Raw genomic sequence first — 119,311 nt, 5'->3', positions numbered from 1 at the left:
CATGTTTTCTTTTCAATTTATTGGTTAAAAAGGAACATTGTACGAGTTTAGCCCAGGTACTGCTTACATCAGAAAGCTGAGTTCATCATTACAGCATTGAAATTGTTGTTCTCTTCACATAGGGAAGAGCAGGAAGCCACTGAATATGTTATGGTTAAGAGAATCATTACAAAGTCCATGGCCTAAGGGAAGATGCATGTAGACCCCATCTCCCTCCTCCAGCTCTAGAGACAATACATTAGACATAAACTCATTATAGCCATTATGTTTAATGGGTTCCACATTACAAATAAGTTGCTGGTCATTATGGTAAAGTTATACACCCACAGGCGCGCAACGTTGGTTTTGGAAGTGGAGGGGACATAATAAAAAAATCTAATAAAAATGCATTTAAAACAAATTGGGGGGTAGATCAGCTTTAATATTGCAGATTGTGGCTTCCATCAATGTAATTGTCTGCATCATTTCCAATCACCCATATATTTTTGTAAATATATATATATGCTGGAGGAAACAGGTACAAAAGTATCTATATCCACAGTAAAACGAGTCCTATATCGACATAACCTGAAAGGCCGCTCAGCAAGGAAGAAGCCACTGCTCCAAAACCGCCATAAAAAAGCCAGACTACGGTTTGCAACTGCACATGGGGACAAAGATGACTTTTTGGAGAAATGTCCTCTGGTCTGATGAAACAAAAATAGAACTGTTTGGCCATAATGACCATCGTTATGTTTGGAGGAAAAAGGGGGAGGCTTTCAAGCCGAAGAACACCATCCCAAACGTGAAGCATGGGGTGGCAGCATCATGTTGTGGGGGTGCTTTGCTGCAGGAGGGACTGGTGCACGTCACAAAATAGATGTCATGAGGATGGAAAATTATGTGGATAAATTGAAGCAACATCTCAAGACATCAGTCAGGAAGTTAAAGCATGGTCGCAAATGGGTCTTCCAAGTGGACAATAACCCCAAGCATACTTCCAAAGTTGTGGCAAAATGGCTTAAGGACAACAAAGTCAAGGTATTGGAGTGGCCATCACAAAGCACTGACCTCAATCCCATAGAAAATTTGTGGGCAGAACTGAAAAAGCGTGTGCGAGCAAGGAGGCCTCCAAACCTGACTCAGTTACACCAGCTCTGTCGGGAGGAATGAGTAAAAATTCACCCAACTTATTGTGGGAAGCTTGTGGAAGGCTACCCGAAACGTTTGACCCAAGTAAAACAATTTAAAGGCAATGCCACCAAATACAATCAATTAGTATGTAAACTTCTGACCCACTGGAAATGTGATGAAAGAAATAAAATCTGAAATAAATCATTCTCTCTACTATTATTCTGACATTTCACATTCTTAAAATAAAGTGGTGATCCTAACTGACCTAAGACAGGGAATTTTTACTTGGATTAAATGTCAGGAATTGTGAAAAACTGAGTTTAAATGTATTTTGCTAAGGTGTATGTAAACTTCCGACTTCAACTGTGGGTACTTTACACCACTATTCAACTCTCTCCCCAACACAACTTCATTCCCATCTTTTTTTTATGTCTCAAGGGAAAGGTTAGGAAAACAAAAGTTAAATTAAAACACACACACACACTTACACATTAACACACAGAAACAATACACCCTCCATATAATTCATATCATAGGCCTAAGTGCTGTAGAGCTCTTTTTACTTGCACACAATATAGCTGTGTCATCCCGTCCTGCCCCTAGGGGCCCACGGCCCTGAAGCGCCTTAACACTCCCCACTCAGCTTTAGGATCTTATTGAAACATTCATTATTGGGTTCAGGTGTGTTTGGCCAAGGCCAGAGTGACAACAGCACAGTAGATCCTCAGGGCCTAGACTGAGCAGCCCAGCAGCTAGGGATTGCCTGAATCTCCCCTGCCGTGGGCATGTTTTCAATACAGACTCCTTTTGTCGTACAGTATTTCATATAAGGCATCCAGACCTTATGAAAGTTGCACAGTATACCCTTAATCTTAAAACAAATCTAGTGATACTGAACATAACTTGACATTTCTTCCATACATTGTGGGAGGACAATCAACCTTCCAATTAATGGCAATGCATTTATTAGCCACTATAAATGCTAGGTTACACAGTTTCTCCTGATAAGTCTCCAGTATCAACATTTCCAAGCAAACAAAGACAGCAAGAAGGGAGAATCTGTAGACATGCTGAGATAAAATAACATACTCTTTGCCAGAATTCAGCCAGCCTTCACAAGACAACATATGCAAATATGTCCCCTTTTGTGCTTTACACCTCCAGCAGAATACAATTTCTGAGTGCATGATATTCAGTTTCACTGGCATATAGTACATTCTATGGATGGTCTTAAACTGCAGTCATTTATGTCTGAGATTATATGAACATGACGGAGCATTCTAACATATCTGTATCCATTCATCATCATCATCATCATCATCAATAGCGTCTCCCAGGTCTTCCTCACATTTTTGTTCTTACATGTTTTATGTAATCGGGAAAACCTCTATCAACCCTTGATACAGTTTGGAAATCAACTTTGGGGGTTTGTCAGACAGCCTTAAAATAGCATCTGGCTTGTTCAGTGTTTGCTGGACCGAGATAAACTGTTGTATCTGCAAAAATTCACCTCACCTCTGTCACAGACTGGTCTTCCCTGGCTGTCTGACCCTGCTGAGACCCCTGTCACAATCTGATCCTCCTAAAATGAGGCATGACAAAGAATGACCTTGGTGTTAATTTATACATGTTATTATCCAACAATAGAATCAATGGTTCAATAATTGAAATGACCTTCATTCCCAGATCCCAGACTGTAGCTTTAAGCTGGTGTTATGTAGCTACTGTAGGTCTACCCATCAATTCAAGATGGAACTTTGATCATTCACTGAATATACTGCAAAATTCACGTGAGCTCCGTAGACTTGTCTTCCCTGGCTGTCTGACCCTGCGCTGTCACCATCTGATCCTGCTAGTGTAACAGGGTTTTATTGGTGATTCCCCTTGCCACTTTATTGTTAAGCCAATGGGTTTTTGGTTTTAGTTTTGTCTTGCCTTCACCTACTCAACATGGCATCTTATTGGCTGGTTTGCGTAGCATGCTTACGAGGGAGGATGTTTCAGTTAGAATCGTCCCAGTGAACAAGCACCAAACCAGCGGTAAGTTGTTGGTTGCAAAGCACTGTACATCAAAAGTGATTTTTATACTCCCAAGTGATGATTTAAATGTACAATTTATATCAATTTGTTTGTAAATGTTATTCGAACATCACACATAAGATGCAGTGTTTTTTGGAGAATATTGGTTGTGCATTTTGGTTGTAAAGAATTCCCGCCAGTACTAGCTAGCAACTTACTGTGTCTGGTGGGGGGGGGGGGGTTCATATATTTTGTACAGTGCGTGAGTGCAGAGTTGGATGGTGAGCCGTGCATTGCATGACGTGCAATTTTGTGCTGTTCCTATCAGGTACATTGTTAAAGATATTATATTGTATATTGTAATTGTATTATTTTGGTAACTACACCCCAGTGAACAAGCACCAAACCAGCGTGCGTGAGTGCAGAGTTGGATGGTGAGCCGTGCATTGCATGACGTGCAATTTTGTGCTGTTCCTATCAGAATAAATCTCCATGACTGGTGCTACACGTTGGAGTTCGTGTCGAGGATTGATTGTACACAACGCAAGAAGAGTACTGTTACACTAAGACATGAACACTATTTATTTTGAAACGGTCCTCTTTCTGCGTTCTATGCGTTAGCCTACCTATTGTATTACAATCACATATTTTTCGCATTATTCATACACACAGAATTCGCTGCTTCAACTTCAGTAGCCCACCTGTCTTTGTTGGGCGTGAGAGTTCAAGTGCGGTTAGTATGTGTGGTCTCATTGAAATATAGTAGGCTGTCTACATGGGCGAAGAATCACGTGGCAGTTAACTTGAATTTTAAATTAATTTAAATATGATTAGACTGTAGTTTACTACAGTGTCTGTAAATAAATATTGATAATGAAAAGAAGTGTAGGGCGCTCAACTAATGTGAATCGAAGTGCAATCAAAACATGTAATCATAATTTAAAAGGAAAAGGCACAACGCCCACATAGGCTACTATGGTGAGCGAGCGTTGCGCCTTTTAATTTTCAAAGAGTATAGATTACCCATTAATTTGTCTCTGTCTGCAAATCATCCTCCTGAAAGGTAGGCTACATCTTATAGGACTATGCAAAACGTAGCAAGGGTCGCTGTCATCATTCTTGCTGCCTCCAGTTCAGTAGCCATACCCGCGATATCAGGTGCGCATGTGGTCTCAATTAAATAGAGTAGGCTATAGCCTATGTATACATGGGCGGAGAATCACGGGCCAGTTATCTTTCCTAGGAAATGCACTTCCTAAATATGTCTATGTTTAGGCTATAGTTTAGTACATTGCCTAGAAATAGGCCCAAATATTGATCACCCATTTTTCTCCGTCATCCCACTCCTAAAAGGTAGACTATAAAAAATAGCTCAAGAGAAAGTGCAAGTCTCTCCAATTCTGCTCTCTTCAAACTACATATAGAATATTGTCTGATACAACCCAGAAATACTATGTAAGGGACATTTGTGAATCTGGTAATACAACGAATTTCTTACATTATGTTTGCGGATTTGATATTGCTTATAGGGCGCAAAATTGCTTGGACTAACGGCTGCAATTGAGCTGCGTTTACATACACCTAAAATAAATGCCGTAGGGTTAGGGACCAGTTCTTGCGGTAGCGGGTGGGAGTCGGCGAGTGCGGGTCGGAGCTGCATGAAGAAATCGGTCCCGCGCAGACTTCTACTGTGCACCATGACAGTGAAGCCTGTAAAATTTGAGCTGTTTATTACTGTGTCGGTGTGAAAAGTAGGGAATTAGCTAGGGAAATTGACAGATGAATAACGTTATATTGACATACTGACTAATACAACGCACATTGCACTGAAAAAACGTCATATCCATCTTCAATTGTTTGGCCGATGGTTGTATTGAGGCAAAAATAATTGCTTATGTAAGCCAACTTTTGGCCAGCTCTGTCACTAACAGTACATCAACTGGCAAAAGCTTGCCAAGTTCTTTTAGTTATGAAAAGTCGAGAGGGGATAAAACATTAACGTTACATGTAAATAGTAGCTCAAACTGCTAATAAACACTCGTTTCGTTTTTTTCTGTTAACTGCTGTTTAACTTAACTAAAGAGTAGCCAGTTTCTATTCCTTTTACAACTTGGTGAAAGAGCACAACTCGTACACTGAACAATGCTCAACTCTCTTGTCAGGTACTGGTGCAGCCAGCCTCCCAGAAGCTTTGGCTTCACACAGCCTGTCAGCCCGCTCTGTGGCGTCCAAATCGTCCTAAATCCAGTCCCATTAACAGTCCAGCCTACCCGACCACTCGGAGGCGTCCACATGGTCCTAAAGCATACCCACACATTTTGTATCACATTCCAATTATAAAACTGGGGGGAACAAAAATGCAATTTCAGAATGTGGAGGGGTCATGTCCACAGTGAAAGTTGCGCCCCTGGCTAGAGGTACTGCAATACCAGGTCGATGAGTGGACGGAGCAAACCCCTATTCCAAAAATCTATGTAATATATGGTTCCCAGATAGGGTGTGGAATCGCAACCGCCCCTTGCGGTTGAAGGCTCTATTTCGAGACGGACTCCGCATACTTTGAAATCTTCCCAAACTTTGCATCGTCTTCAGTCCAGCCCGTCGAAGAACAGGAAATTACCAAACCATAGAAGATGAAAATATGTCGGTTTCAGCGTTGGCTTTATGGGATCGCTAGCAACTTGTAAACATTTACCCATTACTATAAGTGAGTACTATTTTATTGGTAATGTTAATTATTACACATTGAATGCTAAGCCAATTATATTATATGACTGTTGCCTCCCGTTTAAGTTCATTGTGATGGAGGTCACTAGCTACAGTTGTGTCTTCAACCTAGCTTTTAGCTAGCTAACATTAGTTGCTCTGCAGTTGCTATAAAGTTGAGAAAAAAAGTAACTAAACAAAACATGTTTTATTATCACCTGAAACAATATATTTATCCTGTCTTGAATGAAAAGGTCATATTTTGAAATCTCCCAAAATAAAAGTGATCTCTAATGAGACAGACTCTCCTCAATCTTGTGTTACAAACACTACGCTTGTCTATTCAGTATGGAACACCGTTTGTGTCTTTGCGTGTCAAAAAGATACACGTCAAATAACACTAGTTGACACATCAAATAAGCTTCTTTACCAATCAGGACCTGAATATGACTCCACTTCACATAATAATTTAACACGTTCATTAATTTTGTACGTAGGAATAATTACCTGCTTAATAAGTTAATGAGGTTAGTGTAATAAATACCATTTAAAATAACACAAGCATATTGCTATTACGTTGTTATAACTAACTTCTTTCAAAACAGGGTTTCTCACAAACTCATAAGCAGATACTGAGACCCACACACACCCAAGGACAGAGGGCTGGCACAGACCTTTCATAAACACTGATAAGGCAGGAAAGGCCTTGATCAAAAGGGTGCTTGGGTCTGCATTTCACAAGATACTGAGACACACACACACCCAAGGACAGAGGGCTGACGTAAACCTTTCATAAACACTGATTAAGACAGGAACATCTACGCACACACAAAATCTCCTGTTTTAGCTGAACATTTTACAGAGACACACAGATATGTCAAAATAGGAACATCTACGCACACACCTAATCTCCTGTTTTAGCTGAACATTTCTGAAGACAAAGAACTCTACTCAGAGCCAATGGGACAGTGATACTAGCCTGAAGTGGACCTCGCCCAACTCATCAGGACCAACCAGAAGACCAGATCTACCAGACTCAACCTACTTTATTACCTGTATAAAATACATTTGCACTATGTTTCGGGGCTCTGTCTGCAGGTTCCTTACGAGCTGAATGAACGAGTCCGTGCACGCTTGTATCAGATATCTTTACCTCTGAATAAACTGCTTTTTATTATACGAATATCCACCCTGTCCAGAGTCTCTACTTCGTCTCAGTTCTCCAGTAAACTTGTGATATCAACATTAGTTACAACTGAGGATTGAAAACCTACAGGAGGGTAGCTCTCCAGGAACAGGGTTGGAGAGCCTAGGACTAATGGATCTAGTTCTTAGATCAATGCATTTGAAATTCGATAAGTCACTACAAAGGTGCAGTTTCCAGAAGTGGAGCTGTCACTTAATACAGTGGATGGGAAGCCTTATTTCATGTAGTTCTAATTAAATGATAATGGCTGAACTTAATTTGTTCTTAATGTAGGACATCAAATTATCAGATTTGGATGAGTTGGCTGCAATGTGGCAGCAGTACTTCAGTCAATATCAGCAACGGATATTGGTTATTAGTGAAGTGTCAGTAAAGTGTTTCTAAAAAAAACCTCAACCTTAACACCAAGACAAGCAATATGGATTGTATAATTTAATTTTAATGATCATTAAGTGAACAATAACAGCCAATATGGAAATACAGTGCATTTGGAAAGTATTCAGAACCCTTGACTTTTTCCACATTTTGTTACATTAGAGCCTTATTCTAAAATGTATTAAATAAATAAAAATGTAGCGTCATACCCAAGAAGACTCTATGGTGTAATTGCTGCCAAATTGTGATCAATTCAATTTTCTCCCTCTTCTTTTTGATCAAATTAACTAACCATAGCAGTATACACATGTAATGTATTTCTGTTAGAATGAACATTAATCTATTCTTTATTGTGGGTTTAAATTACAAACGGTTCTATATTTTATTATCTAAGCAAATAAAACACCCCAATCCATCCATTCTGTCCGAGAGCCAAAACAAACCATTCACACAGGGCCGGCTCCAGGCCCCTAAAACCCTCACACTTTTACAGATGCACAATTGAGAGCATCCTGTCGGGCTGTATCACTGCCTGGTACGGCAACTGCACCACCCGCAACCGCAGGGCTCTCCAGAGGGTGGTACGGTCTGCCCAATGCCTCACTGGGGGCAAACTACCTGCCCTCCAGGACACCTACAACACCCGATGTCACAGGAAGGCCAAAAAGATCATCAAGGACATCAACCACCCGAGCCACGGCCTGTTCACCCCGTTATCATCCAGAAGGGGAGGTCAGTAGAGGTGCGTCAAAGCTGGGACCGAAAGACTGAAAAACAGCTTCTATCTCAAGGCCATCATAAGCCATCACTAGCTGGCTTCCACGCAACCCTGCACCTTAGAGGCTGCTGCCCTATATACATACACTTGGAATCACTGGCCATAATAATGGAACACTAGTCACTTTAATAATGTTTACATACTGCTTTACTCATCTCATATGTATATACTGTATTTTAGTCTACTGTATTTTAGTCAATGCCACTCCGACATTGATTTGTGAGTATTGTTGTGAATTGTTAGATACTACTGCACTGTTGGAGCTAGGAACAAACATTTCACTACACCCACAATAACATATGCTAAATATGTGTATGTGACCAATAACATTTGATTTGATAAGCAGTCACTTAGGGCCCCGACCAAAAAATCTATACAAGAATATATTTTTATATATAAAACTAGGAACTCAGTCGGGGTCTCAACTTCCTGTTGAGAGTTAAAATAGTAGAATACACCAGATCACTGACAGTCACTGACAGTCACTCAATTGTCCATGTCAGCTAACAATTTTTTGATTTGTAAATTAGTCAATTGATTTTGTTAGCCGCTCTCACTCAGATATCATTAGCATGGCATAAGTCTTGGGAAAATTTGTAGAATTGCAGGAAATTAGCTTTAGAACTGCAGATTTTCTCTCTACCCCATGGCAAAATGAATAGAATTGCATGAAATGTATTATAAAATTGCTAAGCTTCTCTTTGCCCCATGGCAAAATGTGTAGAATTGCAGGGGGGAAAAATGTATCCGCCGTCAAGAGGGGGGCCACTAAAATGTTTTGACTGCAAGGTGGGAGAGCCGCACAACAAAATCTTGCTTAAGAAGTCTGCATGCTTCCCAGCTGAATCAGTTCGGAAGAGTTCTTGCATACATTATGATTACATTTTGTGACATTTTTGTTCGTTTTGGACTTCGGTGAGGGATTTTTGGGCCACATGTTTTCTGGAGGCAAGTCAAAGTTGGTTGCGGAAGTCTTGTTGTGGTTAATTTCTTTACTATCAAATGAGGAGAGACAAACTTATCACACAAGTCAGAGTTATACTTAAACTAAATCTTTATTCACTTATTAATAAAGGAGCAGGTCAATACAACACACACATTTCCTCCCCCCCCCCATTTTATTTCACCTTTATTTAACCAGGTAGGCTAGTTGAGAACAAGTTCTCATTTACAACTGCGACCTGGCCAAGATAAAGCAAAGCAGTGCGACACAAACAACAACACAGAGTTACACATGGAATAAACAAACATACAGTCAATAATACAATATAGAAAGTCTATATACAGTGTGTGCAAATGAGGTAGGATAAGGGGGGTGAGGCAATAAATAGACCGTAGTGGCGAAATTATTACAGTATGGCAAATTAAACACCGGGCTGATAGATGTGCAGAAGATGAGTGTGCAAGTAGCGATACTGGGGTGCAAAGGAGCAAAATGAATAACAATATGGTGATGAGGCATGGGCTGTTTACAGATGTTTACAGATTGGATATGTAGAGGTGCAGTGATCTGTGAACTGCTCTGACAATTGGAGCTTAAAGCTAGTGAGGGAGATATGAGTCTCCAGCTTTAGTGATTTTTGCAGTTCGTTCCAGCCATTGGCAGCAGAGAACTGGAAGGAAAGGTGGCAGAAGGAGGAATTGGCTTTGGGGGTGACCAGTGAAATATACCTGCTGGAGAGCGTGCTGCGGGTGGGTGCTGCTATGGTGACCAATGAGCTGAGCTGAGATAAGGCGGGGCTTTACCTAGCAACGACTTATCGATGACCTGGAGCCAGTGGGTTTGGCGACGGATATGAAGCGAGGGCCAGCCAACGAGAGCATACAGGTCGCAGTGGTGGGTAGTATATGGGGCTTTGGTGACAAAACGGATGGCACTGTGATAGACTGCATCCAATTTGCTGAGTAGAGTGTTGGAGGCTATTTTGTAAATGACATCGCCGAAGTCAAGGATCGGTAGGATAGTCATTTTTACGAGGGTATGTTTGTCAGCATGAGTGAAGGATTCTTTGTTGCGAAATAGGAAGCCGATTCTATATTTAATTTTGGATTGGAGATGCTTAATGTGAGTCTGGAAGGAGAGTTTACAGTCTAACCAGACACCTATGTATTTGTAGTTGTCCACATATTCTAAGTCAGAACCGTCCAGAGTGGTGATGCTGGACGGGTGGGTAGGTGTGGGCAGCGATCGGTTGAAGAGCATGCATTTAGTGTTGTTTGCATTTAAGAGCAGTTGGAGGCCACGGAAGGAGAGTTGTATGGCATTGAAGCTTGTCTGGAGGTTAGTTAACAGTGTCCAAAGAAGGGCCAGAAGTATACAGAATGGTGTCGTCTGCATAGAGGTGTATCAGATAATCACCAGCAGCAAGAGCGACATCATTGATGTATACAGAGAAAAGAGTCGGCCCGAGGATTGAACCGTGGCACCCCCATAGAGACTCCGGACAACAGGTCCTCCGATTTGACACACTGAACTCTGTCTGAGAAGTAGTTGGTGAACCAGACGAGGCAGTCATTTGAGAAACCAAGGCTGTTGAGTCTGCCGATAAGAATGTGGTGATTGACAGAGTCGAAAGCTTTGGCCAGGTCGATGAATACAGCTGCACAGTATTGTATCTTATCGATGGCGGTTATGATATCGTTTAGGACCTTGAGCATGGCTGAGGTGCACCCATGACCAGCTCGGAAACCAGATTGCATAGCGGAGAAGGTACGATGGGATTCGAAATGGTTGGTGATCTGTTTGTTAACTTGGCTTTCGAAGACCTTAGAAAGGCAGGGTATGATAGATATAGGTCTGTAGCAGTTTGGGTCTAGAGTGTCTCCCCCTTTGAAGAGGTGGATGACCGTGGCAGCTTTCCAATCTTTGGGGATCTCAGACGATACGAAAGAGAGGTTGAACAAGCTAGTAATAGGGGTTGCAACAATTTCGGCGGATAATTTTAGGAAGAGAGGGTCCAGACTGTCTAGCCCTGCTGATTTGTAGGTCATCTTTCCCAGGTACCTAAAAGAACAGAAGCAATAACTCATGCTCTGGAATGCGGTCTCTTTAAGTTTTATCACCCAAAAGACATCATAAATCTTCTGTCAGTGTTTAATCTCCCAGAGGCCCACTTTCAGTTCACACAGACACACTAGAGTTATAATAACCCTCTATTATGTTGTATAAAACAACCATTTTATGCAATAAAAGTATTATAACAGTCTACACCCATTCGTCGATGATTGGTCAACAGTAGGGATTCTTCAATAAAGTTTTTGTCATTCAAGGAGAGACGACTCACTTTCATGCACATTTTTTAATTGAGAAATACTGCATCAAACACTTCCTCAAAATGGTCAGAATTAATCTTAAGAAAACTCAAGAAATCTGTCATTCATTTGGACATTTTTGCTGTGGAGTTCTTAGTCGCGCAATTGTACATCTAACTAAGATATCAGACAGACAGACGTAAGATGTAAAATTACGTGACTAAGAACTGCAAAAATGTCAACATGAATGACTCATTTCTTGAGTTATCTTCGATTAATTGACTATTTTGAGGAAGCTACAGCGACTCAAAATGGACAAACAGTACTATTGCTGCTTCTTTCTCGTTTTTCAAGCAACGGTCTTTTAAGGGAGTATGCGAGCACTCTTTTGGATCGCTTCGCGCCAGCCGAACTGAAGCATGAGGGCCCCCAAAAGGCTATGACCGGCCCTGCATTCACAAGTAGAAGTTGTCCCATATATTATCAGCACATTATAGGCATTTAAACCAGTGCTACAATAACAAATCACAGACATTCGGCCTATTCCGAAGAGAAAAATGAATCTACAGTGGTAGTAGTAGGACTAGTTTGCTTTGAAATCCGTAATTCTGAAAGCATTCATCCGATGAAGAAGGAAAGGCAAATGCAGACATTAGATAGCTCATCTCATCTTCGATCATCATGCAGTGACAAACTTCAATAGCATTGTTATTAGACAGCAAAATCAGGGGAGAGCGCGAACGCAGTCCCCAACTACCAGAAATTATGCAATCGAGATTTCCACATTTGAGAAATTCGCAGTGGTCAGCACAGCCGGAGTGCAATGGCTGAGCCTCACCCTGGGTGAACCGCCTTCTTGATCAAGGTATCTCCCTTGCCAGGTAAGTATGAGTTGTACACATCGGTGGAGGAGTACTGATTCTAGTGCAAATGTTTTTGGGTAATGGTTATCACTTTGGCCCCTGATAATAAGGCATCATATCGACCAAGGTTTAATCACGTTTATGAATACAGTTGTGGAGAGAGCGGTGGAGAAGCGATGCATTTTGTTTTACTTGGTTATATCACTGTCCGCCTCTTTTCCCATCATGCAACACGGTAGAAATTATCTTTACGTTGACGTTTTAATATCTACACATCTGTCTGATATCACAAAAGTATGCGATGTACCAAAATGCTGAAATCACGTTCGTGCACATATAGCCAAACGAATGACACCAACTATTTCTGGTGTTTCGTAGCATTCCAGGAATTGTAGGTATTTCGTCGTTTTCTGAAGCTTGTGTTCTGCGCTCAGTAAAACATGTTGCAATTACACCATTGACCACTGGGTGGTTTACGAACCCCAGAATATTTTTCATAATTTGAATACTGAGTAATTTAGCTGGCCCAATCTTCTGTTTCGTTGTTGCAATAAAATGTTCACTAGGCCGATATTTTTGTGCAATGTCATTGCAAAGAGCCAACAATTTGATTGCGAGTAGATCAAATATTTTCAAACAAGGGACAATGTCTGATTGTTTTTACTTTCAACACTGTTATATCCCCGGGTAGGGAGTGCACCGCTCCTGGAGGTACTGGATTTGTGAAAATAACAGACAAAACCAATGACTTCTGACAATACATTAATATCAGCAGTCTGTCAACAGTTCACCATCTAGCTATCATACAGCACTTTTGTTTTAGCATTAACTGAAACAATAAGAATAAACTCAAAAGGGACACTGCAAACAAAGGATGCCTATTCCCATAATCAGTTTAATATCGAAGTATTACTGTGCATGTAAACATATTTGTAAATAACCTCACAATGTTAAACAAATGCGACCGAGGTAAAGACAGATTCAGGTTGGATATTCAATGGATATTTGTGCTTTCAAACCTCAATAGCTTTCAAACCACTTGAGCCACAGACTCCAAATAAGTGTCATGATGTTGGAAAAATTGCACAAGTCTTATTTCCACATTTTGGATATGTCCAAAGCTAATAAACATGTGGAAATGTGAGCAGCATTTTGTATTCCTAGTTGAATTAGTTAGGGAGCGTAAACAAAGTACAAACTTTTTTTACATATGAATTTCAATAGCTCCTTGGTCATGTGACCTACTGACTTCAAACAAGGTTCAGAACGTACACTCAGTGGGCCTACACGTTGCACACCCGTTAGTTTGTTCATTTTCATGTCACACATTTTTACATACATTTTTCAAACTTAATAATTCCCATAGCTCCTTGGTCATGTGACCTACTGGACTCAAACAAGGTTCAGAATGTACACTCAGTGGGCCTACACGCTGCACACCCGTTAGTTTGTCCATTTTAATCTCACAAGATTTTAAATAATTTTTTCAAACTTTCTAATTTGTGACCTACTGACCTCAAACTACTTTCAGAATGTCCACTGACTGGTGGAGACGGGCGCCGTGAGGCGTCCAGTGCGGTGAAACAACCGATCCCGGAGAAGTTGGCGGAAGCCCCGGGGAGAGTTCTCTTTTCTTTGTGAAGGGATAGGCGCCCTGGAATGGGTTTGCCCCAAGAGAGGGGCCCAAGCCCTGGAAAGCGTTGCGGTTCTGGTGGCGTCCGGTGAGCTCTCGCTGGCCCTTGAAAATCTGGGGGAGAGGGTGTAAATCTCGCACCGGGCCATACCCATATACGCAGCAGGTCTCCAAGGTGAACATCCTCTGGCATGTTAGAACAATGTAGGTAAGGGAAGTCGGCAAGTCAGATCGTAACTTCGGGATAAGGACTGGGTCGGTCGGGCTGAGGTGTGAAGCGGGGCTTGAGCCGCAGCTGGGGGAGCAGTTGCTCTGTCGGCCTCCTCTTGCCACCATTGGAAGTTCGTTGAGCAGCCCATCTCGCGGTATATCGTGCATGGTCTCGCAAGGGGCTACGTGCGGGGGTTCGTCGGGGTGGTGTCCGTCAGTGTGCCGAAAGAGGACCGGGGGAGGTTCTCGCTACGGCGCTTGCCGGCCCCGTTCGCGCTGGGTCACCAGTGGGTTGCATCGGCCAGCGCCTAGCAGCTTACTTAGAACTGGTGCGGACCAGGGGAATCCGACTGTTTAATTAAAACAAAGCATTGCGAAGGACCGAGCTGGGTGTTGACGCGATGTGATTTCTGCCCAGTGCTCTGAATGTCAAAGTTAATAAATTCAATGATGCGCTGGTAAACAGAGGGAGTAACTATAACTCTCTTAAGGAGTCCTTAGCCTTAGTAAGGGAGATAATGAGGTAGCCCTATAGCAGGGCTCTTCCAATCCCTCCCTGTATGTCACCTGTTTACAGGTGTCGCTAACGATGCAATCCAAACAGGAGTTACCTCGGGACTAGTCCGCACTCAGAGAGTCCTGCAGATGGTGACAGCTGTTGATCATTAAACGGAAGGCGGCAGTCGGTCCTGGAATATGGGGCTTTCGGTCAAGCATGAAAATGTGAGGGCTGTTCCACCAGACTCAATGATTTGCCGCGGGGCTCTTGTAAATTAATCCTGACCTTGACAGGAAGCCAATCAGAGAATGATGGCTCGAACGCATCCCTGGCTTTGGCTGTGAAGGGGGAGTTGTCCTGGGAGACGGCTGATGAAAGTGTCCTACTGGCATCAGTCTGATCACAGAGCGGCTGTGGTGAAACGTTTAAACACGCGTACCCCGTATACTTAACTAACTCTAAACCGCGAAGGTTTGAATCGAATGCTGGCTTCGGCTGGACCCGCTAACAGTGGAGCACTAAATAGAGATGGAATGTGCTTAGCGGTTATGGACACTGCCAGGTCTCAGGTCCGCCTGGGTGCGGGACTCTACACATTCTATGTGGGAGCTCTTCTTGCCGCCCCTCTCCTGATGCGCACTGCATGTTTGTGGGGAACCTGGTGCTAAAATCACTCGTAGACGACCTGATTCTGGGTCAGGGTTTCGTACGTAGCAGAGCAGCACACTCGCTGCGATCTATTGAAAGTCAGCACTCGGTCCAAGCTTTTGACGGGGACGGAAAGCATCTTCCTCCACCATCCTTCTTTACTTATGGGTTACCAGGTGCACGCAGAAGGGCCAGGGTCCAGAAGCCAGACACAGAATGTGAGAGAGCCCAGGCAGGCGGGTAGAAGGCATAAGACATTGACATGGGGCTCTGGATAGGTAGGGGACTAGGTGGTGGTCGCCCATCTGCCGGGGCCCGTCCTCTGGTGGCACTGTGAGTCAGGTTGGGACTCGCTGTAGAAGTTAAAGGGTCACCAGGTGCACAAGGAGGCCTCCATCAAGGCGAGGGGAACTCAGAGTCTGAGCAGGGGCAGCCGGACTCGGGGTTGGAGTGGGGACTTAGTCTCTGAGTGGAATAAAGCGGGCGGGTCACGAGGTGCACAGAGCCCGTTTCAGGTTACCAGGCGCACAGAGTCTGTTTTGGGTTACCAGGTGCATGTGGTTCCTGACAGCAGGAATATAGACGTCTTAGTGTCCGGGGAGGGGTGCGGGTGCCCCGGTTCACCTGGTGGGCAAGGTTATGGAGATGGCTGAGCCCCGGCCGGGATGCGGTGATGAGTGATGCCCAGTGAGAGGGGTGTTGACTGGGAAGGGAGAGTAGGTGTGGAGGCCTGGAGGTCTGTAGTTCCAGGGAGTAAGCTATACACTCTCAGGCCCAGGGAGAGGGCAGGCAGGCGGGCAGGGAGTGTAGGCCTAGAGGCCTGGAGTCAGAGGTCACCAGGTCAATGGGGGCCTGCCTGGAGGTCAGGAAGGCCTTAGGGAGAAGGCCCAAGTGAATAGGTGTGTGAGTAACACTGTCCGTCAGGGTAACAGAGCAGGCATTTCATGTAAAGTCATGTGAGATGAAAATGGACAAACAAAAGGGTGTGCCATGTATAAGGCTAGTCAGTGGATATTCTGAAAGTAGTTTAAGGGTTGTAGGTCACATGACCAGGGAACTAATGAAATTTAAAAAGTAAAAGAATTCATGTAAAACCACATGAGATGAAAATGAACAAACTAAAGGGTGTGCAATGTGTAGGCCAACTGTGTGTACATTCTGAACCTTGGTTGAGTTCAGAATGACCAAGGAGCTATTGAAATTAGAAAGTTTGAAAAAGTCATGTAAAACCTTATGAGATGAAAATGGACAAACTAAAGAGTGTGCTATATAGAAGGGTAGTCAGTGGACATTCTGAACCTTGGTTGGGGACAGGTCACATGACCAAGAAGCTATTGAAATTCAAAAGTTTGAAAAATTAATGTAAAAACGTGTGAGATAAATTGATAAACTAAAGGGTGTGCAATGTGTAGGCCCACTGAGTGTACATTCTGAACCTTGATTGAGATCATTAGGTTACATGACCAAGGAGTTATTGAAATTCAAATGTAAAAAAGTTTGTACTTTGTTTACGCTCCCTATCTAATTCAACTAGGAATACAAAATGCTGCTCACATTTCCACGTTTATTATCTTTGGAAAGCGAATTAATGTCCAAATCGTGAAAATAAGGCCTGTGCAATGTTGTGCGCAATTTTTCCAACATCATGATACTTATTTGCAGTCTGTGGCTCAAGTGGTTTGAAAGCTATTGAGGTTTGAAAGCGCAAATATCCATTGAATATCCCATTTTAAACTGTCTTTACCTTGGTACAACTGCAGGGGTTCAGCCACAAGTTTGGTTTGTTTACAAATCGAATGCATATAGCATGTTCAATCTGTAAACTTTGACAAACAGGCAACACTCACATTTCTGTAGCTATGTTATAACTAAATGCATCGATTTAGTGCATGTTTATCAGCTTAATGCCCCCGTTCACATGCTAGTCCAAACTAAGGTCCGCGGTGGGTCTGTGTAAATTATGCGATTTGTGATTTCATGGGGAGCAACAGGCAGGTAGAGTGGGGCCAGGTGAGATTGGGCCAGGCACATCCAGGTGTAAGTAAAAATACCCGGAAAGCCAACAAATAAAACACAGTAGAAAATATACTGATGAAAATCCTGGTTCTTTCAATCACATTCATGTCTCTACTCAGCCTGTCTTCCTCCCTTTCTATCTGTCTTGATTTGACTTATCACTAGTGAAGTGCCACATTGTATCAAATCAATCAACTGGATCTGTTCCGAAGCTGTCTTTTGCGAACAGGAAACATTTGATCAACTAGCCTATTCCAGGTCCAGAGTTCCCTGCGCCAGTGAGCTCGGTACAGACAGCTGTTTTTGCACAAGGGAAAAAAAGGTATTTTATGATGTTTCCGCTTTGTGAGGTGAATAAAAAATGACTGAGAAGCTCAGCCTATTAGTGGTGACTAGTGTCCACTGTACGTATACTTCGTATTTTGGAGAATTTAGTTCGTCAAACGGGAACTTTTGACATACTAACTATATCCATACTATGACCAATAAGCATACTATATACTAAATTAACGTCACTAATAGTACGGTTAGTATAAGTATTCGAACACAGCTGAAGACAATCAGAAATCATTTAAAAAATGTTTTATATATATTGTAATGAAACAGCAGGGAGCAGGTCTCGAACCCTCGACCTTCTAGCCCGAGGTCCGGCGCGCTATCGACTGTGCCGCAAAAGCATGCTCGAGCGGCAGAGCTACTCACTCGAGGAGGGTTGCCATGTTCCCGGTTTCACTGACATATTGGACTACCTTAAACGATGAGGGCCGGGGCCAATGCTGTTGGTGGCTAACGTAAACTCACGTAAACTCGTACATCGCCTTGGTCCGTACAATTGACCTTATTTTAGGGCCCCAAAAACGTAATACTTCCAGATCAACTGTAATTTCAATACCATTGTAAAGCACAATTTCTCCCCTTTTCAACAGAATTCATGCCGAGACCTTCACGCTGCCCGTTTCTACATAATTCAAGAAGGCAATGAGCTCCTTCGGGTCTTTTTAAACATAGAGGGTGGGGAAGCGAAACTAATGCGTTATAGTGAGAAGGACAGATGTCGTGTGGGAAAATTGCTTTTTTCACTCGATCTGTCCAACTTATCACCTTATCGCCTCTAAAATGTAAATAAAACACGATAAAGAGTTTATATAATGTGTCATTACATACCTATTTGAAGGTTTGTGTCGAATTTGAATCGGGTTTTTAGGGCATTGTGAGGGTTGAAAATATGCTTGGCCTATCATAGGGGTGTCTGTGTGTGCTGGAAGTAACATTTTGCAACATATGGTGTGACTAGCGGGAAGGCTGTGGTTAACCTTGAGCGGGAACAGTATGTTAAATGAGGACACATACATAGAAAACAATGTTGCAAGGCGGGAACAGTATGTTGAGCTATTGACACGTGCATAGAAAACAATGAGGTAATCTGCAACGCCGGACAGCTGGAGCGCCTGGGGGCTGGGACCAGCCTGTGCGCCAACGATAGGCTGAGTAAGTCTAAACCACACTCAGCCTCTACTCTGACAGGCCAGCTCAGAAGCGGGAACTATTTCTGTCAGAATATATAAGAAGAACTTTGTAAGAATAAGTTAGTTCTCTGTTCTGCCCTGCGAGGTGTTACAGTGAACCTGTATATATGAAAATTGCATTTACCATTTATCGCTTGACTAATAATAAAAAACATAGAAGATTCTCAGTGACTCTGCATCAAGCATCACATTTATCCTGATACCAGATTTGATTGACACAACCCTAACAGGCGGTGCTAAAGTGATCTTAGAAGTAAACAGCGGCTTTGAGAATGATGATCGCATGCAATGACGAAAAAAATGACTAGGTATCCCCCCCTTACCCCCGTCACTGTCCATTTCTTGTTTTTAAACGATGAGAGAAGTGCTACACCTGGTGGAGAGAGATTGTAAGACAGAAATAGTTGCTTTATGCGTGCTGTACGTTACGACATGACACGTCAAGATGTAATGGAGGGTCCGTTTTTTCAACTTTCCTCCAATACTGTAGAGCCATTACTATGTCGATCAACGCTTGAATAGAAACCTAGTTCACACCCCCCATTTTGAAGTCAACACAGTCGATACAGTCCCATTAGTTTTCTTTGTAGCCCCGTTTGAATGTCGCGGTTACGCACATTTGTACGGAATGGGGTGAGTTTACGTTAGCTGACCATCTTGCTCAATATCCTAGTGGCATGTTAGCTAAAACTCTTAAAATATTAGCCTAGCTAGCTAGCTAAACAATGTAAGTTATCTATATTCAGATTTCATACCAGTATTCACCTAGCCCTAGTAGCTATTTCCAAATCATTGTTTGATATTCATGTTGCTCATTAAAACGCAAGCACAATAGCTTTTTACATTTTTGAAATTTTTCTTTTACAAGTAGCAATCACTTGTACCCCCTCTGCTTACCTCATCAGACCGGCAGTGGGAGGCTCCAGGTGAGCTGTTATGAAAAGGTTATAACCACTCCCTACTGAATAAACTTAATTCCAGATTCTCAGGATTTTAACAAATTTATAAAATATAGACAAACAGTATTTAAATTGTACAGATATACTTTTTTTGCCAGACAGCCAGCCTTTTATGTGCATCCAATCTTCAACTTGGCCCATTTGTAATGTTCAGTAAAAAAGTGAATAAGCTTAATTCCGAAACACCTCTTTAGCTGTTCACTTGTAATACAAATACATTAAATATACAGTACCAGTCAAAAGTAGGTTGGGTGATTGTGGAGGCCAAGGTCATCTGATGCAGCACTCTGCCATTTCTCTTTGCTTAATTGAGCTGTTCTTGTGGACTTGGTCTTTTACCAAATATGGACTTGGTCTTTTACCAAATAGGGCCATCTTCTGTATAACAACCCTACCTTGTCACACCAAACTGATTGGCTCAAATGCATTACGAAGGAAAGAAATTCCACAAATTAACAAGCCACACCTGTTAATTGAAATGCATTCTAGGTGACTACCTCAAAGCTGTTTGAGAGAATGCCAGGAGTGGGCAAAGCTGTCAAGGCAACGGGTGGCTACATCAAAGAATCTCAAATATTTAGATTTGTTTAACACTTTTGGTTACTACATGATTCCATGTGTTATTTCATAGTTTATCTTCACTATTATTCTAGAATGTAGAAAATAGTAAAAATAAAGAAAAACCCTGGAATGAGTGTCCAAACTTTTGACTGGTAGTGTATATTTGAAATCGGACAGGGTTCAGTTATAAAGCAACTTTATTTTTTAAAGACTGTCTCCAGCATCTTGTATTTATTTATTGACAATAAGAATTGTTAACCCCAATTGTGACCCGACCATAAAATATTATATTTAGTATGTCGCCTCTCCCAAATTGTCAGACTTCATATTCCTACCTTTTAGTTTAAGACAGGTGTAGAGTCTCAATTTGCACATTATGAAATCAATGTATAGCCTACACACACACCTAAAAAAAAGTATACACAGGCAGCAAAAGGAACACAGTACCAAACAAACATTGGTTGGTTTAAAAAAAAGGTCGCGATAATCTCAATTAAGACTTAATTACACAAAACAAATTGGGTGAGGGAGCTTATGAAGGAACCAGCGCTGTCAACTCTTATTGGAACACATGCACACAAAAAAGACAAAAAAGTAGTCCATGTACATTATACACACAAAGAGTCTGGGGATTCACACAGGGACATGCAGCCCTCAGGATGCGGCAGGGAGAAAGTGCAACTCAGAAGGAGACACTGGCCCGGTCTCAAATTAAAGCCTATTCCCCCCATTGTGCACTACCAGAGCACTTGGGGCTCAGCTCAAAAAAAGTGCACTAAGTGGAGTGCACTATATGGGGAATAGGGTTTCATTTGATATCTGCCTACTATAATTGTGCTCAGTTTGAAATGCTATAACTCCCCAGTCCATGACCAGAGTGAAGGCCCATAGCCATCCAGTCAGTGACTACATGTTCAGCACTACAGTGGAGTTGTCCAGTCAGTGACCAGAGCTCAAGCTCTACAGTTGTCCACATTTGGTGATGACAATCTTCTTGCTGGGTTTGCCAGTCTTGGTGCCCAGCTCTCCCATGCTGCGGACCACATCCATGCCCTCTCTGACGAAGCCAAAGGCCACGTGTTTGAAGTCCAGGTGCTCAGCCTTCTTCAGTGTGATGAAGAACTGGGAGTTGTTGGTGTCTCGGCCTTGGTTGGCCATGGACAGCAGCCCCGGACCCGTGTGGCGCACATCAAAGTTCTCGTCCTCGAACTTGTTCCCGTAGATGGACTTCCCTCCTGTCCCGTCCTGGTTGGTGAGGTCACCACCCTGAGTAGACAGAAATATGTTAGGAAAGACTTATCTGATGTATCCCTATGAAGATACAGATAAAAGCAAAATTAGATAGAGCTGTGGTTTACAAACTGTTTTTGTGTTCCAAGAGGCACTGACTGACCTAGTTGGGAAACATGGTATTGAAGGTTATGAAAGCACGTTGGTGGTTCTGAGTATTGTCTGGTTTCAGTTTAACCTGGTCATCACTAGTTAACAGTCATAAACCACACACTCCTATAATTTATCTTCTTAAAATCTGATTTTAAACCCAACAACAACCTTATATTAAGACCAAAAAGCAAATGTGTTTTTTCACGATATAGACAATTTAGACTTTGTGGCTGTGTTATTTAATGGAAACTGTCCAACCCCACACCGGCACTCCCCCCTCACCTGACACATGAAGTCCGGTACGATCCTGTGGAAGACAGAGTTGCGCAGCCCGAAGCCTTTCTGTCCTGTACACAGCGCTCTGAAGTTCTCAGCCGTCTTGGGGACAATGTGAGAGAACAGTTCTATGGTGACCATTCCCAGGGGCTCGTCGTCAGCGGAGATGGAGAGGTACACCTGAGGGCAGAGTTTCATATAGATTATTTTACAGGCCATAATTTTAGTAAAACACCCAACAAATGATTTTAGGTGGAGGGGACAAAAGTCGTAGGCTAGGCGCTCCACCTATACAATAGCAGGCACGGGAAAAACACTGACCTGGGGGTTGGTGTCTCTGGAATGTTCCTGGACCCTGGACATCTGGGGGGAGAGGGCCGAGGCCTCTGATTGGCTCATACGGCTCTGACACTCACAGAAGGTCTTCCTGAAACACTCAGCCAGCTCTGCTGTCTTGAACTTGGCTGCCAACTGCTCCACCTTACCCTCGCCCTCTGGAGACAACACAGGATCAATACATTTATCAATTCATCAACTATATACAGTGGGGCAAAAAAAGTATTTAGTCAGCCACCAATTGTGAAAGTTCTCCCACTTAAAAAGATGAGGCCTGTAATTTTCATCATAGGTACACTTCAACTATGACAGACAAAATGAGAAAAAAAATCCAGAAAATCACATTGTAGGATTTTTAATTAATTTATTTGCAAATTATGGTGGAAAATAAGTATTTGGTCAATAACAAAAGTTTATCTCAATACTTTGTTATATACCCTTTGTTGGCAATGACAGAGGTCAAACGTTTTCTGTAAGTCTTCACAAGGTTTTCACACACTGTTGCTGGTATTTTGGCCCATTCCTCCATGCAGATCTCCTCTAGAGCAGTGATGTTTTGGGGCTGTTGCCCAGCAAAATATATTTACATAGCACTGTGTTTGGCGGAGCTGTGTGTAGACCTACCTGCAAAGTCGGTAGCGGTCCAGACGAGGGCTTGGTTGGAGGTGTTCATGGGTTTGAGCTCCATGCTCTGGCAGATGGTGTGATTGGCACACACCTTCAGCACCTGCTCCCTCCTCATCAGCACCCGGTAGAACCTCTTATCGGGGTGGAAGAGGATCTTGATGTCTCCCACACCCCTCTCCTTCCACTGGCCCAGGTCTCTCTCCCAGCGGTACAGCTTGGTACGCTCCTTAAACAGGATCTCCTCATCCTCCTCCCCTGACTTAGTCTCCACCTAGACAACACAGTTAGGCGCAGGTTAATCAGGAGGGTGTAAGTTTACAGAACTTGTATAGAAATGTATCAAATAGAACAGGCAAGATTCTCTGTCACAGATAGAATGTGGAGTCATGACAGCTCTAGACCAAGCCTCCACCTAAAACACATTTACAGTGAATTATAATGACAACGTGGAGTCTCTGCTTGGCATTCAGCATTAAGGAGATAGATTGGGGGCAAGGCCCTGTAATAACCTAGCGTCCTGTTGAGGGGGTGTACTTGTACATCAAGCTGCATCACGCTTCAGCAAACAGGTGATAGGCTCCTGTACCTATGAGCTGTTCCAGCTCGCACAAGCCAAGGCTACTTTACTTTATAATGATCACATTCCCAGTAAGGTTAAGTGGAATTAGATTAGTAGCAGTGTATTGATAAGTACCTCTGGTAGGGTGACTATGGGATCAAAGTGAATTTCCACATTATTAGCGTCCTCTTCATGACTCCTCTCCTCCCCTCCTTCAGTTTTGGGTGGGGCTGCAGCTCCAAACAACGTAGCCCCGGCATTCGCCCACGAGAAGTTAGAATCTAACAAGGAAACATTTTAAAAGTTAACTGAAATGCTTGTTTTCACTTAAACACAGCTCACAGTTGTGTCATGGAAACTTGTAAAACCTTAAAATTAAGCACATATTGAATTTGCTTCAGTCAACTGTAGAAGTGCCAACCTTGTTTTCCGAAGGCGAATTCACCCCCAGTGTTCTGTGCCAGATCAGCGAAGGAGATCCCTTCCCCTCCCAGATCACTGAAGCCCAAGGAGCCAAATGAGTTTGGAGCATCTGTAAAGGAGAAATAAAGGATGAGAAGACAGGTTGCTGTACTGGTGTCAGAAGTGAGACTGTGCTGCTGTGAGTACATTGAATGTATTCACAAGAGGGACATGCTCTTCCTGATCAGTGTAGAATGCAAAGGGCTCTGCAATGATAAATATCTCATACCCTGAGTAACGGTTGTAGTAAATGTCGACGTGGAGTCCGGCTCCGAGGTCTTCTTGGTAGACAGGTCTATGGGGCTGCTGCTGGTAGATGCAGGAGTAGAGTCTGACTGATCTGGAGCCTGCTTACCACTGCTGGCTGCAGGGTTTGGAGTTTGACAAGAAACACAACTGCTTGCAGACTCCTCATTTCTAACAAGACATGCGTCACACTCCCACTGCCCTGGCTTTTTGACAAACTGTGCACCAAATCCAAATGAGGCAGTCACCAAAGCTGGGGCACTAGCAGCAGGTTTTGCTGAAGGGTTTGAAGTTTGAGCCTGCTCCCCGCTGCTGGAGACCGCAGTCTGAGACTGTGTTGGAGTGGAGTCTGACTGATCTGGAGTCTGCTGGACCTCTGCCTCCTGGATGGTTACCGACTGAGCTAGGAACTCAGCCTCTGCTGCAGAGGACTGAACCTCTGCCTCAGACAGATCTGGAACCTGTACCTGGCTGCTGGGGGACTGGTCTCGGAACTGTTGTTCTGGCACTGTATCGCCGGTGCTGGAGGACACAGCCTCAGATGAAACAGGGTGTGCGCTTCTCTCTGTGTTCTGAAACACAACCAAAACATCAATATTTGCTTGAGAGAACTATAGTAGTTTTAATTTCTTATATCCTAATGCCACATAAGATGTTCATCTACGTGTGCAAACAAATGAATATATTATGGAAGTCTCTTGTGCTTTGCATACCTCTGTCTTGAAGTCCTCTGGCTCGTCTTTCTCTGCCTTGCCGCCTACACCACAAAAAGTTGGAGGCAGCTGCAGCGGCTTGGCTTTCTGCTCCTCATCTGGAGTAGACCTCTTCTCCAACACCACCTCAACCTCCGGGTACAGACCCTCAGCACCTATCTCGGCCTGAGCTGCTGAGAGGAGAAGGTTATTGGAGAGGCAACATTTGAGGAGAAATTTCACCAACCTATCAATGGCTATTCATACGGCTCTCTATAGCCACTTTGGCTATGAAACTTACCAGAACTTGCAGCCTTTCTCTCAGGAGGATCCTGGTACAGTTTTCCATTCAGCGCTTTAACTGCAGTCTCAAAGTCCTCATCTGCAACACAAACTAACGTTAGCAACACGGTCATCTACAACGCGTAAACCTTTGCTCATACAAGTAGAAAAGTTTTGCAAGAGAGCGTTGGTGTCATTTCTCACCGTCCGTCTGGTCGTCACTAGTGTTTCCTGGTTCGTTCTGGTAGCAGAAGAAGGTGAGAGGCAGCAGGAGTTCCCTGGCCAAAGCAGCCTGCTCCACAGTCGGCTGCCTCTCGTACACCACCTCCACCTCACTGTCATCATCAGCCTTTGCCTGGGGGGGTGCTATAACACAACACAAAGAGTGAGGCAACTCAGGAGACCCCCTTCCTACAGAACAGATGTTGAAGGCAGTAACAGAATGATACAACTTTATTTACCTCCAAGGTGAATTTGCATAATATAATCCCAAATTACTGTACAATAAATGGATCTACAGAACATTTTAAGACTTGACTCAACTATGCTGCAAGGTTGTTTGGCTGTAGGGCAGACAGGCTAACATTTAATATCCTAAAAATTGTTCACCTGCAAAAAAGTCATTAAACCATTTCACTAAGGAGGTAGTTGCATGTCTAGGGTTAGTTCCAAACCGAAACACATGCATCTCAAAAATATTGACATCATGCATTTCACCACACCAAGCAAGCAGTCTCATATCTCTGAGAATGCGTTAACTATTGCGGAAGTGAATCTCGAAGGCATCAAACATTAGAACCATGGATCTACAGTATACTGTACACGAGGCCAACCATAGAGGATTCCAGTTACCATTTCCTACTGGTTCTCTAAAACCAATTCATATGCCAATTAGCTTAATATAAACATCCCCATAAAAATCTGTCCGTTTAAGCTAGAGACACTAAAAGTATGTGGACACCCCTTCAAGTTAGTGGATTTTGCTATTTCAGCCACACCCATTTGACAGGTGTATAAAAATTGAGCACAAAGCCATGCAATCTTCATAAACAAATATTGGCAGTAGAATGGTCTGTACTGATGAGCTCAGTGACTTTCAACGTGGCACCCGGTCAACTTTAAGTGCTGTTATTGTGAAGTGGAAACATCTAGGATTAACAACGGCTCAGCCGCGAAGTGGTTGGCCACACAAGCATAGTGCCAACAGTAAAGTTTGGGGGAGGAGGAATAATGGTCTAGGGCTATTTTCCATGGTTCCAGTGAAGGATACTCTAATGCTACTGCATAACATTACATTCTAGACAATTCTGTGCTTCCAACTTTGTGGCAACAGTTTGGGGAAGGCCTTTTCCTGTTTCAGCATGACAATGCCCCCGTGCAAAAAGAGAGGTACATACAGAAATGGTTTGCCGAGATCGGTGTGGAAGAACTTGACTGGCCTGCACAGAGCCCTGACCTCAACTCATCGAACACCTTTGGGATGAATTGGAATGCCGACTGCGAGCCAGGCCTAATCGCCCAACATCAGTGCCCGACCTCACTAATGCTCGTGGCTGAATGGAAGCAAGTCCCCGCAGCAACATTCCAACATCTAGTGGAAAGCCTTCCCAGAAGAATGGAGGCTGTTGTAGCAGCAAAGTGGGGACCAACTCCATATTAATGCCCATGATTTTGGAAGGAGATGTTCGACGAGCAGATGTCCACATACACTACATGGCCAAAAGTATGTTTTCTTTCATTGATGCGTCTCAATCTGCAACCCACTGCATCCACTTATGTTGCAGTTCCGCATCTGCGGTGAAAGGTGACAGAGAGTGGTGTTTGGCCTACAAACTATTGTAGACCAAAGCTGACTCTTATGAATACGATGGTGTTCTCCGTTTTGCTCTACGACCCCCACAAGCATCTTGGGACTCGTCTGAAGTCGGTACAGCCGATATGCCAACTTCTGTCTGTAGCGTCCGGACAGTTTGGGCTACATACTAATATAACCCCTCTGTGGAAAGGTGAGACACGAACATGTCGTTTTTTTTGCTCTAGGATGGCCACAGCCCTTACAAGACTTCTCTGAAGGTCCCCCGGTACCAGTTGAAAAAATTTTATATTAGTATATGGACACTGTTTAGTGCCAAAAATAAGGGGTTAAATAGATGTACTTTTTTTTACATTTAAAAAAAAAAAAGTTTCCTGATCTTTCTTATCTCTCTCAGATATAGGACAGACACATTGTACCATGTAGTAAAGCTGTTATTCTGTGTGTTTGTATGGGGCTAATAGCAGGCCAAATCAAATTTGATAAATTGTTTCATATTTTGATACTTCAAGCGTGCATAAAATTCAAAATAAAATAATCTTTGGTATGACCTTAATAGATGACCATCCAGTGGTAGAAAAATAAACGCTTGTAACATACAGCAGCACATTCTACCTGGGTTTGAAATCTTGGACATACTGGAAATCTCTGGAACGAACCGGACCAGACAAGGTGTTGCCTTTCACACTGTTGCTACCCATCCTGGACTAAAAATGTGTGTGACGTTGAAGTGTGTGTGTGACAGTACATTCCTGTCAGGAAGCATGGCTGGAATCTCCCCGTGTCTCCTTTCAACAGAGGGAGAAGAACTCTATCATGGCCAACACTCCACTGGCCGCTACCAGGAACTTAGTCCTTTCACCTTTCTATTAGCTAAACAGCTTGTCTAACTTTTATTCGCAGTAAGCCTAACAAGCAAAGTTTGAAATGTGTTCCACCCTCTTGTAGCTTTAGTGACACTTGTCAAGGAGTGCCCTCAAACTCAACTCTGGACCTCAAAGCCAGTTCCACTGCATTTTTTTATTGTCCCCCTCTATAATCAGGGACTGATTTAGACCTGGGACACCAGGTGTATGCAATGAATTATCAGGTAGAAGAAAAAAAAAAAACAGCAGTCTCTGGATCTTGTAAGGTAAGCGTTGAATACCCCTGCTTTAGAGTAACAGTAACTCTTGAGTATCAGATGGCATGCAGCTCGTTAGGTTATTGTATTAAAGGTTTGTATGTTCCACTAGTTGCATGCGGGTTAAGACCGGCTACAAAGCAGGCCCAGCCAGGTGACAACTGTGTAGGTGACGTGTCACAGCACACACACAGTGCAGTGACAGAGTACCTGGGGGCTCAAATTGGGTGGATGAGGTGCTGGTCCAAAAAGCCATTGGGTTATCTTTGAAAAGCCTAAAATCCAATCCTACAAAATAATGGTTGGCAGGTGAGACAAGCTGAAATTGGGAGGGGGGGGGGGGGGGGGGGGGGTTGGATTAAGGTATTAAAGTGTGTCTTCAGTGAGATTCAAGTTGAACATCATTACATTATCTAAGTGTAATGGATTCTACAATCGTTCTATATTCTGTCCTGTCTCCATCTGCCTTCATGAAGATGTAGCCTGCTATAATTCTTTGAAAATGGAGTGACTGCATTATCCTTAGGGGATTTGATTATTAGGCAAGTGTACAGTACAAGTGTACTGGATTATATAATTGATTACATCTGCTATCATATTTAAACTATATCATTAAATTACAAGGGTGAGGAAGTACATGTAAATTAGTCTAGTGGGAGTGACTGGGTTAAGTTCGGTTCTGCTAACACAGTGTGGGCTGGTGGAAGAAGCAATGAGATGAACCAATGGGACATGACTGGAATCACAACGGGGTCAAATTGTGTGATAACTCCATTGTGGGAGGGGGGGGGGGGGGGGGGAAAATCACCATTCAAAAACAAGCAGTTCACACTGAACCACAAGATCAACAAAATCAACTAAGAAAGGATAACAATAAAAGGCTTACCTTTTTCAGGGATTTTGAATGCAGGTGAGGGCTGGGAGGTCCAACCGCTGTCTTTAGCCTTGGAGCTTTCTGAAGAACCATCCTCCTTGGACAACGGGAGGCTGCTGCCAAAGATCTTCTGGAGAGAGTCGGTTCCGAAGAGGAACTTGGGAGGAGACATCACCATCTTAGAGGGGTTGAGAGGGCTGTGTGGTGTGGAAGTGGAGGCCTTGCTGTCAGGGGTGTGGAAAGTCTCAGAAGACAGCTCTGTCCGTTCTCTGGTGGTCTCCTCCAGGATGGCCACAGCAGCCTGTCCACACACTGTCATCCCTGGAGCTGTTGCTACCTCCTGAGGGGTCTCACAGGAGGCTATGGGAGTAACCAGAATCTCATTCTCTTGGGCGGTTTTAGCCTCGTCAAAGACGTCTCTGAAAGAGTTGGCCACATCCTGCAGTTTAAACCTCACTGCTAACTGCTCCACATTTCCCTCAGCTACCTCAGCAAAGTCAATGGCACTCCAGACCCAGGCCTTCTCAGCACCCTTCATGGGCTCCAACTTCATAGAAGACGTGACCCAGTGGTTTGCGCAGATCTTCAGGACTTGGTCCCGCCTCATGAGGAGTCTGACTCGTTTGGTGTCGTAGTTCTGCAGTATCTTAAGGTCTCCAATGCCCCTCTCCTTCCACTGGTTCAGGTCTTTGTCATAGCGGTACAGCTTTGCTCTGTGGCTGAAACACACATTTTCATTCTCCTCTCCAGTGGAGATCTCCACCAGGTCTGGCAGGGGAACCACAGGCTCAAAGTACAGGCCGTCCCGCTCCTCCTCCTGGGTCACGTCTTGCTCCTCGTCCACAGACACCCCGCTCTGGTTCAGCTTGGCCGGAGACTTGGTAGGACTGACGACAGGCTGGAAGCTGAAGTTAAAGCCAGCTGTGGATTCTCCAAAGCAGAAGAGGTTCTTCCTGATTGGGCTGCTTGCTAGGGGTGAGGCGTAGACAGATGTGTCAGCACTGTCATCCAGAGCCTCCTCTCTCAGGTCATAGTTGTCCCATTCTAAGGTAGGGCCAGTGCTCTCCGCGTGGGGCTTGATGATCAGACCTGAGGTGTTACTGGCTGTTGTGATGTTAGCTTGGCTGTCGTCCTCCTTGATCTTTGTTTTGTCATCAGTCAGGAAGGATTTAAGGTCTTTCAGACCGGACTTCATCTCCTCTGCCTTCTGGATGAGATGTGCAGTTCTGCCTGTGTCGACAAGCTTGTGAGGAGTCTGCAGTGGGATGTCCAACAGGAGCCTCTGACACTCCTCAAACTTAAGCTTGAACTCCTCAGCCAGCTCTGGGGTTTTAAACTTGGCGGCGAGTTGCTCCAGTTTGGCATCTCCTTCTGAGAAGTCATTAGCAAGCCACATCCAAGCTTTGTCGGAACCAGCCAAGGGCTTCAAGTTCATGGTGGTGGTGATCCAGTGGTTGGCACACACCTTCAGGACCTGCTCTCTCCTCATCAGCACCCTCAGCCTGCCGTTGGTGGCATTCTTCAGGAACTTGAGGACTCCAACACCCCTCTCCTTCCACTGGCTAATGTCTCCGTCAAACCTGAAGAGCTTTACTCTCTGTGAGTAAAGGGCCTGTTCATCCTCCTCTCCTGTGACCAGGTCCACTTTATCAGGCATCTGGACCACAGGTTCAAATTGGATATCGTCATTCTCTTCTGTTTTGTATATGTCCTCTTCATCCTGGTCAGCGGAAGTGTCTGCCCACTGGTTTGACTGAAGGGATGTGAACAGCTGCTCGCCACCATGGGTGAAGTCTCCTTGTGAAATCTTAGCCAAATCTGCAAAACTGAAGTCATTGGGTTTGCCATTCTCATCCTGATCGGTGTTGTCCACTGAAGGCACTGACGCAGATATACCGACACCAGATTCCTTCTCTTTTTCTCTGTGCTGCTCTGCGATATTCTTCAGGAACATGGACGCAGACCCTGAAGCAGCAGTCTGAGTTTCATCTGGTGGGGTTTCCTTTGCCGTTTGAGTGCCAAACTTAAAGCCACCTGCTGGGACGGGCATATTGAAAGAGAAGCCTGCAGCACTGGAGCCACTGCTTTCAGCCTGAGGGGTCTCAAACTTGAAGGATGCAGGGGAACCTTTATCAACTTTGCTTGTGCCAAACTGAAAAGAGCTGTCACTGTTGAAGTTTGCTTTAAACACATTGCCTACGGACTGAGTAGATGTACTTTGACTCCCAAAGCTAAAGCTGAAGGATGAGCTGGAGGGGGTGGCTGTGCTCTTAGCGTTGGGTGTCTGACAGGAGACACATTGACTAGCAGAGCTGTCGTTTCTGACTAGACATGTGTCACAGTCCCACTGTCCCCCCTGTTTGGCAAACATGGCCTCAAGAGAGGGGGTGCTGCTAGCATTGGGTGTCTGGCAGGAAACACACTTAGAAACTGATGCATCATTCCTCACTAGGCAGGTGTCACAGTCCCATTGTCTGTCCCTCTTAGCAAAAAGATCACCAAAGCCTGACACTGTTGGCTTTGATGGTGGTGCTACCTCAACTGTTGATTTTGCTGAGGGATTTGGAGTTTGACAAGAAACACAACTGTTTGAGGAGGCCTGGTTTCTTACAGCACACATGTCACAGTCCCACTGCCCTGGCTTTTTGCCAAACTGGGCACCAAATCCAGAACCTAATAGATTGGTTAAGGGCTTTGATGCTGCTGCTCCATCTACAACCGTTTTGGCTGCATGGTTTGGAGTTTGACAAGAAACACAACTGTTTGAGGAGGCCTGGTTTCTTACAGCACACATGTCACAGTCCCACTGCCCTGGCTTTTTGCCAAACTGGGCACCAAATCCAGAACCTAATAGATTGGTTAAGGGCTTTGATGCTGCTGCTCCATCTACAACCGTTTTGGCTGCATGGTTTGGAGTTTGACAAGAAACACAACTGTTTGAGGAGGCCTGGTTTCTTACAGCACACATGTCACAGTCCCACTGCCCTGGCTTTTTGCCAAACTGGGCACCAAATCCAGAACCTAATAGATTGGTTAAGGGCTTTGATGCTGCTGCTCCATCTACAACCGTTTTGGCTGCATGGTTTGGAGTTTGACAAGAAACACAACTGTTTGAGGAGGCCTGGTTTCTTACAGCACACATGTCACAGTCCCACTGCCCTGGCTTTTTGCCAAACTGGGCACCAAATCCAGAACCTAATGGATTGGTTAAGGGCTTTGATGCTGCTGCTCCATCTACAACCGTTTTGGCTGCATGGTTTGGAGTTTGACAAGAAACACAACTGTTTGAGGAGGCCTGGTTTCTTACAGCACACATGTCACAGTCCCACTGCCCTGGCTTTTTGCCAAACTGGGCACCAAATCCAGAGCCAAATGGCATGGTTGAGGGCTTTGATTCTGCTGCTACTTCTGCGGTTTCTTTCTTCTTACCAAACTGGGCTCCAAAACCAGCAACAGGTATAGAAGTGGAGCCACTGGTTCCAAACGTAAAGGAGGAGGGTATCTGAGCTCCAAAAGCCCCAAATCCCTTTCCAATAGATCCTGTGCTGCTGGTGTCTTTTGACAAGTCAGTTCCAAATCCAAAAGTAAATCCTCTCACTGAAGCTCCCCCACTAGTAAAGCCTTTGGTTTCAGTAGCCAGTTTGCCGTCTTTCTCTGACAGGGAATTAGGGTTGGCAGTCTGACAGGCAACACAGTGCATAATTGTAGCAGCATTTCTTACATAGCACACGTCGCAGTCCTTCTTTGCAAACTGGGCAGCAAAGTTTGTCACCTGAGGAGCAGATGAATTAGGAGAAGTTGCTTTCTTATCTGGCTGATCTTGCCCCTTTTCTGGAGATTTGGGAACTATCTTCTGAGCCTCTTCAAACTTTGTTTTGAAGAGCAATGCCTCGTCTGCCGTTTTATACCGGATGGCCAGTTGCTCAGGCCTTGGTTCCTCATCTGCATAATCAATGGCATTCCAGACCCAGGACTTGTCAGAGCCAGCAATTGGTTTCAGGAGCATATCTGGCGTGATGTAGTGGTTAGCACATATCTTCAGAACCTGCTCCCTCCTCATCAGCAGACGCACTTTCCCTGATGTATTGTGCTTTAGGATTTTGACTATGCCGATGCCCCTCTCTTTCCACTCCTTTGTCTCTGCGTCAAATCTGAACAGCTTGGACCTGTTACAGAACATCTCCTCTTCTTCCTCCTCTCCAGTCTTCACATCTACTTTGTCAGGGAGGGGCACAATGGGCTCAAAGTGAGGCCCATCCTCATCCTCCTCCACATGTGTGCTGTCGTTATCGCTCTCCGGTCCTTTCTCCACCGCTGTGTTCTCCAGCCCAAATACCGGCTTGGTCTGATCAGCGAAACTAAATGGCTGTTCAATTTTTTCAAAAAGGTTTGGTCTGTCCCGACTCTGGGCTGCATCAGTGAAGGAGAAGCCTGCCACGCTTTTAGTGCCAAAGCTAAATATCCCTCCCTGGCTAGGAGGCTCCACCTCTGAGGGGCCCTCCGATTTGGTGGAAATGTCTGATGTTAGAAGCCCCAACAGGTTCTCACTGTTTTTGGCTTTGAAGGTGAAGTCCCCATCGTTGGATTTGAAGTTGGAGTTGAATTTAAAGGCAGCAGATGATGGAGTGGACTGGGCGACGACTCCAGCACCAAAGCCAGGCACCTTAAGAGGCTCAGCAGGGACCTGCTGGCCAAAGGCGATCTTCCCAAAGTCCACAGGCTTCCCCTCAATGCTCTTTGGTGGTTGGACAGATACGACTGAGGGCTTGGTGAAGTAGCCAGGCTCAGGGAGGGGAGGGTTGGTGGTGGGCTGAGAATGGCCGTAGTATTCCTCGCTGTATGGGGAGAGTAGACTGGTTGCTGGTGACTCGAAGTGGAGGGGGGTGCCGAAAACCTGGTCTTGGGGAGGGTAGATGCAGGCTGGTGTTGACTGCAGGGGAGGAGTGTTAGTGGGCTGCTGGTAGGCATACATGTGCTGCTGGGGTGGCAGGCGGTTGACTCCATACACAGGAGCCTGAGACAAAGGGAAAATTAATTAAAACCTAATTCATATTTGCCACCGAAAATACTCTCCCACTTCAAGTATCTAAACCATTCTGAATGCTCAAAGAAAAATCAAGGTATAAACACCTACCTTTGTTGGGGTAACATTGGCTGCAGGACGAAGGAGATACTGTCCGGAGTTATAAGCAGGGGATTGATTGAAATACATAGATGGGGCCTGTGTGGTGGCAACTGTAAACAAAAAGAGAAAAGGTTATAATCAACGGCCATAAATTAATATCCTAGCAACATTGCTATTTCAGTATTCCTAATAATACAGCCCGAAACTACACAACCCAGTTGTGTACTATGTTCCTACCGGTGAGGGGTGCTACATGGAAGGTCTGTGTTGGGGGGTAGCCCTCCTGCATGCTCTCAGCCCCATACCCATCTCCATACATCCTTTGGTGGGGTGACGCCATGCTGTCTGACGAGTTATGTCTCAGGTCATGGACCTCATTCTGCAACCCAACCACACAACACTTAACACAGAAACCATGCATGGACATCTACAATTTAATTAATAGGCACACTTGACATGGGCCACATCTCCCATATCCTCAAAGACAATGAAGCCAGGGGCTGACCTTAAGGGCCTCCACCTGCTGGCAGAGCATCTGCAGGAGGGACTTCTGGTGCTCTGCCCAATGAGGTGGCGTCTTGGGGAAATCAGGAAACGGAGGAGAAGAAAAATAATGAAAATATTATATGTCAAGGTATTTCTATTATTTAGGTGAGAAAAGACCTGTACAGTAAATCTAAAACTGAAGTACATCAATGTCCATGTTTAAAAACCATAGGAAGAGCATCAGTGTCTCAGTGTACAAAACATTAGGAACACCAGCCCTTTCCATGACACACTGACCTTGTGTAAGCTATGATACCTTATTGATGTCACCTGTTAAAATTCACTTCAATCAGTGTAGATGAAGGGGAGGAGAGAGGTTAAAGAAGGATTTTAAAGCCTTGAGACAATTGAGATGGTGTGTGAATGGGCAAGAACATTTTTAAGTGCCTTTGAACGGGGTATGGTAGTAAGAGCCAGGTGCACCGGTTTGAGTGTGTCCAGAACTGCAACGCTGCTGGGTTTTTCACATTCAACAGTTTCCCTGTTTGTATCAAAAATGGTTCACCACCCAAGGACATCCAGCCAACTTGCGTCTGTGGAAAGCATTGGAGTCAACATGGGCCAGCATCCTTGTGGTACACTTGAAACCTTGTAGAGTCCATGTCCTGACAAATTGAGGATGTTCTAAAGACAAAACGGGGTGCAACTCAATGTTAGGAAGGTATTCCTAATGTTTTGTACACTCAGTGTATGTTTACAAGTCAACATTTATCATACCATGTGTCTTTTGGAGGGAGGGACAAAGCTCTTGCTGGGGGAAGGGGTTAACGGGGTGAATTTGATGTGAGAGACTGAGGCAGCAGGCTCAGTAAACTGAGGGCTGAAGTGGACCGGTCTGCCCTCTTCATCCATCGCTTCTCCAATCTCCCCTAGCTGCTGGTTCACATCGTTCAGGAGATCCATAACTTCTTCCATTGAAACGGGCAGCTGGAACAACACACAGTGAATATGATTGAATGTCATGCTTCCAACTCTTAAATCTTCAATTACATGTTTTTGGCAAATAGTCATGTGTATAGATGCCGTATATTGAAATGTGTAACCTTGTCCATGTCGTCAGCATTGGCATTGTAGATCTTGGACAGGTAAGTTCTGAACTTCCCGAGGAACATGACGCACCTGTCCCGAGTCTCCTCCACCCCACTACCAGCCTCCTCAGACAGACGCTGGAAGATCTACACACAGAGATATATCAAAAGGCACAATTCATAACAAATGCATTTTCTATGGTAAGACATTAAAAAAGAAAGAGATACAAATGCTGCCTGCACACAATTAATTTCTTTACTGGCAGCTGCACTAGAAGGCATGGCACTAAAGCGCAGTGGGAAAAGTGCAGGGGGATTGACTACCAGAGCAAGGTAGAGCAGTGAACCCCTCACTACATACCCTAGCTAGGTGCCAGTTAGATGAAATGTTGTTGATGGTCTCCAGAGTAGTGATAGCCTCCTCTGTCCTCCCCTCGACGTCCAAGAGGGTTGCAAACGCTATCATGGCCTCCTCCTCAAAGCCCTTCACTGATGGGATCTGAGATAAACACGCAAACGCAACCTCACTAACCAATGAAAATAGAGCAATGCATACATTAAGCCTGGACTCGTCAACTTTCGCGATTGGCATCAGTGATATGAAAAGTCTACACGTGTCAATGCTTTAACTCAGCAGACTAACAAGTGTTGTGGAAAGCTAGGTTCTAATCCAGTCGGTCAGAGAAGCAGCTGTGTTGGTCACTCACCTGTATGTCTCTAGAGGGGAAGTGTATGAAGAGGGGGTCCAGGGGTTCAGGGATGCTGCGTCTTTGCTTGATTTTGTCCAGCAGGGGGAGCACCACCTTCCAGTAGTGGACACTACGCCCTATGTACTCCTTCTGGTCATAGTAGGAGTTCACACCAACCCCCTGGGAACAACACAGCAGGTGTTAAATCTAAATGCAGAATTGGCATTGCTTCAAATCATCCATTATAACTAAGCACTCATCGTTCTGAGTCGCATTCTCAGAAGTAGTTTAAAGCAGACAATTTACTGTACCAAAGGGAAATTGCTGATGTGTACTATTCTGACTAGACCAAGAGTTATAAATAATGACCATACACTAATTGGAAGTTATAAATACTATTGAGTAAATGGAGGAGGAAATCATTTCAGACAGACGCCTAGCATATCATGTTAACTTATGTAGTGTGTGACAGAAAAAGGCAGGTCTGCCGTCTGGCCGAGGTGTATACCGTTGAACTGAGGTGCTGGGCCCAGTGTATGGGCAGGGCTGGTTGAAGGCCATGTTTCTCTCCAGCTCGAAGGGTGCTTAGTCCATGTTGAACGGTCATCCTCAGTTTGGCTGACATGCCAGGCCTAAAAAAAATAACAGTATTATACATACTAGGACTACAGACAAAAGCAGAACCATAGTCATGTTAACCACAGAGCCATCAGTCAGCTTGATTTCTCCATCCTGGGCCTTTACATTTTAACACAACTTATATAATATCTGTGATCAGTTCAAGTGAGGGAGGAGGGAATGATGCCTGGGTAACTTTTACAGAGCTAGCTTGGGTAGTAAAATGCTTGATTTCAGCCATCTACCATATAAGTATAGCGATGAACCCGTAGTGACTCACGCAGCTTGTTTGTGTATGAGGCTGTAGACGGCGTCCCACCATTCCCTCTGTCTGTCTGTGGAGAGGAGGCGGAGGAGGGGCAGGGGCAGGCAGCGGGGCTCATGGAGTTGCTGTTGACCAGTAGAAGTGATCCTGGCCCTCTCCTGGAGCTGGGTGTGACTGCACCACACCACCCCACACAGGAACACCTAGAGAGGAGGGAATCACCCCATTATTGCGTTAGTTCTTACTGCAGTGGTCACCAACCAGTCGATCGCGTTCGACTTGTCGATCTCCAACGCATTTCTAGTCCATCGCCAAACATTTCTGTAAAAAACCCAACGATTAATCCTCGTGTTACTATTTTTATTTTTTTTAGTCTCGGGCTGTTGGTGGTAGGTGCAGCCAATTCAGCTGCCCTGCGCACCGGGTAGGCAAACTGTTGCCATTTCATGTATCTGGAGGTACAAACTCTGCCTTCCCGGTGGGCCTGGAGAGGAAATCAAGTGCACTATGCCAACGCTGGCCAATCAGATTGCTCAGATGACCGAGTCTGCAGTAACGTAGCAGGCATAATAGAAATCCTCAGGCAAAATTGATACTGAGATTTCAAAATGTTTAAAACCATGACTAGAGAGAGACTGTCAACGAATACAGCAGAGCTGCTGGTTTTATGAGTGAGTCCTTGTTTAAGTTCTTACTCAGCACTGTCAACACTTTGTATTCAACCCTTTTATAACCAATAAAACTTGCGTTCTTTTTTCCACTCAGCGATACAACAAGCAGCGCAGCAGTAATGAATGAGTAGGAAAGTGTATCGATAAGCTTGCGTTATTATTAGCGGCTTGAGTTTTTTTACATCGAGGAATATTTCACTTTCTCTGTTCATAGGAGTAACAACATGAATTTGTGCATGTGGCAGAAATAATGTGATGCGACTCGAGTTTCGCCATCAGCTGGAAGACGGTGTCCCTTTTTGGTCAGTGTCAGCGGAGGGATGTTGACAGGTCTGCTGCTCTCTCCCTCCGCTAAGACTGACCAGCAGATGCAGTCACCATCAGCCCAGTAAAATAAAAAAGCTAATGATTTAAATGTATGCTCACTCAGCTGTGCCTCACAAGTAATACAACAATGGATCTATTACTGGTGTGATCATATAGCCTACCTCAAATTTTGAAATATGAGTTAAAAAAATGTCCCGAACAACAATGCATTGGCAGGTAAATTCAAGCAAAGCCAATATGCATTGAAAATGTATTGGGCCTACAGCTTACTCCACAAACCTCATTGCTACAGTACTGTTTTTAATTGGTTAATGTTGCATAGGCTTACATTTTCCTATGTTAATAAAAAAAAAAAAAATCAGAGCGGTAGATCTCGGCATGCATTTTGACTCAGAAAGTGATCTTGACTCAGAAAAGGTTGGTGACCACTGTCTTAAGAGCGTTCAAGGTCTTTGTATGAATGAAAAATTAAGCAAAAGAAAACAATCAACAATATCATTCGAAGGACAGTATTAGAAGATTGTTACAAGGCTGTTGAGCCTTGTAGAGACAAATATTGTAGAACCACCCCAGCCACACCCACCTCCAGGTCTAGCAGGCAGATGGACTCAGGTGTGTTGGTGTCCAGTTTGGAGGTCTCCAGGATGAGCCTGGGGAACAGCTGTTTGAGCCAGTCCCTCAGAGCAGGCCTCTGGGCCATGAGAGACCACTGGAGACCCAGCCAACACAGCTGCTGGAGGTCCCCTCCTTTGAGCTGGATGGAGCCTGAAGACAGGAGAGGAGCAGGGTTACACAGGGAACTTGTGAGATCAGCTCTTCTCCTGTTGTGTAGACCCACACACATCATACCGTTGTCCCGTTTGATGAGGTCAGATATCGCTGGAGCCTGTGTGTTGATGGAGCGGATGTCGTCGTTGCCGATGAAGGAAGTACCGGCCGGAGCCTGAAGCCCAAACAAAAGCTCAAACAGAGAGCCCTGACCACTACGGTTACCAAACGCCTCCACCACCTCTCTGACAAAGGTATGAGTGTCAGGGTTGAGGTTAAGCAGCATGTGTCCAGCCTGGCTCTGTCTTTCACTGGCCAGCAGCTCCAGATGCTGAGGAGAAGACTGGTCCCCTTTAGTCGCCTTGCTCTTCGGCCCCGGGACCTAAATAGGAAGAATGAAAAGAAGTTGGATACAACATGAAAGACACTGTCATTTGCTAAATACAAAGCTTCCAGTTTGTGTGCATTACCTGGTAAGCCAGTAAATAGCAGAGAGCAGCCAGGTCAATGACAGCCCTCCACTGCTGTTCTCTTTCCTGAGCCATCTTCAGCAGCAGAGTGCCAGCATGCAGGTACAGATGTCCCCTCATCTCCACATAGACCTCAGACAGATCATCTGTTACACTGCCCGCTGTCTTCTTCAGGCCCTGCATCGCACAGTCAAAACTACACAGAGCGAGACAGGTGTTAAATAAGGTACCAACACACGCACACACTGCTACTAATCTAGTAGGACTCTACAGAGTGACCAACTCTGTTGGTAGACTAAGCATGGATTAACTATAGCCAAGTACCAGCAGTCACGTTTCCCTGCCTAGCCTGGTTCTGACAAACACACCTCCCGAGGGCCTTGATGCTAGGCTGCAGTCCTTTTCCCGACAGGGTCAGTCTCAGCAGGCTGCAGTGGGCCAAAAGTAGCTCTCTCTGCAGATGTCTACTCATCTTCTCATTGGATGAAACACTGGGCTGGGCTAGGAAATCCTGAGAAACACCAAATTAAGCACTTTACCATTGTACATGTAATTCCATAAGTGTATATTGTATTTTGTGAGCATCCTGCTGACCTGTAGAGTGTGTACCACAGTAGAGTACCAGTCCAAACTGGATCTAAGCAGGCCTCTCTTCTCTGTAGCCAGACAGTGTTTGACAGCCTCCTCCAGCCTGCCATCAGAGGAGAACAGCTGAACCAGCTTTATGTTGATATGGGCATCGCCAGGTCTCATAGCCAGCTCTGCCTGCAGCAGGTCAAACAACTGGTTCCGTCCCTGCTGGCCCTGTCGATTCAGTAGCCGCTCCTATATGGGGTAGAAGGAGAGTTGGCAAGGATTGTTAAAGAGCAGATTTTTTTTTAACAGCTGATAATTTTTTTAACAGACGTTTCTAGTCCCCGGGACCAGTCTGCTGCTCAACAACTGTTCCTGAGGGGAGAGAGAGGGCGAGGAGGGCATATGCATCAAACAGCTGCCAACTCAACAGGCAGGTAGTGATCTTATGTCAACCCTGTGTCAGTTTCTAAACAATCCTCCAGTCACAATGCAGGCAGTCTTTAACCTTGACACACTATTTCAGGTTAGCCACACCATTAAAAAAAAAAAAAAAAAAAAAGCCCAAAATGCTATTAATACAGGAAATCAATACTGTGTTATAGTTCTTACCTTGAGGTTGAAGACAGCAGGATTTGCAGGCAACAACTTGGCAGCTTTCTCCACCCAGAACTCTGCTCTGCTGTCTCTCTCTGTCTTACTGACCAGCAGCTCAGCCACCTTCAAAACCAGGTCCCCCTGGGCTGGGTTCAGGTCCACAGACCGCTGGACACACAATTAAAGACTTGAAAGCATCTTTACACTGTCAGATAGTTAGGTTTGCAATTGGCATAGCAGATTTTTTTTAGGGATCAGCTTTAATATTACAGATAGAGTATGACTTCTATCAATGTAATAATTTCCAACCACCCCATTTATTTAGCTGTTTCTTCAAACAAATAAATTATATAAAACTGGATGACTGATAAAGCCTAATGGACAGACTAATAGGATACTATAACATTACTAAGTAATTGAGCAACTGGCAGGAATATCAGCTTGCCTTGTAACATCCTACGGCCTTGTTGATATCTCCTTCCCTCTCATAAAGCTGGCCCAGGAACTTGTGTGCTTTGGGATCTCTCTCGGCCACCGTCAGATATTCCGAAACATGTCTAAAAGAGGGGACCAGACATTCTGAATACACACACAACAGATGTAGATACCCACTTCAATATGTCAATATGTTCAGGGCATACCTTTTAGCAAGTTCATACTCCTTAGCCTCGAAGTATAATTTAGCAAATAAAAGTCCTTTAATTGGTTTCTGTGGAAAGAGAACATATGAAGGCCTAGTTTAAAATAAGGTTAAACTCATATATAGTTACAACAGCTAGTTAGCTAACTACTTAAGACAGACATGGTTACCTATTGTATTTTAAAGTACACTAAAAACTTAGGTAGCCAGCTAACTTAGTTGCCTAATACATACGAAAATCGTACCAGCTTCCTGGAAATTCCACAAGCTAGTTAGCTAGTCGGATCCATTCAAATATAAAATTGCTAACTAGAAAAAAAAAAAAAAAAAAGGCGATCATGGCTATCTTCATAGGAAGAGTGACACACAACTAACTAAAGGGCATGAGATGCTTCAAAATATAGCCAGCCCTGCTGCCCGCGCGTTTTCCACACACGTTATTCTTCATTGCGATGGATGAACTTGAGAAGTGTCACATTTCCCAGTGTAGTTAGCGAACGTTAGTTAGCTATCCAAAATGAAGGATCTGTTAGCTACTTGTTGTTGTTTCAGATTTAGTCTGTGGCTAGCTAGTTACTTTCAATGCTTGCAGTACTGCTAGTTATCATACAAGGCCATCATGGCCGTTAGCTTAGCTAGCTAATACACGCAGGATGAAGTGAAGCCGGTTGGACTCACCTCTTTGAGTGAAGGAGAGGAACTCTGTACTGAATAAATATAGCGTTCCACTTCGGCCTTACTTCGCCGCATGGCTGTGTAAAGCGTATTTTCTTGTTATTTCAAAACTAGAATTGCACAGAATGACAAAAATCGGCAGGAATCCTATTCTCCACTCTTGCCATGAGAACGTCAAATGGCAGCGGTACTCACGTGGTGCAGATTCCAACCACGAGCTGTGATTGGTCGAGACTTAGCCAATCACATTTGAAAAATGAACGTGTACTAGCAGAAGGCTGGATCAGTATATTGAATACAAATACAATAGCCTATACTTCAACAAAGTTCATGTTTTCAACAAGGATATGATGCTTTTCTCTCTAACTGGCAGTTCTCTACTTCCTATGAGCATCTAGATAGAAGTCACACTGCCATAAGAGGATAGCTGAGCTTATACACCTAGGAAAAACACACATTCACACATCTTACAGTTCTCATACATGCACTTTCATCTAAAGTAAAAGGAAAAATTAACATTGCAGTTACAAGCAGATCCTAAATCAATGGAATTGTTTGTATCTGCTATGTTTTTCCCCACCTTTAAAAAAACAGTGTAATGCATGACATGTAAAGAATGGAGAAAAGTATTTCCAGATATTATTTGATTCCATTACTGTTGATAAAAGTGGGTTATGTTTATTCTGAAAATACTGTCAAAAACGTACAAACATCTGTTATCCAACAGTTTACAAAACACCCTTCAGTGACATAATGTCTTACATTTTTACTGTCTGTGTGATAAAAGCACAAAGGAAATGTGACAATTGTGAAATAATATGAATAGAACAATATAACACCACACTCAATGTTGTGGACACACAAAAAGCTCTATATGAGATATGCATACACATAGTACTGAATAAGGTGACACCTTTGAATAATATTTCAATACATCCTGAAAAATGTACACAAACCTCTGGTACGAATATGACTTGTCTCTATATGACCTCAACTGCTGGGATGGAGGCTAATCTCTTGCTCAAGAAGCTGTCTAGCAGATCTGGCTCAAAAAGCACTGTACATACATTAGATACTTTCAAATACTTGGCATGTTCTTGATTTAGCTTACCGGTATGCAGGGTGGGAAGAGTTTGACATTTTGGCATAATTCCAATCATTCCGTTTTACCATGCAACTCCTTTAAGACTGTTGGAAAAGCATTCCTCATGAAGCTGGTTGAGAGAATGTCAAGAGTGTGCAAAGCTGCCATTAAGGCAAAGGGTGGCTACTTTGAAGAATCTCAAATATATTTTGATTTGTTTAACACTTTTTTGGTTACTACATAATTCCATGTATTATTTCAGTGCTGATTACTTTACTATTAATCTACAATGTAGAAAATAGTACAAATAAAGAAAAACCATGGAATGAGTAGGTGTGTCCAAACTTTTGACTGGTACTCTTATATTCAACCCAGTTCTGCTGCACAGTAATGTGATTGAGTAGCATCAGTAACATAGCCCAGGTGTCTTGTCTGTTTCTACTTGTTTGGCATGACAATGATAAAGTTGTTGGCTAAGGCAGAAACAGACCAGCACACTGGCAGTAACAACCTTATTAATACTCTTTATTCTTATGATGAAATACCAGGACACTGATGCATACTTTAATAAACAAGTTGGGTTTTGAAGTTAAATTTAAATTAAATATATGAGATAAGCATCTCAAGGATAAATATGAATATAATATGAATATGTCTTTAGACAAAGGCACTGATTTGGCGAGGACTCTTCTTTGTGTAATGTCGGTCTCTCTGCTCATGGGTTGTCACTATTTGGCCAAGCATGAAAAGATTGAAGGAAACTGCAAATGTGATTCATCAACAACATAACCTTAACCCTAATCCCTAACCTTACATCAAGAACAAATAGCTCATGTGGTTGCTCAAACATTCTGATGATATTACTTTTGTCCATTCTAGCATGGCCATCTAGTGACTATAGGCTTCCGGTCTGTCGGTCTCGGTCAGTCTCTGTCTGTCTGTCTGTCTGTCTGTCTGGGTCTGTCTGTGTCGGTCTGTCTGTCTGGGTCGGTCTGTCTGTCTGTCTGGGTCGGTCTGTCTGGGTCGGTCTGTCTGTCTGGGTCGGTCTGTCTGTCTGTCTGTCTGGGTCGGTCTGTCTGTCTGTCTGTGTCGGTCTGTCTGTCTGTCTGTCTGTCTGTGTCGGTCTGTCTGTGTCGGTCTGTCTGTCTGTCTGTCTGTCTGTCTGTCTGTCTGTCTGTCTGTCTGTGTCTGTCTGTCTGTCTGTCTGTCTGTCTGTCTGTCTGTCTGTCTGTCTGTCTGTCTGTGTCTGTCTGTCTGTCTGTCTGGGTCGGTCTGGGTCTGTCTGTCTGTCTGTCTGTCTGTCTGTCTGTCTGTCTGTCTGTCTGTCTGGGTCTGTCTGTCTGGGTCTGTCTGTCTGGGTCTGTCTGTCTGGGTCTGTCTGTCTGGGTCTGTCTGTCTGGGTCTGTCTGTCTGGGTCTGTCTGTCTGGGTCTGTCTGTCTGGGTCTGTCTGTCTGTCTGTCTGTCTGTCTGGGTCTGTCTGTCTGTCTGTCTGGGTCTGTCTGTCTGTCTGTCTGTCTGGGTCTGTCTGTCTGGGTCTGTCTGTCTGGGTCTGTCTGTCTGGGTCTGTCTGTCTGGGTCTGTCTGTCTGTCTGTCTGTCTGTCTGGGTCTGTCTGTCTGGGTCTGTCTGTCTGTCTGTCTGGGTCTGTCTCGGTCTACTTCCGGGCCACTGTCTCCGCCAGCTTCTTCAGCCTCTTCTTAAGTTCCAGAGGAAACTTCTCGTAACACTTCTTACACACCGGCTTCATGTCAAACTCCACAAACTTGTTCCTGTAAGGGAGAGACAAAGATACTGTATGAGCAGGGTTCTGACTTTCATTGATCTATATCAAGAGGTGAAGGTGAAATAAAGAGTCCTACACTCTAGCACTACTTTCTCTCCTGCTCCCTCTCTTCCACTTCTACACCCTCATGTTCTTTCCCCCTTTCCCTCTTGCTCCTGGAAAGATGTCCTTTGAGCATATTCAACTCTACAGTGTTTAGGCTTTAGCAGGGAGAGCACATGTGAAACACATTGGCGTCTGAAAAAAATCAGACAGCAAGTCAAACATCCAGTACACAGAGACAGGAAAGGATTAGTGTTTTAACCATAAACCAGGAACTGGTGAACAAAGCCTTATCTTTACACTGATCTGAGGAAATACACACTACCGTACTGTACATGCCTCTAGCCTCGACCAGCTGATCAGAGAGAACTTCTGGTCGGATTATTACAGCATTACGTTAAACCAAGAGTGTGTCTGGCCGTATAGAATAACCATTTCCTGCAGAGTTTCTAAATATGGTCAACATTGCACGGGAAACCGGAACTGACGCAAAGAACAGCTTAGGCGATTTTACCAACCTGTACCGGTAATTATTTATGATCTGTAGCTAATCTCTACTTCTGTTGATTGTTCTTACTCTAAAAATGATAAATTACAGTGATGGTGAAAGTGATGTAATCAAAAATGCGATTCAAAGTTATTGTTTAACACATATTTGATCTCTGTGTCTAAAACCTTCAACTGACTTGTCAGAATGGACGAATGAAAAACAGATAGGAAACATGAAACCATAAAAAGTAAAATCACAACACATGAAAAAGAGAATGAAAGGAGACGAAAACTAACCAATGAATGGAAAGTGGAAGTGAGGAGAAAGGAAGGACAGGGGTTTACAGACACATGGGCATTTTCTTCTTCTTTTCTTTTTCTTGTTTGGCAAGACGGCGCTTCATGTCGTCTGGCAGGCGCTCGTAGCAGTGTTTACACACAGGCTTCAGATCCACCTCTACAAACTTATCCCTGGTAGGACCAGGAGGGAGGAGGAGAGGAGGAGGAGGAAGGACATGGACAGACAAACAGGGACAAGTGAAACAAAGGGACAGAGAGAATATAGGAATACACAGGTAGGTGGAAAAGCTATAGGTACAGTGTAACAGGTATAGTAGAGACAGATGAGAGACAGAAAAGGACAGTGCTAATGCTTCAGAAACCCTACAGTCTAAAAATTGTCTTACATGGTTTTAGACTGTGTGGTGTTGGGTTCTAGTTTGAAATACTTGCTATACTAGAAGTTAATGGTTACATGTATGAGGAATGTATATGGTGGGGTCAATGGAGGCTGGATAAGAGCCATGGGCCTGGAACGTTACTAAGTAAGGGAAAAGGCAATCACATGGTTGCGGTCACTAATAAGGGTAGCTGTGGATTAGCTGGTGGGCCGAGGTCAGGTCATATGAAGGGAGAAGGAACAGTTTATTACCCACATCCCTTAACTTCCTGCCTAGCAACAAAGATGTAGTGTTCAGAGAAAAGCAGGGGACTCCGCCTGAAGGAGAGTATATATACTTGCTGGTCCTGGTGGAAACATGTATTTGTCTTATGCAGCTGTGTGACCCAGTGGATGAATGAACTTGGTTTGAGATTTACTATGTTATTTAGAATCTAACAGTGGGATCACAGGATGTTTTTGATGTGTTAACACAGTCAGCCTGACTTACTTTAGGGTGAGCTTGGTGTTGCAGGTGGAGCAGGCGAAGCAGTTGACACACCATGCCTTGTTCAGGGCTGACACCACTGGAACACACAACACAAACACGCACTTCATAACAAGTAATGCATACACTAACATGACATACAATATTTTTAATATGACAATATTAGATTATGAAATATAATATCCTACCATCACCCTCAATGACACGGTTGCAGTGGTAGCAGACATCTCCAAAGAGCTGTAGAAGAGGAGGGGAGGAGTCAAAGGCCTCACAAATCACTTGTTTACAAATGACAATTTCTTTACTGTGTTTTCAATAGAACCATGCAATTTACTTAAATGTCTACAGTATTTTGATGCATCAGTACCAATAATATAGAGATAAATACTGTACATTTATACATCTACCACTAGATGGCCCCATAGAACTAAACAAGACTGGAGGTCTCATTCACATTACATACAGCAAGATGCAATCATTCTCCTCAGGCTCATATTCATGTTCAATGATTTGTTCAAAGATAAATAGAATACAGTGCCTGGATTGGATAAAGTTACTGAGTAGAGATGTGATTGTGTGACTTCTCTTTCCTTGGGCTGTGTGCAGCCTTCCCCTACATTACCTGGTTGTAGTGAGTCTCACAGTAGGCCAGTCCTTTGCGTTCGTAGTGGCGATGGCCCAGGAAGGGTTTCTCACACTTAGCACACACAAAATGCTGCAAACACACACAACATGGCCCAACACAACAGGTTAGTACAGACAGACCAGCACAGGTCAGCTCAATCCAGTTCCGTCTAGCTCAGTTCAGACCTATTAAGAGTCAGACCAGACCAGTCTAGTCTGAGATTAGTGGGTTCAGAGGGCAGCAGCAGGGCAGGAGCACCCCCATGTGAAGCACTCACCCCTACAGACAGACAGGAGCCTTGTGTGTGTGAGGGGGGTTCCACCAGGGTGCAGAATGGAACACAGACAGAGCAGGACAGGGTGCAGCCAGAACAGGTCTCCTAACTAACCCCTCACCATGTTAAAGTGTTTTTCACAGTAGGTGTGGTCCCCACGCTCATAATACGGGTGGCCGTGAAACGGACGTTCACACAGAGCACACACATGGTGCTGCAGGAGGGAGGGAGGGAGGAGCGATAGCAAGTAGGAGAAAAGTAGAGAGGAAAGAAGGCAGCAGAGATATGAATAGAGGAGTGGCAGAGGGAAAGAAAGAGGAAGGATGTCCTCCATTCTGAGATAGTCCAAACATGACCACAGAGATGATATGAGAGCAGGGTAGAAATACCACAGAGGAGGCTAGAATAACATTTATTCCACATACAAACTCCCTTGAATACATTTCTACTTTGATGTTCTGAGGAATTATAGTTATTCAGAGACAATGAAAGAAAGCAGGGCATACCGAAGAATATAAAGTATTCTGCTTTGTAATAATCACATCATGGCTACAAAATACTATAATCATATACAATACATTTTTATCTAAATGTTCTGTTCCATAACATTGCAACCTTCAGAACAGTAGTGATGTGCAGTTTGTGAACGATTAGTTCTTTAACTCTTTTTACTGACTCAAAAGCCATGATTCGTTTTTCAGAGTAACTTGTTCATTTGCCATTGGTTTGACCTTCTGGCCGCAATGACTCCTACAGCAGGATTGATACACACACCTCCGGTCCTGCGGCTCCAGAGATGTGCTCCAAACTACAACTGTCTATCATGTGCGCGCAGGAAAATAGATAATGTTGCAGGCAGCATAGAGAAGAAGGCATGTGTAGAACTGATAATTGATCGCATTGTGCACGAATTAATGCAATACATTGATTATTGAGTGTTTTGATGAACACAGCTTTGTAAACATGCACAGCCTTCCAAACTCAAGAATGAATCGTTCCGAGGGGCTGCTGCAGTACGGGAATGATATTGTGCCCATCTCCCTCGCGCACTCAAGTAATTGCCTTCCGCCAAGTGTTGTTCACAATATTGTCCGGTTGCGGCTTGTAGAATCATGATTCTCATTTGAGTTTTTCAGGTCATTGTTCGCCGGTAAGGGGGTCCTGCGTGGTCTGAGCATTACTGAATCCAATTAATGAAATTAGTCGAAAGATTTGATCTTATAACAAGTTGAAAAGATGAGTCAGTATAAAGAGCCGAACTTCCCATCACTACTGAATTGGTCCATATTGTAGGAGTGATGTCATCATACCTCGACGTGCCACTGCTTGCCCATGGCATTGACCACGCGGCCCTCGATGGGTCTCCTGCAAGCGCCACAGATGGGAACACCCATCTTGTCATGGCAGGGCAGGCAGTACAGCTCTCCCTTCAGCTCCCTGGCATCAGCAGTCAGCTCCTTACTATAGGTGAGAGGGACCATTACATCATCACTAACTACATCACTCTTTTCCATCGTTTTAGAGAACAAAGATATTGTTTTAGCTAGTTCCGTTTTGAATACTGACAGTGATCAATCAATTAATGTTAGTGACCTGAGACAGCAGGTTACCCAGGTAGAATAGCTCAAATTAAGACTAAAAGCAAGTGATACAATCTAAAACCAGTAGATATTGCAGCCCCTGAGTAACGGAGTAGTGAAGAATTGTAACAGTGGAATGCTGCTGACCACACCTCTCTTCTCAATTTGTGATATTCAATGTGTTAGTATGAGTCATCACTGAGTCAGCTCCTTGCCTAATCTGGTGTTCCCTGGTGTGTGTTTGTGCATGCGTGTCTGTGTGTGATGCTGACTATGCTTGTTTTGTTTAGCATCCTGCCAACAGTGTGCCCCTGTGTCTTGGTGAGTCCTACTTTACTAGGGGATAGTAAGTGCACTGTATTCAAAACACAAACCCAGTGGCAGTGATGCATAGGGGAATGAGTCGCCTGCACTGACTTCCTGACTGAATACTCATTATCACAACCTCTGCCTCAAGCATGGGACAGGCTGACAGCTGTAGGTTTGTTTAAGAACAGACAGTCTTACAGGAAAGGTTTGGTTAGACTGGAGGTGCCTCTCAACTGCCATCTAAAAGAGCTACTCAGATAATCATTCTTCTATCGTCACTCACTCCCTCTGCTCTCTTCCTCCCTCCCTGCTCCTCCTCCCTCTCGTCTCTCCTTTGGCTGACTTTACAAGGGTAAACACTAGTGAACCCAACCCGGAGGAGTCCCACACTGCTACAGAGAACAAACCATGTCTATAACAGCTCGAGTTTCTACCACTGACAGGCTACAGTACGTGTATAGGTTGCATAGACGTTAGTGTAGAAGTTGTGTTTATACTAGGTTGTGTAGCAGTTGAGTAAAGATATGTTAGTGGTTATATAGACCACTAGGTTTGTGTAGTGAGTGTTTGTGTGGTGATTTAGCTTGTATGCAGGTTGTATAAATATGGTGTTTTGGTTGTATATAAAGTTTGCGGAGTTGTTTCAAGTGGTGTAAAGTACTTAAGTAAAAATACTTTAAAGTACTAAAGTCGTTTTTTGGGGTACCTGTACTTTACGATATATATTTTTGACAACTATTACTTTACTACATTCCTAAATAAAATAATGTGCTTTTTACTTCATACATTTTTGCTGACACCCAAAAGTACTCGTTACATTTTGAATGCTTAGCATGACAGGAAAATGGTCCAATTCACGCACTTATCAAGAGAACATCTCTAAATGGATGCCGGAGTGTTGGAGTGTGCCGTTGGCTATCCGTAAATTAAAAAAGAAAAAATAATTGTGCTGTTTGGTTTGATTAATAAAAGGAATTTGAAATAATTTATAAGTATATTTGAGCTATTACATTTACTTTTGATACTTAAGTAGATTTAAAACCAAATAATTTTAGACTTTTACTCAAGTAGTATTTTACTGGGTGACTTTCACTTTTACTTGAATAATTTTCTACGAAGGTATCTTTACTTTTACTCAAGTATGACAATTGGGTAATGTTTTCACTACTGGTTGTTTCTATATTGTTTGCATGTGTACCCGCAGTTGTTGCAGTTGAAGTGATCGGGGTGGTAGGGGTCGTTCTTGAACAGCAGCGGCTGCTCCTCGATGATAGCGTGGCACTTCTGACAGATGTACTTCCCCAGACCACGGGCCTTCTCACGGTTATGACACGGGCGACACAGGTGTCTGAGGGAGAGAGATACATGTTAATAAAGAATGAGATCAGCCTGACCGAGGCTGAAATTATGTTGCTACATTCAGTGGCGTGTATTCATTGATGTCAAGGGAACCCAGGCTTCCTCAAAATGTACCAAGAAAAAAAATACGTTTTTTTTGTCTCTGTGTTTCAAAATTATCCTTCAATTCGCAAGAGACAATATATCTGACCAGAGAAGGCATCTGAGCGAGCGAAACAGCGCCCATCTGTTTCTGTATGTGTAGGCCATCTATCTGATGCTGTCTGGTCCAAAAGAGTATGACATTGTTGCCGCCCAAAGCACTGAATGCAAGGGAAGCCAGCGAGCATTTCAAATCCAATCCAATTGTATGTCACGTGCGCCAAATACAACAGGTATTCACCTTACCGTGAAATGCTTACTTACAAGCCCTTAACCAACAATGCAGTTCAAGAAAAAGAGTTAAGAAAATATTCACATATTCAAAAAAAAAGCAACACAATAACGACGCTATATACAGGGTGTAACGGTACCGAGTCAATGTGCCGGGTACAGGTTATTCAAGGTAATTTGTAAAGTGACTATGCATAGATAATAAACAGCGAGCAGCAGCAGTGTAAAAACCCAGTTTGGATTTGGCTGCACTCCAGTCACATTGCATCGAAGGCATACGTCACTGACAGAAACTTGTTGTGCATCTTGTTGTGTTGTTGTCCATTTCGTTGTGTTGTTGTCCTCCGGTGGCTAGCTAGCTAAAATTGGCCCTTTCCCGAATTAGCCATGGACGAAGATATGGATTTAGACTTGTGGCTTTACTTAATTCTCTGTACTAGCCAATGATTATAACATCAATTCTGATCCAACCATAAATTCAAACATTGTGCCCCTGGCCAAAGAAGATGGAAGTTCAATATGTAGCTAGATGTAGAAGGCTAATGTTAACTAGCTAACTGGCGAGCGCTCGCCAGCCTAACTTATTTTCATGGGAAACAGTTTTAGCTAGCTAACTAGCCACCGGAGCACAACAACACAACGAGATGCACAACTAGTTTCTGTCAGTGACGTATGCCTTCGATGCGATGTGACTGGAGTTTAGCAAAATCCAAACTGCCGTTTTACACTGCTGCTACTCGCTGTTTATTATCTATGCATAGTCACTTTACAAATTACCTCGACTAACCTGTTCTCCGGCACATTGACTCCATACCGGTACCCCCTGTTTATAGCTTCGTTATTGATATGTCATTTCTTGTTTTACTTATAATATATATTTTTTTACTTTAGTTTATTTAGTAAATATTTTCTTAACTATTTCTTGAACTGCATTGTTGGTTAATGGCTTTTAAGTAAGCATTTCACGTTGTATTTGGCGCATGTGACAAATACAATTTGATTTGAAATGCTCGCTGGCTTCCTTTGCATTCAATGCTTTAGCCAGGTAGCCTAGGAAAACAAAAAAATGAACCGTGTACTGTATGACAGAGTGATAAACCGTTTCTTCAACATGAAAGAAAGGAGGATGGCATTTGCCATTTCTCTACAAGTAAGGTGAGTCAACATGTTTTTTCTACTTGCACGAATGCGCACACACACACAGAAATCAGAACCATGGTCTGCAGCATCATATTTAGCTTACGTTGATTGGGCTAAATCTTTTTTTGTATATTTTAGTTGTCATGGTATTAGACTAAGCATTAGGTGATTATAAGATGTTAAAAAGGTGCTGGAATAGTGAAGGCAGCTCCAGTTCTTTTTGCGACTTGCGGTAACTCTGTGGTTCTAAATCAATAGTCGTTTAGTGGTCTGAAAATGTCAGAAACATTAACTTAATTGACCATGCTGTAGGTCATGTAACTGTTTGTTACATACAATATGCTTTGTGGACTTCACTGGACAGAGGTTGCTTTCCAGTTTTGTGATAAAACAAAGGTATGGTTGAATTCATTTTCCCATTGTGTCTTCTTATCGTCTCGGCCTTAGACCTATATATCACAGTCACAAGGCATATGAACTAACAGGTTATAGAGCAAACAACACAATTGTCACAACACACAGGTTTTAATATGGCTTTTTCTTCTGGCTTCCCCAGTGATTATACCCACGCACCACTACTGGCTACATTAAAACTATTGTGGGGTGTAAACAGTGTGTGGGATTTCTCCTTGCTTTCTAAAAGCTATGAAGTGGAAAGGTTGCTGTCCCCTGGTGTTAGATCAGTAATGGCTGATCAATGATCCAGCCCAAGTCTCTGGACTGACCTGCCGGCGTTCTTGACGAAGCCCACGTCAGCCAGTACGGCCTGGCAGAGGTCACAGCAGAAACAGTCAGGGTGCCAACTGTTGTTCATCGCCTTGATCACACGACCAATGATAAACTCCCCTGGGAGGAGGAGAAGAAGGAAGTCAGGGACAACACACTGGCAAGACTACAACATCCCCCGTGCACTCACATATCCACCTGTTAATGTTAGGGCTGGGACAATACCAGTATCGCAATAAACGTTAGTATGGTGGAAAGGAACATTTCTTTTGGAAAACAGCCCTAATGTTGGAAACAAACATAATTTTTACCCCAAGCTAAAGCACACACACCATTTTACATACAGCAGGCTTTTAAAATGACCAAAACGTTTGGTCTGCTTTGTGTTGTCATTTTTGCCAAGTAAAAAAATATTGCGATACTGGTACCGTCCCGGCCCTAGTTAATTTAGAGAGAAAAAACTATTGGCGGTAGAAGTCTACACAGTTGTGTCTAGAGCTCAAGGTGAAGGAAGCAGGGTTAAAAGGAGACCAAACATGACCTTCACACAACACAAACATGTGTGTAATGTAATATATATACATATATATATATATACATACACACACATACACGTTCAAAAAGTCTAGGCAGAGTTCCTTCTAGGCAGAGTTCCTCTGTCCAGTGTCTGTGTTCTTTTGCCCATCTTAATCTTTTATTTTTATTGGCCAGTCTGAGATATGGCTTTTTCTTTGCAACTCTGCCTAGAAGGCCAGCATCCCGGAGTCGCCTCTTCACTGTTGACGCTGAGACTGGTGTTGCGGGTACTATTTAATGAGGCTGCCAGTTGAGGACTTGTGAGGTGTCTGTTTCTCAAACTTGACACTCTAATGTACTTGTCCTCTTGCTCAGTTGTGCACCGGTGCCTCAACTAGTCTAAAGGCCAGTTTTATTGCTTCTTTAATCAGGACAACAGTTTTCTGCTGTGCTAACATAATTGCAAAAGGGTTTTCTAATGGTCAATTACCATTTTAAAATGAGAAACTTGGATTAGCTAACACAACGTGCCATTGGAACACAGGAGTGATGGTTGCTGATAATGGACCTCTGTACGCCCATGTAGATATTCCATAAAAAATCTGCCGTTTCCAGCTACAATAGTCATTTACAACATTAACAATGTCAACACTGTATTTCCGATCAATTTGATGTGATTTAAAAGGACAAAAAAAATGTGCTTTTCTTTCAAAAACAAGGACATTTCTAAGTGACCTCAAACTTTTGAACGGTAGTATATATATTATTTTGTTTCATTCACACCTGCACTGTTGGAGCTTAAGAATTTCACTGTACACTGCAACTACATCTGCAACCCTGTGCATGTGACTACATAAAACTCTAATCTAATGCTGCTGTGTAGGTGCAGCTCCTGTACTCACCACATTGGTGGCAGCAGGGAGCAAACAACATCTGGAAGTCGTGCTCGCAGTACTTCCTGCCCTCAAACTGCAGGAAAAAAAGTTAGTTTCAATATAGTTTAGGTGTAGTCTGGATGGGCTGCCGGGAAGGCAACCGTTGTCTTACAGCCAGAAAATACATGATCATCTTATTTTAGTAGTCACAGTCTATGTGTTTCTGGATCAATCAATACAGAACATAAGCATCAGAACCAGTCATTGATTAGAACATACGGTAGTCATAGATACACCTGTGCCTCTACAGATCTGTCTGTGGCTTTGATCTCCCTTTCAGGGAAGAGCTCTGTGATCCCTAGGGTCAGCTGGATGTGTCTGGCCTCCTGTCTATTCTGCTGGGCCAGTAATGCATTGGGCGGAGTGCTGTGAGTTTGGGAGTCGATCCAGCTAATACACTATACCTAATATTGAATTTGTGACAGGAGGGAGGCTAATGCAATAATTATCTCTAAGACAAGGGGCTTAGGGTTTATTTCAGGCTGGACAATGTATAGGATGAGATGGGTGAGAGGGAGAGGTAGAGCAGAAGAGAGGGGCTGATGGTGAGAGGGCATAGACAGTATGATGGTGAGAGGGAATGATGGTGAGAGGGAGAGAAGAGAGAGAGGGTATGATGATGAGAGGGAGAGAAGAGAGAGAGGGTATGATGATGAGAGGGAGAGAAGAGAGAGAGGGTATGATGGTGAGAGGGAGAGAAGGGAGAGAGGGTATGATGGTGAGAGGGAGAGAGGGTATGATGGTGAGAGGGAGAGAAGGGAGAGAGGGTATGATGGTGAGAGGGAGAGAAGGGAGAGAGGGTATAATGGTGAGAGGGAGAGGAGGGTATGATGGTGAGAGGGAGAGAAGGGAGAGAGGGTATGATGGTGAGAGGGAGAGAAGAGAGAGAGGGTATGATGATGAGAGGGAGAGAAGGGAGAGAGGGTATGATGGTGAGAGGGAGAGAAGGGAGAGAGGGTATGATGGTGAGAGGGAGAGAAGGGAGAGAGGGTATGATGGTGAGAGGGAGAGAAGGGAGAGAGGGTATGATGGTGAGAGGGAGAGAGGGTATGATGGTGAGAGGGAGAGAAGAGAGAGAGGGTATAATGGTGAGAGGGAGAGAAGGGAGAGAGGGTATGATGGTGAGAGGGAGAGAAGGGAGAGAGGGTATGATGGTGACAGGGGTAACGTAAGAGAATGTCACCTCATAGAAGAGACCTTCGGGGAACTGCTGGAAGCACTGAGCACAGACGAAGCACCCCTCATGGTACAGCTCCCCGTTGCTGTTGACGATCTTCTCCGCCGGGGCAAAGCCACTCTTACAGCGCTCACACATCGCATTGGCCAGGGCATTGGCCATGTTGCTGAGAAAGGTGAGAAAGGGGGCGAGAGTTATCTTGAAATATCCCTTTTCTCTTTTCTAAAAAAAGGAAAGAACAGGTAATTGAGTAACGTCACAATGTAGAACCCTCTTGGCAAGGTTTTGTCAGCAGCCACACCACGGCTGAAGCACATCCATCACCCATCGTACAGAAAGAATAGTTTCTCTCTGACATAACACACCCAGCTGGAGGCTGTATTCAGGGTTTGGATATCAGGGTGGGGGGAAATGAGTGAGCTGAGATCACACACATTCCTTCACACACACATATGGATTCTCAGGTCAGTTCCCACAGTAACCTCTGGTGTTTGTTGGTCCGTCTCTGCACACCATCGCTTCAGGCAGAGAAGGAAAAGCAGGACAATCTAGATGCTGTGTTTTGAGAAACAGGGAGAAGCGCCCTCCCATCTGTCCGGAATTAACACATACTGTATCAACAGAGATGCACGCTGTACAGTCACAGCACTGAGTGAGTGAGTGAGTGAGTGAGTGAGTGAGTGAGTGAGTGAGTGAGTGAGTAGCCCAATCAGAGCCAATATTGCACAAACCCTGCCAAGGAACACCAGGTTCAAAAACTGTTTAAATTGGAACTTGCAGCCATAGTGAAGGGTATGTGAGAGACTCTGTGTACAGTATGTGTCTGCAGGGAGGAGAGAGGAGAGAATTAGTTCAAATAAGGGCATCTCTGTCCATCTCAGAGCTACAGGCCAGCCTGTTACTCCTGGTCCGACACAAACTCAAGCCCACGTTCATGTCACTAGACTTAATGGGTAACAGAGGGGTTTTTCAATGACAGCCAGGGAGTTGTCTCTCCAAACAGCCTGTTGTTATTAGTCAGACTTAACGAAATGAAAGGAGAGAGAGGCAGGAGGTGGAGGAGGGAGGGAGGGAGGGTTGCTTTGTTTAAAAGGTCAGAATTCCAATGTGTGTCCAGGAGAAACACACGCTCATGCTCACACACGAACGCAAACTCACACACTACATGACCAAAACTATGTGGACACCTGCTCATCGAACGTCTCATTCCAAAATCATGTGCATTAATATGGAGTTGCCCCCCCCCCCCCTGCTATAACAACCTCCACTCTTCAAGGAAGGCTTCCCACTACAGTTGAATTCGGAAGTTTACATACACTTAGGTTGGAGTCATTAAAACTCGTTTTCAACCACTCCACAAATTTCTTGGACATCTACTTTGTGCATGACACAAGTAATTTTTCCAACTATTGTTTACAGACAGATTATTTCACTTATAATTCACTGTATCACAATTCCAGTGGGTCAGAAGTACACTAAGTTGACAGTCCCTTTAAACAACTTGGAAAATTCCAGAAAATGATGTCATGGCTTTAGAAGCTTCTGATAGGCTAATTGACATAATTTGAGTCAATTGGAGGTGTACCTGTGGATGTATTTCAAGGCCTACCTTCAAACGCAGTGGCTCTTTGCTTGACATCATGGGAAAATCTAAAGAAATCAGCCAAGACCTAAAAAAAAAAAAAATGTAGACCTCCACAAGTCTGGTTCATCCTTGGGAGCAATTTACAAATGCCTGAAGGTACCACGTGCATCTGTACAAACAATAGTACGCAAGTATAAACACCATGGGACCACGCAGCCGTCATACCGCTCAGGAAGGAGACGCGTTCTGTCTCCTAGAGATGAACGTACTTTGGTGCGAAAAGTGCAAATCAATCCCAGAACAAAAGTAAAGGACCTTGTGAAGATGCTGAAGGAAACAGGTACAAAAGTATCTATATCCACAGTAAAATGAGTCCTATATCGACAACCTGAAAGGCCGCTCAGCAAGGAAGAAGCCCCTGCTCCAAAACCGCCATAAAAAAGCCAGACTACGGTTTGCAACTGCACATGGGGACATGGTGAAGCATGATTCATTACTCCAGAGAACACGTTTCCACTGCTCCAGAGTTCAATGGCGGCTAGCTTTACAACACTCCAGCCGACACTTGGCATTGCGCATGGTGATCTTAGGCTTGTGTGCGGCTTCTCGGGCCATGGAAACCCATTTCATGAAGCTCCCAGCAAACAGTTATTGTGCTAGTTCCAGAGGCAGTTTGGAACTCGGTAGTGAGTGTTGCAACCGAGGCCAGACTATTTATACGCGCTACGCGATTTAGCACTTGGCGGTCCCGTTCTGTGAGCTTTGTGTGGCCTACTTCGCAGCTAGATGTTTCCTCTTCACAATAACAGCACTTACAGTTGACCGGGGCAGCTTTACCAGAGCAGACATTTCGGAAAGGTTGCCACGTTGTTAGAAAGGTTAGGAACTTTGAAAGTCACTGAGCTCTTCAATACACCGGTCAACAACGGGTGTGGCTGAAATAGCAGAATCCACTCATTTTAAAGGATGTCCACATACTTTTGTATGTGGATATAAATGCAACATGTAAAGTGGTGATCACGTTTCTTGAGCTGAAAAAAAGATCCCAGAAATGTCTCTACCATAAGCCGACTCCAGAGAATTTGGCAGTACGTTCAACCGGCCTCACAACCGCAGACCACCTGTAACCATGCCAGCCCAGGACTTCCACCTCCGGCTTCTTCACCTTGCGGGATCGTCTGAGACCAGCCAACCGGGTCAGCTTCTGCACAAACTGTCAGAAACTGTCTCAGGGAAGCGCATCTGCGTGCTTGTTGTCCTCACCAGGGTCTTGACGTGACTGCAGTTCGTGTCTTAATCGACTTCAGTGGGCAAATACTCACCTTCGATGGCCACTGGCACGCTGGAGAAGTGTGCTCTTCATGGATGAATCCTGGTTTCAACAGTACCGGGCAGATGACAGACAGCATGTAGGACGTTGTGTGGGCGAGTGGTTCGCTGATGTCAACGTTGTGAACAGAGTGCCCCATGGTGGCGGTGGGGTTATAGTATGGGCAGGCATAAACTACGGACAACAAACACAATTGCATTTTATCGATGGCAATTTGAATGCACAGATATACCGTGACGAGATCCCGAGGCCCATTGTCGTGCCATTCATCCGCCGCCATCACCTCATGTTTCAGCATGATAATGCACGGCCCTATGTCGCAAGGATCTGTACACAATTCCTGGAAGCTGAAAATGCCCCAGTTCTTCCATGGCCTGCATACTCACCAGACATGTCACACATTGAACATGTTTGGGATGCTCTGGATCGACGTGTACGACAACGTGTTCCGGTTCACGCCAATATCCAGCAACTTCACACATCCATCGAAGAGAAGTGGGCCTGATCAACTCTATGCAAAGGAGATATGTCACACTGCATGAGGCAAATGGTGGTCACAACAGAAACTGACTGGTTTTCTGATCCACGCCCCTACATTTGTTATAAGGTATCTGTGACCAACAGATGCATATCTGTATTTCCAATCATGTGAAATCCATAGATTAGGGCCTAATGAATTTCAATTGACTGATTTCCTTATATGAGCTGTAACTATGAAATTGTTGCATTTATATTTTTGTTCAGTGTATATGGCACTGCCCTCGTCTCAGAGAGACACCTGACCTTCTTTCTCTCAATCTTCTGTCCCTCTCGTGTCTTTCTTCCTCCCGCTCTCATCATATAGGAACTGTATATCCTACAGCAGGATCAACACTACAGTAACTCACTACATTCCAGAGCACACAGAACGTATTGTCACAAGATGTGGAATCAATGCAGAGGATCAGTCAAGCTATTCTACAGCTCTCATCACACTGTCTGATGTAATGTATGTACGTATGGGGGCCATATTGTCAGGACCCTGATGTGACATCAGACAGAAGGAAGGACAGACGCCCTGTTCTGGCCCTGCTGGAAGGAAGTGACAAAAGCCTCAAGCATTTCCCCCATAGACAGAACGACTATTAAGTCAGTGCTGAACTACTTGGTAAATACTTCATGATACTAACTTAGTGAGTTTGTGTCACAGGGAGAGAGAGAGGGAGACAGAGCGGTATCATGATGTTTCACTGGGTTTTGATCTTATGACTCCCCGTTGTCTCTAGTGCTCATGTTTATAAAATGACCAGGTTGTCATCACACATCAGAGGGTGACAAGTCAGAGCTTCTGTTTTATTAACCATACTGGAGTATTAATGGCTATTCTGTCCCAATGGTTGAAAGATACTGTATGGTCTGTGCTGGAGTATGAGGCATCTAAGGATCGGACTTAGCCTCCCCATATAAGTCAAAGCTTCAAACTGAAACCCTCACTTCCTTATAGACTTGCTAATGATTAGCATTCCAGACATATTCGCTGACTTATTAATCTTGTTTGAAATGTGAAACATTTTCACTGATAATATACTTTTAATGCTGACAACATTACCCCCAATGGCCAACATTATCTGAGTAACCCTCATTCTCACTATTCACAGAGGCACAACATAAAAAAGCTCACATATATTTAGCCTGCCCTCATCCCCTAGATCTCTTCCTTTCACACACACAGACGAATGCACACACACCCTGACACATAGTTATCATGCCTGCCGGCATATTTCACTTTGCATAACAAACTCCCCCAACATTAAAATAGCACAGGGTCTCTGAGCCACTGTCTACTACCTCACCATGGTACCATGACCTGGAGCATGAAACCGGACAACTGTGTGTTCATGTCAAATAACACTTTAGAGAATTCAGATCATCAACTGTTCCTTAGACTGCTATAATACCAGAATTATTCACATCCTAATACCAGAATTGTTCCTAATCAAACTGTTCCTAATACCAGAATTATTCTCATTCCTAACATTTCCAATACGCTTTTACAAGCAAAGGTCAACGACAGTTAATTGTGATAACCTTAAACCATAAATCAACTGAGTGGGTTTAATCCCAAAATAATGTATACTAGTCAGATGTTATCACTGAATCACTTAGGTGATTTCAGAGATCCACTATATCATGTTACACACACCTCCTCCCCAGTGTGTAACATGTATCCTGGCTCCAGGACTTACAAGCGTGCGTAGAAGTCACAGAACTCCTTGTAGACTTTGACATCGCTTCGTCTCCTCTGAGACTTGGAGACAGGCAGCTCTGCCTCCCCACTGTTGGCATGACGATGACCGTTAACAGTGTGGGGTTCAGGGTCAGGGGCCGCCCCATTCTCCGGGATGGTGGGTGGCAGCGGCCGACTCTGGACCTGAACCTCCATAGGACACGACTCGGTAGTCCAAATACTAGTCAGTACACGCTCCCAGTCCAAGACACCCTGCCCCAGGCCTATTCTTCAAATACAGGCTCTTTCCCAAACACTCCCAGAACAATCCAATCCAAAGGGCAGGATTACTAATCCAGAGAGATGGTCTGAGCAGCACAGACTGAGAAGGAGACTGACTGACCTGACTTCACACAGATCCCTGATCTACCTCCCTCTTTTTCTCTCCCTTGCTCACACTCTCTCATTCCCTTTCACCCTCCCTCAACTCTCTCACACACCCTGTCTCTAGACGCTCTCTCTCTTGCCCTACCTCTCTGTGTCACCCTTCCTCCCTCCCTTCCTCTCTCCGTTAAGGGGTGTATCTTTCAAACTAAGAGCCCACCCAGCCAGTGGACTAGAGCAGACAGATGTGACTGGACACACACCCACACACAGTGAAGGGGAGGCTTCACGGGGTGCCTGTCAGCTCTATCTAAAAGGAGTATGAGTTGATGTATGAATGCATATTATTAAGTGTTTATCCTTTATTCCACTGGTCAGTAGCTAAATTGGTATCATAATCCATATTTCATCAACATACAGTTATATGCATACTTTCATCATTACACCCTGATCTGTTCTTCTTAAATAAGAATGAATGGGAGTTATGTTATTATCTTGTGTATTCATTTGTTCTCCTCTGTTCCCTCTCTTTCCTCCCTGGATCTCTGATCACAGGTGATGAGCTGAACCTGTGACCGAGGGGAAGTGTATATATATATATATATAAATTTGGGTGCTATGGGGTGGGGCTTCAGGTCTCCTGGGTTCACATAGTACTTATTGCCACCAGTACAATGTGTGTTATTTTCAGCCTGAGGGCCATGGATTTGTAATAAATGTCCCCCAACGTTCGCATGAGACAACGTGGTCCTGCAATTCCTTTCATTGACACGGTTCACGCAATGGCCGTTCGTAACACACACATTCTCTCTGTACATTGTCACCTATAGAGATACATTGTGATTTCACAGTTCCAGGAGAGATACAGATGGTTTGGCTCACCACATGGATCCGAGTCAGAAACGCTACAGGCTGAGTTCAGCAACTCAGTGTTTTGCTCAAGGGAGATTAAGGAATGAAAAATGAGCTCTGCCATATGAAAACATTATAAACAGATAAAAGTAATCTCTGCCATTTCTAATCTAGTGAATAAACACTTAGAAAAATGTAAAGTATTATCATTATTATTGTTATTTTTATCTGCTCTATGCCATCAGAGTGATTAATAGTTGTTTATGTGGCTAAATTCATCACATCTTACAGCTCTGACTGCCCCTCCTTAAATGAATGACACTCCTACACCACCAAATGGTCAGGAGAAGAAATCTACTGGAGACACTATTCATCCTCTGTAAGAAAAACTATTTGTCCAGCTGAAAACCTCTTCAATTACTTTAAAACCAAGGCAGTGTCCCAGCTCCAAATCTCAATGCTGTGTGTAGTAAGCCTGTGTCACTCTAGCATGGAGCACTGTGGACATGTGTCTCTCCACAGAGTGTCAGACCATAAACCAGGAGGGCAGGGGCATTCCTCTCTGCTATTCCAATCTCCTGCGTGTTTCCATTATTCTACAAATAGATGCCCGGGAAAGTCTCATCTCCAAACCAGGTTCTGGCAGCCGACGCAAGCCCCAGTGTATGTGGGGGGCCAGCTTTACCCTCCTTCCTGTCCCTGGTGAGAGCGGCTGGTGTGTGACTTACTGCTAGCAGGTTCAGACTCATACACAACATGGGTCCTTCTATTCTCACCACTGATCCAGATAAAGAGTGGATTAAAATGGTCATAGGAAACAGACTGGGAACTACTGGTGTTGACTGACAGGACAATGGGACAGAGGGCGGGACCAAAACAGGAAACACTAAGCTGCCACCCTGATTACAGCATACGGATTATACTGAGGAGAGGAGTGTTTCCATGTGTTTCCATGTCTCTGTCGTTCAGGCCCTAGCCTATTCCTGACTACACAGTTTACATTCCACAACAACAGGTGAAGCGTCTCGCTCGCTGACTTTTTCTGAGAGAGGGAGACAGAAAAATGGCGAGAGGAAAATGAGAGAGAAAGAAAAGGGACAGAGAGAGAAAGCATCCAGCGGGCCAAATCACTGCATTTCCCATGAAGCCCATATGAGCAACATGGAGGAGCCGGGAGCCCAAATTGAGGTTTATTATTAGAGAGAGAGAGGTTGTTATGAGTTGCACGGGGGTGCATGGGGGTTGTGATCGTAGATTCTGCCAGATCCACTCTACTAAAGCTGTTCACAGGCTGTAGATCCTGTCAGAACTGGAGCTTAGATTTACATGATATCTCTCCCTGTGTATATCAGTGTGTGTGTGCGCCAGTGGAGGCTGCTGAGAGGAAGAAGGCTCATTATGTCTGGAACAGAGTGAATGGAATGGCATCAAACACATGGAAACCATTGATACCATTCCACTAATTCCGTTCCAGTCATAACCACAAGCACGTCCTCCCCAATTAAAACTTCTTAAGGCTAGGGGGCACTATTTTCACGTCCGGATGAAAAGTGTGCCCAAACTAAACTGCCTGCTACTCAGGCCCAGAAGCTAGGATATGCATATTATTAGTAGATTTGGATAGAAAACACTGAGGTTTCTAAAACTGTTTGAATGATGTCTGTGAGTATAACAGAACTTATTTGGCAGGCGAAACCCCAAGGACAAACCATCCAGGATTTGTTTTTCACTCTCTTTTCAATGGGTTTTCAATGGGAATCTAGATTTCTAAGGCACATGCTTGCAGTTCCTATCGCTTCCACTGGATGTCAGTCTTTAGAAATTGGTTGATGTTTTTCCTTTGAGAAATGAAGAAGTACGGCAGTTCAGAACGAGGGTCGAGTGAAGTGTACTGTTTGTTAGAGGCGCGTGACCTGAAAGCACGCTTCACTTTGTTTTTATCCGCTATTGAACGCAGTTTATTCCGTCTTAAATTTGATCAATTATTTACGTTAAAAAATACCTAAAGTTGTATTAGGAAAGTTGTTTGAAATGTCTGGATCAAGTTTACAGGTAACTTATTAGATACTTTGTAGTCATGTTGCGCGAGTTGGAACCGGTGTATTTTCAGAATCAAACACGCCAAATAAATGGACATTTTGGGGATATAACGACAGAATTAATCGAACAAAAGGACCATTTGTGATGTTTAATGGACATATTGGAGTGCCAACAGAAAAAGATCTTCAAAGGTAAGGCATAAATTATATGTTATTTCTGACTTTTGTGTTGTACCTGGCGGGTTGAATTATGATTTTCATGTGTATGTTTGATGGGGTGCTGTCCTCAGATAATAGCATGGTTTGCTTTCGCCGTAAAGCCTTTTTGAAATAGGACACAGTGGCTGGATTAACAAGAAGTTCATCTTTAAAACGGTGTATAACACATGTATGATTTATTATTATGAGTATTTCTGTTTTTGAATTTGGCGCCCTGATATTTTACTGGGTGTTGTCAAATCAATCGCGAAGGGATCACTAAGAAGTTAAGGTGCCACCAACCTCCTGTGGTGTGCGCGTGCAGGGCCTGTAGTACAGCCTGTTCTGAGGCAATAGGGGAGAGTAAACAAATACAGTATCTGACTGACACACATCCAGACTGGGAGAGTGTGTGTGAGTGTTAATGTGTAAGTGAGCCAAGATGTGTGCGAATGTATAAATGTCTGTGTGTTCACTTGATATCAGTGTGTGTGTGTGTGTGTGTGTGTGTGTGTGTGTGTGTGGCCTCACCAGTAGCCTTTAATTAAGTAGGCCACCCAGAGGGGCTAGGGCCTAAAAATGTCCTCAGCAACTGTCACCAGCAGACAGGGTGGCTCTGGAGTGCATTCTCTGCATTGGGACATGGCTTTGCAGGACTCTAAAGAGATGCCATGGTAACAGAATGATGATGAGACTCCAATTCTTCACTTTAAAAGGTATTCCAAACAAAAACCAATGATTGTAAAGTTTTAAAAAACATACAACTCTATGCACCAGGACTACTTTCAAAAATGTCCACTGAAAATTTTACAAAACAAATATGCTTGAAGAACAGTGTCTAACCATCTAACAAACCAACTAAATGTCCTGAATCCTAACCTGAGATCCATGCACATTACTTGAGTATCTGAGAGAAACCCTGCCACCTGGGGGTCTGCAGTACAGAGAGAAACCCTGCCACCTGGGGGTCTGCAGTACAGAGAGAAACCCTGCCACCTGGGGGTCTGCAGTACAGAGAGAAACCCTGCCACCTGGGGGTCTGCAGTACAGAGAGAAACCCTGCCACCTGGGGGTCTGCAGTACAGAGAGAAACCCTGCCACCTGGGGGTCTGCAGTACAGAGAGAAACCCTGCCACCTGGGGGTCTGCAGTACAGAGAGAAACCCTGCCACCTGGGGGTCTGCAGTACAGAGAGAAACCCTGCCACCTGGGGGTCTGCAGTACAGAGAGAAACCCTGCCACCTGGGGGTCTGCAGTACAGAGAGAAACCCTGCCACCTGGGGGTTTGCAGTACAGAGAGAAACCCTGCCACCTGGGAGTCTGCGGTACAGAGAGAAACCCTGCCACCTGGGGGTCTGCAGTACAGAGAGAAACCCTGCCACCTGGGGGTCTGCAGTACAGAGAGAAACCCTGCCACCTGGGAGTCTGCAGTACAGAGAGAAACCCTGCCACCTGGGGGTCTGCAGTACAGAGAGGTGACAAGAAACATTACATGATGCAGGGGTTTAGACTGCACTGTGAGAAAATGCATCTTGTTGTGGTGATGATGATGAGAAAAGCAGCTTTAGATGCGTTTAACATCAATACAGAGATAATACAATAATACAACCATCTGATAATGCCAAAGGAAGACTTTGCTGTGACCGAATAGGGACAGTCTGATCTTAAAGCCAATATAAACATTTCTCCTCTGGGCTATATAAACTAACCCAGGCTGTGGCTACATGATGAATAACAGTTTATACATAGGCTTAGTTAGGTATTTTGAAGGGGAAAGTATTACAAACAGTCTCTCTGTGGTTAGTTTGTCAAGTTCTAGAGTAAATACTCTGATTGCCAACACAACACAGGATCACACACAGCACTGGTAGGATGAATAAAGGACCTACATTATTTTACAGATGTGTTGTCAGACAGGCATTGTATTACGAAGTCACACCGAATAGCAGTATAAATCACTATGGTGATGGTATTTCCTGCTGGTGAGAAATTGGTGCAACAGCACAGCTGCAAGGTCTCATTGCTCAACCAGAATACGCCACACCTGGGTCAGGGCCAGAGACAGGGTTATGCCATACCGTCAAACACACTCCCTGGCAACACCAGGCCAGGCCATCCCAAACTACCCCAGCCACAGATCTCCCAAGGCCCCCTATAAACTCAAAATCTTTCCCCAGTTGGCCCAGGCCACCTTACAAACCCTGGCTCCCAAGGAATCCTCTAAGAATCTTCCAGGCTAATTATTTCTTAAACCAAAGTTATTGTTTAGTTGTGATAGCCATACAGTAACACAACTGTACCTGTGTACTTTGCCCTCCCTGCCAGAGGCGAACGTTGAGTTTGACAGGTATGTTTCCTAGACAAAACTGAGGCGGTTATGTCTCAGCGAGGGCTCCGTACACAGATGAGACTGGAGCTACAGGCTAATAAGGCTGCTAGCACTAAGGAGAATGATAACGAAACAAACCCCTCTCTTCCCCTGGCTGTGTCAACAGTAGCCATGGTAGGGGAGAGTGGGGTAAGTTGAGCAATATTTTTTACATTCAGCTTCACTTCATCAAGAGAAATATAGTATTCTTTCTAACAAAGATATCTACATATATTTCAGGATGTTGTGTATCCATGGAAATAAATCAGAATTCATGTAAACATTTCAGTTCTAAAAACATAGCTTGTCCAAAAAAAAGTGGTCTCTGGCACAACTTACCCCGGGTATGGGGTAAGTTAAGCCACCTACATATTTCTGTATTGAATTACAGTTTGAAGTCGGAAGTTTACATACACTTAGAGTCATTAAAACTTGTTTTTCAACCACTCCACAGATTTCTTGTTAATTTGGCAAGTCGGTAAGGACATCTACTTTGTGCATGACATAAGTAATTTTTCCAACAATTGTTTACAGACAGATTATTTCACTGTATCACAATCCCAGTGGGTCAGAAGTTTACATACACTAAATTGACTGTTCCTTTAAACAGCTTGGAAAATTCCAGAAAATGTCATGGCTTCACAAGCTTCTGATAGGCTAATTTACATCATTTGAGTCAGTTGGAGGTGTACCTGTGGATGTATTTCACGGCCTACCTTCAAACTCAGTGCCTCTTTGCTTGACATCATGGGAAAATCAAAAGAAATCAGCCAAGACCTCCACAAGTCTGGTTCATCCTTGGGAGCAATTTCCAAACGCCTGAAGGTACCACGTTCATCTGTACAAACAATAGTACGCAAGTCTAAACACCATGGGACCACACAGCCATCATACCGCTCAGGAAGGAGACGCGTTCTGTCTCCTAGAGATGAACGCGCTTTGGTGCAAAAAGTGCAAATTAATCCCAGAACAACAGTAAAGGACCTTGTGAAGATGCTGCAGGAAACAGGTACAAAAGTATCTATATCCACAGTAAAACGAGTCCTATATCAACATAACCTGAAAGGCCGCTCAGCAAGGAAGAAGCCACTGCTCCAAAACCGCCATAAAAAAGCCAGACTACGGTTTGCAACTGCACATGGGGACAAAGATCGTACTTTTTGGAGAAATGTCCTCTGGTCTGACGAAACAAAAATAGGACTGTTTGGCCATAATGACCACCGTTATGTTTGGAGGAAAAAAGGGGAGGCTTGCAAGCCAAAGAACACCATCCCAACTGTGAAGCACAGGGGTTGCAGCATCATGTTGTGGGGGTGCTTTGCTGCAGGAGGGTCTGGTGCACTTCACAAAATAGATGTTATCATGAGGATGGAAAACTATGTGGATATATTGAAGCAACATCTCAAGACATTAGTAAGGAAGTTAAAGCTTGGTCGCAAATGGGTCTTCCAAATGGACAATGACCCCAAGCATACTTCCAAAGTTGTGGCAAAATGGCTTAAGGACAACAAAGTCAAGGTATTGGAGTGGCCATCACAAAGCCCTGACCTCAATCCTATAGAACATTTGTCGGCAGAACTGAAAAAGCTTGTGCGAGCAAGGAGGCCTACACACCTGACTCAGTTACACCAGCTCTGTCAGGAGTAATGGGCCACAATTCACCCAACTTATTGTGGGACGCGTGAACTTGAAACATTTTACCCAAGTTAAACAATTTAAAGGCAATGCCACCAAAAACGAATTGATTGTATGTAAACTTCTGACCCACTGGGAATGTGATGAAAGAAATAAAAGCTGAAATAAATCATTCTCTCATTTCACATTCTTAAATAAAGTGGTGATCCTAACTGACCTAAGACAAGGACTTTTTACTAGATTTAAATGTCAGGAATTGTGAAAAACTGAGTTTAAATGTATTTGGCTAAGGTGTATGTAAACTTCAACTGTAAATATTACCACTAACTTTTTTTCTATCTTTATTTCCCAAACACAATTCAACATAATCGCTTTTTTGTCTTTTAATAATTTTAAGCAACACAGGCTTAACGCCTAACAAACACTTTGTACTTTTTGAAACACTTTTAACATAGGCCAGGCCCTGTTGTTACCTCATCTCAGCGATAATTCCTAGCATTACACCTGTGAAGAAAACACTTACATTTGCTCAACTTGCCATAAGCTCAACTTAGTCCGTGAAATGATGACCTCTTTATAAATATTTGGTCAAATTATTAATTTGGTGGATGGTTTCCTAGAAACGAGTGCGGCTCAACTTACCCCACTCTCCCCTAATGGAGAAATGTAAAGGCTGTATTGGCATTACATGCTACACAACAAGGGGAAAGCCTGTGGCTGTGCACCTCAAACCAACGGCACAGAAAAGTGGGAGAAAGTAGAATGTAGGCTATCTTTTTAGACATGTTAGTTATTTTTGTGCAAAGTGTACTGTATCTCACACATTAACCTCCGTGTTTTGCTTTCGTTCCCAACGTCCATAAAACCTTAGCCCTGCCCCTCTGCCCTACTGGCATAATTTCAGATTTCCATTTCCTGCTGAGGGCTGAGCGAAAGGAGGAGGGTTTGGGAGGATGTGTGGCAGCCTGGGATGTGAACCGTGTGTTTGTGGGTCATATGTGAAGGACACATAGCAGGAACACACCACTACAACCAATGATGTCACAGCAGAGAGACCAGGTGACCTCATGTTCTGTTACTAGCTCAGTTCTGCTGACAAAGCACTTCAGTGCATCATGTTTAGCAGTGAAGGCTGGTGTGTGTGTTTGTGATATGACACATGTCTGACCCTTGGGAGAGATGCAGACCTCTAATTACAGCAGGATCAGGGGCAAAGAAAGGGGGAGGGTGGGTAGAGAGACAGAAGGAGAGGGAAAAAAGTGTTATTGTCACATACACCGGATAGGTGCAGTGAAATTAGTATTTTTACAGGGTCAGCCATAGTAGTATGGTGCCGCTGGACCAAATTAGGGTTAAGTGCCTTGCTCAAGGGCAGATCGACAGATTTTTCACATTGTCGGCGCAAGTATTTGAACCGGCGACCTTTTGGTTACTGGCCCAACACTAACCTCTAGGCTACCTGCCACTCTATGGGAAGGTAGAAGCCTGGAGAGAAAGAGAGAGAGAAAGAGAGCAGGAAGAGATTGAGAGAGAATGGGGATGTTCTATTCCAAAATTGGTACCTTGTTTTAAAAACAGCCTCTCTTTTTCCCTTTCAACATGCCTCCCCATGCCTATCGGTTGGTATTGTTGGAACAATGAGGACAGGGGTGTATTCATTAGTCTGATTCCATTGCAAAACGTTTTATCTGTTGAAAAATGGTTTGCAATGGAAACCGTTTACTTCAGGAACCAAAAAGAAGCACATAGCAAACAGAACAAAACGGGGAGGGACCTACCTGAATTTGTCCAATAGAAACTCTTGTTTTCGTTGCAAATGTTTTAGGTTTGGAGTAAACGGTTTCCGCTGAAAAATGTGTTGCTGTTCTAAACCCCCCTCAGACAGGATCCGCACACAACCCATAACCAAAATGTACATACACGTTGTCTAAACAGACTGTTACCATGGTTACTCCATGAATATCAGTCTGAAATAAATCGCTGTAAAAAAGACGCAATAGTCTCTATATGCCAGTATATGGAGAGTGGCCCCTTCACAGGCCTGGGATCTGGCGGTAGGAAGTGAAGATATAGGGTAACCACAGGAAAGTGTTGTTTACCCAACTTTTTACAGCGCCGGTAAGTTTTGTTGCTTGTTTTTTTTCTTCTTCATCTCCTGATGCATTTCACATGATTAACAATATGTAAACAATAGCCGAATGTGATCAAAAGTTGTCGACCAAAGCGTGTTCCCTCGCAATCAGCTGGAAGTGCTTGTGAAATTTGCCAGCTGATTGCGTGGGACAGCCTTTGGACTGTGCTTCGGTTAAACTCGGCCATTGTTGACTTATTGTCCAAGTCGCATGCGAATTACGTCAGCATTGTAAATACAAACCGACATACAGACCAGCGTACTGAAAGTTAGGTGAAAAACACTACTCTGTGGATATTTTGTCTGTGTACCTCGTACATATGGACAAAACCAGCAGACAACAGGTAAAGTAAGTTAATTTGAAGTTTATTCAACAGTCTGACTAGCGATGGGACTGTTCACAAAAAGTGAGCCTACATGTTAGAGACAAGTGAGGAGTCTTCCACTCTCGGATATCTTTGAGGCTAACATACACAGGCTTCACCTCAGTCATATTCACAGGCCACACAGACCAGGTTCTCTGCCTCTCTACAACACAAAGGACACCAACAGATGGTGACTCATCAAGTATTAACCTTAACCATCCCCCACTACAGTACACTTTGCTGACCTGCTGCCTGTTTGCTCTGCAGTCTGGTCAAATAGAGAGAAATCAGAGCGAGAGAGAGGAGTCTCACCTGAGGCTGTTACTAGCTATGCTTTCATAGCTGTCAGGTCTCTCCTGTCTGCGTCTGTACAGGTCTGAGTTAGACAACTCCTTCAGCCGCAGAGAGTTCATCCCTCCTTCCTTCCCTCCCTCCCTCCCTCCCTCCGTCCGTCCGTCCACCGGGACACGGATACAAACTCAGTCAGTAATCCTCCTCGTGTGTGTGATCAGTAAGTTCCAAAGCTCGACAGGCCGACAACCAGCACTGACCCCCACCAGTCTCCTCTCCAAGCCCAGAACAGCAGCTCACACCTGGGAAGCCCTTGGCAGAACAGTCCACACGCTCTCCTGGAACAGCCGGCTACTACATTCCACACTCCCTCTATCTCTGACAAACACACACCTTCAGGCACACATCTAGAGGAATGACCTATCAGGGGTGTGGCTCTGATCCAACACACCTATCAGCTCCTCACTCCACCCAAATTCTCAGCCTTAAGGCAGGTGCGTATTCATTACGCCGATTCCGTTGCAAAACGTTTCTAAACGGAACAAAACGGGGCGGGACCTAACTGAACTTGTCCAATAGAAACTCTAATTTTCGTGAGAGATCCCTTCCATTGATCAACCCAACATGACGGTTAGTTGATGTTGATATGTTGTTGATAAGTTGTCTACAGTGCAGCCTCTATCTTCCTGTAGTCTCTCTCTCTGTCCCCAGTCTCTCTCTGTCTCAGTCTGCCTAAGAGAGAGGTCTCTGTGATAGAAGAGGGCAGTGTGTTTCCTGCCCATTGTTCAGTTAATTGATAAAAGCATAAACAGTCAGTGGCCCCTTCACAGACCTGGGATCTGTAGTAAATACTAATAAATATCAGCAGAGGTGAACTAAACTGACAATATAGATGTATTCCTAAGGACTATTACGTAATAGAACTCCTCATCCTCTCAGATTTCCTCAGGATACCAAACAGTGCCATTGGAGCCCCAAGTAATGAACCAATCCAACCTGTGTGTGTACTGTGTATTCAGTTTCCTATGTATTCACACCCTCCTTAGCACATTTGTAAAACTGTACACTGAACTCTTCAGACAGGGCAAACACACACACACACAGGGCCAGAGCCTTGCCCGAAGAGTTCAGAGTTTACATGGTCACTATGGTGTGACAGAGTGATGGCTGCTCTGACACCACAATAACACCTTTTCCTCTTCCTGTTTGGGACTTTAGTGTGTGTGTCCATTCATGTTACTGCAGCCAATATCACAGTCCCTAACCCCACCCATATCAGACCAGTGTCAATCTCTACACCAACATGAGAACAACCCAATCAAACACTTGCATTAGGGTAAGAGAGCCATACACGACCTGTAACATCACAGCAAATAAAGAGTTGTCACAAACAAATAAACACACAGACAGAGAGAGGAGCAAAGAGAGTTCTACACAGAGGACCAGAGACACAGGCAGGTCCTGGTGTAGCAGACTACTAGAAAGGCTAAAACATTTGACGGTATGGGTCTCCAGCAACTAAACAATGACCCACACAGGGACAACACAACTGTCCAAAATGAATATTGAAATGCCATAGAGTGGTATACTTGCCTTTTACTCAGTGTTGATGTGATTTGTGAGTCTGCCTTCAGCACATTATGACTAAATGCCTTAATTTGATATTGTTCCTCTTGCTCAGAGAATGTTATTGGCTAATACAATGAGAGAGGTAAGTGTGTGAGTGTGTGCATGCGTGCGTGTAAAGAGAGAGATAGAACTATCTTTAGGGCATGGGTGTCTCTAGAGACAACACACCCAGCAGACACACACACACAGAACATTCATTACATGAAATTCACACATGAACGCAACTATTACTGTAAGTCGCTCTGGATAAGAGCGTCTGCTAAATGACTTAAATGTAAATGTAAATTACATTTATATGACAAACTAGCTGCAACTATAAAATATCTAACCTGTGGGGGGAAGACGTGATGGTGGTGATGATTGCTGTAATTTGATCAGAATAATAAAAGCGAGTAGGCTAATGCCCAAAATAACATTCACAGTTAGTGAGAGTCTCTTTAGTATCCTGAGAGGCCTGAGGCTATAAGGATATCAGTTGAGTACGAAAATTAAGCATGTTCAGCAGGAATGTGATGACTGGCTGAAAGACACACACTACACACACACACCTCCCATTAGGGTCCTCTTAATGCTGCCTTTGTAGCCACTACATTCCAGTCCTAGTTTAGAGGGTAGAGCTGGGGTGTAGGCCGCCAGCCACTTTCTAACTGACTGACTGCAACACTGACACATTTGAGTACTGTGATCAACTGTCCGTGAGATTTACTTGGTTGATATAATTCATTCTTTCTATGGAACAACACGTGATTTCTGCATAGATTTCCCAAGACAAACAAGAGTGGTATCAGCCAGAGGAAAGCCAAGTAAATGAATGTCCAAATCCACCAAAACATGAAGATACTGCCACTTTCTGGATATCACAGGTACTGCAGTCTTATAGACCAATGCTGCCCTCAGATTTCCAGCCATCTGGTTGGAAATATTTTTTGACATTTCTTTCAAAGAGACATTGAATTAACATAACTAAGATGAAGAGTGGGCTACTGAGCTACAAACTCACTAATACTTTATTCAACAATCAAGATCTGAAGATCTGATACTGCAGATTGTGTAGGTTGCATGTAGAAGAAACAGAAAAATATAACAAAATATGAATGTCTTACCAAAGTATTTTGTTAGGCTGCTGTGAGGTTGCTGCTGTTGTTGTTGTCACTGCTGTGTCCCTACTGTGTCTTCTTTTACTGTGTCTGTTGCTATCTCTGCCTCTGCTCACCCACATCACTTCCTATTTGGCTGCCTGGAAGGCCTGCCTGTGGTTGGCGTGATGATGGAGCGTGTGTGTTTGTGTGTGTACATGCATGTGTGTGTGGCTGAGTGTTGGTGGTGTAGAAGTACATGAGATACATATATACGTATAGGACAGCACATAAACACATAGTCTGCTGATTCCATTAAGTGCAACTGACCAGACACATAGGCGCCTAAGGCAATTGGACACTAGACATATAGTCTGACCATTCCATTAAGTACATACATACCAGACACATGGGCGCCTAAAGTAATTGGACACACTGGGATAGAGGGTCCGGCCACCATTATAAACTAATTGAAAGCAGATGGTGGTGAATGACTTCAGAAAGGAAACTTCATTTGCATAAGGGATGGACATAATACTATGTGTGTATAAGTATAGGAACGGGAGGTCTGGGAGAGGGGTGTGTTCCGCGGGACATTCCAGCTGGCTATACAATTGTATTAAAAGCATATTTGAATTCACAAAGTTCTTGTAAGAGTTATATTTGAATTGATTCTCCACGACAGAATTTGGCGAGCTTGCCAGGAGGGACAGGGACTGAGGAATGGCGTTCAGGGCTGGAGATAGTTTCTTTGGACAATCTTGCAAACACTATGGCCACAACTATGAAAAAGGTAAGCTTGTTCTTACATAGTTGAAATGTTTGTATGGATTGCTTCAGAGATCCTGTCTCAGCGAGAGGGGCGCCATGTAAGTCTCTCTTTCAAATTTCCTAAAAAGAAACCAGTAAATACTAAAGAACTTTTGAATTCAATGAATTTGCATGTATGTGTAATTTGGGGAATAGTATTAAATATAAATGTATGTGCATGTAGTATAGAGACTGAGTGAATAGGCGCTGTGAACTTTGCTTGTGTTAGGTGTTTAGCGGAGCATGCGCTCGTTCTGATCAGACCGTTCGAATGTGTAGCTTAAATGATGCGGTTGTTTGCGAATCTGGCTGAGATGGCTGGCTATAATAAGGGACAGATAATGTAGGTAGAAAATCCTGTGATACCTCTTCAATAAAATTAGTAGAAGGAATGCTTGGACAGGTTACTTATGAATAACGGCTCTAAAGATAACAGAGAACTGCATAAATAAGTAGTTAGGAAGCCACGATACCGCTCTTTAAAAAAGGAACATTTTTAAAGAGGTCTGCTTGGGTGGGATATTCACGGCAGAAGGGTCTGTTGGTGAATATTTAGTAGTTAAATAAATATTTCATGGCTACCGCCCCAGAATGGGGGACTGAACGGATGAATATTTAGAAGGCAGAAAGAACGTTAGCCCGATTGTGCGGCGTTCAACTGCAAAAGTAGCTTATACGGTCAAAGCATAAATCAGTAGTTAAATAAATATTTCATGGTTACCGCTCTGAAAGGAGGACTGTACGGGTGAAATATTAGGTTGCAGGAAAACGTTGGCCCGATTGTGCGGCGTTCAACTGCAAAAGTAACTTATACGGTCAAAACATAAATCAGTAGTTAAATAAATATTCATAGTTACCGCTCTGAAAGGAGGACTGTACGGGTGAAATAGTTAGGTTGCAGGAAAAACGTTGGCCCGATTGTGCGGCGTTCAAATGCAAAAGAAATCCTGCGAATAAAAAACCGCTCTGTCTAGCTAACAGGGTTTTGTAATTCAGTAGGTCACGCCACAATACTACTCTAATAATAGAAGAAAAGATCAGTATTGGGGGGGTGAATAGGATATGAAGACAAGCTGATCCGATTAGACAGTAGTCTCGTCATATTGTAGAAATCTTAGCAGTCTAGGCTTATGTAGGAGGAAGTGAATTAAGTCAATAAAGAAAGACTAAGTTGTTTTGAGGTAAAAACAAAGGGATTGAATGAACAGATGAAAAATAAAAAGGATGAATGAAAATGTTGTAAGAAATGAGTGGATCTGTGTAAAGATAGAACATTAGGAAGAAAGATAGGACAGGTTGTGTGTGTGTAGGCAGAACGTCCAGAAGAGGGAGCGCGCAGCCTTCCTGTGACAGAGTAGAAGGTTGAGGAAGGGTGCAGTTAACTGCTATTAGGCAGATGGAACGGAATTAAGAAACATCGAAGTAAAATAAGTTGTAATCAAGGATAAAAACACTGATGTGATAAAGTGGTAAGAGACCGCGGTAAAAATAACAAAAAGGTGTCAAAACAAATAATAAATAAAAATACTTAAAAAGGCGTTAACCGAATAGTATAAATACGGATAGAACAGTGGGTAACAAAAGAGAAAACAGAATCGCCGATAAATTGAAATTATACTATAAAGTTAAAAACGAATCTAGGTTAGTTAAGATAAATAGTGGAATCCAGGACACTATTACCTGATAAACAGGATGAATAGAATAAGGGAGGCACAGTCGCATGGGACCAAAATGTGAAGCTCGATTTGCAGGCGTTCTGATGTCAACATTCTATCATCAGAAAATACATTGCGATGAGGTACAAATGTGGTTCCTCTAGTCCTCGCAGACGTGCGGGTGATTAGCAGAACTATTGACAATATTTAAGAACGAATAAGAAAATAGCTCTCTGTTTTGAATATGGGTATAGCGGGTATGGGGAAAATTAGTGTAATGTGACACTAGAACTTAGTGCGGTAGCAGGAAATGCCGCTATACAAGAGTTTATATCCTTGTCAAAATAACAAACAACTAATTGGTTTGAGGTTAGTGAGAATGGAATTTTTTACTTGGCGGTGTGTAGTCTCTGAGCGAACAATGAGTGTTTCATAGAGATTACAGTTTATATGTGGTCAAGAAGAAGTATTAGATCACGTTTGACTTGACATCTAGTAGAGTACAGATGGAATTTTAATTGTTAGGCATTCTATACCGTCATTCTCTGAAAACTGTTAAGACGTTTATGGAATAAAAACTATTTGCTGATTAAAAGGTAACATTGTGAATATTAACGATATGTATAACTTTCTTTTCCAGAAAAAAAGGGTTTAATCTTCTCTGGTCAAAATATCATTGGGGACTGCATTACTGTGGAAAGCAGTTAATTAAAGTCAGTTGCTTTAAAAATAAAAATATCTGGATAAGGCTAAAAAATGGAGTTCTGGATGAGTGAGTCCAGTCCCTTTGCGTTATTGGCTTATGGTTCACTAGTAAGTACACCATGTACTGGGAATGAATATGCATTAGTAGATTTATTGGAAGGGTTTTTTCCAATTCAGTTTCAAATTGGGTATGCAAAAGGTTGGAAATGTTTTTGAAAAATGTATTTAAGTTGTTCCTAAAGAAAGGGGGAGTGGAAACATATTAATGGTGTCAAAATGCCCTGAATCCTAAGAATTTCCTGTGAAAGACTGATCACCTTTTACTAGAAATTGTTGGAACAGGTGGGATTTACTTATAAAATGATTAAAAGACACCAGACTCTATTCAAACTGTATAATTACTTTGAAAATCTGTTATGTCCCTGGGAAAATTATGAAGAGTTGTACCCTTAAATTGAATAACTTATTCAAATAGGTTGTATTTTAATTTTAATTTTGATATAACATGAGTTCATAGGTAAAAATTATCAGTTTCTTGGGGTCATGGTCTTTGGGTAAAATACACAAATGTGCTTTGTTCATTCTGCATATAAAAAGTGTTGAAAGTTATTCCAAAGGGTTTATTGGAGTGTGGGTTTCTGTGAGGGTTTTGTTGATTAATACCTCATCTGTAATTCATCTGAGAGATCACCAGTAGAATAAGGGAGTTATCATAAAAGGTGACGTCAGAATGCTTTAAGGCATGGGAGAGAATATCACTACAAGTGGGTGTGGAGCTCAAACCCACCCTAACCGACTGAATGGTGAGGGACAACTGTGTCTGATGACCTGTGAACTGTATCTAAAAAAAATAAAAAAATAAAATAAAAAAAACACATGCTGAAATGATATGGGCCAGGGAGAATAATGACTTAAAGGAATTGGGGTACTGATCTTTTATTACCAGGCCACTCATGAGAGAAAAACTGAGATGGAAGGGCTATTGGGAAAATAGATAATACTGGTAATAAAAGTGTTTAGTATAAATGTTAATTATTAAAGGGATGATGTGTATTGAATAGATAAGGTCAAATTTGAGTTAAAGTAAACACTACGGACTGTTATCCTGAATATTGGGTTGGAAAATGTATTTAAAAAAAAAATAACTGTTTAGTTATTTAGATATAGAACTGTTTAAATTTAATAGGCCTAGGGAAGCTCTGGAAACTAATCCTGAGACAAGGAGGTTGACAAAACTTACAGAATTTTAGATAAGGTTTTTTGTTTCTTTTGTTTTATAATGTCATTGGAATTGTAATGATAAAATGTAATGTTTAATTGAATAAAAAGGTAGTCTGTTGTGCGATGATACCCAAGAATGAAGAAGAAAGAGACCAATAATAACATGGGCATAGAATGAAACAGATGGACGTTTTCTCCAGGTTTAATTACATTACAAATAGTGGTAATTTATTGCAAATGTGTAATTATTATAATTTTTTTTTTTTTTTTTTTCTCTCTTTCTCGTTTGGTCAATTTATTTTTGTTTTGAGGAACATAAGGTTGTGTATATGTTCCTGAGGAGGGACTGATACTGATATAAATGATATATAAATTGACTTAAGGATGTTTTAAGTATGTATCAAACAATGGCTGTTATGGGTTAGGGGACTCATAAATGAAGGTAATGGTAGTGAAGGGGTGTTATTTCTAGAAACTATGTATAATAATAGAGATAATTCACAGAAAAGGAAAGACAGCTGGCTGTGTAACATATAGGGACAATTCTAAAGTAAATAGAACAATTCACATATCTAAAGATATGGTAAAAAGAATAAGTGGTGGCATTTTGAACATTAGAGCAAAAGTTTAAGAAACTTATGACTTAGTTTTGTTAGGATTGGATATTAATCCAACTGGAAGACACTTGACTGATTATATGTTATTTTACAGCAGTTGCTGTAGGGACCATCATTTGACTATCATTATGAATATTTCTGTGGCAGGAGGCCAGGTATTTGAGGCAGAATGGTTACATAGGGCTGTTATTAAAAATTAAGATTTAGTGATCTTGCTATAAGAAGAAAGTCTGTCAGGGAATAACCCATGTGTTAGTGTGTATGTCCTCAGGAAAAAACAGCCAGAAATGGAAGGGCTTGGGCTGCATTCTGGAGACTGAGTGTACATCAAGATACACCAGGCTGGTGGTATACTTCTTACAACACTGCAGTGGTAAAGTTCTTCATGTCTCTCTTTGGTGGGTACATAAGTCTCACGAGAAGTGAGGTCCAGCTGAATAAGGGGTGAGCTTGAAAACACCATGACAGAGGACGTGGAATCAGAGAGAGAGAGAGAGAGAGACTAGATTCCACTATAGACATACTGGGTTGAGTTTGGGGGCTACTTGTTTCATTTTTTAATGCATCATGTGAAAAAGAATAGATGATAGGATATTATACTCTAAACAAACATGTTAAAGGAATTGATGTGAAAGCATATATAGTGTTGAATTACGTCAAGAAGAGATAATGTTGATTAAGGTTATGCACATGATTATCAGTTAAAATGGAGCAGATGGGAAACTAAGTAAAAAATGACATGATTTGGGAACACCTCTCAGAACCTGGGGCCAAAAGGGGAAGACTGGGTGGAAGCATGAGGAAGCTTTTTAGGGCTTTTATTTTTGTGGAGTCCAGCAGAAAAGTATCCTGGAGGCATAGAGTCAGGTGAAGAGAGAGTGGGAATTGTCATGGTCTCAGATTTCAGTTTTCATGAATATGTTTATGCATAACACATAACATTGTCAATGCTGTTATGTTTTGTCTGTTGTTTTCCAAGTCTTATGTTTAGGAAACCAGAAGGAGAGGGGTTCGCCAGCTTCAGCTGGAATGTCAGTTTGTTGTGTGATGAGTGATGGAAGTAAGAGGATGTATGGTGCAATCATAGAATAGAGGCCATAAGTCTCTAAGTATGAATGCCTCACAGAAAGTAGGCAGAAACCTGAACCAGGACGAGAGGTTCTGCGTCTGATGATCCAAGGGGACCAGAAGGACCTCTCCCAGTGATACCAGGAGATCTAGTCCACGTTCGAGTGTTCCGGAGGAAGTGGGATCTACCGAGGAGAGAAGGACCCTATGAGGTGGCCAAAGCAACAAGAACGGCCGTCCAAATGAAAAGAAGCCAGACGTGGTACCATCTGAACCACTGCAGCTGAGTCCCAACAGAGAGAAGGATACAACCACATAGAGATGAGGACACAGAGGATGCTGATTCACCAGGAGGGAGCCCGGAGGGAGCAGGAGCAGCGGAAACGATTGAGACGCCAGGGAGGAGCCAAGAAAACAGCAAATCAAGTGAAAGCCAAAATGTGACAGGTGCACCGACTAATGCACCCAGAAGAGGAGGAGAGGCCTCACAAGGAACAGAATGAGAACATTTCTTCCCTAAAATTGAAACCCTTCCAGATGGAAGCTAAGTCCGGCCTGAGGAGGGAGCCTCAGGTGAAGAAAGAGGAGGAAAAGTCCCGCGAGCTGAAGAAAATGGGGATTTCCTCACAATTGACTTTTAAACTTTTGAATGGCCTCCTTTACAGACAATTGAAGGTAGAACAACAAAAGAATAATGACATTGACATAAACAAAAGTAACCGTGAACATTAGTACAGAAACAACAGACTCACGCACAATCAAGATGTATGGTGGAAGCAGGAAGAGAAGAAAGGAATCAGCTGAACAATCCAAAAAGACTGACAAGGTTAGAATCTCTGTTCCACCTCAACTTATAACAGAAGCAGGAGAACTGAAGTCTATCTCAATCATAAGGATCAAACCCTTACCGGAGATGGCACTCTGTGGATGGACACATCACCAAACAAAGGGACAAGTCGTTTGGGATCCGAAAGGATGTGACCTGACATTAATCAAAGAAAAGGACGAGAGGGTGCTCATCATGAATCAGATTGAACCAGTTGAAGGTGAAGAATTAATAGTTGAAATAACAAGAACAACAGTGACCGAAGGGAGTAGCACCACGGTCATTAAGATTGATCCTACCCCTGCACCTGAACAGGAAGAACCTGTGACAACAACAAGGGTGGCGGCTGCTGTGACGACCACAGTAGCTACCACTAAGATGACATCGACTGCCCTTACCAAGCAGACCACCGTATCCACAAAGCAACCTGAGACATCAGAGTCAGGAGAGTTTTTTACTGACATTTGGAACTTTCTGATAAACTCTAATGATCTACCTCAAGATAAGAACATTGAAAAAGCGACAGAATTAGATATATTAGAACCACTCAAGGACACCACACGAGAAGAAGTAGTGAAGAAGGAGTGATACGAATGAGCTAAGTATATGGCAAACAAACACAAAATGGACAATTGTATTTTGTGTAGAAAATCAACTTTGTCTGATCTTTTAATAGTCTCTGAACCAGCATCATTTAAAAACTGTGTAAGTTGGAAAAATGACCATTGTAACAATAGAAAGTATTCTATTCCCTTGTGTGACATAGAATGTAGGATTGCTCTGGGTAAGCACTAGGGGTAAAACTATGTTTAATGAGACCATGCTGGGAGATAATGATTGTGCTGCCTATAACATTAGAACTGAATCAAATGGACCTCAATTAGACAGAAGTACCGTGGTTAAAGGAAAATATGAATGTTTTTACAGACACCACACCGAAGGAATGGATGTAGGAAACACCACTGTAGAATGTGATACTATTTGGGTGTTAGAGAATGTGGGAGTACGTAGAAATAATGATAAAGGGTTGATAATGAATAGAGAAGGGTTGTGTGGTAAAATAACTCAGGTTGCGCCATCTCTTACTATGTTGAAAAATCAAGACAGAGGTATTGCTGATTGTTCTTTCCACACATCCAGAAACTAACTGTTGAATGTATTATCTGATGGATGGATTGGTCTTTGTGCCTTAGTTAGAGCAATTAAATAGGTTACTATTATTAAATCACCCCATGATGACTATGTTAAACCTAGAGTTAAAAGGGCTTATGAGAAGGATCCTGAGGTATACCTTAATGCAATTGGACTGCTTAGAGGTGTACCTAGGGATTTCAAGGCCAGAGATGAGGTTAAATCAGGATTTGAATCTATATTTTTGTGGATAAGACCAAATAAAAACTTAGAGTGGATTAATTATATATACTACAACCAACAGAGATTCATTAACTATACTGACTCGGATCTGACGGCGTTGGGGGAACAGGTACAGGCTACCAGTAAAATGACTTGGCAAAATAGACAGGATCTCAATTGGCTCTTAGCGGAGAAGGGTGGAGTTTGTGTCATGTTTGGGGATGACTGTTGCACCTTTATTCCCAATATTGCTATGGCCAAAGTCAAAGGATTACGAGCAGAAGTAAAGGCTAATGCTGTTTTAGACTCTCATGTATGCGTTTGGTTGGACCTAGCGTTAGGAAAGTGGGGAGCCATGTTTGCTAGGATGGCCATCATGTTGGGAGGAGGGTTGTTGGCTTTGGGTATTGCATTTTGTTGTGTTATACCCCTGGTAAAGTCAATTGTGGTTCAGACAACAGTTAAATAGATGTCTGTAAGGAGAGATGACCCTCCTGTGGTGATTGATCCTGTACCGGGTAGCCCAGGCAAGTATACTAATAAGTATGGAAAGCCTTGTAATGCGGTCGGTGGACCTTTGGACTGCCCCTTTGGGAATCCAAACTGTCTATATAGAGTAGTTCCTGGAGGTGGTTATGCTTGCCATGATTTTCGTAAGGATGGTCTACCTGTATATGCTGTATTCCCAAATTCAGGCGAATGTCTACTTGTACATGTCCACAAAAAGTGTCATTTGCGCCGTAAGTGCAAGTGGTGCACAAAATTTAATGTGGAAGGCCATGATCATCATGGAGACCCCATGTTTTGCGCGAAATGTCAAAAAGGAGATTGTAGAATCTGTAAGGATGAGGACTGTGCTCCTATGTAAGGATTTTAGTATATCTATTTTTGTTTAAGGCCTTGTGTTTTTGTATGTTTGGTTGAATTTTTAGATATGTATATCAATGAATATATCTGGTTTCCTTTAATTAAAGCTAGTTATGCCTTCTAAAAAACTAGGTTACTTTCAAAAACATGTTAGGTAACAGAGGGTATTCCGGTTACAAGTGTCTATGGACCATGTCCTTAATCTTCTTAACAAAGGTTGGTATCATTGATATCACTTTATTAGAGAGGTGTCTGCGAGGGAGGATCATGTTGAAATGCTTAAATTTAGAATGATGTTGTGTCAATTTTCTTTTGTAACTGCATGTAGGTCTTTGATTTTCTCATATTCAATTTAGTATTATACTCATTGTATTTTATTTTAATTTTTTAATTTTCACATAACTGAGATAACCTCAGGCAAGGCTAGGTACCTACATGCTCATGTTTTTTCAAAAATGTAATATATTAATTTTTTTAATTTTATACTAAATTAGATCTTTTACTCTTATGAAAACTAGAGATGTTTGGTCTAGTTAGGTTTTCTTTAATGTTTCTGATTGGATCTTTTACTCCTATTTTCACATTGGAGATGTTTGGTTTAGTTGGTTTATATGCTTTACTTTGTTTGTTTATTTTATTGTCCATCATATGTATTCTCATTTCCCATTCCAAAGTCATATTTGCATAATTTATGTGGCTATTTAGCCTCAGAGGAGGGATTTGTAGAAGTACATGAGATACATATATACGTATAGGACAGCACATAAACACATAGTCTGCTGATTCCATTAAGTGCAACTGACCAGACACATAGGCGCCTAAGGCAATTGGACACTAGACATATAGTCTGACCATTCCATTAAGTACATACATACCAGACACATGGGCGCCTAAAGTAATTGGACACACTGGGATAGAGGGTCCGGCCACCATTATAAACTAATTGAAAGCAGATGGTGGTGAATGACTTCAGAAAGGAAACTTCATTTGCATAAGGGATGGACATAATACTATGTGTGTATAAGTATAGGAACGGGAGGTCTGGGAGAGGGGTGTGTTCCGCGGGACATTCCAGCTGGCTATACAATTGTATTAAAAGCATATTTGAATTCACAAAGTTCTTGTAAGAGTTATATTTGAATTGATTCTCCACGACAGTGGCTGACTGACTCATAGGGTGCAGTCTGTTCAGTGATTGAGGACAGGGATAAGGGTGGAGAGAGCTGGCTGTATGTATCACTGCAGCCATAGTCAGGGCTAGAGTAGGGTCAGGGCTAGGGAGGGAGTGGGCTGTGTGCATTACAAAATATTGTCTTTGTTTATTGTGTGTGTCACAGGAAGATACCAGGAATAGGTTTGTGTTGGATCACTCACAATACCACACTGAGACCACACAGACATTTGGGAAGCAGAGCCACTGCTCCTCTCAACTCATTTCACCAATGCTGTTGTCTACTGTGACCACCGGAGGGCGATATACACATGAACCCACACAGACTGAATAGGAGACTAAAATGTGGGAGTTAGCCAAGTAAGTGCAAATGTAACGGTTTGGTAAACCATCGTTAATGTGATGAGTAACCTTGCCTGAGACCTAAATAGTTACATTAGCTCCAGAAATATTTCATACAATTGTCTCAATGTCATGCTAGAAACTTATGACTAATAATGTTATATGCCATTCCAATGCAAGACAGAGACTGGGAACCTGCCTGGTAAGCCTTGATTGTGTAAACAGACATGATTCAGTCTAAATCCAGAATCGGATAAGACTTGCCATACTACTATGGCACTAGTTTATTCAGGCTCTGGCCAGAAATTCTACTATATTAAAAAGGTCAAAACTGCTAATAAATTGGGCAGGGAAAGTACAAATATGAACAATTCCAGGAAAAAAACAAGGTATACCAAATGTGTAAATGTACAAATATGTGTGACAGCTAGAGAAGCTATCTGACTGACAGTAGCTCTGATGTCCAATGTTCCCACAGAGCTCATTCCTAGTCAGGATGGAGCACTGAAAGACAGAGAGACTCAGGAGACTAGAGAGACATCCGCTCTCCACATCATGACCTCTCCTCTCTCTCCCCCTCCCTCCCTCCCCAACAGCAGCTCAGGACAGGAAGTTATATACGGAGTGTGAGTGTGAATGTTTGTTTGTGGGGGCAGACAGTGCAGGGGAGACAAAATGCATCACAGAGCCTGTTGTACGTATGTTGGGTGAATGTGGCCCGGTGAATGAGTACAGGATAAAACGTTGTCCTTCCTGATAGGAGCAGAGATCCCGGATCTAAATAAAGTAACACACACACACGGGGGTGGGGTGGTAATTAACAAGCCAGGAAGTGGGTCTGCTGAAACGAACGTGTCTCATGGGGCAGAATGGAAGTACAGTAACCACTAACAACTGGATGGTGGGAGATAGCATCATCATATTCACTGAGACAAACCTGGACAGTATGGATATGCAGCTCCTGCCCTGTACTGTATGTAAGTATACTATGGACTTAGGTCTGGACCTTTATGGCTGCATTTACATTTTCCCACTAATTGTTCTTTTGACCAATCACATCAGCTCTTTTCACATCAGATCTGATTGACAAAAAAAACTATTAGTGAAAAAAGATCAGAATTGGGCTGCCTGTGTAAACACAGCCTAAACACTGTTGTCCTAATGACCACAACAAGGTGTCAAATGGTCCCAGGCCTAGGCTACTTCAGTCTAGTCTCATATACTAGACGTAAGATAGTAAATGTAAATCCGGGACACTCAAATTAGTATGATATGTCACATTTGGTATGGTTACATAAAACAGGTTACTTATGGCAAAAATGAAAGTATGGTGGTTGGTCTGGGTGGGCGTATAACGTGAACGTCTAGCAACCCAAAGGTTGCGTGTTCGAATGTCATCACTGTAAAATTTTGCTAATTAGCAACTACTTAATTTTTTTTGCTACTTTGCATGTTAGCTAAGCCTTCAACCTAACGCCTAACCTTAACCCCTACCCTAGCTAACATTAGCCTCCTAGCTAAAGTTCGTGACAACAAATTGGAATTCGTAACATATCCTACGTTTAGCAAATTCCCTAAAATATTGTACTAATTGCAATTAACATATTGTATGAATTGCAATTCGTAACATATCATACAAAATGGATGATGGACATCCACAAATTGTTGCAATTCGTAACATATCATCCGAAGTTTGCAACAAGTAGGTCTACAACTGTAAAGTACAACTGCACAATCTAATTCAGGCTTTAAATGTCAGCAAAGTAGCCCCCCTGCAGAGCAGCAAATAAAATACGTTTGTTCATATATCTCATTGTGAATAGGCCTAACCAGATTGATCATGATTACTCCATGTTGTTCAGTAGGCTATCCTATAAACTCTATAAACGAAAGTAGGCCGCGTTGTGATTGTTACATTACTTCACCAGTGGCCACACCCTACACTGCATCAACTCTTCTGTGCCCGACTCGCAGACAGCGCTGATCCAGGTCATTGAATGCAACAGGCTGCATTTTCGTTTGTCAAGAGTCAGACGTCGAATAATACTCTACAACCTCTTTATAGAAGCAGATTTGGTTCATCATACAGTTATTTTCTGTCCAGTGCTCACCCGTTGCCGTTGGTCATTTCTTCTACCACCCCCAACATCTTCTGTACTGCAGGAGTTTCGTCTCCACCAGCCTTTCCCCCCCAGATGTTTGCGTCTCGATGGGATGTATTTTAGATAGACTACTGTTAACAAGAGACACTTTCTTTGTAATGGCGAATGAGCCTCGCCTGTTTCTCTATCAGTGTAGTCTGGCTACTGCGCTAAAATGTAATTTAACAGGACTAGACCCGCCCTCTCGGGAACTTCACATTTTAGTCAAGTCATCCATGTTGGGACCACAGTAGGCTAGCCTTTACTGTAAATACCGACGAGACAGATGCATATCAGGGGGTTAATATCCTACCTAGAAATACATTTACTGGAAACCGTCAACCCTCGTGCACTAACTGTTCTTATTTCATTGCGCTGTTTAGGTCCATTTCCAAAATATTTTCCCGCTAAACATGGCGCGATGAAATCTTCCCGAGCAGCACCGGTTTTCCACAGAAGCACCTTCAGTAAAACAATACATTATATTTGGCAAACTATTTCACAGGAATTTGAGCTCTAAAGTTATCATTCCTGTGTGCCATTGGGGGCTCAGTTGGGCGCTCCTCGAAAGTGTAGCCTATTTTATGTTTTAATAAGCGTTCGATCAAATTAAGAAAACATGAAATTCAACCATAAAATAGACACTAATGTAGCCTATAACTTTGAAATACATAGCCTACTAGTGCTCATTGTGCTTACGTCATGTAATTGGGAATATATTTCCTTAAAAGGAAGTATTTCCCGAATGAGAAAAACATCTGGAAGGTCTTTCTCTAGGCTATCCCTTAGAAATACAAAGGATACATAATGAGTGTGTGTTATAATAGACATTTTCACTCCAGATCACTTTATTTAATGAACTAAAATCTTTAACACAGTAAATATTTATTTTATTTGACTTGTGTATTCACAGTTAAATAATAAGGATTGTGGTTAGGCTCCTTATTGCAGGTCTCCTCTTCATAAAATGGTAGGTCTAAAACGTAAGCTTATATTTGGACTTATTTGTCCTTTTGTAAAACACTTCTTACCCAGAATACTACAAGACATCAACTTCAACCAAACTGTGAGGACTGGAAACCCTCACCAGTGTACTACAAAAATCAGTAACCATTTTTAATCTTAGGCTATAGCCTAATAAATCTCTTAAAATAAAATGTTCCATCATTAACGCAATACTTTCCCTAACGATTCATTAAAAGTACATTCAGTTATTCCCATGTATTACTGGTCCCCCCAATCTTCCCTCATTCGTTAATAAGAAGCAGAAGCAGCTGCCTTAGGAATGATACAGAACAATGATATTAGCATATAACCCTGGGTAAGAGATGTGCCAGTTCAGATTTGCCCCCTTATTCCCAATATATGGGAAATAGGGTGCAATTTCAGATATAAAGCACTCCCATATGACTACAGAGCAAAGCAGAGACTGGTGTTTTACCCAACCACTGATATCCAGAACCATTTCTGCATGTTTGGTTAAGTTAGAAAAGATGCAGCCCCACATTGTAAAAACATGGTAATTACACAGTAAATACATAGTAATTACTATATACAGAGTACAAAACACTGGGAAAACCTGCTCTTTCCATGACAGACTGACCAGGTGAAACTAGGTGAAAGCTATGATCTCTTATTGATGTCACTTGTTAAATCCACTTCAATCAGTATAGATGAAGGGGAGGAGACAGGTTAAAGATGGATTTTTAAGCCTTGAGACATGGATTGTGTATGTGTGCCATTCAGAGGGTGAATGGGTAAGACAAAATATTTAAGAGCTTTTGAACGGGTTATTGTAGTAGGTGCCAGGCGCACCGGTTTGAGTGTGTCAAGAACTGCAACGCTGCTGTTATTTTTCACACTCAAGTTTGCCATGTGTATCAAGAATGGTCCACTACCCAAAGGACATCCAGCCAACTTGACACAACTGTATGAAGCATTGGAGTCAACATGGACCAGCATCCCTTGTAGAGTCCATGCCACTACGAATTGAGGCTGTTCTAAGGGTAAACAATGGTGCAACTCAATATTAGGAAGGTGTTCTTAATGTTTTGTACACTCAGTGTATATTTACATATATTTAAGTTGTTCCCAATTACAGATTATGTACCTACATATTACCAGAGAATCCTTTGGTATGTAATAGTGATACATCAAAATAAATGAAATAGGTGTGAATTTGAACATGTGAATATTGTCAATTCATCACATATGTATTTATCATTTAGCAGACACTCATATCCAGAGCGACTTACAGGAGCAATTCGAATTAAGTGCCTTGCTCAAGGGCTCATCAATAGATTTTTCACCTAGTCGGCTCGGGGATTCGAACCACCAACCTTTTGGTTACTGGCACAACACTCTTAAAGCAAATTTATGCTTGATCCAAAGGCTCCCTATGTAGGATGTGACGCAATTGCGGAACCTCCGGAGGCATGAAAAGGCCAAACTGAGCTCCGTACCACATTTCCGTGCGCCTCCCAAATGTATTAACAATGTGGAGGGCTCCGTATAGCTCCGCATTGACATGATTGGTTGACGGTAGGTGGGGGCGGGAGGTCCTGTATAAACACAAACTCACTTAATTGACAACTTCCTTCACAACAGCTCTGCGAAGCGCAAGAAGTATGAATACCTGACTTCTGCAGAGGCCATATCACCATAAATGCTGCAGGGCAAATGTAGATGTCAGATTGACCATACAGTGCCTTTTAACTGCTAGGCTACCTGCTGCCCTGTATCAGACCTATAATGAGTGAGCAATGAAAACAGATGGTCAAATCTGTAACAGTCATAGTTCACTTCATGAATTGTTGTAAAACTTAAGTGTTGCTTGGAATTGATTGTTACAAGCAACAAAATCTATGGTATAAAAATAATCCCAGTAATGACTGAGGTATTGGTGAATTAACCCACCATAAATGGTTCAGTAACGTACCATCAGCTAAAAAAAAGAGTACTGGCTTACATTGCTGACTACTGGCTTTTTTTCAAGTAGATGGATGATCATCAATATATTAAGACTTTTTAATTACTCAGTTGATCAGACATATGGACCAGATGAAAGTGAAGGCAGATAGAAAGAGGACATTGGTTGATGTGTGTGTGTTCATCTGATGCCTGACCAACTGTGTAGGTAGGAGGTCCATCCTGAGCCTCTAGCTCCTCCCACCTCCTCCTCACCTGCAGCAGAAAGAGAACGGGTTAGAAATGCAGGGAAGACACTGCAGTATCAACACAGTACTTAGTATACAGTTGAAGTCGGAAGTTTACATACACCTTAGCCAAATACATTTGAACTCAGTTTTTCACAATTCCTGACATTTAATCCTAGTAAAAATGCCCTGTCTTAGGTCAGTTAGGATCACCACTTTATTTTAAGAATGTGAAATAATAATAATAATAGCAGAGAATGATTTATTTCAGCTTTTATTTCTTTCATGACATTCCCAGTGGGTCAGAAGTTTACATACACTCAATTAGTATTTGGTAGCATTGCCTTCAAATTGTTTTACTTGGGTCAAACGTTTCGGGTAGCCTTCCACAAGCTTCCCACAATAAGTTGGGTGAATTTTGGCCCATTCCTCCTGACAGAGCAGGTGTAACTGAGTCAGGTGTGTAGGCCTCCTTGCTCGCACACGCTTTTTCAGTTCTGCCCACAAATATTCTATAGGATTGAGGTCAGGGCTTTGTGATGGCCACTCCAATACCTTGACTTTGTTGTCCTTAATCCATTTGCCACAACTTTGGAAGTATGCTTGGGGTCATTGTCCATTTGGAAGACCCATTTGCAACCAAGCTTTAACTTCCTGACTGATGTCTTGAGATGTTGCTTCAATATATCCACCTAATTTTCTTTCATCCTCCTACCTAATGGTGGATTTTGGATGGATTTTGTGAAGTGGATTTTGTGAAGTGCACCAGTCCCTCCTGCAGCAAAGCACCCCCACAACATGATGCTGCCACCCCCGTGCTTCACGGTTGGGATGGTGTTCTTCGGCTTGCAAACCTCTCCCTTTTTCCTCCAAACATAACAATGGTCATTATGGCCAAACGGTTCTATTTCTTGTTTCATCAGACCAGAGGACATTTCTCCAAAAATTATGATCTTTGTCCCCATGTGCAGTTGCAAACCGTAGTCTGGCTTTTTTATGGCGGTTTTGGAGCAGTGGCTTCTTCCTTGCTGAGCGGCCTTTCAGGTTATGTCGATATAGGACTCGTTTTACAGTGGATAGATACTTTTGTACCTGTTTCCTCCAGCATCTTCAGAAGGTCCTTTGCTGTTGTTCTGGGATTGATTTGCACTTTGTGCATCAAAGTACGTTAATCTCTAGGAGACAGAACGCGTCTGCTTCCTGAGCGGTATGGCGGCTGCGTGGTCTCATGGTGTTTATACTTGCGTACTATTGTTTGTACAGATGAACGTGGTACTTTCAGGCGTTTGCTCCCAAAGATGAACCAGACTTGTCTACAATTTTTTTGGGAGGTCTTGGCTGATTTCTTTTGATTTTCCCATGATGTCAAGCAAAGAGGCACTGAGTTTGAAGGTAGGCCTTTAAATACATCCACAGGTACACCTCCAATTGACTCAAATTATGTCAATTAGCCTATCAGAAGCTTCTAAAGCCATGACATCATTTTCTGGAATTTTCCACGCTGTTTAAAGGCACAGTCAACTTAGCGTATGTAAACTTCTAACCCACTGGAATTGTAATACAGTGAATAAGTGAAATAATCTGTCTATAAATCATTTGTTGGAAAAATGACTTGTGTCATGCACAAAGTAGATGTCCTAACCGACTTGCCAAAACTATAGTTTGTTAACAAGAAATGTGTGGAGTGGTTGAAAAACAAGTTAATGACTCCAACCTAAGTGTATGTAAACTTCCGATTTCAACTATACATTCCAGTGTTGACCTACATAGAATGTTGACGATATCTCTGCAATTTCACTGACCTTACTACTCACACTGAGAAATCAATGGGTATGTGTGTGTGTGTGTGTATATATATGTGTGTTTGTTTGTTTACAGTGTGTGTACCCACCCATTGCGATAGCAGCCAGTTTATTCTTCTCCTCAGGGCTGAGTTGTAACATGGTGTGTATGACGGGGAGTAGAGCCTGTCTCTCGCTGCCTGACTGCAGGAAGATGAACTGTAAAAGGACATTCTTCAGATACTCCAGGTTGGCCACACTCTTCTCTCTCTCATGGTTACGTTCCAGACGACGCACTTCAGACTTCAACAGCTAGAGAAGAACGAACAGGTACACAAAGAAACAAGTATGAATGTGTGAGCACTGTATATGTAAGCAGTGGCGACCCGTCATTCAGGGCAGGTGGGGCTCTGAGCCCCACATTTTTAGCAACAATGTTTTGCATGTTATTTTGGCATTAATATGTGTCACATATCAGTTTCCAAACAATGTAAAAAAAAATATATATTTATCTTTGAGTTAATAAAGCCGCATACAAACATGGTCTCTTTTTTGTTTTGAGTAAAGCAGCTCCAAATACAGGTGCTTCAGCCTAGCTCAGTGCTTTCTGTGGCAGTGGTGCAAGCCAGCAGAAAATACGGATTGAGCCGTATTTGAGCAGTGATTGGCTCAGTGTTCTGTCACTCAAGTAGAACTAGAAAATTGGGTGCTGTCAGAGTTACATTAGAAGTGTCCATCCGAGAAGGATCAAGGTCATTGGCCACAAATAAAATGACGTCAAATCACATTATATCTACAGTAGCGTTGATTGCCCTGATCATGTCAACATCATACTTTCAAAATCTTAGCTAGCAGTCATCATCATGAATCAAGTCGACAATCTACTGGCAAATCCTTTTTAATCCTTGTCATATGAAGATACATTTTAGATAAAATGTATCAGTGCTCATCGGCCATTGGACATAAAATTACACAACAAGTTGGAAATCGCAAACTCAACAATGGTTTGGAAGGAATCAGTGAGGCTAACTGCAAGCATTGCAAATCAACCATTAGCCTGCTATTCAGTGGAGTGGCTGTGTGGTCCAAAGTATAAGATTAAGGGTATTTTTGGCCATGCTGTCAATGAAGCATGATGTGCCGCGCTCAAAGCAACTGTTAACACAGAACTGCAAAATCTGAGTTCAAGACAACTGGGAACTCGGGAAAAATGAGCTACGACTGGGAAAATACGTTTTGAACTTTCATCCAACTCGGAATTGTAAATTCGGAACGTGGGCCTCTTTCTAGAGCTACGACCTGAAGATCATGGACGTCATCATGATTCTCCCCCCCCCCCCCCCCAGTTGTCACCATAAATACAGAGAATGCCTGACTTTGATGACAAGTTTGATGACAAAATTTGCCCACGAAGGCCCGCCGCGCCACCTTCCTGTTCAAGTGAGCACAACAAGGTGAGTCCAAAAAAGTATTGTATGCTGCTGCATAAATGATATGTATACTCTAGCTAAGAAAGTAATACTAAGTGTATGTTGTGTAGTAAGCTGTTAGTAGCCCATGTGCCTCACCCTAATAATTTGCTCTATTTTCACCTCTTAATTTAACCTACTGTTCTGACTTGGTGGTGCACATGTAGCCTATAACCTGTTTTTGAGAAATGTAATCATTGAATATTTTAAGAGCTTTCATTGTCTGCTTATATGCCCCCTTTATGTTGCCGTACATTTCAAAAGTGGTGAACAAATAGTTATATTGACTACGTCCATCCTAGCTCACTCATTAATGTCTTAATCCAAATGATGGATTGCTTTTTATCCGCTTGTCGTCCCCTTATGCCATAGTTTGTACATCTCAATTGTCAGCAGAAACCACATTTGTTTCAGCAAGTCAGCCATATCAGCTATGTTTTTTTAAAGCAGTAAATGAGCTGAATGAACTGTTTCGCTGACCGACAAGACTCCGCTGATAGCCAGGTAGAGCAGTAGTAAGATGTTGGGACTGCTGTTGGGACAGCTTTATGTAGGCCCAAACAGTTTGTGTGCACCGTTTGTCACCGTTATAGTGCAATTCATCTATTGTTTAGTGTTGTGTAGTGGCTTTGCTTGCATGCATCCCACATTATTTATCTTTTGTCCCACCAAGATTTACATGTTAAAATCGCCACTGTCTGTAAGTGGGAGAGAGTCTGAAAGAGAGCATATCTGTTTCATCAGTACTGTGTGTGTGTACGTACATTGACCTGTTCCATCAGAACAGCATTGGTAGCCTCGGTCTCATGCAGTAGACTGTTCATGTGTTCCATACTGCGTGTAGCTGTGGTCAACTTCTGATTCAACTCCTCTTTAGTCGGCTCCACCTGCCACACAAACGGCTCTGCAACCAATCACACAAACAAAATGGTCCTTTAGCAGACAGTTGTATTCGAAGACACAGTTCACAGTATGTAAAAAAAAGTATCCCTTGTGGGAATCAATCCAACAACTCCGTAGCCTTTGGAGACATGCATGTATACACATGTACCCTGTTTGGGGTCTGGGGAGGTGAGTAGTTGCTCCAGTGAGGGTAGGTATGTGGATGACAGGGACTCTGTCTCGGAGGTCTCCATGCCCTCCCCCTCCTCTCTAGCCATGGACTGGAGATCACCGAGGCCCAGCCCCCCCATTCCCCCCTGGTCCACGGGCCGGCGGTCCACCGCTGACTTACGACTGGTCTGGACTGGAGCTGGACCTGGAGGGAGACAACACATATCATACAGTCATGCTGGGCAGAGAGCAACAATGTCATTCCCGATTTCACAAGTGTGAAATCCAGAAGCGTAGAAGACCGGGGGATACATTTATAAACAGACAAAACTTTTTTTTTAAACGGTGCTGAAAAAGAGCAGATTTCACAGGTAGGTGTGTTTGAGTGTGTGAGAGAGAGACAGAGGCAGAGAAATGGCAGGTGCCGGTGGGCAGACGGTGTCTGATTGATGGATAGAGCATGAGAAACCTGTGGGTACAACCACCTGCAGCCTACCTTGCCCTTCACACCCTAGAGAACACACACACAGCTTTGTCTTACTATACTTGTTAGGACTTTTTGGGGACCAACAATTGATACCCATTAAAAATCCTATTTTCCCTAAACCTAAAATAGCCTTTTTACAAGTCAGGACTGGCAAAATGTCCTCACTTCTTTTAATTTTAGTTGGTTTACTTTTCTGGTGAGAACTTCTGGTACTCACAAGTATAGTAAAATGTGTCCACACACACACAGTCTCTGGAACCTTTTGACTATAATTTGCACTGAGATTCAATCAAATCTAGAACATTTTACAGTTCAGATGAAGGAAGGGAGACAAGGAGAGGAAGCTTTTTATGACTATAGGAAGGGATCCAGCCCTGCTGTCTCCAGAAGTACTGCTTGGCCCAACTCTGTGTGTTAGGGTGGCACTAATGACCAGGTTCTCCAGATGCCAGTGTGCTAGTGCCACCCAGAGGGGCGGGCAGAGCAGAGCTGGTTAAGGCTGGATGGGCTCTCTGTACCCTTCACACTAACTAACACCTGGCTAGGCTGCTGAGATGAAGTGTGTCCCATCTTTACACAGCTGCACTACAACACTGGACGAGTAAGATGAAAAGACAGCGACCGAGGGAGGGAGGGGGAGAGAGCGAGACAAAAAGAGTGTGTGTGTTTACTCCAAGTGGCTCCAGAGAGCAGGTGTATGGGAGGTGATATATTATCGCTATCAGCTCTGCTCTCTCATACTCAACTCACAACTAGGGCTGTTACAGTGACAGTATTAGCGCCACACCGGCGGTCACGAATCATAACGGCAGTCAAATTCTACGTGACCGTTTAGTCATGGTAATTACGCTTCTACAAGCTCTGATGCTTCTGATGGTCATTAGAAGCCTACCAAACTTGCTAACTGCCTGGTAATAGGCACTCTAAATGTATTTTAAAATCTAAACACTTCATGAGAGCCCATGAGCTCATATTGCGCAACATTTCTATAGGCTATGCATTTGCTTGATAAAAAACTTTTTGATGGCCTCTATTAAAAAGAGGAGCATCCCATCAGCTTACGATATTTATTTATCAACTTTCCCAATATTAAGCACAATGCTTCACTTTACAACAGGAGTATAGCCCACCTGGCTGGCATGAAAATGAACCACGATTAAAGCGTCCTCCAGTTGCTATTTAAGTGCACAGACGACATTTTATTTTTTGTTAAAAAAAATAAAAAAGAATGGTCCATTCTAAATGAAAACAAATTCCACACATATATTATTTAGTATATGTAAAGACAACATTAACTGAAGAATAGTCTGATGGGTGACAATATGAGTGAATTATGTATTATCACTTGTGAATGATGCCCAGCTTGTGCAGTAAGGCAAAAAACAGCGCATGCCTTTTTTTGGCGACTTTTTCAAATCATAGTCGCACACCTCATGTAGCCTAGCCCATAGACCTACAGTATATGTTCTGATCAGGTTTGTATCACAACTAAAGTGGCCTTCTTAAAATTAAGGACATTAATCTGATTTATAATGGTGTAGAGCTTAACTGGCATACATAGGCTGCAGGTGAGTTTCAAGTTTGGGGAAGACAATTTTCACCATAAACACACACCTTTATAATAACCATTATACAATACATAGCCTAACACATATTACACATGGCAGAAAAACATAAAACTAAAATGATTTAAGATGTCTTTGATACATAATTGGTCTAGCCTTTGAGTGTGGACTGTATAATTTTGCATATTGGATGGACTGGTTACTTTATGCTACGCTCCAAAATGTCTACGCATGACTCTGGGAGAGAACATATAACCCTAGGGGTTGCTGTTGATTCATTGTGCAGGGCGGCCTACAGTTAGCCTACAATTAGTCAATTTGTTTTTGAAAAGTCGAGTAATAGGGATTTATTTGATATTTTCATAATTAATTGGGTAACAACATTATCTTTAGCTATACAGAATATCTCACCACCATGCGTTTCCTTCTCCTCCTCTCCTTTATTCCTTTCTCCAACATGCAGAGGGGCTGTCAACTGTTTAGTGAAGTGTGTTTAGTTGCAAAAACATGTTACTATCGATGTTCCTGAACAGATTTCACTTGGTTTCCCAAAGTTAGCCCATTGCGTACAGAGTTTGCGTGGAATAGCAGTGAGAGCATACTCCTACTCCTCAAACAGTGGTTCATGTGTGGAGTGAAGTAAGTGTCGTTGTATTTATTTCTCAGCTGCTCATATTAAGCACATGAGCAGCTATAAAACCCAAGTAGCCTACAAAACAGACGGCGGGAAAGCGTGCTGCCTCCATTCTCTATTCCAGTGCATACAGATGACATGTATTTTTTCTCGGCCCCTGTTCCTGACCATTTAATAATGGGCCATTCTAAATCAAAACAAATTTGACATATTAGTAAAGATAATATTACATTGAGAATAGTCTGATGGGTAAAAATCACTTGAGAGAACAGCTGTGCAGTCTGAGGAAAGGAACAGAGTCGGAAGTTTTTTTTCTTCTACTTTCTCAAATCATCAATAGCATATAGTCGCACCATGCAGCCCATATGTTTGGATTTCTAAGACATTCTAAGGTTTGTATCATTAACAACTAAAGTTGCCAAATAACTCTAAATCTAGCGTATAGGACCTGTTTCAAGTGATCACTTTTAATCTCAATATAGCCACGTCATATGCGCAAGTTCAATTATACTCTTCTTACTATAAAATCATAATATAAAATAATGGCACGGGACTTATAAGCATGTCTTGTCAGCTTAATGTACAATCCTACAGCCTATGGCATGGAGCATAGCCAGATAACATACAGTAGGCCAACTCATATTCTGTTGTTTTGAAATACATTTTCTTCATATCATTTTTCTTTAGACCTGACTAAAATAAATAATGGATTAATTGTGATGGTGTATATTAAATGGATTTGTTCCAAAGGCACACCTCAGCAGCTTGTATGTATGGAGGTCTGGAGTGCCAAACGTGTTTATGTTAATTAACGGTCAATTACCTTGAGACCGGCAGTCTTCTGCATGACTGCCACAGCCCTACTCACAACCACCGCTCTACCTTTCCCCTGGCCTCCATCCATCTCCCACTCTCCCTCTTTAACCCAACACTCACCCCCCTCCTCTCCTTTCCAAAACCCCACTCTCCTCTTTCCATCTCTCAACCCAATCCTGTTCTCTCTCTACTCTCCTCTCCCTCCCGTCTTACTGGTCTGTTTCTGCAGTGTAAACAGTTGGTTCTCCAGCCTGGTCATCTGGTTCTGCAGGGTCTCTACTGTAGTTCTGTGTTCATCCTGAAGGTGGCGGATCTGCTCCCTGAACCCTGAGCGCTGGGCCACGGCCTGCGAGGTTAGCTGACCCACCGTCTGAGCATGCTCTGTCCGCAGTGACATAATCTCAGCCTGGAGAGACATGAGTCTGGGGGGGAAGGGGAGGGAGGGAGTATGAAATAAAGGAGAGAGGGGGAAACAGATTAAGGCTGTTACTATGGACTTGAATGTTAACAGACTGAGATAAAACCTATTAGCTCTGAGAGGTAATACAAGTATTCAGGCACACATAAGCCCGTACCTCTCTCTGAGTTCGGCCTCTTTAGCGACGGTCTCCTGCAGTATCTTGTTGTGTCGTTCCAGCAGTGTGTCGTGTTCCATCTGGAGCTGTTGGAACTCTGCAGTGCTCACCGCCAGACTCTGCTGACTGTCCTGCAGCTTGGCTTTATACTGGTCCACCATGGACTCCATCTGCTCTCTGTCACACACACATTATCATCATATGACACACACACACACACACACACACACACACACACACACACACACACACACACACACACACACACACACACACACACACACACACACACACACACACACACACACACACACACACACACACACACAGTATCTGTAGATATACCTCTCCTGTTTAGTGGCGTCTCCATCGCTCTGTGCTGAGGTTTTGTTCTTCTGTTGTTTGAGGACGTTGTGAACTCTGACCTTATAGCTGTCAAACTCAGCAGTGACAGATGACAGCTCAGCCTTTGAAATAACATTCACATCACACAATAATTAATGTTTCACTTAATTAAAAGCCAAACAAACTGTTTGTAAGCACACATATTAGAAGCACATATTAGGCGGTAGCGGTTTTCATATTACATCTCTATTTTCACCCTGAACCGCATGTGGTTGTGTTTCTGCAGACCAGCAGTAAATTAATATGATGGTGTATTGTGTGCCAGTGTATCGGTATTGTAATGAATAGTACAGTGTTAGTGTGTATGTCCCTGAGGTAGGAAACCCAGCAGCACTTCCTCTAACGTGGAGCCAGACCGTACCATTCATCATCACCCACTAGACCCCAGGGGGACACCCCCATAATAAAATGTTTGGTTTCAACCATTTAGCAAAGCTGCACACTAACACTTAACTGATGAGATATCCATAGCGATATTTCTACTGCCTGAGCTGAGAGAGGGGATGGAGAGAGAGAGGTTCAGACAGAGGTTGGAAGAGGGAGAGGAGAAAGGAGAGGAGAGGGAGTGCGAAGGAGAGGGAGAAGGAGAGAGAGAAGGAGAGAGAGAATGAGAGAGAGAATGAGAGAGAGAAAGGTTCAGACAGGTTGGGAGAGGGAGAGGGGAAAGGGGAAAGGAGAGGGAGAAGGAGAGAGAGAAAGGTTCAGACAGGTTGGGAGAGGAGAGAGAGAAGGTGAGGGAGAATCAGAGAGAGAGAGATGGGGTTTAGGGTAGAGGAACGGAGAAGAGAGATAAAGGGAAGGCAGAGAGAGAAAATAAGATGAGAGAGGGAGGAGAGAACTGGATGATGTGTGTGCGTGTACCTACCTTGGCAGTGTTAGCCTCCTGCTGTAGTGTGGTCAGTCTCTGTTGCAGGGAGCTGCTTGTTCTCTGCTGTTGTTCAGTCAGTGTCCTCAGCTGCTCATGCAGTCTGTGGCGCTCCGCAGTCAGGTCACAGCACTGGATCTATACAAGAACACAAGAGCCACTGATAACTGATAGAACATTTAGGGACAGATAACATTGTGACACAGTATGTACTCGTCCATTACCCCTTTCAGACAGAGGGCGTTACATTGAAAGTACAGTCATGTTGCAGGCTCAGATGTCTATTTGTATTTATTATAGATCCCCATTAGATGCTGCCAAGGCAGCAGCTACTCTTCCTGGGGTCCAGTAAAATTAAGGCAATTATACAATTTTAAAAACATTACAATAGATTCACAACAGATTTCACAACACATTAAGTCTGTCTGAATGGGTTCAGGGGCTGCCATCTTACCTTGTTGTTCTCTAGTTGCTGTTGATGTGCCTCCAGCTCTCCCTTCAGAGAGGCCAGCGTCATCATCTGAATGGCTTCCTGCGCACACACACACACTTATTAATACACTACTTACCTTCACAGACACTACACATTCAAGGAAACCCCAACTCCAATGTATTACAGAACACTGCAAACACTCATTTGACTAAAGTAGTGATGTAGGAAGAGGTCCACTGGGAACCTCTCTGTACTCCAGGTAATCAGGTCCCTCGGGTCTGACCTGTCTCTTGGCATCAGCCAGGTCTTTCTTGGTTTTCACCAGCAGCTGTTTCATCTTGGAGCTCTTATCCTCCCCCTGGTCCAGCTGGGACTTCAGAACCTCTGGGAGAACACACAGAAACAGGTTAGAAGAATGGATAACAGTAGAAAGGCCATTGTTATAATGAATGAAACACATTATAGAGACGTATACACTTTTGATTTGCAGTAAACTTAGATTGTTAGAGGTTCCTTGAGTGGCGCAGCGGCCTAAGGCACTGCATCGCAGTGCTAGAGGCGTCACTACAGACCCGGGTTCGATCCCAGGCTGTATCACAACTGGCCGTGATCGGGAGTCCCATAGGGCGGCGTACAATTGGCCCAGCGTCATCTGGGTTAGGGGAGGGTTTGGCTGGCATTGTAAATAATAATTTGTTCTTAACTGACTTGCCTAGTTAAATAAAAAGGTACAACATTTTAAAAAGATTTAGTGCTTTCGTTAGTGGGTTGGCTGTAAGGAAAGTATGTCAGAGGGGCAAATGGTAGGGATCAGTATTTGTGGTTACCGATCTCCTGGTTGAGTGCCTCTTCTTCCTGTGTGTGTGTGTGTATCTGTGTTTTCAGCTCCTCCACACACACGTCCTTCTCTGACAGTTTGGTGTTGAGTTCTTTGACCAGGCGTTCATAGTCTGCCATCTCCATGTCCAACAACGAGCTTTGCTGGGCCTCCTGGAAGAATAAAACACACACATTCACAACAGATACACACTGTCTGCATCGTAACATATAAACACACTGAATCCCATTTCTACACATATCTTAGTATGAGTAATGGAAAAGCAGCTTCCAGCGCTTGAGGGTAAAATGTTACTTTGACATCCTGCTAGATTCTGAGTGTTGTTTTTTAGGACTAGAGGCAACACGACACACATCACGACACACAACTCCCAGTGAAGGTTAAAAGTAAGGGCTTTACCACCTCTTTATTTAAGTGGCCTTGCCATGTTTGTGCGTGTGTATGCATGCATGTGTGGTATTGTGTACCTTGCGTAGCTGCTCTAGCTCCTGTGTTGTCTGCTGAGACTGCTGCTTCTGTCTGCGGAGCTGAACTGTCAACTCCTCTACCTCCTTCTGCAACGACGACAGCTCCTGGAGACACAAAACACGATTATACTTGTGAGGAATTTTTGGGGACCAACAACTGATTCCAAATCTTATTTTCCCTAACCTTAAACATAACCCTTAAGTCTAAAATAGCCTGTTTAGAAGCGATGACTGGAAAAAATGTCCTCACTTCTCTGAATTTTTGTTACTTTACAATTCTTGTGAGGACTTCTAGTACTCAGAAGAATAGTAAAACGTGTACACACATTTAGGTAATTTAGCAGACGCTCTTATCCAGAGCGACTTACAATCAGTGCATTGAACAAAAATAGTTCTCTCTCACACACACTTTTGTCTTTTGTTCCTTCAGTAGTCTCTCAGCCTGCAGGTCTCTGTTCAGGGTGTCTGTCTGTCTGTGTAGTTCTGCTGTCTGTCCTTCCATCTGTCTCACCGTGCTCCTCAGAGTCTCCAACTCGGTCATCAGGTCCTCTCTCTCCGACCACAGCTGTTCATGCTGGACACAGAACACACACACAATCAAACTTCACTCATGAGTTCTTGGCAAACACCAGTCCTCTTGGCCATATAAATAGCCAGGGATACAGAATACACTTCAACAATAACATCACATCAGGTAAACATATCTAACATAAAGACATCCAGGGATGTCTCAGACACTGTTATGAGTTTCTCTGTCTGTATTTCCAGTCTGTATTTTCCCAGGGGAGCTTTCAGCTCACACAGCCAAGACCAGCATCTGTCTCAGTAGACTGACAACGCCACAACAGCAGATGGAACCAGCCACTGGTTAATTTACACACACTCCGTTACTTCACAAGAAACAGACAATTAGGAAGAGAAAAATGTAATCATAAGAAGAGGAGGAATGAAGATAATGAACTAATGGACAGTTTGTATTTGGACTGAGGGGGAAATAGTCAGTTTGGTTGAGCATGCTGGATGACATCTGAGCATGGTTTGTGTGTGAGACTGTAGTGAGTGTGTCTGTGTTACCTGTTGTACTGCGGTGTTTAGTCGTTTGGTCAGCTCGGAGATCTGTTTCTCAGCTCCCTCCACCGTCTCTCTCTCCTTATCCAGCTGCTCTGTCTGCCTGTCGTAGTCCAGCTGCAAGTTCTGTAACACACACACTTAGTATTAAACACATTCACTATTGAATAGGCGTTGTGCAGTTTAATTAAGCAATAAGGCACGAGGTGGTGTGGTATGTTTTTTCGCACGATGCAACACGGAGTGCCTAGATACAGCCCTTAGCCGTGGTATATTGGCCATCTACCACAAACCCCCGAGGTGCCTTATTGCTATTATAAACTGGTTAACAACGTAATTAGAACATTAAAAATACATGTTTTCTCTATATATAGGGTCTGATATACCACGGCATGCAGCCAAATCAGCATTCAGGGCTCGAACCACCCAGTCTATAATGCAGATTAACACCAGCGCATATATCAAGCTGCCTGTTCTACAGTGACAGGATATTCAAACTTTATTTGTCACATGCGCCGAACACAACAAGTGCAGACTACCGTGAAATGCTTACTTACGAGCCCTTAACCAACAGTGCAGTTCAAGAAGAGTTAAGAAGATATTTACCAGGTAGACTAAAGTAAAAAGTAATAATAAAGAGTAACACAATAAGAATAACGAGGCTATATACAGGGGGCACCGGTACCGAGTCAGTGTGCGGGGGTACAGGCTAGTTGAGGTAATGTGTACATGTAGGTGGGGGTGAAGTGACTATGCATAGATAATAAACAGCGAGTAGCAGCAGTGTACAAAAGGGAGGGAGGGGGGGGGTCAATGCAAATTGTCCAGTGGCAATTGTATTAACTGTTCAGCAGTCTTATGGCTTGAGGGTAGAAGCTGTTGAGGAGCCTTTTGATCCTAGACTTGGCGCTCCGGTACCGCTTGCCGTGCGGTAGCAGAGAAAACAGTCTATAACTTGGATGACTGGAGTTTCCGACAATTTTATGGGCTTTACTCTGACACCGCCTAGTATATAGGTCCTGGGATGTCAGGAAGTTCGGCCCCAGTGATGTACTGGGCTGTTCGTACTACCCTCTGTAGCACCTTACGGTCAGATGCCGAGCAGTTGCCATACTAGGCGGTGATGCAACTGGTAAGGATGCTCTCAATGGTGCAGCTGTAGAACCTTTTGAGGATCTGGGGACCCATGCCAAATCTCTTCGGTCTCCTGAGGGGGAAAAAGTTTTGTTGTGCCCTCTTCGACTGTTTTGGTATGTTTGGACCATAATAGTTCATTGGTGATGTGGACACCAAGGAACTTGAAACTCTCGACCCGCTCAACTACAGCCCCGTCGATGTTAATGGGGGCCTGTTCGGCCCGCCTTTTCCTGTAGTCCACGATCAGCTCCTTTGTCTTGCGCACATTGAGGATCTCTAATGGCTTAATCCTCCTATAGGCCGTCTCATCGTTGTCAGTGATCAGGCCTACCACTGTTGTGTCGTCAGCAAACTTAATGATGGTGTTGGAGTCATGTTTGGCCACAAAGTCGTGGGTGAACGGGGAGTACAGGAGGGGACTAAGTACACACCCCTGAGGGACCCCAGTGTTAAGGATCAGCGTGACAGACGTGTTGTTGCCTACTCTTACCACGTGGGGGGGCGGCCCGTCAGGAAGTCCAGGATCCAGTTGCAGAGGGAGGTGTTTAGTCCCAGAGTCCTTAACTTAGTGATGAGCTTCGTGGGCACTATGATGTTGAACGCTGAGCTGTAGTCAATGAACAGCATTCTCACGTAGGTGTTCCTTTTCTCCAGGTGAGAAAGGGCAGTGTGGAGTGAGATTGAGATTGCGTCATCTGTGGATCTGTTGGGACGGTATGCGAATTGGAGTGGGTCTAGGGTATCCGGGAGGATGCTGTTGATGTGAGAAATGACCAGCCTTTCAAAACACTTCATGGCTACCGACGTGAGTGCCACAGGGCGGTAATCATTTAGGCAGGTTACCTTCGTTTTCTTGGGCACAGGGGCTATGGTGGTCTGCTTGAAACATGTAGGCATTACAGACTCGGTCAGGGAGAGGTTGAAGATGTCAGTGAAGACACTTGATAGTTGGTCCGCGCATGCTTTGAGTACACGTCCTGGTAATCCGTCTGGCCCAGCGGCTTTGTGAATGTTGACCTGTTTAAAGGTTTTTGTTCACATTGGCTACCGAGAGCGTTATCACACAGTCATCCAGAACAGCTGGTGCTCTCGTGCATGCTTCAGTGTTGCTTGCCTCGAAGCGAGCATAAAAGGCATTTAGCTCATCTGGTAGGCTCGCGTCACTGGGCAGCTCGAGTCTGGGTTTCCCTTTGTAGTCCGTAATAGTTTTCAAGCCCTGCCACATCCGATGAGCGTCAGAGCCGGTGTAGTAGGATTCAATATTGATCCTGTATTGACACTTTGCTTGTTTAATGGTTCATCTGAGGGCATAGCGGGATTTCTTATAAGCGTCCGGATTAGTCTCCCGCTCCTTGAAAGCGTCGGCTCTAGCCTTTAGCTCGATGCGGATGTTGTCTGTAAGCCATGGCTTCTGGTTGGGATATGTACGTACAGTCACTGTGAGGACGACGTCGTCAATGGACTTATTGATGAAGCCAATGACTGAGATGGTATACTCCTCAATGCCATTGGATGAAACCCGGAACATATTCCAGTCTGTGCTAGCAAAACAGTCCTGTAGTGTAGCATCCGCGTCATCTGACCACTTCCGTATTGAGCGAGTCGCTGGTACTTCCTGCTATAGTTTTAGCTTGTAAGCAGGAGGATATAATTATGGTTAGATTTGCCAAATGGAGGGCGGGGGAGAGCTTTGTATGCATCGCTGTGTGTGGAGTAAAGGTGGTCTAGGATTTTTTCTTCTCTGGTTGCACATGTGACATGCTGGTAAAAATGTGGTAAAACCGATTTAAGTTGGCCCGCATTAAAGTCCCCGGCCACTAGGAGCGCCGCTTCTGAGTGAGCAGTTTCTTCTTTGCTTATGGCCTTATAGAGATGGTTGAGAGCGGTCTTAGTGCCAGCTTCGTGGTAGTAAATAGACGGCTACGAATAATATAGATGAGAACTCTCTTGGTAGATAGTGTGGTCTACAGCTTATCATAAGGTACTCTACCTCAGGCGAGCAATACCTCGAGACTTCTTTAATATTAGACATCGCGCACCAGCTGTTATTGACAAATAGACACACACCTCCACCCCTCGTCTTACCAGAGGTAGCGTCTCTGTTCTGCCGGTGCATGGAAAATCACGCTAGCTCTATATTGTCCGTATCGTCGTTCAGCCACGTCTCGGTGAAACACAAGATGTTACAGTTTTTGTCCCGTTGGTAGGATAATCTTAATCGTAGGTCATCAATTTTATTTTCCAATGATTGCACGTTAGCAAGAAGAACGGATGGCAGTGGGAGTTTACTCGCTCGCCTACGGATTCTCAGAAGGCTGCCCAATCTGCGGCCCCTTTTCCTGCGTCTTTTCTTGACGCAAAAGGCAGGGATCTGGGCCCGATCCAGTGAAAGCAGGATATCCTTCTCGTCGGACTCATTAAAGGAAAAAGTTTCTTCCAGTCCGCGGTGAGTAATCGCTGTTCTGATGTCCAGAAGTTATTTTCGGTCATCCATTCAGGTCTAGAACAAAACTCCCATTAAACACAGCAGAGTGATTTGATCTCTAATGGCTTCCAGAGCCAATTCATAAAGACAACCGTCTGATCCCATTTAATGTGGCTGTTGTGCATTATACTAACTGAAACTCAAACAGAAAGTTCTCTGCTGAACAGACACACTTAGTAGCTATGGCCAGAAAGCTAGAGCATTGGGGGAAAAGCCACTGTTATTTTCCGCATCATCTCTTTAAGTGTTTTTTGCAATAAAACAGATTTGTACCACCGGTTAAATAAGCAATTCACTATTGATTTCTGTGTTGTTCATTCTGTATAAGGAAGGGATGTAGTGAGGGGTCAGGGCTAGGGGCCAGGGGTGAGTAGTACCTTGTATCCCTCTGCTCCATGGATGATGTCTTTCATTGAGCTGGTCACTCTCTCTCTCTCAGCCTTCAACACCTCCACTTCCTCCTTCAGAGACACAGCCTCTTTCCTGCTGGTGTCCAGCTCCTTCCTGGCTTTCACAGCCACCGCCTTGATCTTATTCATCCTCTCATCCTTCCCTTTGCTTTCCTTCTCCAGCAGGGCTGAGATGGAGGGATGAGACATCATCACACACAGATCATTGGAGGAATCAGTATCCCTCAATGATTGGCACTTTGTATCTGTCATTCTTAAATGAGCTTAATAAACATCTAGGAAGATCATCTCAAAACAAACAATAATTACATGTGTTGTATTGCTCATCTGTCATAGTATTATTACACAGAGTTTCCTGTTATACATTGGACAGTAGTAATTAGGAACGTACCGATTTTCTCAGTGAACTCATTGGCTGTGTTCTCCTCTGAGACAAGAGAGGGGGCTGTAGACTGGTGGGGGGAAAGAGGGAGGGAGGGAGGGAGGGAGAGAGGGAGGGGGAAAGTCAATCTGTAGAACTAATGAAAAATACCACAGCAGTCACTTTGACAAACCATGGCTTGGGAAAAAAGCGGTGGGCAAAAAAGCAATCCCTTTATGTCCTTTAGATGGTGTGTAGATGTTTTGAAGGAAAGACGCCAGAAGAAGTACTTACCTGTAAGCCAGCCATCTCACTTCTCAGCTGAGATATCACTGTGTCCTTCTCTGTTAGCTGCTGTTGTAGCTCTCTCCTCTCCTTCTCCGCCTGTTCTTCCTCCTCCTCTCTCTCCGTCTCTCTTCCCTCCTTTTCCTCCCTCTCTCTGTCTGACAGTGTCTCTGTAGCCTGGCTGACCTGTGTCAGTAGTTCTTGGTTCTCTGTTCTCATCTTCTCATTGGCCAGTTTCATCTCCCTCAGGTCTTTCTGTAGAGCTTCAGTATCTCCCACCACCTCCCCCAGATTACTCTTCAGCAGGCTCCTCTCCTTCTCCAGCTCCTCTATACGAGCCTGCAGCTCCTCCAACTCTTCCCCTGGGCTCCCCTGCACATTCTCAGACCTCTCCCTCTGCACCTCCTCTAGATTACTCTTCAGCAGGCTCCTCTCCTTCTCTAACTCCTCTATACGAGCCTGTAGCTCAGCCACCTCCCCTCTTTGGCCTTGACTCTCCTCCACCTCCCTCTCTCTTTCCTCCCACAGCCTCATCACCTCCATCTCTCTGTCCTGCAGTGCTGACAGTGTTCTGTCTCTCGCTGTGCTCACCACATTGACTGTCTCCTCTAACTCCTGAACAGCACTCTCCTTCATCTGTAGCTGAGAGAGGATCTCCCCGTTCTGCTTGCTCAGATCCTCCACTGAAGCCCTTAGCTCTACAGCTAACACTGTCTGCACCTCAAGAGATGCCTTTAGCTCAGAGGCGAACACTGTCTGCGCCTCTACTGAGTCCTTTAGCTTGAGGGCTAACGCAGTCTTCTCCTCCATAGACATCTGCAGCTGCTTCTTCAGCCCCTTGGCTGCCTGTGTCTGCTCCAGGAAGCTCTCCAGCCTCTTCTCCAGGCCCTGGACCTTTTCCAACAGGCTTTCTCTGTCTTCATCCAACCCTTTCACCCTCTCCACCAGACCATCTCGCTCCTCAGTAAGCCCTCTGACGCTCTCCTGTAGCTCCTGGACTGCAGAAGCCGCCTGTTCCTTCATAGCTTCATACTGTCTGGTGAAGTCCCCGGTCCTCTGACCTAGCTCAGTCTCCAGGCCTCTCAGGATGTCTCTGGTGTGTTCGTACTCAGCCACCGCCTGGCTCCTGTCTAGGGACTCACACTGGGACCTCAGCTCCTGAGCCTGACCCTGCTTTTCTTGCAGGGTCAGGCTCTGGTGGGCTGCACCAGGGACAGGGCTGGACAGGCTCTGTCTGGGGCTGGAGGGGCTAGCAGGGCTGGCAGGTAGGCCGTCCACTGAATCTCTCTGAGGGCCGCTCTGCTGGAGCTGAGTGAAAGCTTGAGCCTCCTGAAGGTCACGGTTAGGGGTCGCAACCTCCCGGGTCATCAGCAACTCTTCGATTTTAAACTGTAGTTCCTCCTTCTCTGTCTGAAACTCCTCCCTCACCCTCTCAAGCTCCGCCTCCAGTTCAGTCTTCACATTGCCCAGGAAGGTCAGCTCGTCTTGCAGCATGGTATTCTGGGATTGCTGGTCCTCCAGGGCGGATCGTAGCTGTCCGCTCTCTGTCTCTCCATCACTGGCATTAATCTGACTTACACCAGACAGCTCCAACATCCTGGCTATCCCTGAGCTGCGGCCGCTAGGCTCCTCCTCTTCTTCCTGCACATCCTGCAGGAAGCTGTCATAACAAGAGGAAGAAGATTGGATTAATAAAGCACTTTTTCTAGCTGCTCAAAGCGTTTTACTGTACATTGTATGACTTAGCTCGTCCATCACCAATGTGTAGCACTAGGCCCCACCTGTCTTTGAGAGCCAGCTGCTCACTGAGCTCCTCTTGGAGGAGTAGCAGTCTCTCTCTCTCCATCTCAAAGTCCTCTTCCAGAGCTCTCAGCTCCTCTTCATGTTGCACACTATGCTGAGCCAACTCCTCTCTCAGGTTCTCTACTTCCTGCTGGGCCTGAAAGGAAAGGAAAATAAACACACACACTTTATTGCAACATTTAAAGCAGGTGGTCTTCATCAACTATCAGCTTACAACACTGTAACGGTTTTTCTTTTGTGACATTTTTCATACACTACCTTTGAACTAACCTCTGTCAGCGCCCTCTGGTGGTCTTCTTGCATCGCTGAAGCCACCTGGGCGCTTCGCTCCAAGGCTGCAGCTAGCTCCGTCTGCAGACTCAGGATCTGTGACTCCAGGCTGCGGCTAATGGCTTCTACACTCTCGTTTGAGTGTTCCTTTTCTCTCTGCTTTTCTTGCTCTCTTTCGCTCTCTTTCTCTCTGTCATTCTCTTCTTTCTTCCTCAGAAGCCTCTGGAAGAATTCGACTTCTTCTTTGTGTTTGGCTTGGGATGAGTCTAGGCTCTTCTCCAAGGCTGCAATTTTCTTCTGGTGGTCTTCCTTGGTCTGGTCCAACTCTCCCAGCAGGGTGGCCAGTTTCCCTACTGCATCCTGGTCATATTCAACAGAAAACATCAAGTTAGAACTGGACTGGAACAAAAGGCTAAACACCCTGTAGTTATCAAGGGCCAGGGTAGGTGACTACTGGTCTGGCCTACACAGACAGATGACATGGTCTACTATAGTTCACCTGTTCCCGCTGCTTGACCTTCTCATTCTCCTTCCGCAGCAACACCGCACTCTGCTGGGTCTCAGCCTTTTCCAGCAGCAAGGCACTCATCCTCTCGGTCAGCTCCTAGTAGAACAGAATGGAAAACACATTACTGACAAACACTCATGAATAAAATAGAAATGAACAGAACACCTTTACACTTCCAAAGCACTTCAGCAGCATGAGATTATACATTTTCTCATGTAAGATTTTAAGACCACAAACCTGTATGATGGAGTCACCTGAATTGCCTTTTGGCTGAGATTTTAGGTTATCGACCTCCTTTTCCAAATCTGTAAAAAAAATATTGAGAAACAGAAAGGACAACAATTATTAAAAAAGGAAATCCAACCAGCTGCTGTATTAATATTATCAACGATAACAACATTGAATGGTAAACCGTGGAGAGATGGCAGCATTCGCACAAAACTGAAAGCGCAAACCACCGCATTTACCCATGGTATGGTGACTGGGAAAATGGTTGAATGCTAACAATGTATTTATTCCCTCCATAAGGCAATCAAACAGGCAAAACGTCAGTACAGAGAGAAAGTGGAGTCGCAATTCAACGGCTCAGACACAAGACATATGTGGCAGGGTCTACAATCACGGACTACAAAGGGAAAACCAGCCACGTTGTGGACACCAACGTCTTGCTGCCAGACAAGCTAAACACCTTCTTCGCCTGTTTTGAGAACAACACAGTGCCACCGACGCGACACGCCCCCAAGGACTGTGGGGGCTCTCGTACTCCGTGGCCGATGTGAGTAAGAAATTTAAGCATGTTAACACTAGCAAGGCTGCCGGCCCAGACGGCATCCCTAGCCACATCCTGAGAGCATGTGCAGACCAGCTGGCTGGAGTGTTTTTACAACTGTCCCCACTTGTTTCAGGATGTCCACCACTGTTCCTGTACCCAAGAAAGCAAAGGTTACTGAACTAAATGACTATCGCCCCGTAGCACTTGTCATCATCACCCCCCCAACCCCTCTTTTTACGCTGCTGCTACTCTCTGTTTATCATATATGCATAGTCACTTCAACTATACATTCATGTACATACTACCTCAATTGGGCCGACCAACCAGTGCTCCCGCACATTGGCTAACCGGGCTATCTGCATTGTGTCCCACCCACCACCCCCTCTTTTACGCTACTGCTACTCTCTGTTCATCATATATGCATAGTCACTTTAACCATATCTACATGTACATACTACCTCAATCAGCCTGACTAACCGGTGTCTGTATGTAGCCTCGCTACTTTTATAGCCTCGCTACTGTATATAGCCTGTCTTTTTACTGTTGTTTTATTTCTTTACCTACCTATTGTTCACTTAATACCCTTTTTGCACTATTGGTTAGAGTCTGTAAGTAAGCATTTCACTTCAGCGCACGTGACAAATAAACTTTGATTTGATTTGAAGTGCTTTGAGAGGCTAGTTAAGGATCATATCACCTCCACCTTACCTGACACCCAAGATCCACTTCAATTTGCTTACCGCCCCAATAGATCCACAGACGATGCAATCGCCATCGTACTGCCCTATCGCATCTAGACATGAAGAATACCTACGTCAGAATGCTGTTCATTGACTATAGTTCAGCCTTCAACACCATAGTTCCCTCCAAGCTCATCATTAAGCTCGGGGGCCCTGGGTCTGAACCCCGCCCTGTGCAACTGGGTCCTGGACTTCCTGACGGGCCACCCCCAGGTGGTGAAGGTAGGAAACAATACCTCCACTTCGCTGATCCTCAACACAGGGGCACCACAACGGTGAGTGCTCAGCCCCCTCCTGTACTCCATGTTCACCCATGACTGCATGGCCAAGCACATCTCCAACTCAATCATCAAGTTTGCAGACGACACAACAGTAGTAGGTCTGATTACCAACAATGAGGAGACAGCCTACAGGGAGGAGGTGAGGGCACTGGCAGAGTCGTGCAAGGAAAATAAACTCTCCCTCAACAAAACGAAGGAGCTGAATTTGGACTTCAGGAAACAGCAGAGGGAGGAGCACGCCCCTATCCACATCGACGGGACCGCAATAGAGAAGGTGGAAAGCTTCAAGTTCCTGGTCGTACACGTCACTGACGATCTGAAATGGTCTACCCACACAGACAGTGTGGTGAAGAAGGCGCAACAGCGCCTCTTCAACCTCAGGAGGCTGAAGAAATTCAGCTTGGCACCTAAGACCCTCAGAAACCTTTACAGATGCACAATTGAGAGCATCCTGTCAGGCTGTATCACCGCCAGGTACAGCAACTTCCCCGCCCGCAACCGCAGGGCTCTCCAGAGGGTGGTACGGTCTGCCCAACGCATCACTGGGGGCACACTGCCTGCCCTCCAGGACACCTACAGCACCCGATGTCACAGGAAGGACAAAAACATAATCAAGGACATCAACCACACGAACCACAGCCCGTTCACCCACTATCATCCAGAAGGCTTGCTCCCAGACAGACTAAATAACTTTTTTGCTCGCTTTGAGGACAATACAGTGCCACGGCCCGCTACCAAAACCTGCGGGCTCTCCTTCACTGCAGCCGAGGTGAGTAAAACATTTAAACGTGTTAACCCTCGCAAGGCTGCAGGCCCAGACGGCATTCCCAGCCGCGTCCTCAGAGCATGCGCAGACCAGCTGGCTGGTGTGTTTAAGGACATATTCCATCAATCCTTATCCCAGTCTGCTGTTCCCACATGCTTCAAGAGGGCCACCATTGTTCCTGTTCCCAAGAAAGCTAAGGTAACTGAGCTAAACGACTACCGCCCCGTAGCACTCACTTCCGTCATCATGAAGTGCTTTGAGAGACTAGTCAAGGACCATATCACCTCCACCCTACCTGACACCCTAGACCCACTCCAATTTGCTTACCGACCCAATAGGTCCACAGACGACGCAATCGCAACCACACTGCACACTGCCCTAACCCATCTGGACAAGAGGAATACCTATGTAAGAATGCTGTTCATCGACTACAGCTCAGCATTTAACACCATAGACCCTCCAAACTCGTCATCAAGCTCGAGACCCTGGGTCTCGACCCCGCCCTGTGCAACTGGGTCCTGGACTTCCTGACGGGCCGCCCCCAGGTGGTGAGGGTAGGTAACAACATCTCCACCCCGCTGATCCTCAACACTGGGGCCCCACAAGGGTGCGTTCTGAGCCCTCTCCTGTACTCCCTGTTCACCCACGACTGCGTGGCCATGCACGCCTCCAACTCAATCATCAAGTTTGCAGACGACACGACAGTGGTAGGCTTGATTACCAACAACGACGAGACGGCCTACAGGGAGGAGGTGAGGGCCCTCGGAGTGTGGTTTCAGGAAAATAACCTCACACTCAACGTCAACAAAACAAAGGAGATGATTGTGGACTTCAGGAAACAGCAGAGGGAGCACCCCCCTATCCACATCGACGGGACAGTAGTGGAGAAGGTGGAAAGTTTTAAGTTCCTCGGTGTACACATCACGGACAAACTGAATTGGTCCACCCACACAGACAGCGTTGTGAAGAAGGCGCAGCAGCGCCTCTTCAACCTCAGGAGGCTGAAGAAATTCGGCTTGTCACCAAAAGCACACAAACTTCTACAGATGCACAATCGAGAGCATCCTGTCGGGCTGTATCACCGCCTGGTACGGCAACTGCTCCGCCCACAACCGTAAGGCTCTCCAAAGGGTAGTGAGGTCTGCACAACGCATCACCGGGGGCAAACTACCTGCCCTCCAGGACACCTACACCACCCGATGTCACAGGAAGGCCATAAAGATCATCAAGGACAACAACCACCCGAGCCACTGCCTGTTCACCCCGCTATCATCCAGAAGGCGAGGTCAGTACAGGTGCATCAAAGCAGGGACCGAGAGACTGAAAAACAGCTTCTATCTCAAGGCCGTCAGACTGTAAAACAGCCACCACTAACATTTAGTGGCCGCTGCCAACATACTGACTCAACTCCAGCCACTTTAATAATGGGAATTGATGGAAATTATGTAAAAATGTATCACTAGCCACTTTAAACAATGCCACTTAATATAATGTTTACATACCCTACATTACTCATCTCATATGTATATGTATATACTGTACTCTATATCATCTACTGCATCTTGCCATCTTTATGTAATACATGTATCACTAGCCACTTTAAACTATGCCACTTTATGTTTATATACCCTACATTACTCATCTCATATGTATAGACTGTACTCTATACCATCTACTGCATCTTGCCTATGCCGTTCTGTACCATCACTCATTCATATATCTTTATGTACATATTCTTTATCCTTTACACTTGTGTGTATAAGGTAGTAGTTGTGGAATTGTTAGGTTAGATTACTTGTTGGTTATTACTGCATTGTCGGAACTAGAAGCACAAGCATTTCGCTACACTCGCATTAACATCTGCTAACCATGTGTATGTGACAAATAAAATTTGATTTGAAGGCGAAGTCAGTATAGGTGCATCAAAGCTCAGACAAAGAGACTGAAAAATATCTATCTCAAGGCTATCCGACTGTTAAATAACCATCACTAGCCAGCTACCACCCGGTTGCTCAACCCTGCACCTTGGAGGCTGCTGCCCTATATACAGTACCAGTCAAAAGTTTGGACACACCTACTCATTCAAGGGCTTTTCTTTATTTTTTACTATTATCTAAATTGTAGAATAATAGTGAAGACATCCAAACTATGAAATAACACATATGGAATAATGTAGTAACCAAAAAAAAGTGTTAAACAAATCAAATGTATTTAGAATTTCATATTCTTCAAAGTAGCCACACTTTGCCTTGACAGCTTTGCACACGCTTGTCATTCTCTCAACCAGCTTCACCTGGAATGCTTTTCCAACAGTCTTGAAGGAGTTCCCACATATGCTGAGCACTTGTTGGCTGCTTTTCCTTCACTCTGCGGTCCAACTCATCCCAAACCATCTCAATTGGGTTGAGGTTGGGTGATTGTGGAGGCCAAGTCATCTGATGCAGCACTCCATCACTCTCCTTCTTGGTCAAATAGCCCTTAGACAGCCTGGACGTGTGTTTTGGGTCATTGTCCTATTGAAAAACAAATGATAGTCCCACTAAGCCCAAAACAGATGGGATGGCGTATCGCTGCAGAATGCTGTGGTAGCCATGCTGGTTAAGTGTGCCTAGAATTCTAAATAAATCACAGTGTCACCAGCAAAGCACCCCCACACCATCACACCTCCTCCTCCATGTTTCACGGTGGGAACCACACATCAGGAGATCATCCGTTCACCTACTCTGCATCTCACAAAGACACGGCGGTTAGAACCAAAAATCTCACATTTGGACTCGTAAGAACAAAGGGCAGATTTCCACCAGTCTAATGTCCAATGCTCGTGTTTCTTGGCCCAAGCAAGTCTCTTCTTATCATTGGTGTCCTTTAGAATTGGTTTCTTTGCAGCAATTCGACCATTAAGGCCTGATTCACGCAGTCTCCTCTGAACAGTTGTTGTTTAGATATATCTGTCACTTGAACTCTGTGAAGCATTTATTTGGGCTGCAATCTGAGGTGCAGTTAACTCTACTGAACTTATCCTCTGCAGCACAGGAAACTCTGGGTCTTCCATTCCTGTGGCGGTCCTCACGAGAGCCAGTTTCATCATAGCGCTTGATGGATTTTGCGACTGCACTTTAAGAAACTTTCAAAGTTCTTGACATTTTCCGTATTGACTGACCTTTATGTCTTAAAGTAATGATGGACTGTTGTTTCTCTTTGCTTATTTGAGCTATTCTTGCCATAATATGGACATGTTTTTTTTTTTTTTACCAAATATCTTCTGTATACCACCCTTACCTTGTCACAGAGTGTGCAAAGCTGTCATCAAGGCAAAGGGTGGCTACTTTGAAGAACCTCAAATATAAAACATATTTTGATTCATTTAACACCTTTTGGTTACTACATGATTCCATGTGTTATTTCATAGTTTCGATGTCTTCACTATTATTCTACAATGTAGAAAATAGTACAAATAAAGAAAAACCCTTGAATGAGTAGGTGTGTCCAAACTTTTGACTGGTGCTGTACATAGATATGGAATCCCCGGCCACTTTAATAATGGAACAGTAGTCACTTTAATAATGTTTACATACTGCTTAACTCATCTTATATGTACAGTTGAAGTTGGAAGTTTACATACACTTAGGTTGGAGTCATTAAAACTCGTTTTTCAACCACTCCACAAATTTTTTGTTAACAAACTATAGTTTTGGCAAGTCGGTTAGGACATCTACTTTGTGCATGACACAAGTAATTTTTCCAACAATTGTTTACAGACAGATTATTTCACTTATAATTCACTGTATCGCAATTCCAGTGGGTCAGAAGTTTACATACACTAAGTTGACTGTGCCTTTAAACAACTTTGAAAATTCCAGAAAATGATGTCATGGCTTTAGAAGCTTCTGACAGGCTAATTGACATCATTTGAGTCAGTTGGAGGTGTACCTGTGGATGTATTTCAAGGCCTAACTTCAAACTCAGTGCGTCTTTGCTTGACATCATGGTATAAACAAAAGAAATCAGCCAAGACCTCAGAAAAAAAGTCTGGTTCATCATTGGGAGCAATTTCCAAACACCTGAAGGTACCATGTTCATCTGTACAAACAATAGTACGCAAGTATAAACACCATGGGACCACGCAGCCATCATACCGCTCAGGAAGGAGTCGCGTTCTGTCTCCTAGAAATGAACGTACTTTGGTGCGAAAAGTGCAAATCAATCCCAAAACAACAGCAAAGGACCTTCTAAAGATGCTGGAGGAAACAGGTACAAAAGTATCTACATCCACAGTAAAACGAGTCCTATATCGACATAACCTGAAAGGCCACTCAGCAAGGAAGAAGCCACTGCTCCAAAACCGCCATAAAAAAAAGCCATACTACGGCTTGCAACTGCACATGGGAACAAAGATCGTACTTTTTGAAGAAATGTCCTCTGGTCTGATGAAACAAAAATAGAACCGTTTGGCCATAATGACCATCGTTATGTTTGGAGGAAAAAGGGGGGGGGCTTGCAAGCCAAAGACCTCCATCCCAACCGTGAAGCACGGGGGTGGCAGCATCATGTTGTGGGGGTGCTTTGCTGCAGGAGGGACTAGTGCACGTCACAAAATAGATGGCATCATGAAAAAGGAAAATTATGCGGATATATTGAAGCAACATCTCAAGACATCAGTCAGGAAGTTAAAGCTTGGTCGCAAATTGGTCTTCCAAATGGACAATGACCCCAAGCATACTTCCAAAGTTGTGGCAAAATGGCTTAAGGACAACAAAGTCAAGGTATTGGAGTGGCCATCACAAAGCCCTGACCTCAATTCTATAGAACATTTGTGGGCAGAACTGAAAAAGCGTGTGCGAGCAAGGAGGCCTACAAACCTGACTCAGTTACACCAGCTCTGTTAGGAGGAATGCGCCAAAATTCACCCAACTTATTGTGGGAAGCTTGTGGAAGGCTACCCGAAACATTTGACCCAAGTTAAACAATTTAAAGGCAATGCTACCAAATACTAATTGAGTGTATGCAAACTTCTGACCCACTGGGAATGTGATGAAAGAAATAAAATCTGAAATAAATCATTCTCTCTACTATTATTCTGACATTTCACATTCTGAAAATGAAGTGGTGATCCTAACTGACCTAAGACAGGGAATTTTTTACTAGGATTAAATGTCGGGAATTGTGAAAAACTGAGTTTAAATGTATTTGGCTAAGGTGTATGTAAACTTCCGACAACTGTATATACTGTACTCTATTCTACTGTATTTTAGTCAATGCCACTCCGACATTGCTCGTCCTAATATTTATACATTTCTTTATTCCATTCTTTTACTTTTAGATTTGTGTATAGTCGTGAATTGTTAGATTCTACTGCACTGTTGGAGCTAGGAACACAAGCATTTTGCTACACCCGTAATAACATCTGCTAAATATGTCTATGTGACCAATAAAATGTGATTTGATTTAAACAATGTATGACAGATGCATCATGTACCTGCACATTTGGACTTCATCTTCTGTATGGCAGCCATCTGCTTCTTGGCAAACTTGATGAGGTCATCTTTGGACAATGTATCCAACTTCAAAGAGGTACCAGTAAGACAAAGAGGTACCAGTAAGACAAAGAGGTTCCAGTAAGACAAAGAGGTACCAGTAAGACAAAGAGGTTCCAGTAAGACAAAGAGGTACCAGTAAGACAAAGAGGTAACAGTAAGACATAGAAAGCATTATGTGCTGCACCTTTGACTTAGCGGCGGCACCTGGAGGAGGTGAGGCCACAGACTCTGGGCTGGTGTCCTGCTGTCGTAGAGAAAAAAATAGTACATAAAACAGGATACTGGTATGACACATACACACACCATACAACTGCCAACTAACTGAATGATCTACATATCACATTTGATCATACATTACTAGCTACTCATTATTATTATCTAGATCAGTCAGTTATAATTGAACTACAATGCATCACGGATTTGACACTGCTCTCGAACAATGCACCCACCCACCCACCCACCCACCCTCCCACACACACACACACACACACACACACACACACACACACACACACACACACACACACACACACACACACACAATTCCTTATGCACCAATCTCACCTTTTCAGCTTAGGCAAACACTAAAAGAAGCGACGAGTAGGTATCACGTAACTAAACTCATCTAACGTTAGCTAGATTTCTTTGCCTGGTGATATGGAAGCATGTGAACACCTCTGGATAAGGAAACAACTAGCTAGCTGTCAATGGCTAACGTTACAGTACCTTAATAGCTAGCTAACTACACCAGTAATTTGCAAGATGTATGAGAACTAAAAAGTATTGTTAGCAGCTCTGTAGGCAGTAGTATCGCATATAGTTAATTACAATGAAGATTAAGTTCTCATCACTAGTGTTAGCTATGCCAGCTAGCCAGACATGCTACAATCACTTCCTTGTCGTTGGACCAAACTTACCTCCATCTTGATCGACGCAATTTAAGTACCCAATCGTTAACGAAATCGGTAGTCTGTGTAACTGAATATCTGATATGTGTTCTTATATTGCACGGTTACTGTACGATTTGAAAACGAAAGGATTTCAATATTTTGATGCTCTCCAATGCTTAGCCTCAGTTCATTTCCGCTTCAACCAACGTGCGTACGTACATACGTCACAACGAAAGTAATTCTAATCTTCTTCCTCTATGGTATATTGGCGATCACACAATTTAATGTGCATCCCGCCACCTACTATGCAGGATGGAAACAGGATTCCCCAAAAAACGAAATAAACTACCAAAAGAAGAGCCCAAAAATCGAGAAATAAAATAAGCTAAATCAAGCTACTTTTCTGTAAAAACATGTTACAGATCTGATCCCTACACAGGCTCAAGGGGAGCCTGGGAGGGAGGGTCTTCTGGGCCAGGACCCTTTGCATGTCTTCAGATGTAAAATACTTGAGTCCCAAAAAGTTTTCTGCCGCAGCCAGAGCTAGTGCTGTACAGTTTTTAAAAGTGGCATTTCTCCATTCACCGAGCGGGTCAGACACCGGGCACCACCACACCAGGAATTTTCTTCAGGTATTCAACCTGAACATCTGTCGTCACCCCTGAGATGACTCCTTTGATGGGTGCTCTACTCCAAAGTTCAAAACAGAAAACTACTGTTGTCTGGATTCTTTTGAGGCTCACTGCGATCTTCCTCTCTTCTTCAGAAATACAATTAATCAAAATAAGACCATTACTTGTCACTCGACAGACTCCACTTTTCCAAGCTCATACTTCACCATTTTTGACACCTCAAATGGGTTTCCCACATATGCATCCTTTCTCAACAAATGCATCCACTCCAATTTCAGACAATGTCCTTTTTGTTCCAGTTTTCGATACTACTGTTGTCCATTCAGAACATTAGTCTTCACCAAATTCACCA

At 43.6% G+C, this 119,311-nt stretch overlaps 3 protein-coding genes and 1 non-coding gene across 8 annotated transcripts; all 4 read right to left on the bottom strand.

Moving 5' to 3' along the window:
- Positions 1-12,175: 12,175 nt before the first annotated feature.
- On the bottom strand, positions 12,176-12,339 carry LOC120058608. Its single transcript, XR_005478051.1, has one exon. It is a non-coding gene; the product is annotated as a U1 spliceosomal RNA (small nuclear RNA).
- An 8,244-nt stretch (positions 12,340-20,583) lies between these two features.
- LOC120058074 (E3 SUMO-protein ligase RanBP2-like) lies at positions 20,584-42,105 on the bottom strand. Its single transcript, XM_039006551.1, has 29 exons — positions 42,034-42,105; positions 41,357-41,424; positions 41,161-41,272; positions 40,731-40,883; positions 40,140-40,370; positions 39,914-40,056; positions 39,546-39,741; positions 39,157-39,457; positions 38,891-39,072; positions 37,325-37,512; positions 36,935-37,058; positions 36,445-36,606; positions 36,099-36,236; positions 35,753-35,884; positions 35,427-35,636; positions 34,669-34,740; positions 34,401-34,542; positions 34,173-34,273; positions 29,051-34,052; positions 25,433-25,594; positions 25,248-25,328; positions 24,968-25,140; positions 24,238-24,826; positions 23,968-24,078; positions 23,682-23,827; positions 22,985-23,258; positions 22,346-22,518; positions 22,031-22,204; positions 20,584-21,631 (listed from the first exon to the last, which is right to left on the bottom strand). The coding sequence occupies exons 1-29, from the start codon at positions 42,103-42,105 to the stop codon at positions 21,326-21,328; spliced, it is 9,918 nt and encodes a 3,305-aa protein (XP_038862479.1). The 3' UTR covers positions 20,584-21,325.
- A 2,563-nt stretch (positions 42,106-44,668) lies between these two features.
- LOC120058398 (LIM and senescent cell antigen-like-containing domain protein 1) lies at positions 44,669-86,566 on the bottom strand. Of its 4 annotated transcripts, none has more exons than XM_039007031.1 (10): positions 86,442-86,566; positions 55,614-55,773; positions 54,398-54,464; positions 52,979-53,099; positions 50,581-50,730; positions 48,804-48,954; positions 47,217-47,309; positions 46,783-46,831; positions 46,598-46,673; positions 44,669-44,883 (listed from the first exon to the last, which is right to left on the bottom strand). In XM_039007031.1, the coding sequence occupies exons 1-10, from the start codon at positions 86,477-86,479 to the stop codon at positions 44,769-44,771; spliced, it is 1,020 nt and encodes a 339-aa protein (XP_038862959.1). In that variant the 5' UTR covers positions 86,480-86,566; the 3' UTR covers positions 44,669-44,768. The 4 variants fall into 4 exon arrangements, with proteins under 4 accessions (XP_038862959.1, XP_038862958.1, XP_038862960.1 ...); XM_039007030.1 differs by lacking the exon at positions 86,442-86,566 and adding an exon at positions 71,012-71,121; XM_039007032.1 differs by lacking the exon at positions 86,442-86,566 and adding an exon at positions 69,982-70,466 and having other exon boundaries at positions 55,614-55,829.
- Positions 86,567-88,442: 1,876 nt separating this feature from the next.
- On the bottom strand, positions 88,443-118,529 carry LOC120058397 (GRIP and coiled-coil domain-containing protein 2-like). Of its 2 annotated transcripts, none has more exons than XM_039007027.1 (24): positions 118,355-118,529; positions 117,622-117,681; positions 117,377-117,461; positions 109,579-109,646; positions 109,333-109,437; positions 108,822-109,193; positions 108,542-108,699; positions 106,770-108,420; positions 106,506-106,566; positions 106,082-106,281; positions 102,089-102,208; positions 101,424-101,588; positions 101,015-101,119; positions 100,537-100,699; positions 99,993-100,093; positions 99,731-99,808; positions 99,277-99,414; positions 98,352-98,473; positions 98,007-98,183; positions 97,645-97,853; positions 93,928-94,134; positions 93,641-93,780; positions 91,518-91,719; positions 88,443-89,654 (listed from the first exon to the last, which is right to left on the bottom strand). In XM_039007027.1, exons 1-24 carry the CDS (start codon positions 118,358-118,360, stop codon positions 89,581-89,583), a joined length of 4,767 nt encoding a protein of 1,588 aa, XP_038862955.1. In that variant the 5' UTR covers positions 118,361-118,529; the 3' UTR covers positions 88,443-89,580. The 2 variants fall into 2 exon arrangements, with proteins under 2 accessions (XP_038862955.1, XP_038862956.1); XM_039007028.1 differs by having other exon boundaries at positions 108,834-109,193.
- Positions 118,530-119,311: the final 782 nt, after the last annotated feature.

Source organism: Salvelinus namaycush, chromosome 13, assembly GCF_016432855.1.
Source record: "Salvelinus namaycush isolate Seneca chromosome 13, SaNama_1.0, whole genome shotgun sequence".
Lineage (NCBI taxonomy): Eukaryota > Metazoa > Chordata > Actinopteri > Salmoniformes > Salmonidae > Salvelinus > Salvelinus namaycush.
The sequence above is the reverse complement of the archived record's forward strand: the minus strand, read 5'-3'. Positions and strand labels throughout refer to the sequence as shown.

Bases quoted from the DNA above. Each gene is read 5' to 3' on its own strand.
- LOC120058074 (XM_039006551.1), bottom strand. From the start codon at position 42,105: ATGCGGCGAAGTAAGGCCGAAGTGGAACGCTATATTTATTCAGTACAG. The intron at 41,425-42,033 runs GTGAGTCCAACC...CTCTTTCCACAG, and splicing joins CCTCTCCTTCACTCAAAGAG to AAACCAATTAAAGGACTTTT. The intron at 35,885-36,098 runs GTATGTAGTGAG...CTCTGTGTGTAG, and splicing joins CTAACTGGCACCTAGCTAGG to ATCTTCCAGCGTCTGTCTGA.
- LOC120058398 (XM_039007029.1), bottom strand. From the start codon at position 70,121: ATGTACATTTTGGTTATGGGTTGTGTGCGGATCCTGTCTGAGGGGGGT. The intron at 53,100-54,397 runs GTGAGTACAGGA...TCCTCCTCCCAG, and splicing joins TCCCTGCTGCCACCAATGTG to GGGAGTTTATCATTGGTCGT. The intron at 46,832-47,216 runs GTAATGTAGGGG...CCTCTTCTACAG, and splicing joins GTGAGACTCACTACAACCAG to CTCTTTGGAGATGTCTGCTA.
- LOC120058397 (XM_039007027.1), bottom strand. The intron at 109,647-117,376 runs GTACATGATGCA...TTTTTTTTACAG, and splicing joins GATGAAGTCCAAATGTGCAG to ATTTGGAAAAGGAGGTCGAT. The intron at 108,700-108,821 runs GTAGTGTATGAA...CTTTCCTTTCAG, and splicing joins TGACAGAGGTTAGTTCAAAG to GCCCAGCAGGAAGTAGAGAA.